This window comes from Microcaecilia unicolor, chromosome 7 (assembly GCF_901765095.1).
Source record: "Microcaecilia unicolor chromosome 7, aMicUni1.1, whole genome shotgun sequence".
NCBI classification, from domain to species: domain Eukaryota; kingdom Metazoa; phylum Chordata; class Amphibia; order Gymnophiona; family Siphonopidae; genus Microcaecilia; species Microcaecilia unicolor.
The window spans coordinates 29,244,388-29,366,283 of record NC_044037.1 but is presented as its reverse complement, the minus strand read 5'-3'; the positions used below and the strand labels follow the sequence as shown (position 1 = coordinate 29,366,283).

The 121,896-nt window shown below is 44.7% G+C and overlaps 1 protein-coding gene across 4 annotated transcripts; it reads left to right on the top strand.

Annotated features, from left to right (window-relative positions):
* The first annotated feature begins 24,035 nt into the window (after nt 1-24,035).
* Nucleotides 24,036-108,398, top strand: LOC115474915 (A-kinase anchor protein 17B). 4 transcript variants are annotated; one of them, XM_030210619.1, is made up of 7 exons: nt 24,179-24,280; nt 71,541-71,690; nt 78,458-78,743; nt 81,002-81,771; nt 83,752-83,879; nt 95,282-95,525; nt 106,091-108,398. In XM_030210619.1, the coding sequence occupies exons 4-7, from the start codon at nt 81,019-81,021 to the stop codon at nt 107,744-107,746; spliced, it is 2,781 nt and encodes a 926-aa protein (XP_030066479.1). In that variant the 5' UTR covers nt 24,179-24,280; nt 71,541-71,690; nt 78,458-78,743; nt 81,002-81,018; the 3' UTR covers nt 107,747-108,398. The 4 variants fall into 4 exon arrangements, with proteins under 4 accessions (XP_030066478.1, XP_030066479.1, XP_030066475.1 ...); XM_030210618.1 differs by lacking the exons at nt 24,179-24,280; nt 78,458-78,743 and adding an exon at nt 24,036-24,114; XM_030210615.1 differs by lacking the exon at nt 78,458-78,743.
* The last annotated feature ends 13,498 nt before the right edge of the window (nt 108,399-121,896 follow it).

The following is a 121,896-nucleotide window of genomic DNA, read 5'->3' as shown; positions in this document are numbered from 1 at the left end:
ATAACCTCTTCAGTCGTTAGATTTTTTATTGCAATACATTTACTTTGTCTAGTTATTGTTGTGTATGTCTACAAAATATTGTTGGACAAGGTTTAGCCATTAGTTTTGTTTTTTGTATTTCTAGGATAAGCAGCTTTAAATCTTGTTTGACTCTTCTGAGTTCTTGCTAAGTACTTGTGACCTGGATTGACCATGGTTGGAAACAGGATACTGAGTTTGATGGACCTTCAGTCTGTCCCAGTATTCTAACACTTATGTATAGCACTTAGCTTACTTCCAGCTCCCACAAGCACCATATTACTCAGTGAGGTATATTCTAAGGCCTGGCTTCTCTTCCTGGAGCCTGCAAGGCAGGGGCGTAGCCAGACAGCCAAATTTGGGTGGGCCTGAGCCCAAAAAGGATGGGCACAGAATTCAGTCCCTCCTGCCCCCCCCCCCCCTGCTCTCTGAATTCTGCCTCTTCCCCTACCCTCAAACATAAAATATTAAATATCTGAGCTGGTGGGGATCCCCAAACTGCACCAGCTGAAGATTTCCTCCTTCTCAAGCAGCCAGTGCTCTTCCACACAGCAGATGGCAGCACTTGAGCTGACGCCGCTGACAGTAGTCCGTACATGCTCAGTGCCTCCGCGCGGTGAAAACTGAGCATGTGCAGAGGGGCCAGTGTGTGGTGCCAGCTGCCGTTTGGAAGAGCATTGGCTGCCTGACGAGGAGGAGATTTTTAGCTGGTGGGGTTTGAGGATTCCCACCAGCCACAGCAAGAGAGCCACAATTTTGGGTGGGCTTGAGTCCAAATTAGCCCACCCAGGCCCACCTGTTGCTACGCCACTGCTGCAAGGTCTGGGAATGCATCTGGAGGAAGTCCCAGCCATTGCTCAACAGTGACACCTGCTGACCAGGCTCAGAATGTATGCGGACAGAGAACTGTGTTATTGTCATAGGAGCCACTTCTATGGGCATTTGAGAACCCCTAATATTGAACAAACTCCTCGACTCAAGTCAAGGGAGAGGTCATTTCTATTGGGTTTAATACCTCCAGTGAGCTGGAAAAAATTAGCTCCTGTGATTACTGTTATGGCTAGCCTAAATAGGAAACCACCTTGATACTGTTAATTGAAAGCTAGTTGATCAAAATGAATAAGAGGGTTTAAATGGGTGGAAACCACAGGGAGTTGCCAGTGAATGCCAAGGATAAATCACAGCTCCAGCTGAGACCAGTTCCAACTAAGCTAGAAGCACAAAAGAGTAACAGAAATTGCCAGTCCTAAAGAAAATTCTGTCTCTTTTTTTTGTGTGTGTGTGGGGGAGAGAGAGAGAGAGATAATCTATTTGCTACTTTTAAGCATTCTTTTCCTGATGAACAAGATTTAGCTTAGTTAAAATGCTTTCTTAAAAAAATGCACTTCTTTGTGAACTAAGGAGGGTCTTTCTTGGGTCACAGAGAACAATGGTCCCATAGGAGAAAGCAGTGTCTTGTTTCCAGAAAATAAGGCAACCGTACACCAAGCAACATGCAAAGTTTAATTCCCGATTAGATCTAGGCTATTGTCAGAAGTTTTATTCCGTTCTACGTGGGGGTTTCTTTGTGTTAACATTCAGCACATGCCATTCTCGGATTTCAAATGCTATCCGGGTCATAAAATCATTTCTGTACACATTAGACTGATACATATCATACAGATACTATTGCATGACTGAACTGGCCCATGGCTGCCATGCGAAAGGTCCCCAGTTTGAGGTTAGCTAAGGGTGGCGATACTGAAGAGGCGATGTTCACACCCTTTGGGAGGAGCAGGGAGTCACAGGCGTTGTACTATTTATTTAAAACCATTTATATACCGCTTACTTGGCCAAGTCAATCCAAGTGGTAAATAAAAAATGCAACACAGTCACCAAAAATGTAACAAACATCACAATAAAATAACAGTATTCAGACATAAATAAGCGCTCTGTAAAATCCAGGCCACCACACTTACCACAACTTTATCTGATAGAGAGGAGAAACTATATCTTCTCACAAAGTTTCAAGGACACCACCAGCTCCTCAAACTGCTGGCAAGACAAACATTTTCATGTTTGTTTCCTAAATCTAAGATGGTTAAATTCAACTTTGATAGCTAGAAGCACAATACAGGGTTGCCACAGAAAATGCCCGGGTCCTATACCTAACCCGGTGCATCTCCTGCAATGACGGCACCCACTACCCTTGGCAAGACTCCCTGGCCAGACCAAACTCTCTAGCGCACTGTTGTTCAGCCCATTCCTTGGGGCACATCCAGCCAGTTCAGTTTTCAGGATACTCACAATGAATATGCATGAGACAGATGGTAAGCACATCATATCTCATGCATATTCATTGTGGGTATCCTGAAAACCTAACTGGCTGAGTAGAGCAGCGTTTCCTAGTCCAGTCCTGGAGTACTTCTTGCCAGTCAGGTTTTCGGGATATCCACAATGAATATGTACGAGACAGACTTGCACGCACTGCCCTCTATTATATGCAAATCTCTTTCCCAAGGACAGGACTGGACTTGTGAAACACTGCTCTAGAGAACATAAAGCATCTTAGCTTACAACTTATAAGCAAAGTTCACGCAAAGCTACTACTCCCCTATGGAGGCTCCAGTGCTCTTGGGCTGGGAGGCCATCAATAGGGTATTGCAGTAATCTATTTGTGATGTAACGACCTAGATGAAGTTACCCAGTTCCAGGCTGGAGACCTTTTGGCACAGTTCTGGTTTTGAACTTACATCCCAAAGGAACATGGAATATGTAGTGTCTAATCCTGACCATTGAACCAAGTGCTACAAGTCCCATAATGCATCAGGCACCCAGGACCGGCCATAATCTCCAGCCTGGTACTGGGTAACTTGACACGTCTGTAACTAGCAGACCCATCACCATTTTAAACATGAGATCATACTACACAAGGTGACAAACAGTGGCTGGAGTTAAGGCCCTTGTTTGCAGGATTGCAAAAGAAGCCCTGGTTTGTGGCCCCCAGCAAAGAGCCCATCACTGCAACGCCAGACTAAATACATTAAGAAGGGAATATGACTCAGGTGGAAAATCTCAGGGGTGGTTGCAAATGAGGGGGGGTTCGTAGTGCCAGATCCCAGCCCTGCCTCCAGAGCAGCATGAAAATGAGTTTTAAAAACATACTACTGAGGAACCTTTCACTATCACTACATAGAGGAATAACTTGATACATTAAAAAGCCGACATAAGCTATGTGTCCGGCATGGCGCACACAGACAAAGCAGTAAGGGAAAAGGACTCTTTACCTTCCACATGATTGCAATTATTTCATTGTACATTTCTGAAAATCTGACCTGAAAACACATTTTGATATTATAACAAAAAGTTCTCTTACCAATAAACTAATAATTTTAGATACTGTCGCTCAATGGAACGAGGAGTAGCCTAGTGGCCAGTGCAGTGGACTTTGATCCTGGGGAACTGAGTTCAATTCCCACTGCAGCTTCTTGTGACTTTGGGCAAGTCACTTAACCCTTCGTTGCCCCTGGTACAAAATAAGTACCTATATATATGTAAATCGCTTTGAATGTAGTTGCAAAAACCTCAGAAAGGCAGTATATCAAGGCCCAGTTCCCTTTCCCTATTTGAGATTCTACATGGAATGTTGCTACTATTGGAGATTCTAGATGGAATGTTGCTACTATTGAGATTCTGTTGCTACTATTTGAGATTCTACATGGAATGTTAATGTTGCTATTCCACTAGCAACATTCCATGTAGAAGCCTGCCCTTGCAGATCAGCAATGTGGCTGCGCAGGCTTCTGTTTCTGTGAGTCTGACGTCCTGCATGTATGTGCAGGACGTCAGACTCACAGAAACAGAAGCCTATGTCAGACTCACAGAAACAGAAGCCTGTGCAGCTGCATTGCTGATCTGCAAGCAGGGCCGTGCCTAGGGTCTCTGGCGCCCCCCTGCAGCCTATCAGTTGGCGCCCCCCCCTGCAGACTATCAGTTGGCGGCGGCGGCGGTGGCGGCGGCGGCGGCGCCCCCCCCCCCCCCCCCCGTGAAAATGATCGCTCACCACTTGCCACACTGACAGGAATTGTCAGCAATATTCTTAGAAACAAATTGCTATACATTGCAAAATAAGATAGCAGATGTAAATTCTCAAAGTGGACATATTCCAAACACTAAAATGAAAATAAAATGATTTTTTTCTACCTTTGTTGTCTGGTGACTTTCATTTTCTGATCATGCTGGCCCAGTATCTGATTCTGCTGCTATCTGTCCTCTTAACTCCGTTTCCAGGGCTTCCTTTCCATTTATTTCTTTCCTTTCCTCCTTTCTTCTTCATTTCTGGTCCTCAGTTTCTGCCTATTTTCTTCATCCATGTGCAGTTTTTCTCCTCTCTTCCTTTTCCCTCATTTCATCTCCTTCATCTCTCTTCCCTCCCCTCTATGTCCAGCAATTTCTCCTCTCTCCCTGAGCCCTGCCCTCCCAATCCATGCCCATCCATGCTCCTCTGTCCCCTGCCCCCTCCATTCATCCCTTTCCAGCAATTCCCCTCTCTCCCTGAGCCCTGCCCTGCAATCCATATCCATCCATGCCCATCTGTCCCCTCCATTCATCCCTATCCAGCAATTCCCCTCTCTCCCTGATCCCTGCCCTCCCATCCATGCTCCTCTGTCCCCTGCCCCCTCCATTCATCCCTATCCAGCAATTCCCCTCTCTCCCTGAGCCCTGCCCTGCAATCCATATCCATCCATCCCCTCCATTCATTCCTATCCAGCAATTCCCCTCTCTCCCTGATCCCTGCCCTCCCAATCCATGCCCATCCATGCTCCTCTGTCCCCTGCCCCCTCCATTCATCCCTTTCCAGCAATTCCCCTCTCTCCCTGAGTAACGTAGGAGTGAGGCTGGGTCAAATTCCTCTTTGCCTTTGTTTCATCAGCTCTTATTTTCCTTTCCTTACTCTCTCCTCCTTTGTTCCTCCGAGTCTAGCTTGTTCTCTTCCCATCCCCCCCCCCCCACCCCCCACAGAAATGTCCTCCTTGCCTTCTTTCTTTTCCCCAGCTGGCCTGGTTGGTTCCACGTTCCAGTTCCCCCAACCTGCAGCCTCAAATGTAACTTTCTTTATTCCCCCCCCCCCCCCCCAACACACAGAAATTTCCTTGCCATGTTTTTCCTATCTTCCTCTTTGCCTGTTTCATCAGCTCTTATTTTCCTTTCCTTACTCTCCCCTCCTTCGTTCCTCCGAGTCTAGCTTGTTCTCTTCCCATCCCCCCCCACCCCAGAAATTTCCTCCTTGCCTTGTATTTCTTTTCCTCAGCTGGCCTGGTTGGTTCCACGTTCCAGTTCCCCCAACTGCAGCCTCAATGTAACTTTTTCTTTATCAATATTACAATTAACAACAAGTGTAGGCCAGCCCGCCATAATGAAACGTTAAGGCGAAACCGTCCTTACCAATGCCAATGATGTCCTGACCTTGTCCACCACTCTCTCTAAAAAAACAAAACAAAATGAATGCCGATCCGGCAGACTTGCGGAGCGCTGCAGGAGCAGGCAGCAGCTAATCATCCAGTGATCCAGCAGTGGCGCCGGCTCTCCTCTCTCAGCAGTCAGTGCACTCAACGCGTCGTCGTCGTCCTTCGGAGTCGGACTGCCTGCGAGGCTCCAGGCGCGATGACGTCACGCCGTGCGTCACGCTGGGGCTGTGCTAACAGCCTAAACAGATGAACGACGCAGCGCACGGGAAGGCAGAAGCCAGAGCGAGCCAGCAGCGCATGCGCATATAGGCGCCAACGCGAGAGAGGTTTGTAATGTGTTTTTTAATTTTATTAAACACAGCACTGACTCGGCAGGCGGCGGCGGCGGCGGCGCCCTTGAACATGCGGCGCCCCCCTGCCGTGCTTACCCCGCTTACCGGGTTAGCACGGCCCTGTCTGCAAGGGCAGGCTTCTACGTGGAATGTTGCTAGTGGAGGAGTAGCCTAGTGGTTAGTGCAGCGGACTCTGATTCTGGAGAACTGGGTTCAATTCCCACTGCAGCTCCTTGTGACTCTGGGCAAGTCACTTAACCCTCCACTGCCCCAGGTACAAAATAAGTACCTTTATATATGTCAACCGCTTTGAATGTAGTTGCAAATTACCACAGAAAGGTGGTATATCAAGTCCCATTTCCCTTTCCATCCGTCAACCCCAGTTTTGTCAGCCTTCTTGCAGTCTAGGCAGCCCACTAGCTGCTGACTCTGCCAGGTCTCGTACTGGCTTGTCTTTCCACCCAGAAGGCCAGCATGCACATCAGCGGGCACAGTTATACATACACACACACAGATCCCTGGCTCCAAAAGCCAGTCATCTCTTTCCAGAAGCCTGAGTGCATAACGTTCCAAAAAGCATCTCATGGCAACCACCCCAAATTAGAACTATATTGCCCTGTGAAGTTTTGGAGCCATTGCATAGAGAACTATCAGTCCACAGGGCACTCGCTATGAAAAACTACAGGGTTACAAGGTCTCTGCTCCAGAAGCATGTACCATGTTATTTATTTATTTTTATATTTGTACCCCGCGCTTTCCCACTCATGGCAGGCTCAATGCGGCTTACATGGGGCCATGGAGGGTTAAGTGACTTGCCCAGAGTCACAAGGAGCTGCCTGTGCCTGAAGTGGGAATCAAACTCAGTTCCTCAATTCCCCAGGACCAAAGTCCACCACCCTAACCACTAGGCCACTCCTCCACTGTTGCTACTATTTGAGATTCTACATGGAATGTTGCTATTCCACTAGCAACATTCCATGTAGAAGTCGGCCCTTGCAGATCACCAATGTGGCCGCGCATGCTTCTGCATGGAATGTTGCTAGTGAAATAGCAACATTCCATGTAGAATCTCCAATAGTAGCAACATTCCATGTAGAATCTCCAATAGTATCTATTTTATTTTTGTTACATTTGTACCCTGCGCTTTCCCACTCATGGCAGGCTCAATGCGGCTGACATGGGGCAATGGAGGGTTAAGTGACTTGCCCAGAGTCACAAGGAGCTGCCTGTGCCTGAAGTGGGAATCAAACTCAGTTCCTCAATTCCCCAGGACCAAAGTCCACCACCCTAACCACTAGGCCACTCCTCCACTCAAAGGCTCCCTTTATCCCAAAGTAATCTAATTACTTAATTAGGGCTTTCCCCCAACAAAAGGGAATTCAGCTGTAAGAAAAGGGCCTGAAAAACATCCATCCATGTGATTCAGCCCACTCAATGGTACACTAAGCAAACAAGGGCTTTAGCTAGCACACCAGGAAGCCAAGAGTCAGGGTGGCACAATGAGAACAGGGCAAGGTATTCTGCTCTTAGTACAGCCTTGGCCAGACCTTCTTTTCAAAACTCATTAAGCTGCAATACTTCACTACACAATTAAACACAATAAAACGTTGCTTTTTTTACACGTAGAGATGCCCAGGTCCCTCCCTCATACGCTTGTCCATTCTTTTTTTATTTAATTTTATCATTTTACTTAATTACAGTCACATTTATCACATAAATGTAAGGAAATACAGAAATTAATATAAAAAGGAAAACATTTTCTCTCAACAATATATATTTGCATAATTGTCCACAATTGGAAGATCCAAGATCAGGAAAACAATCTTAAAGAAAATAAGAAAAACTCAAAACGGTTAATCTTACACTTCACATTTTCTGAGGGAGGAAGGTTAATCGGTTGCAGCCGGTACAGTGGTAACTGAAGGAAGTTGCTGCAGAGGATTCTTCATCTGTTTCCACAAACTCTTATAATTTCTTAGGTTCAAACAAATAAGTAATAAGGAAATAAAACACTTACAAGGGAATCGCGCTAGGAAGGTCCCACCTAGGGCAATGATTCCTGGCTTAAAAGCCAAGACTTCACACCTCCCAGTCTGCGATTCCCTTGATGTGTCAGGAAATATATTCATCTTTGAACCCAAAAAACTATCAACCATATATCGGAAATACAATTTCAAAACGTTGTTCCTATCTAATCAAAGACGAAAATCACTAATAATATATCTATAACTTCTGAATTTTCCAAAATGTCAGGTAAACATCTCTTTTCTCTGAAAGAAGATTTTAAAGGAAATATAATTTTAGTCACCAAAAGGTGGCTCTCAGAAGGTATTAGCAAGCTTGTCCATTCTTATCTAAGCAGAGAGAGGCTTTCATTTATTCATTATTATTATCCAGGTGTCCACGTTTAAACTAAGGGAAGCCCTGGAGAAGGAGGAGCTGCAGCTTTTTGACTGACTTGCTCTTTGAAAGAAGGAAGAAAGTTAGTCCCTCCTAATCCCTAATCTACTGAGAAAGAAAGCGTCAGAGGAGAGGAAAGACATTCTAAAGAGCTGTCCCAAAACACAAATAAATACATTAAAAAAAAAAAGGCAGGTCTGTAGGAGGAAGAGAATTCATTGTCAGTGCTCCGGAAAAGAAAAGCGCATATCCTAGAATGGTAACGGGTGTATACGGAAATAATGCACAGAACCAGCTCAAACGGTAGCCAGGAGGTTTAGCAATAAACGGCGAAACTAAATTCACCAACTTCAAATGACATATTTGTTCTCTTTTGCACAGATTGAGGAACAAACGCTCACTACCTACTTTTAAACCGGAATCAGAGATATTGCCTCGTGTTTCACTTCACTATCACACATACAAGACGTTCCCCCGTTAGATGCTGTCATGCGTCCAAAATACAAACGTGAGTTTGGCCAACCCAGTCTTCAGAGCTGGGCCGAGGCTAATCCCAGGATTAACTTCACCTTAATGTTTGCTGTCACTAAGAAGTATTCCGGATAAAGGCAAAAAAACACAGAATCCCAAAACTAAGTGCTAAGCAGACACGGAAGCAAACATTATCATGCAATTTCAATCGGACTCTCAAAAAGCTTTGCCTAAAAGATTCAAATATTATTTGAAAACCCCGTTACCGGTGCCGCTGTCTCCCCCAATTTAGGACACGTCGTTCCTGCCCGGGCGGACGGAGAGGATTAGATGTGTGACAGCAGCCAGGGTGGTTTCCAGCTTTCTGTTTCCAGATGTTTTTTGGGGGGGGAGGGGCAGTCTTTGGCTCCCCCTCCTTCCTGAGGGGGCCCTCCCGGTCACGGCCGGGGAAAAGGGAACGTTATGATTGGATTCCCGGAGCCCCAGCCAAATCGCAGCTCACTTTTCACTTTCTGTCCTGGAATTTTATTTCTTCCTGCTTTCTTCCATTCCTTAAGGTGATTTGTAAGATCCAGGGGGACTTTCCATGAGACAGCAGAGGTCTATCGAGAATTAGGCGCGCACTGCACACAAGCACCGATTCACTAATCTGCAGCACTGCAACCTGAGAAGGTTCCAGCACTAAGAATATAAGACCACAAGGCTTGCCATACAATCAGACCAGCCCAGTACCCTGCTTCCGACAGCCAGCAGTCCAGGAACCCAAAGAGTAACGAGACTCCTTGCAGTGGCTTTTCCTGATCTGCCTAATAATGGTGTATGGACTTTTCCTTCAGGAATGTGTGCAAACCTTTGATTTTTAGTAATACAACTCAAGAAAACAATCTATTATTATTGGAAACCAAATAATACAAAGTTTTAAAAAGAAAAAAAAACCCATAATATACATAGAGAAGCATTTTCAATAAAACATCTAAGTCCGATTTTGGATGTTTGGCAAAAAAAATGTCCAAAAATCAAATGGTGAACATAGCCATTTTCAAACCTGAAAAACATCTTTTTTTTTTTTTATTTGAAAATTGCCTCTTTTTTTAGACATTTTGTGTTCAGTGCATTTTTATTTTGGGACCATTTTGGAGGAGAAAAACAGCTCCAAAACAAGCCATCAGGATGTCTCGGGGCCATCGTTCTGAGTAGACTGGCCACACAAACTTCCCAGCAGAGCAGTGGCCCAGTCTAGGGGGCACTGCAGTAGGTACATTTCTCACCATATAACCTGCTTATATTGTACAGCGAGCTCTCCGGGAACAGAGGGAAACCCTACTGTACACCACTACAACAGCTCTCAAGTTTCCAGGTGTCACCGATATGTAGGTGCAGTAGGTATTTAGTGGTTTTTGGAGGGCTCACTCATTCCATCACAAGTGTACCACTCAGAGTGGCCTGGGTCCCCTTCTCTACAGTTCACTGCACTGACCATTAGGTTACTCCAGGGACCTACCTGCTGCTCTAATAGGAATGACCATCGTATGTGAAGCTGTGATAGAACCTGGTATGTACTGTCACATCTTAGAGGGAAGGGGGTCTGTGACTATTGGGAGAGTAAGGGGGTTATGTCTTAATCCCTCCAGTGGTCATTTGGTCATTTAGGGGGACTTTTAGGTCACTTATTCATAACTGAAACATGTCTAGCCACAAACATCTTAATTTTGGCCCTAGACATTTCATTTTGTTCCATTATTGCAGAAAAATGTCAGAAGTTAAAAGGGTAATCTGCACAGGGTAGGTCGATCCATGCTTCTCCTACTGTACATGGTGGTCTCCAGTCTGCTAGCTGAATACGATCCTGGTGAAGTGGACCCAAAAACAATCCCTTCAGTCCCTGGACAGGAAAGACTTCACGGGAGACAGAGAATCCAAAGGCATAACATTATATACATTCAAAAATTACAAGGTGGCACTGACACCTAAACTCAATCATTTTTTCACATGATGTACAAATGATCCAGGCTTCTGGAACATAACAAGAGGAATCCTAGCTGGAAAAGTCCACATTCAGAGCAGCCTATTCAAGAAAAAAACTTAACACAGCTTTTCCAGAGAGCCTTCCTGGGCTTCCTAGCCCATTCTGACTAAATAACCTGGAGTTAACCTGATCCCAAATGAGGCTGGGAATAAGCATGAGAAAGAGTTATTCTTTGGCTACTAATTTGCACTTCAGATGAACACTGCCACAGAATTAAAAACAAAATCCAGAGAGTATAGGTAAAACTGAAAATCTCGCTGGGATTCTCACATGCAGTAGGACTCTGGCGCACTCTGCTGGATGAATGATATAATGCAGGCAATAGAGACATGCACGTGTGCGTTTGCAGGTGCTACCACTTAACAGAAACTCAACATTTATGTGTAAATTATATGGAGTCACAAAGCCAGGGGCGTAGCCAGACACCCAATTTTGGATGGGCCTGGGCCAAAGATGGGTGGGCAGAAGAACCCCACCCCATCCCACAGGTGATTTGGTCTCTCCTTCTCTCGCCTTCATGCCATATGGTCTCTCAAATATCCCCCCTCTCCTGCACACCTTTTAAATTGCAGATTTTCACGGGCAATAAGCAGCAACTAATACACAGTACTCATGTTGGTCCCACATCCTTCCCACTGATGCAGCTTCCTGTTTCTGCATAGGCGGGAATGTCAGGAAGTATTTTTTCAACGGAGAGAGTGGTGGATGCTTGGAATGCCCTCCCGCGGGAGGTGGTGGAGAGGAAAACGGTAACGGAATTCAAACATGCGTGGGATAAACATAAAGGAATCCTGCTCAGAAGAAATGGATCCTCAGGAGCTTAGCCGAGATTGGGTGGCAGAGCTGGTGGTGGGAGGCGGGGCTGGTGGTTGGGAGGAGGGGATAGTGCTGGGCAGACTTGTACGGTCTGTGCCCTGAAAATGACAGTTACAAATCAAGGTAAGATACACAAAAAGTAGCACATATGAGTTTGTTTGTTGGGCAGACTGGATGGACTGGGCAGGTCTTTTTCTGCCGTCATCTATGTTATGTCAGAGAGGAAGGCTTTGTGGCCGGTTTGAGCAGTATGTATCAGTCGCTGCTTCCTGCAGGCGAAGATCTGCTATTTATAAGGTATGCAGGAGGGGCAGTTGTTGGGAGTTTTCAGCTTGGGAATCTCTGCCGGCCACATCATAGGTGTGCTGCTACTGGTGGACCTGAGCTCACAGTGGGTGGGCCTGAGACCACCCAAGCCCACCCTTAGCTACGCCACTGCACAAAGCTCTGTGATTTCAGAAGTACTAAAAAAAAAATCTGTCCACCAAATTAGTGCCTCATTTTAAACATATAGTTTCTCTTTCCAGTTACATCTGTTTTCTGTTATCAGTTAAAGAGTGTACTGGATTTCATCCATTCTACTACTACTACTTAACATTTCTATAGCTCTACAAGGCATACGCTGCCCATACACAAAAAGACAGTCCCAGCTCAAAGAGCTTTCAATCTAGATAAGACAGGCAGACAGACAGAACAATTAAGGGTAAGGGATAGAGGTGAGGATAAAAGGACAGGGCAAATCTGGCTTTCCTTGCTTCATTCATTTCATCACTGAAATGTTCAAGCTTACCATCCCTGCGGATTTAACTCATATGCCCCCATTCCTTCCCTCACTCCCCCCCCCCCCCCCCCCCCCGCATTTAAAAGAGTGCAGCATATTAAAGAGCCTTAACTTTGGCCCCAAAAATAGAAAGGTGCAGTTTATTTTGTGGATACTAACGAGGCAGGCATTATCCAAATGCAAAAGTATCTGCTTACTTGCAGCAGGAACTCAAAACCTTAATCACCTCTTCCTGGAGTGTAATAAACATTTTTGTTTTAATGCACAGGTGCTCAGAGTATCAGTTCTCGAGGGCCATAACCGAGTCAGGTTTTCAGGATTTCCCCAATGAATATGCGTGAGATCTATTTTCATACAATGGATGCACTGCAAGCAAATAGATCTCACGCATTTCATTGGGGAAATCCGGAGAACCCAAGTGGGTTGCAGCCCTTGGGGACCAACATTGAGCACCCCTGCTTTAATGCATCTGTGAAGCACATATTTTGCTGTTTTGCATATCCTTGTATCCTGAACATAAATTTTGTATTCACGTTATTACAAGTTAGTTTACATGACAGCTGTGCACTGCTTCACTAGTCAAGAGTCCTCTTAGCATGTATTAAGGCTTGTGACAATGTTAAATGCACTTTAGTACCTTGGTCCTTAACAGTGAATTATTTTTTTTTTTAGAGTATTTTGAAATTCATTTTATAGCATGGTCTCTGATGGTGATCCATCGTTAACTTAATTTGATTCAATATATCTCTCTATATAAAAGGCACCACCAACGTTCTATGAAGCCTCCAGCCGGAAGTGTGAAGGGGGAGAGATATCCGGTTTCCCCATGAGTGTCTGCCCCGCCCTCTCTGTAACACAAACAAAGCACGAAATCAAATCGCTCTCTCTGTAACAGTGAAGGACTCAGAGGGGGAAGGGGAGAGAGGGCAGAGGGCAGGGACACACACACTCCCACATGCACACAGAAGAAAACCTTGCTAGCCCCCGTTTCATTTGCATCAGAAACGGGGCTTTTTTACTAGTAGTACATAAGTAATGCCACACTGGGAAAAGACCAAAGGTCCATCGAGCCCAGCATCCTGTCCACGATAGCGGCCAATCCAGGCCAAGGGCACCTGGCAAGCTTCCCAAACGTACAAACATTCTATACATGTTGTTCCTGGGATTGTGGATTTTTGTGCTAAATGCATCTCTATAAAAGAGTGATCAGGACACAACCATATCTGACCTACTTTCGGACTGGAAATTGCCTTTCTTGTTTTTATTTATTTGAGGAACATTTACTCTAATAACAGAAGATAATTTACAATAGTACATAAAACAATTAAGAAAAGAACAATAGTACAGTTCATGCACTGGGTTTGTTTGTTTGTTTGGTTTTTTTTTTCAAATTTAGGTTGGTTCATTCAGTGAAGTCTTGTTTTGATAATAAAGCTCTTTGCATCTTGCTTCATTCTTTAGTGATAGGAAGCCTGGAATATTGTAACACCCTTTTTCCTGACGTTCATCTGACCAAAAGTAAAGAGGTTACAACTGGTGCAGAATACCGCTGACAAATTGATTTGAGAGGCTGCCCATTGAGACCACATTATTCCGCTTTTAAAAGTTGAACACTGCCTCCCAGTGCCTTGTCCATAGGATTCGGTTAAATACTTTTGCTCTTTTTCTGTCTTGACTTCTTCATCCGTATGTATCATGGAACAATTTGATGAACAGATTCATCTTGCTGTTACTCAGAATTCTGGTTTTGAGTTTGCGGGGCTTACATTGGTGGACTGCCTTCCTACAATGTTTGAGGCTGGACAGCTCCTATGTCAAATTTTAAAATGACACTTAAGACCTTTTACAGATATACTGGGAAAGGGGACTTGATATACCACCTGTCTATGGTTTTTGCAACTATATTCAAAGTGGTTTATGTACTTATTTGTACCTGGGGCAATGGAGGGTTAAGTGACTTGCCCAGAGTCACAAGGAGCTGCAGTGGAAATTCAACCCAGTTCCCCAGGAGCAAAGTCCGCTGCACTAACCACTAGGCCACTCCTCCACTGCACTGATTGTTTAGCGTCATTTATGGTGAGGGTTGGTCGGGGCGTGTGCCGGATGTGTGCATAATCTGCAGGATTCTTTTTAAAATTTCTATTCTATTGATTTGGTGGCTTTCTTTTTCTATTTTTATTAGTTTACTAGTAAACAAAGGCCCGTTTCTGAGCGCAATGAAACGGGCGCTAGCAAGGGTTTCATGGCTGCATGGCTCATCGCTCTTTTACCTGGTTCGTGTTGTGCACTGCTGCTGTTTCCGTTGTAGCTCTGTGTGGGTGGCGGTTTTTGTGCCCCGCCCTCGACGTCATTGCGTTTTGACGCGAGGGCGGGGCAGAGCTACAGTGTGGAAATCCGGAGTTTGTGGCCTGGATCGTTGGAGGTGAGAATCTGCTCCGCCCTCAACGTCATAATGTTTGACGCGAGGGCGGGGCCCAGAGACTGTGATTTTCGTGGCTTCAGAGCTTCGAACATACGAACCTTGGCTTCAGTGACGTCAGCAGACAATAGAATGTTGAGGGTGAGTTTTATATAGATTTTGTTGTAAACAGTGTAGATACAAATTACATGGCATATCAAGTTTCAATAAACTTGGAATAGGAAAATCACCCAAAAGATAAATTAAAAAAAAAAAGTCATTCATCAGCCATACAGTAGTGCTTTAAAATTCAGATTTTGGTCTCTTTCATAAAACTTTCATAGTCCTTCATCCAACATAGTCATGGAGGCTGTCCACAATCTTAGGACTAATGTGGGAAAAATGCTTGATTTCTAGTGGTATCCAAAAAATGTATTGATTTCCCAGGAATCACAAGCCAATCCTGTGAGTTTCTTAGTAACTGGCCTAGTACATATAGCCCTAATCTGTCCACCTGTTTGTCCTCGGCTTTGGTGCCAAAAGCAACCTAAAATCCAGGTTCAGGCATGCTTCAGTTTCAGCCAAAAATGTCAGTGCATTTTCAGCTGAAACTGAACAACTCTCTGCCTGCTGTTCTCTCACCACCCAAAGGCCTTCCCTGAGCCTACCTTTAAAAGGTCTAGTGGTCTCTTTGGGACAGGAGCGATCCTCAGTTACTCCTGTCTATGCTGGCTCTGTATTCAAAACGATCACCTCACCTTCGCACACTCACCTTGCTCTGCCCCTTCTTATAACCTATTCTGCTCCTCATTCCCCGTGGCTCACTCTTAGCTTGCTCTGCCCCTTCCCTCCATGGAGTATTCACCTTGCTGTGTCTCCCCTTTCACCCTCTCCATGGCACACTCACTTGCTCTGCCTCCCCTCACCCTCTTTATGGCACTCTTACCTTTGAAAATGGCAGCACGTGACTCCACATGGTGCATCCTGGGATGCATCAAGTGAGATCAATCTGCCAAACAAGGGAATTTTTCCATGATTTGGTAGTCTTTACCCAGACTACCATGGGGTAGGGTTAAATGGTCATTTCCTTCAATGGAGGAGAGTGAACAGTGGAGTGCCGCAGAGATCTGTACTGGGACTGGTACTATTTAACATATTTATAAATGACTAGTAAAAAAGCCCCGTTTCTGATGCAAATGAAACGGGGGCTAGCAAGGTTTTCTTCTGTGTGCATGTGGGAGTGTGTGTGTCCCTGCCCTCTCTCCTCTCTGTCCCTTCGCCCCTCGGAGTCGAGTCCTTCAGTGTTAAGTTTCCTGCTGTGCTGTGTTTGTGTTACACAGATAATGAGGGCTTCTGCCCTCTCTCCCCTCCCCCCTATGAGTCCTTCACTGTTACAGAGAGAGCGATTTGATTTTGTGCTTTGCTGTATTTTCCTTCAGTTTGTGTTACAGAGAGAGCGAGGGCGGGGCAGACACTCATGGGGAAACCGGATATCTCTCCCCCTTCACACTTCCGGCTGCAGGCTTCATTAGAACGCTGGTGGTGCCTTTTATATATAGAGATATGGAAACTGGAACGATGAGTGAGGTGATCAACTTTGCAGATGATACAAAACTATTCAAGGTTGTTAAAACACATGCGGACTGTGAAATATTGCAGGAAGACCTTAGGAAACTGGAAGACTGGGCGTCCAAATGGCAGATATAATTTAACGTGGACAAATGCAAGGTGATGCACATTGGACAGAATAATCCGAATCACAGTTACTTGATGCTAAGGTCCACCTTGGGGGTCAGCGCTCAAGATCTGGGTGTCATTGTAGATAATACGCTGAAATCTTCTGCTCAGTGTGCAGCGGCGGCCAAAAAAGCAAACAGGATGTTATGAATTATTAGAAAAGGGATGGTGAATAAGACCGAAAATACTATAATGCCTTTGTATCACTCCATGGTGTGTCCGCACCTTGAGTATTGCGTTCAGTTCTGGTCGCCATATCTCAAAAAAAGATATAGCGGAATTAGAAAAGGTTCAAAGAAGAGCGACTAAAATGATAAATGGGATGGAACTCCTCTCGTATGAGGAAAGGCTAAAGAGGTTAGGGCTCTTCAGCTTGGAAAAGAGATGGCTGAGAGGAGATATGATTGAGGTCTACAAGATCCTGAGTGGTGTAGAACGAGTAGAAGTAAATCAATTTTGTACTCGTTCCAAAAGTACAAAGACTAGGGGACACCCGAGGACTTAACGGCTGTGTTTGGGGTGTGGCAACCCCAGCAGTCACAGACTGTGTTTGGCCTACTGCCAGAGGCCGCTGACTGAATATACTGAACTGCAGAAGTTTCCCTACTCTGTATCTTGGGCCTTGTGAAAGGAACAGGCCCAAGATTTCCCTTGAATGCTTAATTTTGGATTCACCCCTTTGTCCGGCTGTATTATTTCACCAGCCTGTGCCCAACCCACACTGGTGGTGTCACATACAGAAACAAAAATAAATAAATCCATACAACCTCCCCCCCCCCCCCCCCCCCCTCAGCTTCTGTGAAGGGGCACAATCAGCTTTTGCAGCTTGCAGGTTTTTCAGTGAGGAGGGTCCACAAGATTAGCATGCACTAGAAATTGACACGGGGACAAAGTTTGTCCCTGTGAGCTCTGTATTCATCCCCACCCCCACTAGCTCTGTCTTCATCCTGTCCCCATCTCCACCCCATACTACTACTACTACTACTATTTAGCATTTCTATTTCAATGGAAAGCAATGGAAGTAAAACCCGGCTGGCTCAATCCGTCCTCCTTTTTCTGGAGCCATATGGTAACCCTACCCATGGGTCCAGCACCTTTCTCACTTCCCTCCAGCTCCTCCTCCTCCTCCCATGGGTCCAGCATCTTTCTCCCTTCTATCCAGCCCCTTCCTTCTCCCATGGGTCCAGGACCTTTCTCTCTTCCCTCCGGCTCCCTCCTTCCATGAGTCCAGCACCTTTCTCCCTTCCCTCTGGCCCCCTCCTCCAATGGGTCCAGCACCTTTCTCCCTCCTCCCCCACCCCCCACGAGTCCAGCCAGCACCTCTTTCCCCCTTCCCGTCCTCCTCCCTGTGGGTCTGTGATCTCTTTCTACCCACTGCTTGTAGCTCACATATTCCTGCCATATATTAACAGGCCCAACAGCAATTTACACATGGTCTTCCTTCTGCTATGTCCCGCCCTCTCTAAAGCAACTTCCTGTTTAGTGGTCAAAACAGGAAGTTGCAGTAGAGAGGATGGGACCCAGCAGAAGGAAGGCCACGTCACCAGCCTGTGTGAATTGCTGCCAGGCTGCAGAAACATGTAAGTTACAAGCAGCGGGTAGAAAGGGGTCAGAGATCCATGGGGAGGAGGACAAGAACAAGGCTTTTTACCATTCCCATGGGGCAGTAAAAAGTTTTGCTTCCGAAGTTCTGCATTTGCGGTAATTCTGATTGCAGTGCTACCGTTACCATGTCATTCTCTATAATGCATCACACAAGGAAGAAACTGCAGTATCCACAGCAGCAAAAGTTGTTCCAAAATCAAAAAGTTTGCTAAAGAAAAATATGCAGGAAAAATTCCAAAGACAAATGGTACTTATGCTAATAGCCAAGTTCAACACAGCAACAAAACCGATAATCCCAAGCAGTAATACAATTATTCAGCATGGGCTTTTGTTGGTGAAATTTCATCCTCTCACAGAATTCCAACCATTCTATGATGTTAGGGTTTCTCCAATTCAGAGTCTGACTCCAATAACTGATCTTCCAGATTAACAAAAAAAATCCTCTGAGCACCAAAATCTGTACCCCATGCAGCAAGATGAGATCCTTACCCTACAGGGTCTCACTGCCGGACTTTTCTTTCCTAGGAGCAGAGCTTTTTCAGAGAAGGGTTCCTCACTTTCTAAAGTCATAGACTGCTCCTTGGTGAGATTCCGCTGCTTTACAAGCAGGTTAATACCCCAACAGAAACAAAAATTAAGGATTTGATTCCTAACATGATTCTCAATATTCAGTGAGTCTGGTCCAATTTCCTCGCATACAGCTCCACAGCCCTTGACCTTGGTTCTGAACCACCTGAGGGGAAAGAAGACAGAAATTCCTCAACTCACTTAGGGGCCTTTTTACTAGGCTGCATTAGAATATGGGCTTAACGTGTTTTAACACAGGATTTCCCACTTGCTAAACCCATTTCTAATGCAGCGCCTTAAGTATTTTAAACTGGGCAAGCTAGACCCGCCCACTGGCTGGCTCCTTCCGCAATTAACGCCCTTAACCAAGGATGTTAGATTGAGAACAGCAGACAGCATGACAAAACATTTGAAGCCAAGTAGGTTAATCTCTGTTTCCTCTCCCCCGCGCAGCCATCTTCCACATACACTCAAAACAAAAGCAAACATACCAATGAGCTAGCTGCTGCATCCACGTTGTTGTTCTTTATTGTTGGTAGCATTTTTATTTAATCTCACTTAGATTTTCAAACATGCCAGCTTCTGCAGCGTACGGGTGTACACAGAAGTATAACAATGGAATAACTTTTCATACATATAGAAATGATTTATAGTAGTAGTAGTAATAATTTGTTATAAATTGTAATCAGTGTGTCAAATGGAGGGGCTGGTTATAGGAACACCCTAGCATGTGTTATATTCGTGCAGAGATTTTTTTTTCTCCTGGTAAAGGGCCACTAAAACGCATATCATATGATGAGAATCAGGTTCTCAACATTGTTTCTATTTATTTATTTATAACATTTATATCCCATATTAAGTATGAATTAGGTTGAAACCTGGGAGCATTTACAAATGTTTTTTTCCCTGTGCCTAGATCAAAAGAGAAAGATGGTCTGTGGGAACTTGCTCCTTTTGATTTGTGAACTGCAGTGGTATATTATAAAAATGCACTTAATATTGTTTACTACTACTATTTAAAAGAGAGATATTGAATAAAGAGGGCAGAGTTACCTTCATGCAGAAGTCCCAAGTCAGTCTAAAAATGCCAACATTTTCCAGTTCTGTGATATATATTTATTTCTTCTTCGTCTGTTTGTTTTTTAAAGGTATGTTGGTTTTTTTTTTTTTTTTTTGGGGGGGGGGGGGAAGGGTTAATCTTTGTCTGTGTTAAGTAGTAGTAGTAGTAGTAGTAGTAGTCTCCCGGCTGTGTGTTTGTATATAGATGAGTCCCGAGAATAATGATGGCTAAAGGAAAGCAGCAGTAGAACAGATGTAGCTGAATGACATTGACATTTATTCTTTGTTGTAAGACCTGAGTAAATCATTTGTTAGCTTCTTGTTTAAAATTAACCAAATCTGGTAGAGGGGAAATGAGTCAGCAAACAAAATCTAGCTTTATAACTATTAGCTGGTTGATATGCAGCAGAAGTTAACCACATGAATGTCAAGCTTCCTAATATGATAACAGCATTTTCTCAGATAATACCCAAATGCAAACACAATTATAATGATAAGTAATTAGTTGTTAATGTTACTGAATTATATTATTCTGTCTCACTGTATTTCCAGTTTTGGCACAGTATAAGTCATCACAAGTCAAAATATAAGAAAACCAATGGACTGCATTAGAGGCGGATAGCCCATTTAATTATATTTAAACAAATGAGAGATCTGAATGAAATAAAATATTTACTTGTATTATTTTGACTTATGAAAACCACTTATCCCTGAAACATACTCAAAATAGAATAATCCATTTGTACAAAAGAGATAGTAACATAGTAGATGACGGCAGAAAAAGACCTGCACGGTCCACCCAGTCTGCCCAACAAAATAAACTCACATGTGCCATTTTTTGTGTATACCTTACCTTGATTTGTACCTGTCTTTTTCAGGGCACAGACCGTATAAGTCTGCCCGGCCAGTACTATCCCCGCCTCCCAACCACCGGCTCTGGCACAGACCGTATAAGTCTGCCCAGCACTATCCCCACCTCCCAACCACCAGCCCTGCCTCCCACCACCGGCTAAGTTTCTGGGGATCACTTTCTTCTGAGCAGGATTCCTTTATGTTTATCCCACACATGTTTGAATTCCGTTACCGTTTTCCTCTCCACCACCTCCCGCGGGAGGGCATTCCAAGCATCCACCACTCTCTCCGTGAAAAAATACTTCCTGACATTTTTCTTGAGTCTGCCGCCCAGGGCCGTGCTGATGCGGTAAGCGAGGTAAGCGCCGCAGGGGGGCGCCCACCTCTGGAGGGCGCCACCGCGGTACTTACCCTCGCCCCGCGCCCCCGAGGACTTTAAATTACCTCGGTCGCAGCCGCTGCAGCAGCGTCGGTGAAAGTGCTGCCGACGTCTCCCTTCCCTTGCACTCATTGGTTCCCTCATTGTCCCGCCTTCTTCTGACGTCAGAAGAAGGCGGACACTGAGCGAACCAAGAGCGCGGTGGGGGCGATGCGCCCCGGGTGTCAGCGGGTGGGGGGGGTGCGCCGCTCCCGCTGCTCCCACCATACCTTCTTTTAAAAAAGAAATCAGTAAAGCGGCGTGGCAGGCAGCGCAGCTTCGCGTCTGCCCTGCTTGTAAAACAAGTAGATCTCCTCGTCGGGCCTTCGCTCACTAGGTCCCGCCCTCGAGGAAATAGGAACCCAGTGAGCGAAGGCCCGACGAGGAGATCTACTTGTTTTACAAGCAGGGCAGACGCGAAGCTGCGCTGCCTGCCACGCCGCTTTACTGATTTCTTTTTTAAAAGAAGGTAGGGTGGGAGCAGCGGGAGCGGAGCACCCCCCCCCCACCCGCTATCATCTCGACGGAGCTGGTAGTCGGGTCGGATCAGGGGTGCCCAGATGGCAGATGGGGAGGTGAGCCCAGATGACAGAAGGGAATGGGGTGGGGAGCCCAGATGGGAGAAGGGGATGGGGAGGGGAGCCCAGATGACAGAAGGGAATGGGATGGGGTGCCCAGATGGGAGAAGGGGATGGGAAGGGGAGCCCAGATGACAGAAGGGGATGGGATGGGGTGCCCAGATGGGGAGGGGAGCCCAGATGACAGAAGGGGATGGGGAGGGGAGCCCAGATGGCAGAAGGGGATGGGGTGGGGAGCCCAGATGACAGAAGGGGATTGGGTGGGGAGCCCAGATGGCAGAAGGGGATGGGGTGCCCAGATGGGAGAAGGGGATGGGGAGGGGAGCCCAGATGGGGTCTGGGGCTGAAAGGGGAGGCCCTAATGCAAGGCATGTGGATGAAGGGAGCTGGAACTGGGGGCTGAAAAGGAGGGTAGGTGGGATAAGGGGGCTAGTACTGGGACTGGGGGCTGAAAAGGGACAAGAGCTGAAACTGTGGGGACTGGGGGCTGAAAAGAAGACAGGGAGAAGTGGCTGGGGCTGAAGCTTGGGACTAGTGAGAGAAAAGGGCTGGGTTTGAAACTGGGGGCTGAAAAGGGGACAGGGAGAAGTGGCTGGGGGCCGAAGCTCAAGACTGGTGGGAGAAAAGGGCTAGGGCTGAAACTGGGGACTGGTGGGATAGTGGGGCTGGAACTGGGAGCTGAAAAAAAGGGGCAGAGAGAGGGGACAGATCCTAGATGGAAGGGGGAGTGAGAGGGAGGGCAGACCTTAGATGGATGGGAGAGGGAGGGCAAATGGTGGATTGAGCGGACAGAGAGAAAGGGCAGACAGTGGATGGAAGGGGGAGAGAGAGGGCAGACAGGGGCAGATGGTGGATGGAAGGTGCTGAGATAGAGGGCAGATGTAGATGGAAGGGGCAGGGAGAGAGGGCAGACATTGGATGAAGGGGACAGCAGAGAGGGCAGACACTGGATGGCAGAGAGAGAACAAAGACAGATGATGGAAGGAAGGAAGGAAGACAGTGAAAAGAAGATGAGGAAAGCAGAAACCAGAGACAACAAACTGTAAATAAAATATTTACTTTTATTTTTTTGCTTTAGGATATAGTAGTATTGTAGCTGTGTTAATAAATGTTTATAATAGGTAATCTTTTTATTGGACTAATTTTAATACATTTTGACTAACTTTCGGAGAACAAAACCCCCTTCCTCAGGTCAGGATAGGATACTGTAACAGCACTATACTGTATTGACCTGAGGAAGGATGTTTTGGCCTCTGAAAGCTAAATGTATTAGTCCAATAAAATGGTATTATTTTATTTTCTATATTTGTTTTATTTCTATTTGTTAATTTGTAAAGTGGTGATTGGTTCTTGTTAGTTTTTTTCAAATTTACATCTGCAGTCTTTATATTTTGCACAGTACTAGGGGATATTTTCTGTTTATGTGGTGTTGCATTGTATGCAGAGTCTGGCATCTTGGGGGTTCAGTTTAATTTTTGTCTAGCGTTTGGAATATGTCCACTTTGAGAATTTACATCTGCTATCTTATTTTGCAATGTATAGCAATTTGTTTCTAAGAATATTGCTGACAATTCCTGTCAGTGTGGCAAGTGGTGAGCGATCATTTTCACCGGGGGGGGGGGGGGGGCGTGATCATTTTCATGGGGGGTAGGGGCGCCAACTGATAGTCTGCAGGGGGGCGCCAGAGACCCTAGGCACGGCCCTGCTGCCGCCCCCCCCCCCCTTCAATCTCATTTCATGTCCTCTCGTTCTACCGTGATTCCAAGTGCAATAATTTAATTTTACTTCCAATCTATAACACCAGGCTTCCTACAGCAGATTACCAACAACAGTTAAGATGAACCCATCAGTAAACAGGATGTCCTCACTGAAATTTGGCCATGTATTACTGTATTGTGTAGAAAAATGAGTGCAAAATGCAGCCTTTATTAGTGCTGTTTGCAGCAGCTACACTAGCTTTTGAAGCTATTTTAGTGATATTCAACTTTTATTTCATGATATTTATATCTACATATGAGCTTTCAAATAAATTAAAAAGCTGTCAAATAAGTAAAAAAAAAAATATTTTGTCCTCCAACTTTTAAGGCACTCCCTATCCAACTAGAAACAGCTTTTGACGTTTTACAGTAGGACAACACATTGACAGTCCGTTTATATTTCCAATCATCTTTTGCTATTGTTTTGGGTGAACTAATGTGGCGGCAATCTCCACCTCCTAGCTTCAGATCATCATACATACGGTCAACAGTTCTCAATCGAACCCCCTTGCCCTTAACACCTCGCCAGGAGACGCACAGGGACGTGGCACGCTCGACACGGAACCACTGCATGTAGGGAATTGTAGTTTTATTGTAGCACTAAGCTCCAACGGAGGGGACAACCCCAGGGGCGCCGCAGTTAAGCGCCAGAGCTGCGCGCTGTGCTCGGCTCAGAGCCTACGTTATCCTGCCTGTTCCGCTCTGCCACGCCACCGCTCAGAAAGAAGTAAAGAGAAAGGCTGAAGCGTTAGCACAGTCAGAGCGGAAGAAGAACCAGTGCGTTACCACGAGAGATTCTTCTCCCGAGCGACTTCAATTGGCGGTGGCACCTGCCCTGTATATGAAAACCTGGTACGTTGATCCTCGACGCCTGACGCACGCACTATGATGGGGCAGTGAGTCCTCCGTGGCCCGATCCGGGCGCCGGAGTTTAGCCTCAGCCTGAACAGAGAAGCACGGGCTGAACCTAGGAAGAGTGGAGCGGTTCAAGGCGCTTTAGACCAGGGGCTAGTGGAGGGTAAGTGATGACCGCTGTGTGCACGGTTGGTTCCCTGTCACGTGCGGCACCGTAGCAAAGACTTTTTCCTTACAAAAGTTCAGGAGGGCTGTTATAGCTGGTACTGTGCTGCTGGCTTTGGAGGAGCACTGGGTAAGGAAATCATGGTGGTGGTGAGAGAGCCTGCAACAGCTGAGAAGATGGCACCCCCCTTCCCCGATGCCAGTGTGTTGTTTCTTGCAACTCAGGCCCCGGACGGGGTCAGTGTCGTGTGACCGACTGCAGCTTGCACTGTTAGGTGCAGTTTGTAAGCCCCTCCCCCTACTGTATGCATAATCTGGAGTACACACATGCATGTGTTTCACATACCAGAAACTTTATATAGAGTATGGTGGCTAGCCCATAGAGGAGGGGTAGGGTTTCGTTTCCTGCTGTCTTATGAACTTTTTTCCCCCCTTGCAGCTCTGTCTTGTCAGCTGTGTGTGCACTGCCACCCAAGGTAAACGCCTGCTCGGGTTTGCCTACTGGATGGGCCAGCCCTGAATTTCCTGTAAATCTGGGCCCCAAGTGTCTTGGATCCTTCATATAAATTTGAATATGTAGAATTATTTATTTATTTATTTGTTGCATTTGTATCCCACATTTTCCCACCTTTTTGCAGGCTCAATGTGGCTTACAGTATGCCGTAGTGGCGATCGCCATTTCCGGATTGAGAAATACAAAGTGGTATTGCATTAAGGTCATAAATGGTAGAGTAAATTAGATAGTTCATTTCTGGCGTGAGAAATAAGGTGGTAGTGCGTTAACGTTTGTTAGTGACAGGGTGGTTGAAGCAGTCAGGTATAGGGAGTTCGGTTTTGTCTAGTTATGGAAGAGTTTCGTTGTCTGGTGTCTGCCATGAGTGGGAAAGTGCGGGGTACAAATGTAACAAAAAAAAGTCATAGTGGATGCCTTTTCGAACAGATTGGTTTTTAGTAATTTTCGGAAGATTGTTAGGTCGTGGATTGTTTTTATGGCATTTGGTAGTGCGTTCCATAGTTGCGTTTCCGCATTCAATTCAAACTTCTCTTACTGACCTATAAGTACATTCACTCTACCGCTCCCCAGTACCTCTCCACTCTTGTCTCTCCGTATGCCCCCCCCCCCCCCCGGGTACTCTGTTCTGTGGATAAATCTCTCTTGTCTGTCCCTTTCTCCTCTACTGCTAATTCCAGACTCTGTTCCTTTTATCTCGCTGCACCTCATGCCTGGAATAGACTTCCCCAGCCTGTACGTCTAGCTCCGTCTTTGGCTGTTTTCAAATCCAGGCTAAAGGCCCACCTCTTTAACGCTCCTTTTGACTCCTAACCACTACTCACTTGCCCTGTACCCTTTTATCCCCACCTCTTTAATTCCCTTACCTCTTAGTTGTTCTGTCTGTTTGTCTGTCCTATTTAGATTGTGCGCTCTTTCAGCAGGGTCTGTCTTTTCATGTATGGTTACAGCGCTGCATTTGCCTTGTAGCGCTAAAGAAGTGATAAGTAATAGTAGTAGTAGTGCTAATGTAGGAAAAGCTGGAGGCATATGTTGATTTATATTTAAGTCCTTTGCAACTGGGGTAGTGGAGATTCAGGAATGTGCGTGCTGACCTTTTTGTGTTCCTGGTTGGTAAGTCTATGAGGTCTGACATATATACCGGGGCCTCACCATGAATGATTTTATGGACCAGGGTACAGATTTTGAATGCAGCTCGTTCTTTTAGTGGGAACCAGTGTAGTTTTTCTCTTAGGGGTTTGGCGCTTTCGTATTTTGCTTTTCCAAATATGAGTCTGGCAGCTGTATTTTGGGCAGTTTGGAGTTTCGTAATGATTTGTTCTTTGCAACCAGCGAAGATGGCGTTACAGTAGTCTAGGTGGCTTAGCACCATTGATTGTATCAGGCTGCGGAATATTTCTCTTGGGAAGAAAGGTTTTACTCTTTTGAGTTTCCACATTGAGTGGAACATTTTCTTTTTGTATTTTTTGCGTGGCTTTCTAGTGTGAGATTTCGGTCAATTGTAACTCCGAGAATTTTCAGGCTGTCCGAAACAGGAAGGGAGTAATCCGGGGTGTTTATAGTGGTGGGTTTGTTCGTATTATATTGTGATGAGAGGATAAGACATTGTGTTTTTTCTGCGTTGAGCTTTAGTTGGAATGCATCCGCCCATGAGTTCATTATTTGGAGGCTGTGTTTGATTTCATTTGTGATTTCAGTTAGGTCATGTTTGAACGGGATGTAGATCGTGACATCGTCTGCGTAGATGTAAAGATTAAGGCCTTAGTTGGATAGCGATTTGGCCAGTGGTGTCATCATCAGATTGAAAAGGGTTGGTGAGAGCAGCGATCCCTGGGGTACTCCACATTCAGGTTTCCATGGTGATGAGGTATTTGAATTAGATGTCACTTGGTATGTTCTTGCGGTTAGGTTCTTGGTTCAGTGTTCTAATCATTGGGAGGGGGAATTTTCGCTATAAGTGCCTGGCGCACACATAGAGGCTCATTTTCAAAGCATTTAGATTTACCAAGTTAATAGAATACTTTGGAACTTTGTTAGTCTAAGTGCTTAGAAAATTTGCCTCATAGTAACATAGTAGATGACAGCAGATAAAGACATGTATGGTCCATTCAGTCTGCCCAACAAAATAAACTCATTAAGCATGGTATGTGATACTTCATATCTATGCCTGACCTTTATTTGACCTTGCCATTTTCAGAGCACAGACTGTTGAAGTCTGCCCAGCACTGGCTTTGCTTCCCAATTACCAGTGTTGCCACTCGATCTCTGCTAAGCTTCTGTGGATCCATTCCTTCTAAACAGGGTTCCTTTGTGTTTATTCCACGCGTTTTTGAATTCTGTTACCGTTTTCATCTCCACCACCTCCCAGCATGACTGTCTAATATTGTTTAAAACGCACCTCCAACATTCTGAAGCTGACTGCATGGCTGAGGCATTCCTGCTCTCTGTATCCATCTCCTGAATTGACATCATGTACTTCCGGGTTTGTCACAAGCAGAAGTGACCAACCACACGAGGTTTCTCGGCTTCAGAATGTTGGAGGTGCATTCTATTACATAGTAACATAGTAGATGACGGTAGAAAAAGACCTGCACGGTCCATCCAGTCTGCCCAACAAGATAAACTCACATGTGTATACCTTACCTTGATTTGTACCTGTCCTTTTCAGGGCACAGACAGTATAAGTCTGCCCAGCACTATCCCCGCCTCCCAACCACCAGCCCCGCCTCCAGTTCCTTGAAGCACAGCAGGAGCTCAGCGTCCTGCACAGTAACGCTCAGACACCAGAGAGGGGGGGGGGCTGACACCAGAGGGGGGGGAGGTATCTCTGTCACACACACACTCTCTCTCTCACAGTCAATGTCTTTCTCTCTCTCAATCTCACACACTGTCTCTCACACACTCTGTCTCACACTGTATCACATTAACTCTATATGTGTCACACAGTCACTCACGCACTCTCTTGGTCTCATACACTCAGTCTCACAGAGAGTCTGTGTCTCACACACACTCTCTCTTTCGCACACACTGTATCTGTGTGAAACACACACTGTGTCTCACACACGCACTTGCACACACTCATTCTCACACACACACTCTCTCTCTCTCACAGACACACTCGCACCCAGACTCACACTCTCTCACACATACACTCGCACATTCACTTTCTCTCTCACACACAGTCACTCTCACATACACTCTCTCAAACATACACACTTCAAGGAAAACCTTGCTAGCGCCAGTTTTATTTGTGTCAGAAACGGGCCTTTTTTACTAGTAAGATTATAACACTTTAGAATCCATGTGAAGTTGAAGGAATCCTGGAAGCCCAGCTCAAGTCGTGCTTTAATATCTGTATAACATTTAAATAAGGACTTGTATCATATAGCAAGTGGGTTTTTACAGAAGCTATATCCATTTCAGAAAATGCCTCAGATTGAAAAGCAGAAGATGCCACCTACTACAGAAATGGAGACTAAAACACTGTTGTCATAAAGTTAATTTATTTACATACCACAAATGAAAAATGCAGCATTAACATGTAGCCTGCCTCTCTTATCAACCTACTGTATACAATTATTTATTTAGAATGCATACATTTAGCTCACACTATTTTCCAAGGCAAGTTACTTTCAGGTATGCACATACATATATTTGTGGGGCAGAGGCACAGGCAAGCTAGGCATGGGGAGAGGGTGTGGGAAAGATATAGGATACATTTTAATCCTGCCCAAACATTCAGCAGGAAAGACAGCCCAGAACACTGCAGCTAGACTCATATTCGGTAAAACAAAATATGAAAGCGCCAAACCCCTACGAGAAAAGTTACATTGGCCCCCACTCAAAGAACGCATCACGTTCAAAATATGCACTCTAGTTCACAAAATCATCCACGGTGATGCTCCAGCCTACATGACAGATCTGATAGACCTACCACCCAGGAATGCTAAAAAATCATCCCGCACATTCCTTAATCTTCACTTCCCTAATTGCAAAGGTCTAAAATACAAACTAATACATGCGTCAACCTTTTCCTACTTGAGCACACAATTCTGGAACGCATTACCACGCAACTTAAAAACGGTCTATGAACTGACTAACTTCCGCAAACTACTGAAGACCCACCTCTTTGACAGAACATACCACAATGATTAACACATGGAACCAGAACTGTCCTACTCTATTACTTGCTACGATATTATCATGTTTTATTATTATCCTTACCCTTAGATCCTTTTGGTATACTAAGGGGCTCATTTTCAAAGCACTTAGCCTTCCAAAGTTCCATAGAAACCTATGGAACTTTGGAAGGCTAAGTGCTTTGAAAATATCAAATGTATTTTTTCAGACAGATTTCCACAACTCATGATGTATTGTAAGCCACATTGAGCCTGCAAAAAGGTGGGAAAATGTGGGATACAAATGCAATAAAATAAATTAGTCATCACTGCACTGGGGAGTTGGCCCATATAGAGCAAGAGGTAGGGTCTTCAGCTGGCACCATGCATTGGCACCCCCTGGAGACAGACCAGCATCTGAGAAAAAGTGACAACATTAACCATTGCCATGCATTGGCCCCTTCCCCTGATGCCTTTTAAAGCTGCATTACTCTAGTTGAGTTTTACACCAAAGATGCCAAAAGCAGTGAGTGGCCAAACAGGTACAGGCAGTTTTAGTGGCTAGAGAGGGGATGGTGGGAGACTGAGGTCTGGGGATGGAAGAGGGCAGGAGTGCTTGATAGGGTCAGAGGTTATTTTTAAAGCAACATGTCAAGATTAAAAAAAAGGTTTTGACAAGTTCTTGGAAGAAAGGTCCATAAAAAGTTATTATCCAGGTAGACTGGAGAGGGCCATGAGCTTTGGGAAATAGATCTACTTTTCAGGATCCGCCAGGTACTTGCTCCCTGGACTTCTGCAGTTAGAGATAGGATGCTGGGCTCAATGGACCTTGGTTTGACTCGGCATGGCTTTTCTTATGTTCTTTCATTAATGTGATGTAATTAGATGTCAGGGTTAATGTACTGGTGGTCCTCATGAGTTTATGGTGTGGGGTTTATTGTGCTTGGGCTCATCATGAAAGGGTTAATCCTGTCTTGTATATACATTACAGACATAATATGCTAATCTCAACTGAAATGTATATGTAAAAGATCATTATACTGATAATTAATCCCGCAACCTCAGTATGATATGACCATTTGAAAAATGAATCTGTGAGGGAGAGGAAGGGATAATAGTATATGGTATGGATGGGCAGACTGGGTAGGCTTATATGGTCTTTATCTACCTTCATTGTCTCTGTTTCTATATTTAAGTAGTAGCAACATCTATTCAACTCACTATTTGTCCTTACTCATGATGGTAATTATAAAATACAGCCCCTCCTCCACTGACAGGTCAGGGTCTTAGAATAGCTTCAGTATTGCACTATATCCTTGATCTAAGGCCATGAGAAAACAACCACATTTACACCCGCTTACAGTTGCATCATCTGACTGGAGCAGAACTTTCTTTGGCAAACTCTTCCAAAGGCTACCACAGAAATCTGCATCTCCCTGTCCTGGTGTTTTCTTGAGAGGATTGTGGGCCACCAGTTTGTCTGCCAAGTAAATACTCGGGCCCCAAAGCATGCAGAACCCAATAAGTAACATTAGCAACGTGAATTCCTGTTTCATATTCTGTTAGCACCTGATTCAGATCACTCAGATATAATTTTAAAAACGTGTTTATGTCATAAGTCTTCTGACAGTGAAAACCAGGTATTGTGATTTATTTTTCTTTTTAAAGATAATCAATAGAAATAGAATAACATAAAACAGAGAAAAGAAAATAAGATGATACATTTTTTATTGGACTAAAAATACATTTTTAGATTAGCTGATCTAAAAATGTGTTGTGAGTCCAATAAAAAAAAGGTAGCATCTTATTTTCTTTTCTATGTTTTATTTTATTCTATTTCTATTGATTACCTTTAAAAGTGGACTAACACGGCTACCACACCTCTCTACTCTTTTTTTAAAGAGAGTTTATTGTGTAAAAACATAAAACAGGCAAGTACAAGTAATCGGAACCAATACCACAACCAGATAATACTACAACGATCAAAATTCCAATGAACTTACTCAAGTAACTCGTTTGTACAAGATTTTTCTTTCTATGATAGAAGATAAAACAACCCATATAAACTAAACAGAGACGGGGAAGAAGTGAGGGTGGAGAATAGTCGCTAAAGTAAACACTTGGTTCAAAATGTCCCCCAGTTGTTAGGCTGTATAGAGAGAGGTGTGACCAGCAGAAGAAAGGGGGTGTTGATGCCCCTGTATAAGTCGTTGGTGAGGCCCCACCTGAGAGTATTGTGTTCAGTTTTGGAGGCCGTATCATGTTAAGGATGTAAAAAGAATTGAAGCGGTGCAAAGAAAAGCTACAAGAATGGTATGGAATTTGCGTTACAAGACGTATGAGGAGAGACTTGCTGAACTAAACATGTATACTCTGGAGGAAAGGAGAAACAGGGGTGATATGATACAGATGTTCAAATATTTGAAAGGTATTAATCCGCAAACGAACCTTTTCCGGAGATGCGAAGGAGGTAGAACGAGAGGACATGAAATGAGATTGAAGGTGGGCAGACTCAAGAAAAATGTCAGGAAGTATTTTTTCACGGAGAGAGTAGTGGATGCTTAAAATGCCCTCCCGCGGGAGGTGGTGGAAATGAAAATGGTAACAGAATTCAAACATGCGTGGGACAAACATAAAGGAATCCTGTTCAGAAGGAATGGATCCTAAGGAGCTTAGCCGAGATTGAGTGGCACAGCCGGTGACGGGAGGCAGGGATGGTGCTGGGCAGACTTATACGGTCTGTGCCAGAGCCGGTGGCGGGAGGCAGGACTGGTGGTTGGGAGGCGGGGATAGTGCTGGTCAGACTTACACAGTCTGTGCCCTGAAAAGGACAGGTACAAATCAAGGTAAGGTATACACAAAAAGTAGCACATATGAGTTTATCTTGTTAGGCAGACTGGATGGACCATGCAGGTCTTTTCTGCCGTCATCTACTATGTTACTATATCTTTGTCCAGCTGTTCACTTTGTTTCTTGCTAGTTAGATTTCCATGCTGTATACATGGTGCAAATTTATTCTCCATCGAAGCATGGAAGGAACACCTTCCAAGCTGATGCTGAAGTGAGGTTTGCAGCATTCAACAAATGTCTGTCTAATGTCATTTGAGATTTACGATAGCCAGGGATCTCTCTATTGAGCAGAAAGATACCCGGGTCCCAGGGAATCAGCAGGTCAATGAACCATTCAATCTGAAAGTGCACACCCTTCCAGAAGGCTTTAGCCTTGAGGTGGGACTACCAAATGTGCCTATTATGCCGCATTGCTGCCAACACAAGGGGCTAGCTGATGAGTACCAGTGATGGAATCGGTCAGGAGTCAGATACCAACGGTACATGACTTTAACATTGTCTTCCTTGCCTTGACATTAGAGGCTATAGCTATTTTATCTAGAGCAGCCTCCATTGATTCCTATTCAGCAGGAATCTTGCTGTCAGTGAGATCTGTGATACAGGTTCGCTGGCATGAGATCCCTGCTGGTTCTTAAAAAAAGAGTCTGCCTGAATCAGCTTATGAACACTATCATCCTAGAAATGAAGAAAAATTAGTGCATCAAGCGTACTAAATATGACATACTTTGACCTGAGTAAATGGCTACTTAATGGTGGCATTGCAAAACAAAAACATATCAGTGTTGTAGAGCATAATTTTCTCTTTCAGATCATGCTGTTCACAAGCTGATTCAGACAGACTCTTTTTTAATAATTGGCTTTGAACTTTGGTACATTTTACCATTTGCGCAGACAGTGCCAGCTTTGAAGAGATCCTGCAGGGCGGTTATAGATGCTGGTTAGTTGCAAATCTGGCAGTATTATGTCCAGCACAAGCATAATGCTTCTTCAAAATTTCAAGCCCGTATCTTTGTTTCCATGGAAGTTGTTGCGGTCTGAATATTGGTCCAAATATGTTCCTATGAGTCGCGACTAATTTTGATGCACACTTTGAGTCAACTTGTTTGATTGGATTTTGCATCCATAATGTTAAAATGTATTTCATCGGAATTAGCATCAAAAACTGGACAGGATTTGAATTTTTTAGCCATTCTTATAAATGTGTTTGGATTTTATTAGACCCCAAAAATGGCATTTTGGTACATGTCGCACGCTCATGGACTGACAACCTTTCAGAAAAGGGGGTCTAGATCTGCAACTATTGCAGTTAGAGACCTCAAATTTTGGGAAACTTCGTTTAACACCTGACTCGCGCAACAGATAAAATTTGAACAAAATTGGAGAACATAATGGTGGGAACTTTTTTTAATTTTAGACCACTTGGCATGGAATGACCCTATATGTACTTATGTACCACGCATGTAGCACATGCCAAATTAACACTGCCACCCAGTTAGCGCGCCCACCTGCCAGTAATTTCAAAGTTGGCGCACTCTGTTTCCTGCGGTAAAAAATATTTTTCTGTTTTCTATCTCGGGGGGCGGGGACATTCCCAGCAGTAATCGGCAGCGCATCCACATTGGCACACATTGCATGAGCCCTTACTGCTAGGTCAATAAGGGCTCAGGCACTACTTTTAATGCCCTCCTTGAAAAAAGCCTTTTGTTTTTTTACCAACCATGGTAAAAAAAAAATGGCCCAGCGGGCACCAAAAACACCCGCCCACACTACCGCAGGCCACTTTTTACCGCGGCTTAGTGAAAGGACCCCCTAGAGTCTCATGTAGCTAATTTAAAAGCGGATGGAGGAGTGGGCTCTGATGTGTGGAAATGTCACTTTGACTTGCCCCTCCCCCTGTTGCGACCTCAAATATTTGTCAGATATTTACAGACATCAGGACCCAAAGGGTTGAGGCACCCAGCAGTATGCCTGTCAGATCTTTTCCCTATCAAGCAGTTAAGTGTTGGTGTTCTTTGCCTGTTATTTCAGAACAGCACCAACATATTTGAGTTTTCAGAAAAAATCTGAAGACTTATTTGTTTCAAAAATATCGGATTGTTAATTTTATTAGTTTATTTTTTCTTTTGTATTATTTTTGTAACCCACTTTGAACTATTTGTTTGAGAGTTGGTGGGCTATAAGAATCATGTCATATATATATATATATATTTTTGTTGTTACATTTGTACCCCGCGTTTTCCCACTCATAGCAGGTTCAATGCGGCTTACATATTATATACAGGTACTTATTTGTACCTGGGGCAATGGAGGGTTAAGTGACTTGCCCAGAGTCACAAGGAGCTGCCTGTGCCTGCAGTGGGAATTGAACCCAGTTCCCCAGGACCAAAGTCCACCACACTAACCACTAGGCCACTCCTCCACTTGTACGGTGCAAAGAAAAGCTACGAGGATGGTATGGGATTTATGTTCCAAGACGTATGAAGAGAGGCTTGCTGACCTGAACATGTACACCCTGGAGGAAAGGAGGAACAGGGGTGATATGATACAGACGTTCAAATATTTGAAAGGTATTAATCTGCAAACGAATCTTTTCCGGAGATGGGAAGGCGGTAGAACGAGAGGACATGAAATGAGATTGAAGGGGGGCAGACTCAGAAAAGATGTCAGGAAGTATTTTTTCACGGAGAGGGTGGTGGACGCTTGGAATGCCCTCCCGTGGGAGGTGGTGGAGATGAAAACGGTAACGGAGTTCAAACATGCGTGGGATATGCATAGAGGAATCCTGTGCAGAAGGAATGGATCCTCAGAAGCTTAGCTGAAATTGGGTGGCGGAGCAGGTGGGGGGAGGATAGGGGAGGGCAGACTTGTACGGTCTGTACCAGAGCCGGTGATGGGAGGCGGGACTGGTGGTTGGGAGGCGGGAAATACTGCTGGGCAGACTTATGGTCTGTGCCCTGAAAAGGACAGGTACAAATTCAAGGTAAGGTATACACATATGAGTTTGTCTTGGGCAGACTGGATGGACCATGCAGGTCTTTTTCTGCCGTCATCTACTATGTTACTATGAGTAGAGGAGCTGCAATGGTCCTGATATTATTTGCTTACCCATGGTATCCTGACCAACAGGGGTAGCCATGCCTACCTTTTTCTTCATAACTTCCTCTTACCCATTAAGAAACAATCCAAAACTCACAAGTTGCAAAGAACTTCAAGCTCTCTAGTCCCTCACTCTCTTCAGTCTCCTGAGTTGCCCTGAGGGGGGCTCCTAAGGGGTGTCCCCTTTGGGCACATGCCAGTGGCTGCACACAGCAGCATTATGGGCTTTTTAAGGTGTCCCACCGGTTTCAGCTTCCTCAGCACAGTTGCTCACCACTGGGTTTGGTCCCTCAAGCAGCTACCTCCACCACCATCTTTTCCACCCAGGACTCTGCTTTTCCTCTCTCCCTGTAGGTTTTAATGTTATGGTGGTTATGAGCTGTCTTCAAACTTTGCTGTACTATTTGTACTTTTGTTCTGAATGTGTGCTGTGACTGTCATGCGATCTGTCTTACATCATATGAATGTGTGTTTTTCTTCTGAAAATATTTGTGTGGTTTTTTTTTCATGACTGACTTTTAACATGTAAGTGCATCTGGGTCGGGATCACAGCCCCAAAGCCTTTGCTGTTAATGTCCCCTAGGGTCTGGTGGCTGTGTCCTCAGACACCCAGGTGGGCGGTTCTGCTTCTGTAGCACACTTGTCCATGCATGCCGGATGCTAAAATAACTCATCTGTCTTATCACATATTTATAAATCTTGCACAGTGATGAAACTACAAGTCCTTGACAGCCTCTCAGGGCACATGCATCCTATGACAGAGCACATCCTACGATAGGCAGCTACAGGGGGGGTTGAAAGACGAGGGCATTATGTCCTTTATAGTACTCAGTTATGTGTACAGGGTTATCTGACTGCACTGAACAGACACGAGGGACTTGTTCAGCTGTTTGGTGCTCAGGCAGGTGAGCGTGTTTTGATGACAGTAGCGAGTTTCATGTGAGTCATAAGTACATAAGTACATAAGTAGTGCCATACTGGGAAAGACCAAAGGTCCATCTAGCCCAGCATCCTGTCACCGACAGTGGCCAATCCAGGTCAAGGGCACCTGGCACGCTCCCCAAACGTAAAAACATTCCAGACAAGTTATACCTAAAAATGCGGAATTTTTCCAAGTCCATTTAATAGCGGTCTATGGACTTGTCCTTTAGGAATCTATCTAACCCCTTTTTAAACTCCGTCAAGCTAACCGCCCGTACCACGTTCTCCGGCAACGAATTCCAGAGTCTAATTACACGTTGGGTGAAGAAAAATTTTCTCCGATTCGTTTTAAATTTACCACTGGTCTTAAACAAGTTATGGAATATATGCGAAATGGAGAGAGACTGGGCAAATCGTTGCCACACTCTAAGTGGAAAGCTATTTGGGATCCTTTCCTGAAACACTGCTCCTGATGGAAGCTTGAGACTGTGTAGAGGGGAGGGGGGGAGGGTGGAAGGGGTGGGTGTTTTTTTTTTCTTTCTCTCTTGGGGGGGGGGGGTGCGATATTTATAAAAACTGGTTAGAAATCTTAGAAGTACATGGGCATGTAGTGGCCTTGGTTTGAGAGTTAATTGCTCATTGTTAATGTTAACTGTACTTGCTTACGTAGCCGTTTATGGCCTGATGTTTTTTCATGTTATGGCTCTCAATACTTAATAAAGACTTCTATAAATTAAAAAAAAAAACCCGTAACCACTGATCAATCAGTAGGGACAAGACCTGGAAGATAGGAAACAGGAAAGACCTAGGAGATGACCAGGCTGTAAAAGCACAGGGAAAGCTAAGGGTATGCCAGAGTCCATAAAGAGTTTTTTTTTTTTTCCAGCAGGTGAAAGGAGTTAATATTCCTGTGGTAGAGGGCACTTGAGACCCTCCCCTCAACTACCTGACAGCTCAGATGATCCAGGCCTGCCACAGAACTTCTACTAGAAAAGGCTTAAAGAAAACAAAATGTATTTGCTAGAAAAGAAATGGGAATGGGGGTGGGGGGGCGGGGATGTGTTAGAAACAGAGAATGTTTATCAAGTGACTTTTTTTTTTTTTTTTTTTTTTGGGGGGGGGGGGGGGGGGGGGTTCATTACAAAGAATTTCAGTGGCATGGTTATACTATGAAGCTGGAGGGAGATGCAAAGGAATTCCTTCCTGAGTCAGGGGTGGGTGCCAGAAGTCAGGGCTGGTGTTAGAATCGCTGGGACCCAGAGCAGAAATTTAGAAGGGGCAGCAGGTTGCGCTTTATTCAGGTTGGGGAAGGCTTGAAGCCCCCTTTGGCTTGGGGGCTGAGATTAATTGCCTTGGGTTAAGCCCTGCATGGAATAACCTCCAGCTGAGGCAGTAACAACAAGTACCATGATCAAATTGAAGCATACTTTGGGGCTGATCCAGAGGGCAGGAGCAGGGGAGAGGTTGGGTTTTAGACTGAGTCTGGAAACTTCTGTGTACCTTTACACTGAACAGCAGAGTGCTGTAAGCTATAGATGACCAGGTCAACCTGTCCAGGTTGCATCTTGCTCTTGCAGAGAGAAGCATCAGTCAACACCCAGCGGTGGCAGCATGGTTTTGGTATTTTCACAGATATAGTTGTGTGTGTGTGTGTGGGGGGGGGTGATTATAAGTTTCTTCACGTGGCTTGCAGGCTGACCTGGCTGCATTTCCAAACTAAGGATAGAAAGGCGAAAGAGCAATCTGCTGGTGTTCAAGTCTGTACTTCTGAGAGCTGGGAGAGATCATTAGCCACAGAAGGTTAAGCAGGAGCAGCCAGGTGGGTTGAATGACATGAGTGATTTGGTCTGCAGACACACAGTGCTTCAATGTAATGAAATATATAGTCTTGACATTATGCAGCCATGTATTTCTTTGATTTTGGATCCAGTCATTGGGTAAATGGGACCCAGAATATTGGGCTTTTTTAGGAAATGTTTTTGATTCCTTGTCTGATTGCTATAATCCACATGAAACGTTTAGGCCACTATAGAGTGTCCGAGGGAGGATAGGGTGGGGGACAACTGTGTGCTTTTTGAAACTCAAACTTACAGCCCGATGTACTCCTCCCCCCACCAAACAAAAAATATCAAAAATATTAACCCATTTCTAAATCAGAAGAACCATATTGTACCATCAGCTCACAAGTTTTCACCAGTGATTGTACAGCGTTAGTTCCACTGTGGTTGGAAGTGGTCTGTGCTTAATGGTTGGACCCCAGTTGTGCAATATTCTGTAGCAAGGGTTCCCAAACTTTTCAAGGGAAGGGTTACATATAACATAAATTAAAAGAGGGTTTGAGAGCAGGAGATCAAGCCATATGTGGTCCTTTTGGTTTTCAAATGCTAGGGCAGGAATGGGATGAGGGAAAGATTCAAAGGGGTGTGGCAGATAGTAAAGGTGTCGGCAACCCGAGGAGTAGGGGTGGGGGCAAACTCCCTCCTTCCACTTACCCTCACCCCTTCATTCTTACATCTCGTCCCCATCCCATTCACTCACTTCCCAGAACATAATTCACCTTGATCAACGACAGAAAAGGGTGTAAGTTAAATCCCAAATCCTTTCCCTTCACTTTCACAGACAGGGTCTGTGTTTTTCTATCAGTGGCTCTTTGTCGCTGCAGTTCTGTTGGCTGCACACCGCTGATGGAGCCTGGCTATCCTCCAGCCTTTCTGCCGTTGTTGGAAATGGGGAAAATCCTCACTACTTCTTTGGGCCAGATCTGGCAGAAGAAACAAGTGTAGTGGAATGGAAAGCAATATTTGTGACAAGCTCCAATGCACAGGCCATAGTTCGATAACTTTGGGAGGCCTAAGGCAGCTCTATTGGCATCATCTGCTTTAGGAGTACTTAACCCCCCCCCCCCCCCCCAATTTAGCAGCTACGTATGAAAAAAGGTTTAAGGTACAGACAAGTGAGAAAAAGAACCCGTTAGCCAGACTATATTACCAGAGGTCTGACGGAAGAGTACTACCCAACTTCAAATCTGTATTCATTTTGGCCCCATTGGCTGAATGGTGCTGGCATTTTGTCTCCATTTCTTGACCTCCATATGGATAAGATTCAAGCTATAAGTTGATGACTGTTCTTTGTTGGCCTTTTGGCTGAGACTAAGAACCTATAATACCTTGTCACCCAACCCCCCTCCCCCTAACATGCCCATTTCATCTTTTCCCATCCTCTAGTGTCACCACAGCCCCTCCCCTCCAGTGTGGACCTTTTTCTTCTGAAGCAGAGGCTGGTTCTAGGCCCAGCGGAGAGGCAATGGTGGGAAGTTGTGAAGGCTCACAGGCTGGAACTGATGCAATGCATGCTGTCTTCAGGTTTCCTGCAAGGGCCAGTACCCCCCTCCCCCCAAGTTTCCCTGCAGGACCGGGGGCCTGGGGGCAAAGTGTGGGCCAACTTTCTCCCAGCCTGCGTGCTCTCTTAATGGAAGAAAACCACAGAGGAGGTGAGAGACGTTCTGCAAAGGAAGTTTTACTGCTCTGGAAGCTGGCAGACAACTATATACCACCACTGATTGAAGGTGCTGCCCTCAATGAAAACCAAGCAGACAGGGCAGATACCTATAGGGCAGAATTATGTTCAGACCATTGCCAAGCAGGAGGATTAGACTCCTTCTGTTACAAAATGACACTTTTTTTTAGCACGCCACTTTATTGCTTTTAAATTTAGGCCTATACAATGGCAGATGTTCAAATCGAAGTCATCGTCCCCTCACCTCCTGAGCAAAATATTGAAAAAGGCCCCTAGGTCAAGGGGAATGCATCTCGGAACATATGTGCAGTGGTAAAAGTAAGCCCTACCCTGCCTGGGCCTGGGCCTCTGCCTCCCTCAGGTGATGCTAAGAAGGGCCTTTACATCCCTGAGCCTAGAACTTTTCAGCCTCTCTATGGGATTCTATTAGGGGGTCTGTACTTCACGGATTGCTTTCATGCACTGAAACTGCGGACTGGGGGAGATGTCAGAGCAGCCAGAGTGCACATCTGTAAAATTGTAGTGTTAAGTTCTTGTGACTTCTGGGAATGATAACACGTTCAACCATTTTAATGTACTCTCATGTGCATTCCATCATGGCTGAATTTAAACCAGGGTCTACTGCACGCACACCTGCCCACCCCAGCCACACTATCAAAGATCAGCTTTGAGATGGGACGCAGCAGGGGTGGAAAACTACCAAGAAAAAGAGAAAACTTCACTTTAAAATATTAGCAGAATAACAACGTTTAATCAAAAATGTTTACCTTGTAATATTTCCCCAGTGCTGTGTGATAGGATGCGCTTCTGAGGCTCAGCTTGTGTTGTTTGCCATAAAGACAAGAGATGAGCTGGTTGGTACACGGGGGAGGCTCCATTACGGCAGACTCCCTAAAGAACAGCTCTGCAAACAGCTGCACAGCAGGAAGCTACAAGTGGGAATGAAATGTGCTCTGGAAGCCATCCTGTGGCACTCGGATCACAGTAACATCCGGGCCAGTAGATTCCCCTCTATCGAGAGCCCCAGCCAAGCCAGTTCGGTGTTAAAACAAGAAATGGGTCGGCCCAGTAGCACTAAAGGTGAACAGTCCTGAGAGAGAGAGAGCACATCTGGGAGGCAGTCAGCCGTGATTGATGTACACTGTGCCCCCTTCTGTACTAGGTTCAGCCTGTTCTTTGGTAATGTGTCCTGTAGTGAGGCACTGATGGGAGAGAGGACATTTTATAAAGTATTTTTCTGCTTGTAAACTGATCATGTGACCCCCATATGCATGTAAAAAGTACACAAAGAAAGTATGTGTCTGCTTCTATGCAGACTGCATGTTGGTGCACCCAGGAGTGTAATTTGAGCAGAGACAAGAGTTGCAAAGTGTACAAGTATGTTTTACAATAAATGAAGCAAATAAAATAATGTAAAATATGTAATAATAAACAAAAATTATGATGTACCGTGTTTCCCCGAAAATAAGACAGTGTCTTATATTAATTTTTGCTCCCAAAGATGCACTAGGTCTTATTTTCAGGGGATGTCTTATTCAGGAGTAGTTGGGGGACTGTGGCGGTCAGGAACAGTATTGAAGTGGGGGGGAGGGGCGGTATCCTGCAGGAGTAGACCATGGGTCGCCTATCTGCCCACAGTGACTGCAGGACTCAAGCGGAGCAGAGCCGCCCTGGCCAGGCTGGGAATGGAGGAGGGGTATGCACTAGGGAAGGTAATGGAATGTGGGGCCGGGCTGCTCTGGCTGGGGGTCTCGGGAGGTTGTGAGAGGGCTTAGGGCGCAGGATCATCCCTACCGTATTACAAACGTTAAAAAAAAAAATTCTACAGTAGCTCCGTTCCCCGTTGGTGGCGCTTCATGCGCTCCTCCTGTACATTCGCAACACTTTCCATCCTTCTAGTCTGACTTAGCCCTTGGGCGATGGAGCAGCGCCGAAAGGGCTCGGTTACTCATTTTCTTTTCTTTTCTTATTTCTGCAAGGGGGATGTTTCTTTTCTTTCCGGGCTCACTTACCGGTAGTTGATCTTCACAAAAGCGTGAAGGAGGATGGTAGGAGTCCGCTGGACGATAGATTTTCCACCTCAGTCTTGTTTCTTTAATGTTATTTCGTCTTTGGGTTGCAGTGAAAAAAATTAAGGTTTTTGTGTCCATGTCCCATTGGGGCCAAACAAAAAACTTTGCTAGGTCTTACTTTTGGGGGAGGCCTTATATTTAGCAATTCAGCAAAACCTCTACTAGGTCTTATTTTCAGAGGATGTCTTATTTTTGGGGAAACAGGGTATGTAAATATAATATAAGTGTTAAGAAATGCTCAGTTCACACGTCAGTCATAAATATAGTGATTGGCTGAACAAAGAACCATCATTGTGCCTCTCACGTTCTCATCAGTGCAGACTTTGTGACCACTGTATCAAAATAAGGCGTTCTGCCTGTGACTTACATGACCACACTACGCGTTCATACTCCTAAGATGTTAATATGGGCAACATTAAACAACCTAAATGATGACCATATTAACATCTTAGGAGTATAAGTCTCTGGTGAGGCCCCATTCAGAGTACTGTGTGCAGTTCTGGAGACTGTACCTAGGGAAAGATATAAACAGGATGGAGTCGGTCCAGAGGGCGCTACAAAATTAGTAAGCGGTCTTGAACACAAAAAATATAGGGACAGGCTTATGAACCTCAACATGGGAGAGAGCAGATATGATAGAGACGTTTAAATGATCTCAAGGGCGTTAATGTACAGGAAGTGAGCCTTTTTCAACTGAAAGAAAACTCTGGAACGAGGGGGCATACGATGAAGTTAAGAGGGAGTAGACTTAGGAATAATCTAAGAAAGTATTATTTCACGGAAAGGGTGGTGGAGGCGTGGAATGGCCTCCCGGTGGAGGTTGTGGAGTTGAGAACTGTGTCAGAATTTCAGAAGGCATGGGATAAGCATATGGGATCACTTAGGAAAAGGAAGAGTTAGGGGTTACAGAGGATGGGCAGACTGGGTGGGCCATTTGGCCTTTATCTGCACTTCTTAACACTTATATTTATATACATCATAGTTTTTGTTTATCGTTGCATATTTATATCTAACTATAAGTTATGTATTAGGTATTGTCGATTTTATTATTTCTCTTAGTGTTTTTTTGTTATATACAGGTACTAGTAAGAAATGCCCGTTTCGGGGAAAAATGAAACGGACACTAGCAGGGTAATAGCCCCTCCCCCCCCCACCATCCTCCCTCCCTGCCAAGTTCCAGACCCCCCCCCCCCTCCGTGGCTCCCTTCCGAGTTCCAGACCTGTCCTCTCGCTCCCTCCGTCCGTCAGTGAGGCGGTTGCGAGTTTATGTGAGTAAAGTTCGGAGCGCTCTCCCAGCAGCTGTCACTGTGGAAGTCGTGCGTTGCGTGTTCCCCGGCGCGCTCTCTGCGTCGTCGCGTGTTGAGGCGAGGGCGGAGCTACAGTGACTGGAGGCCCGCCCCCACCCTCTACGTCATCGCGTTTAGACGTGAGGGCGGAGCTACAGTGACTGCAGCCTGCAGGCCAAACCGGATATCTCGGGCGCCTCAAGTTTCCGGCTTGAGGCTTCAATGGAACGTTGGAGGTGCCTTTTTATATATATATAGATGTTTTACACCACATTGGAGTGAGTGTAAATTCGTATAGCAGCGTTTGTGCAGTATTGGAGCTTGATCTGGGGCGCAGTTATCCCCACCTGGATTTGTCAGGAAGGATTATGATACTGCCTGCCTGTGCTGTGTATATTCTGTCATGGGACACTATGAGGAAAGCTTGCCCTGCTGTTCCCTGGTGGGGGACAGTGTGTGTGTGATAGGGCAGCGGTAAGACAATAGTGTCTGAGGTCATCACACCCTGCTGCTGTGTGAACTGTGCCTGCTCTTGGGTGAGGGAAGCTTGCCCTGCTGCTGCCTGCGTTGCATGTGTTCTGCTAGTACTGTTACAGTTTTGCTTTTCAGTAGTATCAATCTGGCATCTTTCATGAGCCTTGAAATTGCCAGAAAAAAATTGTAAAAATTAATAAATAAGCAAAATATTGTCTGCATGCCCGCTCTATATCCATTCAAAAATCTGAATTCTCTCCAGATCTGAAATATTAGAAGGAGCAATCGCCTTGAAACTGGAACGTGAAATTTGCCCGTTACCATCAGTGCAAAGAGGAGACTTTTTTTTGTAGGAATGTTAATGCTGGAATTGTGCGCAGGAGAGTCTGCATGGAACTGATTTGCTTTGGAATTGTGCGCAGGAGAGTCTGCATGGAACTGATTTGCTTTGAAACTGTGCTGTTCAAGTCTAATGTACCGGTGTGTCCCTGTGCTAATGCTGTAAGAGGAGAAGAGGAACGCGATTGCCAGTCCCTGGATAAAACCCCAGGGGCCCTTTCGGAGGCTAAGATTAGCAGCTTTATTCTGCAAAAGCAGGAAGTGGTAGTCAGTGGCTCATCGGTCTGCCCCTGCTCACAGGCAACCGGTGGCGACTTGCAGAAGCTGCCAAAAAGACTCTGCTCTTAGCTTTTCATTTTGCTGGATTTTTTTTTTACAATTATTTTTCGTCCAAGCAGACTCGTGGACACTGTCCTGTTCTCCGGAGCAAATTCAGCTTTTATTTTTTCTTGAGATAACTACCTGGAAGAGGGCGAGCCCTGCCCGGTGTCCTTTCTCTGCATAAAAGTGCAGTTTTGGGCTCGCAGACGCTGGTCTGGGGCTCTAACCTCTACTGAAGGCAAGTTTCCATTTCTCAGGATTCTGTTTATTTAATTTTGCCGCTTACTGAAGTGTTTCATTTGTATTCCGCTGATACCGTCTCATGTTCTTTTGGGAGCAATGTCTCCAGATAGGTTATTTTTTTCCACATAACCGTGACAGGATTATGATCTCAGTCTCTCAAATTTACCGCTAACGCTCGCCACAAAACTTTCATTGTGCCAATGAGAGCTTTCCCTCTGGAGTTCGTAAGATCTTAAATGTCCAAGGCAACTTATCCAGGTGTACTTGAAAATTCCTGTTAATCAGGTCGGTGTTCTGTTGTACTTTTACTGACATTGTATTACTAAGATTTAATTTGCCTGCTTTCAAGTTCACCTTATTGTGTATCTTAACTGTTGTTATGCTTTTATTACAATGGAAGTCGTCTGTGTCAAGCTACATCTGTTGTACACTGCCTCGGGTGACTCTTTTTATAAAGGCAATTTCATTATTACTCATTCCAACATTAACACCCAGCAGGTGTCTTGCACTGTATTCGCTCTGTAGCTTTTGAGCAGCAGCATGTACCCTGATAAGTAAATACAGTTCATGCTGTTCTTAGCTACCAGTACTTCCCTGCATTTAAAAAACATAGAAGATTTTAAAATGTCATTATGGTCTTTTGTGTGGTTCCAGAATGACTGATCTGTTGTTCAGGGGCACAGGAAGCTGGGCTCGGTACAGGAGAGGCCCAGGACGAGGCTGTAGTTCAGGACCTCTTCAGATACGTCCTCCAGGTTTTTTTAATTTTTAGGAAAATATCCTCCTTTATCTTTTATGTGCCTAATACCAACATACCTACCCATATACGTAATGAGAGAAACTGTCTCTGGCCTATTAGTCAGTCTGTACACATGGGGGTGCTAAAGAGAGAGAGAGGCATTGCTGATCTCATCTCTGTTTCCCTGCTGGTTGAATCTAAGGGAATTTTTTTCGTGCAGCACAACTTTAACCGTATGTCATGCAAAGACTTTCAGATATCTCAGAAGCCAGTCAAAGTTGTTGCTCTTCTGATAAGTACACTTGGGCTCCGAATCTGTCAAGCTCAAATTTGGAAGTTTTGGAAAAGTAGATTGTCACTGCTTGATTTGTGTTCATTAACTAAAAGCCATTTACACATTTGCTATGATTAAATATTTCTTTAGCAAAGGCAGCAACCATTTGTGTGTTTTTTGTCTCCGCAAATATGATAAGCCTATGCAGTACCACCTGCTTGCATTTCTCTCTATTCTGAGCTAGCTTCAGGCCAGCACCCTCTGCTGTCAGTGTAATGAATTCAGACTGATCACATGGCCTGGATTGGAGGCAGATCATGCCATGTGTGAAGAGAATTTTGGGACTGAGGCAAACTATTTTAATTTTCATGCCCAACATGAAAAAGGAAATGGAAACATAGTCAACGACGGCAGATAAAGAGACCTGTACGGTCCATCCAATCTGCCCAACAACATTTTACATGGTATGCGATACTTTATATGTATACCCAAGTTTGATTTGTCCTTACCTTTCTCAGGGCGCAGACCGCAGAAGTCTGCCCAGCACTCTTCTTGTACTAAAAGCTCTGAAGATTCTGGAATCCTAAAGAGTTACAAGATTCCAGAATCCCAATTAGTAGCAACATTCCATGTAGAACCCCAAAGAGTAACATAGTAAATGACAGCAGATAAAGACCTGAACAGTCCATCCAGTCTGCCCAACAAGATAAACTCATTTTACATGGTATGCGATACTTTATATGTATACCCAAGTTTGATTTGTCCTTACCTTTCTCAGGGCGCAGACCGCAGAAGTCTGCCCAGCACTCTTCTTGTACTAAAAGCTCTGAAGATTCTGGAATCCTAAAGAGTTACAAGATTCCAGAATCCCAATTAGTAGCAATATTCCATGTAGAACCCCAAAGAGTAACATAGTAAATGACAGCAGATAAAGACCTGAACAGTCCATCCAGTCTGCCCAACAAGATAAACTCATTTTACATGGTATGTAATACTTTATATGTATACCCGAGTTTGATTTGGCTTGCCATTCTCAGGGCACAGACTGTAGAAGTCTGACCAGCACTGTTCTTGTACTAAAAGTTCTGAAGCTAACGTCGAAGCCCCTTAAAATGTACGCTCGAGCCCATTCATATCGGTTCATCTATGATCAGGGCATAGACCGTAGAAGTCTGCTCAGCATCGGTTTTGCTTCCCAGTTACCGGCGTCACCACCCAATCTCCACTAAGATTCTGTGGATCCATTCCTTCTAAACAGGATTCCTTTGTGTTTGTCCCACGACTGTTTGAATTCCATTACCGTTTTCATCGTGTAATGAGTCGTACAGGTTCCTATATAGTTCAGCAGCTTAAGTCAACCTGCTTAAAAGAAAAAGCTCAGAAAACAAAATGATTTTCCAGGGTTTTTTTTGTGTATAGAAGTGTAATACCACTGTTGTGTAGTATCCTATTTTGATGTTTCTATTTCTGAATAAGTTTTATAGCTGAATTCTGCTTAACAATAACTAACAATTTTCAGTTAAAAACACAATTTTTTTTTTCAAGAGTGACTAAATGGCAGTTTGAAGCTCAGTGGATGCAGTCTGCCATGTGTTATGCTCCAGGCTCTCTCTGATAGTGACAAGGGCTTGTTGTAGTTCAGACTTTAGGGAAAAGAATCATTATTGAGTGTACATGGAACCCCACCTGAGCTCTCTCCCCCCTCCCCCCCCCCCATACGTCTCTATTTTGCATAAGGTGTTTTCTAAGCAAGATCAGTTTTGTAACCGCCCAGAGTGTCTGCAGACAGATTTTCTTACGCTGTAGGAGTGAGATTTGAGCTGACTCTGGGGGATGTCCATAGAGATTTGCTTCTGGGTATCCAGTTTTCTGACGACCGAGGTATCCATTGTCTTCTCTTATTGTGCCTGCGAGGTCCCGTTTCACAGTGTGATGATGGAGATTCGTACATCTCACTCCCTTCTCATCTTCTTCCTGTGATGGGCAGCACACTTTGCTGTCAGAGGGGCCGACGCACAAATCCACACGATCGAGCCCAGTGTGAATGGCTGAACGCACAGTTTCTTATATAAAGGTAATGACAACTTTGCCTGTTGATGCAGTAAAGTGGCCTAGTGGTTAGGGTGGTGGACTCTGGTCCTGGGGAACTGAGGAACTGCATTCGATTCCCACTTCAGGCACAGGCAGCTCCTTGTGACTCTGGGCAAGTCACTTAACCCTCCATTGCCCCAGGTAAGCCGTATTGAGCCTGCCATGAGTGGGAAAGCGCAGGGTACAAATGTAACAAAAATAAAATAGATACTATTGGAGATTCTACATGGAATGTTGCTATTCCACAAGCAACATTCCAACATTCCATGTAGAAGGCTGCGCAGGCTTCAGTTTCTGTGAGTCTAACGTCCTGCACATACGTGCAGTGGAATAGCAACATTAACATTCCATGTAAAATCTCAAATAGTAGCAACAGTGGAGGAGTGGCCTAGTGGTTAGGGTGGTGGACTTTGGTCCTGAGGAACTGAGTTCGATTCCCACTTCAGGCACAGGCAGCTCCTTGTGACTCTGGGCAAGTCACTTAACCCTCCATTGCCCCATGTAAGCCGCATTGAGCCTGCCATGAGTGGGAAAGCGCAGGGTACAAATGTAACAAAAATAAAATAGATACTATTGGAGATTCTACATGGAATGTTGCTACTATTGGAGATTCTACATGGGATGTTGCTATTCCACTAGCAACATTCCATGTAGAAGCCTGCGCGGCCACATTGGTGATCTGCAAGGGCCGACTTCTAGTGGAATAGCAACATTCTATGTAGAATCTCAAATAGTAGCAACAGTGGAGGAGTGGCCTAGTGGTTAGGGTGGTGGACTTTGGTCCTGGGGAACTGAGGAACTGAGTTCCATTCCCAGTTCAGGCACAGGCAGCTCCTTGTGACTCTGGGCAAGTCACTTAACCCTCCCATGTAAGCTGTATTGAGCCTGCCATGAGTGGGAAAGCGCGGGGTACAAATGTAACGAAAAAAAGAAAAAAAAAGCTAATCGTGCAAATTTGAAGTATGCAGAACTTCTGCGTTAATAGGGTAATCGTACCAGACGTGTGCACCCACAGTTCTGTGCTGAGGGCAGCATGTACTGTACACGTGTCTGAGCAAAACGAAAGCATCAGCACGCATCTGTGCGTGTGCTGGAATGTTATTCTGTGATAAATGTCGGCCTCACAAAAATGTCTTCAATATAAATTGTTTGCAGTGTTATTTATGCACAGAATAACATTTCAGCACATGTGCAGAAACCAGTTTTTTTTCTCCGCTCAGATTTGTACGCAGAACTGTTGCCTCCCGTCCGCCTTTAAAAGTTGCGAGTAAAAAGAAGAAACTGGCGTTAAATCCTCACAGACCCTTTTAACCCTTCTACGCCTCCTGAGACCTAGCCGTTCAGGTTCTAGCATTGCGCTCGCAAGCCTTCTGTGTACTTCTCTGCGTTGGGGCTGAATAGCTGATAGCTTCATTACCATTCATTTTAATATGCTGTGCACCAGTGTCCTACGCATAGATTTTTGCGTCCTGTGGCCATAAAATTGCGTGCCGACATCTTGCTAACCTTGCCTTTCTGCCTGTTCTAGCCTCCTGCGTCAGCCCAGTACCTTTTGTTTTTAGTTATGTTTATGAATAAAATGAGCAGCTTGTAGGCGAGAAAGTTGAAGGGAGCTCTCCTCCCTTAGAGAGGTTGGTTGGGTACTGTTCGTTTTCCTGGGCTTGAGTGTATAGACCTATTCCTCTGCAGGCAGGAAAAGTCCGAGGAGGGGACTGAAGTGTTTTCTGTGCTCTGGTGAATTCAGTGGTGTTGATGCTGCATAGGTGAACAGCTGCTGTTCCCTGGTTTTTACTTGCTGTCTTCCAAGATTAGTTTTTTTTTTTAATTAGGCCATTTTATTTTATTTTTTTTTCGTCGGTTTATCTTCATCTTTAAACATCCCATTTAGTGCTGTTGAGTAATCACAAGTAACATTTGCGATTAATACACAAATGTTAAAAACAATTAAAATTAATGCCATTTCTTCTGACTGCCATGGCCTGAAATTAGGCACCCACCCCAGGCCTACCTTAAGGATACCTGGTGGTTTAGGGTACTGGTTCTTAAACCTGTTCTGGGGAACCACCAGCTAGTTGGTTTTTCAGGATAGCCTTAATTAGGGTTACTTTATGACTCCAGAAAAAGGAGGACACGTTGATCCAGTCCGGGTTTTGCATCCATTGAAAGCAATGGAAGTAAAACCCAGACTGCAAAATCTGCCCTCCTTTTTCTGGAGCCATATGGTAACCTTATCCTTAATGAATATGCATGAGAGAGATTTGGATGTCTGTCACCTCCATTAATTGCAAATCTCTCTCATGCATATTCATTAGGATATCCTGAAAAACCAACTGGCTGGTGATCTCCAGGAAAGGTTTGAGAACTCTAGTCTGGGGGATCACTCTACCATAGTCGTTCCTGCCCATGGTGGCCACAGCCTGTAGCTGTAGTCTCAGGTGAATAATCACAGTTTAAAATTTTTGATCAAACAGCTGTAATCCCATTAAATCCAGAGCCTCAGAATACAGGCTCCTTCATAGAGATAGGAAGATAATGAACACGGAGGGAGGGGGAGTCTGACTTCACTAGACTACCAGGGATGTTTTGGTGGGTGTTGGGGGAGATTCATTGTCTCTGGGGTTGAGGGTCTGCTAGACAACCAGGGGTTTCTTGGGTAGTGGGGGTGGGGTGGGGGTATCTCTGAGGGATCAGGGTAGTCTACTAGACTACCAGGGATTTATTTTGGAAGGGTTGAGACGACCTATGGCAGTGAGCTTAAGACTTTTTTTTTTTTTTTTTGCTCAGTAGCAAATGGTTCTCGCTATTCACGATGGTATGGTTCTTGGAAAGCTTCACAAACCACAAAATCACAAATACTGAACCATTGCCCCTATGAGAAATTAGGGGTTTAGTTCCAGGTTTACCTATGTTTCTAAAAAAAAACCATGGATAGCGAATAATAGACTCAATGGGAGTTAGGAGGTTAGGTTCCCGCTCTGGAAAACCATATGGGATTGGTAGCTTGGAACTCACTCCCTGGATGCTTGGTGGCCATTCCAAGAAGCAAACGGCAAAACAAAAAAAGCGAAAGTGAAAGCAAAGAAGGCATATCCATAAATATGCAAACAACGCAGCACGAATAGTGGTCTTGAAGCATGTCGCTGCGGATAAGCAAAATCATGAAGACTGTGTGAATAACGAGAACGCGCTGTACTACCACCATGGTATGTACTATTTTTTTTCTGACAGTGCATTCTTTTTTTAATGCATTGGTAATTTACATCCCACTACAAACACAGAAGAAGTATCCTCCAAGGAGGCTTGAAGGAAAAGGCGGGACTGAGCATTCATGAGTCACATGAAGACACAAGGAGATCCTGTCCTCACTCAGGCACTTGACTGGCCTTCTAAGCCGACATTGTGGCGAGCGGGGCCATGGCAGGCTTACATAGTAACATAGTAGACAACGGCAGAAAAAAGACCTGCATGGTCCATCCAGTCTGCCCAACAAGACAACTCATGTGTGCTACTTTTTGTGTATACCCTACCTTGATTTGTACCTGTGCTCTTCAGGGCACAGACCCTATAAGTCTGCCCAGCACTATCCCTGCCTCCCAACCACCAGTCCCGCCTCCCACCACCAGCTCTGGCACAGACCGTATAAGTCTGCCCAGCACTATCCCTGCCTCCCACCACCGGCTCTGACACAGACCGCATAAGTCTGCCCAGCACTATCCCCGCCTCCCAACCACCAGTCCCGCCTCCCACCACCGTCTCTGGCACAGACCGTATGTCTGCCCAGCACTATCCCTGCCTCCCACCACCGGCTCTGACACAGACCGTATAAGTCTGCCCAGCACTATCCCTGCCCCCCAACCACCAGTCCCGCCTCCCACCACCGGCTCTGACACAGACCGTATAAGTCTGCCCAGCACTATCCCCGCCTCCCAACCACCAGTCCCGCCTCCCACCACCGGCTCTGACACAGACCGTATGTCTGCCCAGCACTATCCCTGCCGCACAACCTCCAGTCCCGCCTCCCATCACCGGCTCTGGCACAGACCGTATAAGTCTGCCCAGCACTATCCCCGCCTCCCACTACCGGCTCTGCTATCCAATCTCGGTTAAGCTCCTGAGGATCCATTCCTTCTGAACAGGATTCCTTTGTTTATCCCACGCATGTTTGAATTCCGTTACCGTTTTCATCTCCACCACCTCCTGCGGGAGGGCATTCCAAGCATCCACCACTCTCTCTGTGAAGAAATACTTCCTTACATTTTTCTTGAGTCTGCCCCCCTTCAATCTCATTTCATGTCCTTTCGTTTACTGATGTGTATTTAGCAAAGTATTCTTACTGCACAACTGACCATTTAGACCCCTGATGTAGGCCATTTTGGCTGAAACACGAGTCGTGTCAGGTCTTGGTGAAGATTTCAGTGAAGTACCCTGTTTTGAATGCCATTGTCTTAAGGACCCCCCTTTTTTTGTCTCCTCCACTGTTGAGCGTTTGCTTTTTTGGTAATTTACATGACATTAGTTTACACCATTGAGGGGCAAAAACTGTGCATTCAGCTTGCATTAGAAGCCATGTGGTAAGCCGTCAGTACGCAGCTGTAACACAGGTTTTCTGTATCAGCCTCTCGGGCTAATGCAAGATCTCCATCTTTAAAGGGGGGAAGACCTGATGAAGCTGGTTGTCAAGATGACTGATAACTCCAGAGTAAACTGGTCAGTCAAGACCAGCAGTTAGATTGCTTTCTCTTATCTCTTTGTTTTAGTGAATTACTAGTAAAAAAGCCCCGTTTCTGATGCAAATGAAACGGGGGCTAGCAAGGTTTTCTTCAGAGTGTGCATGTGGGAGTGTGTGTCCCTGCCCTTTGCCCTCTCTCCCTCCCCCTCCCCCCTTGGAGTCCAGTCCTTCAGTGTTAAGTTTCCTGCTGTTCTGTGTTACAGAGAGAGTGAGGGCATCTGTCTCCCCTCCCCCTCTGAGTCCTTCACTGTTACAGAGAGAGGGATTTTGTGCTGTGCTGTTTTCCTTCACTCATGGGGAAACCGGATATCTCTGGCGCTTCACACTTCCGGCTGGAGGCTTCAGAACTTTTATATATATAGAAGATATATAGAAGATTTTATTTGGCTTGAGGGATAGTACTTCCCGAGAACAAAATAAATTTTTTGTACAAGTAGTGGTGGCTTTCCAAACTGATTTCTCTGACATTCAGATTCTCCTACAGCTTTAAGAGAAATTGTAGGAAAACAAGTAAACCATGTTTGGATTGGATTTAAAGAATGGGTTAAAAAAAATAATAAGCTTAAAGACTACACACACAGCCCTGAAACCTCTTTTTACCTAGTGCTTTAGTTTCTGTGTTCGGCAGAAGGAAAGAAGTGTTCCAAGTTTGATATATTTGATGTACCACCCATTGGCACATACCATATCGTACTCTGGTGTTCTTTTGTCGATGTTCTATGATTTTGAAAATTCCAATTTTGGACTTTTTGAGAAGAAATTTGTCCAAGTACTGCTTTATGGCACTTATTGAAAGTTCTTCTCTTTCGAAAATGAGCCCCCTTAGTAAAAGGACCCCTTAATTTGTAAAGTATTTCTGTATAACGGGCTTGCAGGGTACCTCTTTCTGCTTCTGACTTTTAAGAATATTTTGTGAGGTTTAAAGTTTTTTTTTTTTTTTTTTTTTTTTTTTTTTTTTTAAATTATTTTATTTATTCATTTTATATTGCTAGCAGCCTCCCCTGACTCTCAGCTTTCGTACGCTCCTAGAGAATTTAAGAAATCTCCCCAGTATCATTTATCTGAAAATACTTTACAATATGCAGTTCTGTGCTTTTACATTATTGTTTCAGCCTTCAGTAAGCTTTCATTAAGTTTCCAGGATCATTTTAATTTACATGGGTGCTTAGTCAGACCATGCGATATATTTTCCTCTATCGGCTTCATATGCGCTCTGAAAAAAACATTGTTTGATTATTCAAAGCAATTTAAGCAGGAAGGAAAGACTTTTGACCCCCAATATTCAGTGACACTGCCCAGTTATCAGCACCAACCAGCCATTTTGGAACTGGGCTGCACAGGGTTGTTGGGGGGGCAGAGTCAGGGAGAAGCCAGCAGTTATGGGGGTGTTGGAAATATTAAGTGCCACAAAAAGCAGTCCTAGCTATGCCTGCTTAGCAATGTGGGTTGCCAGTACTGAATATCAGACGGCACCCTCATAACTTCCGGGTTCTGGCCTGAAGTGTTCCGATCCCCCTCCCTTCCAACCCCCAGAACATCCACAAACAACCCCTTCCCCACACACACACACACCACCCTGGATCCCACCGGGCCTACCTGCCCAGTCCCTTGTTGTCTAGCAGAGAATGGGCAGGAGCGATGCCCACTCACTCCTACCCGTTGCAGCTGCCCCTTCAAAATGGCTGCTGAGACCTCTAGTGGCAGTTTTACAGTACTTCAGTAGGGCTGCTTCTAGAGATCACATCAGCCATTTTGGGATGGAAGGGGGGATCCTGGGGAGGGTTTGTTGATGTTTCAAGACGTGGGAGGGGTCAGGACTGGCCAGATAGCCTTATGAAGGTTCTGGCAAAATAGCAACTAGGACCTTCATCAGACCTGGTGGCTTGCACATGCCGAATCAGCCTGGCAATGAATATTACGGCAAATGTAAGCCACATTGAGCCTGCAAATTGGTGGGGAAATGTGGGATACAAATGCTATAAATAATAAATATTCGAAGGTAAAAAAATGCAGAGTGCAGGGGGCTGAATGTTGACTGGTAAGTTTCTTCTCAACTATGAGATTTAGAATAGAAAGTATAATCTCATAGGGTGAAGATTGTGCAAACCATCCACCTAGATAAAGAGAGCAGATTTTTCAGATTAGCTATATTAGTTACCTGCATGTGAATTGAGCTGTGGTTCTACTGTTTTATTGAATTGTTTCCAAAATTAACCCTCCCATCTACTCCCAGATCTTCTGAATATTATCAGGAAGTCATAAAAAGGCTCCTTGATAAACACGGGCATATATGCTGCCTATGGTTTAATGTTGGCTCATGTAATTGTTATTTTCACTTCCTCCCCTGTCTCTCTTTAACCCCCTCTTAGAGAGAGAGAGTGCAATCCCCACACCTCCCTTTTTGTTTCCCACAGTTAGGAGAAAAATACATTCAATAGTAATATCTGTTCTTCATTATATAATCTGTCCTTTTTAAAATGAGTCTCCTGTAATAAGCAAATGTCAAGCTGTAATTGGTTTGCCTCTCTAAATAGCAGCCACTGTTTCACTTGGGAGTTCAGCCCCTTGACATTCATAGACGCTATCCTAAATGAAGATGTCATTTCTTAAGAACATCATATACAATGTGCCAAAAACGTAAGCTTTTCTTCCTATTTAGGCGCACACGTTATAGAATGGGGCAGATTTGTATATAACTCTAAATGAGTGCCAATTAACATAACGTTTATTCTTATAGCCCACAATACCTCACAGTTCAGTGCGGGTTACAAAAGAAAAAGAAAGAAGCTGAACAATTCAGGAAATACAATATTGTACAAATAACGTAAATATGCCAATAGCAATAATTTCTTTTTTTTTTTTTTGTTACATTTGTACCCCACACTTTCCCACTCATGACAGGCTCAATGCAGCTTACATGGGGCAATGGAGGGTTAAGTGACCTGCTTAGGGCCCTTTTATTAAGCCACGTATGCGCGTCAATTTTGAACTACCGCCCGGCTACTGTGAGGCCTGGGCGGTAATTTCAATTTTTATGTGCATCCCCTTTTCCGGCACGTGGCGCTAACCAAGCAGTAATCGGCATTGTGCGCGCATAGACCATTACCGCCCGGTTAACGCGCGAGACTTTACTGCTAGGTCAATGGGTGGCATAAGGTCTCAGGCCCAAAATGGACTCGTGCCAATTTTTATTTTGCTGCACATCCATTTTCAGCCAAAAAAAAAAGGCCTTTTTTGCAGGCACGCTGAAAAATGGGCCTGCGCGCGTCCGATACATGCGTCTACACCAACGCAGGTCATTTCTTTTGGCGCACCTTAGTAAAAGGGCCCCAAAGTTTATTATTTATTTATTTTATACCCAAGGCTGTAAAACAAATGTGTCTTCAACAAATGTTTAAAAGGAATATAACTTAAAGCTTGCATTATTAAATGAGAAACATATTTTCCCAATTTAGCAGCTTGATAGGCTAATAAAGTCTTATCATTTTTTTCCTAATAATTAAAACCAATTATTAATGTCTCATTAACTAATCTGTACACTGATCTAAGGTCTGCACCCAAATTTGCATGCCCAACTTTAGGTGAGCTGTAATAGAATCCAGGAGATAGAGGACAGGCACACACTTACGCCACCTTTGAATCCAGTATAACTCTCTACAAGAGAATTAGGGCAGTATTGGGTGGGGGGAGGGAGGGCGGGTTATTGTAAAGAACCTAAGGCACATAGCACCTGTGAAATAGGACCCTGTTTTAAAATTGGACTTACTGATGCCACCTGCTCATTCAGCTCTGCATTTTACCTATATAATGCAGGGGTGGGCAGTCCTCGAGGGCTACAGTCCAGTTGGGTTGTCAAGATTTTCACAACGAATGTGCATGAGATTGATTTGCATACAATGGAAGCAGTAGACACATTGCATATTCATTGTGATGTGGTTTTGCTGGTACTCAAAACCAGCCCAAACAGAAAAAGCCACCTGTTTCTGAACTCCCATGCAGTGGTGTAGGAAGGGGGGGGGCGGGAGGGGCGGGCCGCCCCGAGTGCACGCGCTCAGGGGGTGCCGGCCCCGCTGGTTCCCTGCTCTCTCTGCCCCGGAACAGGTTACTTCCTGTTCCGGGGCAGAGAGAGCAGGGAACCAGCGTGGCCGACGCAGCTCCGAGTGATGTGCACTCGGGGCGGATCGGCCCTCCCGCAGGTAAGAATGCGCTCCGGGGGGGGTACGCTGCAGAGGGGGGGGGGGTCGCGCCGTGCTGCACCCGGGGGGGGGGGGCGCAGCGCGGGTGCTATTAGCCCTCACTACGGCACTGCTCCCATGTACAATGTAAAATCTTTGGAGAAATATCAGCAGAGATGTTGATTTTATGATCCTGCCTCATTGGAAAGCCCCTGGTCCTGGCCTTGGTAAGGATCAGTTCTTTGATTAAATAATCATGAAAGGCTTTATCCTGGGGGAATTTGCTTCTAGGAGTGCCTAAAGCACAGTGTATTCTTTTTTTTCTCTTCATCCCTGCCAGACCAGTGGCAAGAGGGCATGTTTCACTGATTTAGCAGGATTCAAGAAACTATTATCAGGTAAAGCATAATGTACTTTTTACCTCCAGAGCTAGGCATCTCCCTTAGTGAGATGGTGACCATTTTATCATCACTAAGTTCTGAATCCTAAGGAGCTTAGCCGAGATTGGGTGGCAGAGCTGGTGGCGGGAGGCGGGGATGGTGCTGGGCAGACTTATACGGTCTGTGCCAGAGCCGGTGGTGGGAGGCGGGACTGGTGGTTGGGAGGCGGGGATGGTGCTGGACAGACTTATACGGTCTGTGCCAGAGCCGGTGGTGGGAGGCGGGGACTGGTGGTTGGGAGGCGGGGATAGTGCTGGGCAGACTTATACGGTCTGTGCCGGAGGCGGGACTGGTGGTTGGGAGGTGGGGATAGTGCTGGGCAGACTTATACGGTCTGTGCCAGAGCTGGTGGTGGGAGGCGGGGATAGTGCTGGGCAGACTTATACGGTCTGTGCCGGAGGCGGGACTGGTGGTTGGGAGGTGGGGATAGTGCTGGGCAGACTTATACGGTCTGTGCCAGAGCTGGTGGTGGGAGGCGGGGATAGTGCTGGGCAGACTTATACGGTCTGTGCCGGAGGCGGGACTGGTGGTTGGGAGGCGGGGATAGTGCTGGGCAGACTTATACGGTCTGTGCCCTGAAAAGGACAGGTACAAATCAAGGTAAGGTATACACAAAAAGTAGCACATATGAGTTTATCTTGTTGGGCAGACTGGATGGACCGTGCAGATCTTTTTCTGCCGTCATCTACTATGTTACTATGTAAGTCTCTAGAATGCCTCTCAACCTCAGGTTGCAATGTCTGGTTGATTTTCACTGTCTTCAGCTTTTCAGAGAGATCCTGATTAATTTTTCCCAGATCTATCATTCATTTTGATGTATTCACTAAGGTGTGTGCATTCTCCTTCACTTGCACTTGTTTGTTCTAGCCACCGACCTATATCAGTGTGCAATTTCATCATTAATTCAAACAGTTCTCCGTTTACTGCTGCAGTATCAGCTTATTCTGGGAAAAACCAGGAGGCTGCGCTTTGACTGACTTAAGGCTCCCAGATGCCTCCGTTTGCTATGTTGTCTGTATAGGTCCATACCTTCACCAGTCTACAAATATTTCTTCATACCTACTGATCCACACTTTGAGGACACTCCTTTTAAGCTGATAAATGGTATGGATCAATTAGAAAAAAATGCCAGGTGAAAAGGAAAATCACCAGTGCTAGCAGCATAAGTGACCATTTAACCTGGCGATGTCACTTCCTCCCAGGTTTGGTGCTTTATGCTTCCTTGATTCTTTAATATAAAAGAAGCCAGGCTGAGTTAGATCTAATCTAATCAAGGTACTTTTATACCGCTAGCTCTCTGTAAAGCTCCAAAGTGATTCACATTAAGATAGACATGGAGGGGCATTTTTGAAAGGGACGTCCAAGTTGTGATTTGGACGTCCTTGCAATAATGTCCAAATCCAGAGGTGGGAAAACCCATATTTTCGAAACAAGATGGACCATCTTTCATTTCGAAAATACCGTCAGGGACGTCCAAATTGTTAAATTTCGCCGTTCCTAGACATGGGCGTTTCTGATTTTCGGCGATTTTCGAAACCAAAGACGTCCATGTCAAAAACGACCAAATGCAAGCCATTTGGTCATGGGAGTAGCCAGCATTTGTAGTGCACTGGTCCCCCTGACATGGCAGGACACCAACCGGGCACCCTAGGGGGCACAGCAGTGGACTTCATAAATTGCTCCCAGGTACATAGCTCCCTTACCTTGTGTGCTGAGCCCACCCCCCAAAACCCACTACCCACAACTGTGCACCACTACCATAGCCCTAAGGGGTGAAGGGGGGCACCTAGATGTGGGTACAGTGGGTTTCGGAGGGCTCGCTGTTTCCTCCACAAATGTAACAGGTGGGGGGGTGGGGATGGGTCTGCCTGTCTGAAGTGCACTGCACCCACTGAAAGTGCTCCAGGGACCTGCATACTGCTGTCATGAACCTGAGTATGACATCTGAGGCTGGCACAAAATATTTTTAAAGATGTTTTTTGAGGGTGGGAGGGGGTTGGTGACCACTGGGGGAGTAAGGGGAGGTCATCACTGATTCCCTCCGGTGGTCATCTTGTCATTTCAGGCACCTAATGTATTCCACGTTTTGCCCCAAAGAATTGCTTCAGGGGTACAACCATTTAGACAGTGCGTAAATCTGTATTTTCAACTGCTAACAAGCGATATATGGTAATGCCAAGGATTCCGCAAATTTATATATACATCGAACACAATAGAGAAGGATGTTTTCCCGTCAAACTCAATTCTATTCAAATTCTGCTGTCCCAAGATTGAAATAAAATCTAGCTGTAGATAGGGTTAAAAGGCAGATGAGATAAATGGAGTAAAAATGATAAAGGATCCATTACACATAGGGAAGAAGACAGAGAGTGTGAAGAAATGAGACTCTGAAAGAAGACTTAGGAAAAACCAACACGAGGAGGTTGTAAAGAGATACCAGGACCTACCTTACTGGAAAACTAAAATAATCAGACAACACAGGCACAAGAAATTAAGTTTTCAGTGATGTCTTGTTATTTGGTTCCTTACAGAAGGAAATGCTTTGCATATTGATTCCAATTTGCAGTTTCTTGTTCTTTTCTAGGTGATGATCTTTGTTTATCTGTAACCAAGGTGAAGGATTCTGTTAACCTGTAGGTTCTGGGTAGGAATCCTTAACCTTCTGCTTATATGCAGCAGTGACTTTTCATAGGTAGGGATGGTTCAGTTTGAGTTCTTGGACCGGAGCTGGTATGATATGGTAAGCTTTTGAGCATCGGTGTGCTTATTTTGTGTTAACTTCACATTGTGACAATGGAGGGAGTTTGTGTTCCTCCCCCTCCTCGGTGTCACTCTTGACCTCTCAGCAACGTACCAGCTTTCTATATGCTACTCTTACTTCCATGTACATCTTTACATCTGATTCCTTCCCCAGCCTCTTATTGCACAACATCCTTCACCCACTTTCTAGTACCCCATTTCCACCGTCTGTGGTGATCCCTTTCCCAGCCTCATCTACCAACTTCTGCATATCATCCCCTCATCAATTCCTGCTCCTTCCCTGCCACTCATCTTCTTTTCAGCTCTAGATCCTTTCTTGTGTTTTAACTCCTGTCCAGGCTCCCATTCTCTGTTTTACATTTCCTATGTCCATTCTCTCACACCTGTACCCTTCCTTTGCCTCTCCTTAGCCTTTTATCCCTTTTGAGTTACTTCTAAACCTCTCCAGGTTCTTCAAACAGTCATAAGTACATAAGTAATGCCATACTGGGAAAAGACCAAGGGTCCATCGAGCCCAGCATCCTGTCCATGACAGCGGCCAATCCAGGCCAAGGGCACCTGGCAAGCTTCCCAAACGTACAAACATTCTATACATGTTTTTCATTTTTCTGCACTTGGTCTCACATCCCTACTCATGCCCTTCACCCTGTCACTTAATCCACACTGTCCTCCTAATGCCTGCTCGGTTTCTTATTCTCCACTCTTCTTACACACTCAAGCCCTAAGTCCCCACTTACATTTGCAATACCCATCAATCTTAGAGCCTGTCTTCTTCTGGTCTCCCACCGAATTCTAGAAGTCTTTGCTTAAATCTGAATCTCTGAACTCTTATTTCTCCATGCCATAGTATTTGCCCTCTTGTCTCCTTTTCTCCTCCTTACTCCAGCATCCATTGTCCCTGCTACTACCCCATACCACCTTATCCCCTTCCACATCATCCGCCTATTTTCTCCTCCAATGTTTATTTACCCTACCTTTTCTTCTCCTTACCCCAGCATCCATCCTTCAGTCCCTCCCTCTCCACACTCTCCAGCATTGGCCCCTTCTCCCAGTATCCCAAATCCAGCCCTCGCCCCCAGCCCTTCTACTTGCAGCAGTGGGAGCATGTACCTCTACTCCTGCTGCTTCGGTCAGTATCGTGAGGGAGTTTTGAACACGAGAATATATAAGTACCCGTTCCTGCGTTTTAAACTCCCCCGCGATGTTGGCAGAGTTGCTGGCCAAAGCAGCAGGAGTAAAGATGGCAAGCCTCTGCTGCCACAAAGGGCAGATCTAGTAAGCCAGGCTTTTGGTGCCCTTAAGCTTCGGCACCCTGAGCAGAAATCTACTGACTCACCCCTGAAGCTGGCTTAGAATACCAGAATTTATGTGAATTATACAGGCACTGTAATTGCTAGTCCAAATGGGAAAAGCAGCATAGTGGGCAGTGGTAGCAGGTAAAGACTAGTTGTCCCATCCAGTCTGCCCAGTGTCTTCCACTCAGGTTCTCTACCACTATGGGGATTTATATGCTTGTCTACACATACTTAAGCCAACATCAACTGCCCCACCATGTCCTTTGATGAACTTCTCAACCCTGAGTTTTCCAGTACCCCCTATAATTTTTATTTTATTAATGTTTATGTGCTATAATAATGCCCAAAGGAGTAGGGAAGGGATGTAGGACAAGCAACCCAGGCCAGATTCCAGCGATAGAGAGTAATAAAGAATATATTTATTTTAAAAAAAAAACATACAATTTATTGCTGTACCTTTTGGAGTCTTGCCTGGATTGATTGTCCTACGTCCCTTCCCTACTCCTTTGAACATTCTGATTCTTCATAGGGAACCCCTTCCTTGATCCGTGATATGTGTTATAATATCCATAGTTCTGTATACACAGCTCACAAAGAAACAAACACATACTCTTACAGTTCCATAAAATATTAAAATTCTATAAACCAAGCACCTATTCATGATAAATCTATATTTCCTTAATGCAATATATTCACACCTTTACTCTGAAAAGCTTCAATAAACAAAATGCCCTTTGACTTTTTCCTATAATCCACGTAATTCAGATCAGTTTACAGAGAAGCTGGTAAATAGTTCCAAAAAGCAGGGACTGCTGCTCAAAAAGCCACAGAGTGAACCTAACCAAATTTCGCTTCCGCTGTTGACGGCACTGCCAACCCGCCTTGTTGATCTTAAGATTATAAGCACAGACCAACAATCTTTTTGGATGTGCTGTATTACTGGTGTTAGTCCATTTTTTGTTTATTAACTCTAACATAATACACTTTTTTGTCTAGCTTTTGGAGGCCAGAACCTCCTGGCTTTGGTCATGACCGGTAGGATAGTAGTCATGACTGACCTGTATCTTGGTAGAAGTCTGATGTCATACCATCTAATCTTCCCCACCCATTAGCTCAGGTGTGGGCAACCTTTATACAGACAGTGTCGCATGAATGTTGGTACTGTCCCTAGTGGGCTGCTCACAGGCAATTAACAAATGTGCCATATAATTCACTGCCGACAAAACTCAATGTGATGACTGAATGAACATAACAGACCATTCTGGTAATAATTTACTGTATACTTCTGACTTTCCAAACAGTTGCACAAAACACAATTAAGCTTAATCAAAGTAAAATTTGTTCAGTAGAAAATGTTTTTGAGAATCATCATTGCACATCATTGTTCTCATTTCATATACACAAGATATATCCAATATCACCCGTATGAACTATAAAAAAAAAACCCTCATATTATAAATAATCTCTTATCTTTTGTGTAAAGCTGATATTTCAGCACCAGTTCATGCAGCTTACCACCCCAAACTTGGATATTTGTGACCCTATTTTGGGGTTGGGACCCACAGTTTGGGAAGCCCTGTATTAAGTGCTGAAACTTGGGTGAGTGGTACAATTACCGTATTTTTCGGACTATAAGACGCACCGGACCATAAGACGCACCTAGGTTTTAGAGGAGGGAAATAGGAAAAAAAAAATTTTCCTCTTTCCCTCCTCTAAAACCTAGGTGCTCCGGTGCGTCTTGTCCGGGTTTTGGACCTCCGTCCTGTACTTACATGATTCCATGTTCCCTGGTGGTCTAGTGACGTCGGGGCAGGAAAGAGCCCCCTCTTTCCATCTCGGCGGCCATTTTGAATATTGCCGAGACCATCAGAAAGCATTGAGAAGCACGGAGAGCAGCGCGATGGGCAGGAAAGAGGGGGCTCTTTCCTGCCCCGACGTCACTAGACCACCAAGGAACATGGAATCATGTAAGTACGGAACGGAGGTCCAAAAACGCTACCTTCGGACTATAAGACGCACCCCCCATTTTCCTCCCAAATTTTGGGGGGAAAAAGTGCGTCTTATAGTCCGAAAAATACGGTAAGCATATAGTATGCTTAGTTAGATTGCTTAATGATGAATTTCCTTGCTTATTGAAAATAAGTGAAGCTTAAAGGATACACAAGTTCTATAATTATTTTCATGAAGAAACCCTTGAGAGAGTGAGGGAGTGGCCTAGTGCTTTCAGGAACTAGGCAAGTTGAGATTCAAATCCTATGTCTTCCACTGATGCTGCTTCTGACCATCCAGCAGGGCTGGCGTTACGGTTGGTCAACCAGGGTAATTGCCCTGGGTCCCCAAGTCACAGGGGGCCTCAAACCTTCAGAACGTTGAAATAGCTACAGCCTGCAAGCAAGCATTGAGAAGGGGTGTTCCTGTCGGTCAGTTTTTAAGGTTGCGACGGCTGTGTTCATCTCTCAGTGAATCCAAGGCACAGGCCATTGACGGTTCAGACAACGTGGATATCCGGTAAGAGTTCTTAGGAAGGCATATAAAAGAACGCGATATGCTTACAGACCCTGGTTATTTTCTCCCAAACAAAAGTCTATGGCCAGACCATTGGCATGTGTGCTCCCGTTCTCCCACTACGCTCCTAAAATAGGACAAGTTGTACATAAATATTGGCATGTGCTGTCAGCGCATCCGGTATTCAATGAGCACCCCAAGGTTGCGCCGGAAGGCAAATGTGGGCGAATTATTAAAGAGATCCACTTTTGACAGGTTGGATGGCCAGCACTCCCCCTGTGGCAGGTGTCTATTGTACGATACACACATTAATTGGTCCAGATCTACTCCCCACTTAACCACACATATCTATCAAGTTGTAATCACATCTTTATTCCATCTTGCCTCAGTAGTGCTCGATTATCCCTCAATGATTTCTTAGGGTAATCCACATGGCACTAACATCTTCATCGGCTTATTAATATTCTTTATAAGTGAAATTCTACAAAGTACTTATCTTCACCACTTTACTCGGACAAAAGGGGGATACGTTGTCCGACACGCATGTTTCGCCACTAGGCTTTCTCAAGGACTTCCCCTAAAAAACAAACACACAAAACCCGTCTTACTTTCACTGAGCCCGGGGGTACTTTTAGCCACCCACGCCCAATGCCCAATATACTTTTACTCCCCAAAAGTATCATACTCATAATTACCCATACGCCGTCCCAGCGCCAGCTCAACCAACATGTCTAGGGTATAACTCCCGTCTATTGTAGGCATGCAGTTGCGACAAAATGGGTTGCCATTCCGGGACCTAGCAAGCGATTTTACTTGCAGGCCAGTACAACGTGTAATAGTGAGAGAGTGGTTTATTGCATCATGTGTCCATGTTCGCTCTATTACATTGGGCACACCAAAAGAAAACTCAAAAATAGGTTAGCTGAACACATTAGCAATTTGAGAATTCCAAAAAAAAGAAGCACCGCTGGTCACTCATTGGATCAGCCAGAGGCACGCTATAGAAGATTTAAAATGTGTGGTGTTCATACAAGTAGCCCCTCCCACGAGGGGAGAAGATGTAAGTGCTCAACTATTTGCTATAGAGCAGCGCTATATCTTTGAGTGGAATACAGTGGCCCCTATGGGCCTTAACCTTGAAGTAGAATGGCTATGAAGTCATGCTATCTCCTTAAGGGGTGGTGCCTATAGAGCTATTTAAATCCTGTCTAATAAGGGTCCGTTGTTACGCATGGGAACGGCGTTCCGCATACCTGTCCTGGATAGTAGTCTCAATGGTAAGCAGCCAATAATCTATTCATTTGATATTAAAAGTGTATACATGTTAGGTGTTACATAGTAGGGTATACACAAAAAGTAGCACATATGAGTTTATCTTGTTGGGCAGACTGGATGGACCGTGCAGGTCTTTTTTTCTGCCGTCATCTACTATGTTATAGTATGATGTGCCTAGTTTTGCATGTGGTTTATGTATTAATTGTAGACTGTGATACATGGTTCCTCCTGAAGAAGGAAACTACGAAATGCGGCCTCGCATCGAGGGCCTGGATGATCTAAAGTCAAGATGTTGAGTTCATTTGTGCGGTTTCTCCGGTAGCCTTCTCCTTGCCGTGCGGTGCCTCCTCGTAAGCAAGCAGTTATACAATCTGTGACGGGACTCACAAACTTTGATTTCAAACCAAAACTTGACAACAGCTGTTTGATACACTCCAAATAGTGGACATGGGACATTGGAAAAAAACTATCGTCAACTGTGTGACATGATTTATAGTCCTCAGCATATATCCCACTCAAGATAATGAGCTAAGAGAAAACACTTAATGGCATTTTGAGTATAAAGACGATCACGGTCCCTATCTGATAATCATTATGGTATGATTACGTATGAGTGTGTTATTCAAGTGAATGTGTACGCTTGGTGGAGAGAAGAGAGTTCCGCAGAAACTGTTATGTTTTTCAAGAAATTTGTGTGCATACATTTGTAATAAAACAAAATATATTACTTAAAATTGGGAGTACTGTATGTGAATGTACTATCTGAAAACCTAGAGCCAAGCCGTGGATAGACTTCGGGGTAATATGAAGGGGCGGTAAGAAGGAGAACCAGCTGTTGACAGGTCCATCATAACCATTAAATCAGAGCTTCCCAAACTGTGGGTCAAGACTTCAAATAGGGTCACAAAACCTATATTTGAAGTCATGACCTGGGTGGGCTTCCATGGTCGCATCATTAATCGGGGGGGGGGGGGGGGGGGGGGGCTCACAATGCAGATGTAGTTAAAGCAATGCAATAGGTCCTGACAGCTATGCATATAAGGATGTACTTCTGCCCACACAGGGATGGTGGGCAGTTTCAAGATGGCCCATTTACAGAGGTACATGGCTTTTGGAAGTTGCCCCCCACCCCCGTGTGTGGGTGTTTCAATATCTCTATCAGGAGAGAGCTTATACACTCAACGCGTAGTTAAACTCTGGAATTCACTGCCGGAAAAAGTGGTTAAGGCGGTTAACTTAGCGGACTTCAAAAAAAAGGTTGGATGGCTTCCTGGAGGAAAAGACCATAGAATGTTATTGAATGGATGAGGGAATAATACACTATTTCTAGGATGGGCGGGACAAATTTCTTGTTCTTTTGGCTGCTGTTGGTGACAGGGTGCTGGGCTCGATGGACCCTTGGTCTGTCCCAGCATGGCAGTACTTATGTACTTATATATACCTATGGATCTGGCAGATGCTTTCAACTCTGGCTTGCTGGACTTAATGGACCTTAGGAAAAGCCGTGCTGAGTCGGATTATATTGTCATGTATATATTTTTATATATCTCGGTGTATCTATATCTGTATATGTAGATACATACATAGCAAATGTTAATATTACAAATATTCAAAGTATAGTGTCCACTGTGTTTTTACAGGATTCTTTTGGGAAGGGTAGTGTTCAGATTATTAAGATGAAGTAATATCAGAGGTGTAGGGGCCCGAAGGTTAATTGAGAAGATGCAAGGCTGAGGAACTGTGTAGGGTTCCTAATACCTTTGCAGTCTCCTCCCACCCCCCCCCACCCCTCAGTAAATGAGAGGTTACACAGGAAATACATTTTTGGACCAAAAGGAGGTTGAGTAAGAATGGTATAGCAAGAAGCAGTAAGATCATGTATCCTTTCCACATATGGCACTCTGGTTCTGGAACTGTCCTCCCAAGGGCCCAATAATGAGTTGTTTCTACCTGCGGGAGCAGAAGCAGAAAACAGCTGGCGAGGGAAGAAAAAATATATCAAGTATAGCTTGCCTATACAACCACAGGAGGAAGCGTGAATCGCTCCTGGAAATAATGTCCCTGTAAAAGGATAGGAAAGGAAGGAACATTGCCCTTATAGTAACATAGTAAATGACGGCAGAAAAAGACCTGCTTGGTCCATCCAGTCTGCCCAACAAGACAAACTCATATGTGCTACTTTTTGTGTATACCCTACTTTGATTTGTACCTGTGCTCTTCAGGGCACAGACCGTATAAGTCTGCCCAGCACTATCCTCGCCTCCCGCCACCGGCTGGCTCTGCCACCCAATCTCGGCTAAGCTCCTTAGGAGCCATTCCTTCTGAACAGGATTCCTTTATGTTTCTTCTGCTTTAAAAAGAAACAAAACAAAAACAGGATTAGATCAGCCCATTGGCATGCATCTGGCTAGGATAGTTCCATTAGCCCTTTTCTGAAATGCCTGTGATATGGGACTGTGTAATTAGCATTCATGTACAAAATAACTAAAATCTGTAGCATGCCTGAGCTTTCATGCTGAGTTCTGTTCTGCCGTTTGACCATCTCCTTAACTGACCGACAGCACACACTCTTTTCCTATTTTATCCTTTACCAGGTCATCTTGGCTACAAGTGTGCAATGACGTTCTGTTTTGCTGACTAAAATTACAATTTTTGTGGAACTTTTCTTTTTTTTTTTACTCAAATTAATGAGCTCATGTAGATTTTGCCTCTCCCCTGCATTTTAAAAGCAGAGGGATGTGTGGTCCAGGGAAGGTTGCTTGGTGACTAATTAGGTGATCCTAGGCAACATTCTAATTTCACATTGCAAAGACTCGTAGGGAATCTTGTGAAGCCCTTAATGATCCAAATTGGGACTGCAATAGTAAATAAAATAATTGTAATGTTTTCTTGAAAGACCAGAGAAAATAAGCGGTTGAAATTCAGGTTTTGGTTTTTTTTTGTTTGTTTCCTGTATCTTATATGTGGGGCCTTTTGAATTCAGGGTCTCCTGACCAAGTCCAGTCGTATCTCAAGCAGTGGGTGAAAGTGCTGTGGTCTGAAGGTTTATTCTTTGCTAATTAATGTTTCATGTCTGCGCTGATATGTAGCTGTGGAAACTTGCTGTTTGTAGTTTGGCTGATAAATATTTTTCACAAAATGTCAGAATTTTAATTTAGGTTCCTAGTTGAAATGTTTAATGTTTTGTTACAGTTTGTGAGTGTGTGTATGTCTGTATTGAGATATATATTTTTAAGAACATAAGCTTGCCATATTGGGACAGATCTCAAAGGTCCATCAAGCCCAGTATTCTGTACCCAACAGTGGCCAATCCAAGTAGGAGTGGCCTAGTGGTTAGTGTGGTGGACTTTGGTCCTGAGTAAATGAGTTCGATTCCCACTTCAGGCACAGGCAGCTCCTTGTGACTCTGGGCAAGTCACTTAACCCTCCATTGCCCCATGTAAGCTGCATTGAGCCTGCCATGAGAGGGAAAGCGCGGGGTACAAATGTAACAAAAAATAAAATAAATAAATAAATACCTGGCAAGAACCCAGAAGAGTAAAACAGATTTTATGATGCTAGAAATAGGCAGTGGATTTTCCCGTCCATCTTAATAATGGCTTATGGACGTTTCTTTTAGGAAATGATCCCAACTTTTCTTTAAACCCTACTAAGCTAACTGCTTTTAACACAATCTCTGGCAACTAATTCCAGAGTTCAATTACATGTTGAGTGAAGAAATATTTTCTCCAATTTGTTTTAAATTTACTGCTACTTAGCTTCATTGTGTGCCCCTAGTCATAGTGTTTTGGAAAGAGTAAACAAACAAGTCACGTCTACCCATTCCACTCCACTTGGTACTTTGTAGACCTCTATCATTTCTCTCTCCTCAGCCATCTCTTCTCCAAGCTGAAGAGCCCTAGCCGCTTTAGCCTTTCTTCATAAGGAAGTCATCCCACTCCGTTTATCATTTTTTTTCGCCCTTCTCTGTACCTTTTCTAATTCCACTATATCTTTTTTGAGATGCGTTGACCAGAATTGCATACAGCGTTCAAGGTGCAGTCGCACCATGGAGCGATACAAGGCCATTATAACAATCTCACTTTTGCTTACCATTCCTTTTTTTAATAATTGCTAGCGTTCTATTTGCTTTCTTAGCCGCCACTGCACACTGAGCAGAGGATTTCAACGACTCATCAATGATGACACCTAGATCCTTTTCCTGGGCAGTGACTTTGCTATAGTTTGGGTTCCTCATTCCCACATGCATCACTTTGCACATTAAACGTCATCTGCCATTTGGTTGCCCAGTCTCCTAGTTTCGTACGGTCCTCTTGCGATTTTAACAACTTTGAATAACTTTGTGCAGTGAGTAAATTTAATTACTTCACTAGTTACTCCCATCTCTAGATCATTTATAAATATGTTAAAAAGCAGCGGTCCTAGCACAGACCCCTGGGGAACCCCACTACCTACCTTTCTCCATTTAGAATACTGACCATTTAACCATGCTCTCTGTTTTCTATCTTTTAACCAGTTTTTAATCTGCAATAGGACATTACCTCCTATTCCATGACTTTCTAATTGCCTCAGGAGTCTTTCATTAGGTACTTTTTATCACATGCCTTTTAAAAATCCAGATACACAATATCAACCGGTTCACCTTTATCCACATGTTTATTCACCCCTGCAAAGAAATGTTTGCTTTGTTTCATTAATCCATGCTTATGTGTATGCTCTGTAATTTTTCTCTTTATATTAGTCTCTATCATTTTCCCTGGCACCAACATCAGGCTCACTGGACTATAATTTCCTGGATTAGCTCTGGAACCCTTTTGGTCACCATCGAGTCTTCCAGTATCATGCTTGAATTTTACAGATGAATTACATATTAGTACTAACAATAGCTCTGCAAGTTTATTTGTCAATTCAGTCAGTACTCTAGGGTGTAACTAAAGGCGATTTTATCAAATGTCAATAAACTAACATATACCATCCGGTCCAGACGATTTGCTACTCTTCAGTTTGTCAAATTGCCCCATTACATCTTCCAGGTTTATAGAGACTTGGTTCAGTTTCTCTGACTCGTCAGCACTGAATACCATTTCTGGCACTGGTATCTCTCCCACATCTTCCTCGGTGAAAGCGGAAGCAAAGAATTAATTTAATCCGTCCGTTATGTCCTAATCTTCTCTGAGTGCCTCTCTTTACCCTCGATCATCTAGCAGTCCAGCTGATTTTTTTTTTACTGTCTTCTTGCTTCTAATATACCTAATAAAGTTTTTTTTTTACTATGTGTTTTTGCCTCCAATGCAATCTTTTCAAAGTGTCTCTTTGTCTTCCTTATCAGTGCTTTGCATTTGACTTGCCATTCCTTTTGCTGTTTCTTATTATTTTCAGTTGCAACCTTCTTCCATTTTCTGAAGGTTTTTCTTTTAGCTCTAATAGCTTCTTTCACCTCACTTTTAAACATCCCAGCTATTGTTTGCATGCCTTCCTTCTTTTTTAATACATGGACTATATCTGGTGTGGGCTTCCAGGATGGTATTTTTGAATACCATCCACACCAGATGTGAATTTTTGACCTTTGCATCTGCTTCTCTTTTTTTTTTTTTTGTCCATTCTCCTCATTTTATCATAGTCTACTTTTTGAAAGTCAAATACTAACATATTGGATTTCCTGTGCGTACTTACTTCAGAGATTATATCAAATCTGATCATGTTATGATCATTGTTCTCAAGTGGCCCCAGCACCATTTCCTTCTGCACCAGATCACGCGCTTCACTAAGGACTAGGTCTAGAATTTGTCCCCCTCTTGTTTATTCCTGAACCATCTGCTCCATAAAGCAATCCTTGATTTCATCAAGGAATTTTTACCTCCCTAGCCTGCCCTGATGTTACATTTACCCGGTCATTATTGTGTTCCCCAGTGTGTTAGCCTCCCTAATTTCTGATAACATTTCTACATCTGTCTGTTCATCCTGACCCAGGTGGACAGTAGTACTCTCCTATCACTATCCTTTTCCTCTTTACACATGGAATTTCTTTCCATAGGGATTCTAAGATGTGTTTTGTCCTACAGAATTTTTAGTCTATTCAGTTCAAGGCCTTCCTTAATGTAGAATGCTTACCCCTCCACCAGTTCAATCCACCCTATCACTGCAATATAATTTATACCCTGCTATGACAGTGACCCACTGGTTATGTTCCTTTCACCAGGTCTCAGAGATGCCTTTTATATCTATCTTTTTCTTTAGTGTAATATATTCTAACTCTCCCATCTTATTTCTCAGGGTTCTTGCATTTCAATATAGAAATTTTAAGCAAGGATACGTAGTAGTAGTATTCCGTGATCAACCATGTCGAAAGCGCTTGACATGTCAAATTGTAGAAGTAGTATGTTCTTTCCAGTTGCAATCATTTGTTTAAGTAGAGAGGTGTGGTAGCCGTGTTAGTCCACGTGTAGAGAGGTGTGGTTAGCCCCCTCCTACCCACCCCCACTCTGTCAGACTGTCAAAGGGATGCTTTGATGTTTCTCTTATATATACTATCTGCCAACACATTTGCTTATTTCCGATCTGACGAAGAAGGGCAACCTTCGAAAGCTAATCAAGAAATGTATTAAGTTATGTCCAATAAAAAAAGGTATCATCTTATTTTCTTTTCCATGTTTTATTTTGTTTGATTTCTATAGATTCTACATGGAATGTTGCTATTCCACTAGCAACATTCCATGTAGAAGTCGGCCCTTGTAGATCACCAACGTGGCCGCGCAGGCTTCTGCTTCTGTGAGTCTGACGTCCTGCACGTACGTGCAGGACGTCAGACTCACAGAAACAGAAGCCTGCGCAGCCTTCTACATGGAATGTTGCTAGTGGAATAGCAACATTCCATGTAGAATCTCCAATGGTATCTATTTTACTGTCATAGTAATGCTTGAATGTTTTCACTTATATACACTGTCAGCCAGCACATTTGCTTATTTCCGATCTGACGAAGAAGGGCAACCTTCGAAAGTTAATCAAGAAATGTATTAAGTTATGTCCAATAAAAAAGGTATCATCTTATTTTCTTTTCCATGTTTTATTTGGTTTGATTTCTATTGATAATCATTTGTTTGAATTTGGTCATGGTCACTCTATACATAATTTTGTAATGTGTTGTGTTTTTTATTGCACTGTCATCAATAAAAAAATTGTTAAAACTTAAGTGCTGATTCTTGTGATTATTCTGTCTTTATTTTCACAGGTTTCTTGAAGGGGTGAAGACTAGAACCAAATCCCTAACTGGACTGAAGAGGGGGAAGACTCGTGTTAGTAAGACACCTTTAGATTCTGATGTCAGCAGCAGTCTGTCCTGTGACGGCGTTCATGGAAGCTGTTGTGTTTAAGGCCCTTTGTGAGTATTTTAGCCTGTGTGCATGGTCCAGACAGCTCAAAACCAGGGGTTGCATCAGTGTCTAAGTAGATATTCCACTTTCTGCATTTCCTGCTTGTAACTCAGAAAACTAGACGGTGTGTGTAGTTTTAGCTAATTAAGGGGCCCTTTTACTAGGGTGCGCTGAAAAATGGCCTGCGCTGGTGTAGACGTGTGTATTGGACGCACGCAGGTCCATTTTTCAGCACACCTGCAAAAGTGGGGAGGGGGACAAAAATGGACGTGCGGCAAAATAAAAATTGGTGCATGGCCATTTTGGGGCACCCGGTCAAAAGAAGCCAGACAAAAGAAACCAGAGAAAAAAGTTCCAAGCAAAAAAGGTCCCTGACATAAAAGTCCCTGACAAAAGGGCCTGATGAAATAGATTTATTTTTGAAGGGTACGAATTTGAAGGGTACAAAGAAGTGGAGGAGCCATAAATTACTGAGAAAGTCCACGGCTTGTCACTTGAAAGTCCTGGCACCTGCCTACGGCTTGACTTCACTATCCACACTTGGTATCTAGTGAGAATCATAAATCTGCTTGAAAACATAATCCAGCTTCATTAAGAGTCTATTTTGTTGTGGGGTTTTTTGGTATAGGTTTTTTTGGGAAGTTTTTTTTTTTTTGTCATGGTCTGTTTTGGTTTTAGTCTGTTTTGTTGGGGTTTTTTTTTTTTTTTGTATGGCCTATTATGTCGGGGTGCCCCATTTTGGGCCTGAGACCTTACCAACACCCATTGACTTAACGGTAAAGTCTCACGCATTAACTAGGCGGTAATCGTCAGTGCGCATACACTGCTGATTAGCACCCGGTTCGCGCCATACGCCGGAAATTTTCCAGCGCGCACAGTTGACGCGCATAAAAAATGAAATTACTGTCTGGGCCACGCACTAGTTGGGTGGTAATTCCAAATTGGCACGCGTTGGGTGCACATAGGCGCCTACACAGCTTAGTAAAAGGACTCCTTAGGGAAGACAAATGCAATATGGGTATTTTGATTTATTATGTGAAGTAGTTAGAAATTGGAAAGAACTGGCAGAGCTACCCATCAGAAAGGCGGGAGAGGGAGGATGTGATAGAGATGAATGCACAGGAGACGAGTTTCTTTCCATTGAAAGGAAGCTCTGAAATAAGGGGGTACAGGATGAAGGTGAATGGGGACAGACTCAAAAGTAACCCGAGGAAATATTCTTCACGGAAAGGGTAGTGAATTCATGCTATTGTCTCCCAGTGGTGGTAGCAGAGACGAAATTGAAGAAAGCTTGGGACAAGCACATAGGATCTTGAAGGGATAGTAGATGGCATGGTTGGGCAGACTGGATAGGTCATATGTTCTTTATCTGCCTTCATTTTTCTCTGTTTCTATCAGGGTTATTCCTCAAGGAGTTCATTAGCTAAAGCAGTGGTTCCCAAACCTGGTCCTGGAGGCACCCCAGCCAGTCAGGTTTCAGGATATCCACCATGAATATGCATGAGTCCTATGTTCAGTTTCGTAAACTTTTCAAAACATATCTGTTTCAGAATACGTTGACAGAACGAATATGTAGTAACTAAAAATATGCTTGATTATATTGTTGGTTATGAATGGTTGTCCATTGTTGATTTATCTTTTGGTATGGATGTTTTAGTTTGCTGTGCTGCTCTATCAAATTAATGGATTTCCTATATGGTTTTTTTTTAATGTAATATTTTATTATAAGACTAGGAAAAAAAGGCCCGTTTCTGACACAAATGAAACGGGCACTAGCAAGGTTCTCCTTGGAGTGTGTATGTTTGAGAGAGTGTGTGTGAGAGTGACTGTGTGAGAGAGAGAGAGAGTGAATGTGGGTGTGTGACAGAGAGAGAGTGAGAGGGGTGCAAGTCTGTCTGTGAGCGAGAGTGTGTGTGTGTGTGTGTGTGTGTGTGTGTGTGTGTGTGTGTGTGAGAATGAGAGTGTGTGGGTCATCGTTCCAGGGTCACCCCCATCCCTTCCTTCCACCCCCCCCCCCCCCATCCCTCTCCGTATAAAAAGTTTGCTGTGACTGGAGCCTTCATCCAAAAAAAGAAATGGTCCTGAAAACGAAGGCATAAGAGATTTTGAACCATGTTCTCCTAAACTGAATATTCCCGTCACATGCATATTATGAAGCTCATCCTTATAACGCCTACTTGCTAATCCAGTGTTATAGCTCGAGAGTAGTGTAGATTTAAAGGAAAAGATCTGAAGGATTTTCTATGGCACAGTGACATCTTTACACATTCTAAGGCAATGTGCAATTCTGTTTGTCAGTAAAGTCACAGAGATAATGGGAAATCTGCCGTCAGTACTGAGGGGAATGGAGAAATACATCTTTCTCTCTCTTTGCACTCTTCCATTCCTGCCACCGATGCTGCTCCTCGCGCTCCAAATTGTCCTCCTGGAGCTCCTTCGGCAGCGGCGGGAGCCGCAAATGTTCTCTCCTGCCGCTGCTACTGTTGTCTTTGCGACCGGAGTGCCCGCCCCGCAGCCATTTAGGCTGCGTCTTTGGAGCTCCGAGTGTCACGGTCATCCCCTCCCTCCCCTCTTCCAAATGCTCCCTGCTGCCTTTCTTTTCGGCCGGCACCGCGAGCTGGCTCACCACTTCCGGTTTTGCCGCGGTGCCGCCGACGCCGCTCCTCGCACTCCACATTTTCATCCCGGAGCTCCTTCAGCAGCGGCGGGAGCCGCAACTGTTGTCTCCTGCCACTGCTACTGTTGTCTTCGCGCATCGATTTTCAGAGGGCACGGATGCTTCAGACTTCAATTGGAACTCAAATAGGGTGGGCGATGCGATTCGCTGAGTGTCAGTGCTCCGCCCTCGACGTCATCACGTTGTGACGCGAGGGCGGGGCAGACACTCATGGGCATACAGCGATCTACACAACTACACACTTAGAACTTGGAGACTTCCGGTTTCTGGCTTCATTAGAACATTGGAGGCGCGTTTTATATAGAGAGATGTAAACCGTTCTGTTTTGTGAATGCAATAAGAAACAGTATAGTAAATAAATGATAAATGATGAGAGAGATTTGCATGCAGTGGAGATATTGCATGCAAATCTCTCTCATGAATTAGATATCTTGAAAACTGACTGGCTGGGGTGCCTCCAGGACCAGGTTTGGGAACCACTGAGCTAAGGTGCTATGGAGTTGGAGTTTGGAATTAACAGTCCAAAAATGGTTCAAATTAATATATCAACATATAAAAACCTGTAGGTGAAGCCCAGTTCTGTGCTTATAGGTGTGGCTTACATGATCTAATGCGTATTCAAACAAAGAAACCCTATATAATTATAACACACTATCCATAGGAGCATATGTTTCACTAACGAGCTTTGTCACCCGTACAATTTGGTGTTTATGCCTTCAGGTCCCTGGAAACTACTTCCATGGCTGTTGTGCTATTACTTTACTGGTCAGAGCACTGGGACTTGCAATGGAATGATATGAAAGGGAAATATTTTTCCTGTGTCATTTTTAAATTTTAGGCCTGGCACCGTTCTCCTCTTTTTAAAGTGCTTTTATTTAAAAAAAAAATTTACAAAGAATATTAACAAATTAACACTTGCAGGGAAATAAGGTATCCATAAAGAAAATACAAGAAAGGAATAATAAATCACTCCCATTAAAGGGAACTGAGAAGACAATAGATGTCTTCTAGTAAGTTCTCCAAAGTGAAGGGAGGAGCCCAGATCACAGAGGATGACATTTTAAAAGCTAAATAATAACACATACAAAAATCGAGCCAACGTGTAGTAAATTCTCTTGTTCTAGCAATTTACATCTCTGATCTAGAAACTAGTACAATTGTTGTGGATCAAAAAAATATCTATATCTAGGATTATTTTTATTTATTTTGTTACATTTGTACCCTGCGCTTTCCCACTCATGGCAGGCTCAATGCGGCTTACATATTGTATACAGGTACTTATTTGTACCTGGGGCAATGGAGGGTTAAGTGACTTGCCCAGAGTCACAAGGAGCTGCCTGTGCCTGAAGTGGGAATCGAACTCAGTTCCTCAGTTCCCCAGGACCAAAGTCCACCACCCTAACCACTAGGCCACTCCTCCACTGTTGCCACTATTTGAGATTCTACATGGAATGTTGCTATTCCACTAGCAACATTCCATGTAGAAGTCGGCCCTTGCAGATCACCAATGTGGCCGCGCAGGCTTCTGCTTCTGTGAGTCTGACGTCAGACTCACAGAAACAGAAGCCTGCACAGCCTTCTACATGGAATGTTGCTAGTGGAATAGCAACATTCCATGTAGAATCTCCAATAGTATCTATTTTATTTTTGTTACATTTGTATCCTGCGCTTTCCCACTCATGGCAGGCTCAGTGCGGCTTACATGGAGCAATGGAGGGTTAAGTGACTTGCCCAGAGTCACAAGGAGCTGCTATTATCACATTTAATCAATCATTTAGGGGCTCTTTTACTGACAATTAGTTCATGTTATTTGCCACAGGACTCATTTTATTCCTTTGGGCCCTGCAGCAGATAAACATGCGATAATCTTCAGTAAAGACTCCCCTTAGCTGAATAATGACGAAAAAAGTTGCCTCCCAGAGTGGTAATTTCTGGGCGCATTCTCAAGAACTTTGACAACGTCTGTTCTGGTGGCCCATCACAAGTTGGGGAAAATCCAGATCTGCATTTAATGAATCTGAAGTAAAGCCGCATAATCATTTTTATCAGACTCAAAGACAAAAACAACTATTAATGTAACTCGCTCAATAGTTATAATACTAGCCGTTGAGCCCGTTAAAACGGGCTGGTATTGGAGGTCGAGGCCCCCCCCCCCCACGAGGTCGCCGCCCCCCCCCCCCCCCACGAGGTCGCCGCTACCGTTCCCCCCCCCCCCCCCCCCGGAGTCGCCGCCGCCGCCAGCCCTCCACCTGGCCCAGGCCCTCTCTCCGCTACTGTACTTACATCCATTCGCCGGAACGCAGCAGGGCAGATCAGCTGAGCTGCCGTCGGCCTTCCTTCTCTGCCTGTGTCCCACCCTTGTGTGACGTAACGTCAGCGAGGGCGGGGCACAGGCAGGGAAGGAAGGCGGACGGCAGCTCAGCTGATCTGCCCTGCTGCGTTCCGGCGAATGGATGTAAGTTCAGTAGCGGAGAGAGGGCCTGGGCCGGGTGGAGGGCTGGCGGCGGCGACACCGAGTGGGGGTAGCGGTAGCGGCGACCTCGGGCGGGGGGGTGGAGCGATAGCGACCTCGGCGCAGTCGAGTGAGTCGGTCACTCGCCGTTTATATGTTTGATTAGAGTTCTCGAGTATAGCTGATACATACAGGGAACCCAGTAGACCAAGAGAGGCACCCTCAGAGGCCTCCGTTTATCTCTTAGATGGTAAGTAGAAGGTGTTTGTAACTGGTCAAGTTGCCTCATCTGGCACCTTGAGTGCGTCAATCATATTTTTTCTAAATAACTTTCTGGGGCCCTTAACAGTATCTTTAGTTAAGCAACCATAAGTTTCTCATCTCATGCTCTAAATTCCCAGCTCTTCTAATAAGGTCCAAATTGTCTCACCTCAAGCCAGGATGGACGTATGAAACACCAGACAACACTAGTTGCAACTTTCCTTTAAGGTGTCCATATGTCCCGCTCTTACCACAAGCTTTTGAAGAGAAGTCTCTGTTGCTGCCATTCTTTAATTTGCTTCTTTTTCAGGTGATGACAGGAAAGCGTTGTATCAAAAGGGTTAACCCTACTTCCTTGGCTCACGATTTCGGATTTCCCATCTATTGCCAAATCCCCAGCTACAGTTTGTCCCCAGCAGAAATCCCCTGTTGAGCCGGGGAACACCTCAATTGATGACGCTTTGCTGTCACACCAATTACTCCCACGGTCCATGTTTTCATCACCAGAGGCTTCCTTCTATGTTCTGGCATCAAACACAGTCTCTCTGGTGCCAGGGGTGAATCACAAGAACTGGAGTGAATGAAGCGTCTGTTCACGCTTTCCAAAAATACTAGGACTAGGGGGCATGCGATGAAACTACAGTGTAGTAAATTTAAAACCAATCGGAGAAAATTTTTCTTCACCCAACACGTAATTAAATTCTGGAATTCGTTGCCGGAGAATGTGGTGAAGGCGGTTAGCTTGGCAGAGTTTAAAAAGGGGTTAGACGGTTTCCTAAAGGACAAGTCCATAAACCACTACTAAATGGACTTGGGAAAAATCCACAATTCCAAGAATAACATGTATAGAATGTTTGTACATTTGGGAAGCTTGCCAGGTGCCCTTGGCCTGGATTGGCCGCTGTCATGGACAGGATGCTGGGCTCGATGGACCCTTGGTCTTTTCCCAGTGTGGCATTACTTATATACCTTATTCGAGGGATCCACCTCTGCAGCTGCTGCAAGGCCTGGCCCCGAAAAAACACCAGCAGAGCTCCTTATGTAAGGAATAGTCAATTGACCAGAAACAGGTAAAACTTTTGCTTTCTTCTTGCCCATCTCAAAATTAACAAAAAAACAGGAAAGAAGCGAGAAAATAGAAAACTTTAAGGAAGAGCAGAAGGCAAAACTGTGTAGGAGACCCAGAGCAGTACTGCATGCTGGCCATTCTCCTGTTCCTTTGGGCTTCCATCTCAGTCAGAACCCAGATGGGTTGGGATTGCATGTTATGGCCTTCATTTGCAGCTACTCAGGGTTTTTTTCCCCTTTAGTTCAATAATCATGGGCCTTGATTCTGGCCACTAGATGTCACTATTGCACAATGACTACAACACTCTCCTCCACAGCATTCTTAGCCCTGACCAACCCAGAGAGTGGAAGACCCGAACCAGAAGTCAGACCCAAGTCGTGGCTGCATTCACACTACTGCCAGTGAAGCACCAGTCCATTCTTTTCTTTTGCCTTCTTGTACTCTCCAGCTCAGTGGAAGTTTGTAAAGAAATTATACATAAGAGGTCAAAAATGTCTGTCCTGCAGCAGATTAACTATCTGAAAACTGAGCAGAATGGGACCAGATCTGGCAAGGAGGGGAATCCCAAGAACAGCTGAATGTTCCAGATATACGCTGTTAAGGTATATTAAAAATTTCCTACCAGGAGACATTGACAGGGTATTTCATAGCTGCAAAATAAAGGGTCTATAATGTGTGGAACAATTCATTGGGAAAGGGAGTTATTACATTTACAAAACTGAAGGAACAGTACCTGCCTGAGGAAACAAACTTGTTTTAATACCAACCATTGAAATGTTATTTCAGAACACAAATAGGAGACTTATTTAATAGTGAGTCTAAACCAATGTAAACACTATTCCAATTAAACAGCATGAAAGGGGGCAACTCTAAATTACATAAAATTTATAGATAACTTGTTATCAATAGAAATCAAACAAAATAAAACATGGAAAAGAAAATAAGATGATACCTTTTTTATTGGACATAACTTAATACATTTCTTGATTAGCTTTCGAAGGTTGCCCTTCTTCCTCAGATCGGAAATAAGCAAATGTGTTATTTGATAGTATATATGTCTTATTTCCGATCTGACAAAGAAGGGCAACCTTCAAAAGCTAATCAAGAAATGTATTGAGTTATGTCCAATAAAAAAGGTATCATCTTATTTTCTTTTCCATGTTTTATTTTGTTTGATTTCTATTGATTACCTTTAAAAGTGGACTAACACGGCTATCACACCTCTCTACTTATAGATAACTTGGAAATAAGGTAATTGCCTCATATGTAAAGCTGGGAAGTCGATCTGGGGTGAGGAACAATGGACGCAGCTATTCAAATACATATATAGAGGAATAATTGTGAGTTATATGCTTGAAAATAATTATAATAGCGTTATATCCCCAAGCGCCTATTCAAAATCTGTGGGATGGGATCACCATAATGCTGGCGAAGGTGTGGTGGGGAGGGCACCTACATCCATATTTGGTGGCACATACTGAGAAAGATTTCTGGAGAAAAGTATGTAACTTTTCTGGTCAGATTATGAAAAGAAAACAAATGAAAGCCGAGGTCAAGGTGACATTATTGAACATTCCCCTCCTCAAATGTGGCTTTAGCAGAGGCTGCTCTAGTTAGGATGGGAGTCATAGCAGCATGGGTGACCATAGTCCAAGATCGGAAACAACAGGATCGAGTTTCTTTAGGAATGGTACATCAGAAGTTTTGTAACGTGGAATGGGGAAAACAGAGAATCTGAATATTGTAAGTGTCACTATTTTGCTATTGAGCTCTGTTGTATGCTTTCTGGTTAATAAAGTTTTGAGAAAATTAAAAAAAAAAGTTTTGTAACGTATATAATATGCCCTGATTAACTGCTCTTAGACATGCATTTCCAAACAGTTTGGACACCCTGCATTCAAAGGATAGAAACTCAAGATAAACTGACCAGAAAGCAAAAGTAGAGAGTAGAACCCACCCAACTCAAAACGATGGAGGAGGGAATAGCACTCCTTTCACCGCCTCCAAAATGGCAGCGCCCTGCCCAGTGCATCCTGGGATGCGCTAATGGGGCTTTCTTACTATATAAACTCCATTATATGGTAGGGAAGCCCCACCCATTAACATCCCAGGATGCACTGGGCAGGGCACCACCATTTTGGAGGCGACACTGGAAGGAGGAGGGAGTGCTACTCCTACATTGTTTTGAGGTACACGGGGGGGGGGGGGGGGGGGGGAGTGCGCTAGACCACACTGGATGTCCACTGGACCTCCAGCCCTTGAGCCCTTTCCTGTCCGGGAGTGAAGGGTCAGGGGAGTTGGGGGTGCTAGACCACCAGGGTGGGGGGGATCTGCCAGCATGCAGATGCGTGCTGGACAGGGCTCTCCATTCCTTTCCAATTCTTTGCAAACCACAACGCTAGCTCAGCTTGCGTAGGGTTTGCCGCGGGAGCAACGCCCTTATTTGGCACATTGCCCACTGAACATTGGGGAGGAATAGGTAATGCCTTGTTTTGCATGCTCATTGCGTTCAGAGCCGACGAGCATGTTGTTACACGTGTTTGTCGGCACTGATCATCGGGCAGGAGCAAACACAGGCGCTAATACAGCGCTGCGTACATCTAGTAGTGCTTTAGAAATGATAAGTAGTAGTAGTAATATAGCGCTGTTGGCTTCTAGCGCCCTTGTGTGCTTTTGATCATCTGCCCATTAGTAACACATGGTAAATGCAACAGCAGATGTCATTTATTTGGTGTTAAATGAATAATTGCTAAAATGGAGCAAAATGATATATTAAGGATATGTATTTTTGTTACGGTCAGACAGGACCAGTTTGTATTTTGACTTAGGTAATCTGAATACATTTATGCTTGTTTTTCAGAGGAGCCGGGTACCACTATGACAGTCACTATAGTTTACGATAACTCTGAAGCAGTAGAGTTGTGTACATCTCAATCCCTGTATCTTACGCCTGTGGCAAGGCTGATCATCAGCGTGATGTTTCCGGACTGCAAAGAGCCAACCAGGCCGTTTTCCAACTGGGACATCCTGGACCAGCTAAAAACCATGATTGCTCCAGACCAATTTAGCTCCCTTCGTGTTTCGAAGAGCACAAAAGATTTTGTTCGAATTGAAGGCGAAGCAGAAACAAAGCATTTAGCACAGACTCTGCTGGCAAAACTGCATGGGAAGGTCATAAAATTAAATGGCTTTCTTGATGGCTTGGTTGTGGAGACTACTGAAGCAAGTGTCGATTTTCCAACCCAACAAGACTGGGAAGCTTTCTCAAAGGAGACAGCAAACGAGGAGCTTTCTGAACAAAGTTCAGCTTCTCTTCCCGACAGTATCTACTTAGAAGGACTGCCAAGCAAATGGTTTGTCTTAAAGGGCTCAAACAGTGAGAAACCCAGTGAAGCTGCCCTTCAGATGGTATTTGAAAGATACGGGAAGGTAAAGAACACAGATATCCCCATGCTGGATCCTTACAGAGAGGAAAATGCCAGCGGGAACTCACTGGGGGGCATTCAGACTTTTGCAGCTTTCGTCCAGTATGAAGATCATGCAGACTTTGTGAAAGCCATGGAGGCTCTCCGAGGAATGAAGTTGATGTATCAAGGGGAAGATGGGAAAGCTCTGGCATGTAATATGAAGGTAATACTGTTTGCCCCGTTCATCTTCAATTATGAATGTGCAGGTATTGAAACAACCTTTTGAAAGCGAGATGATTGAGAGAGGGAAACGGAGGCAAAATTCATGACTCTAATGTATGTCTGCTCTGGCTCTGAGCATGTGGGTAGCAGTGGCGTAGCCACAGGTGGGCCTAGGTGGGCCAGGGCCCACCTACTTAGGGTTCTGGCCCACCCAACAATAGCACACATTTAGTGGTAGCTGGTGGGGATCTCAAGCTCTGCCACCTGAAGATTTCCCCCTGATAGTAACAAAAACGCTACTGTCCATGATACCGGCACCTGCACATACTCAGTTTTCAGCGCATGCCTGCTGCAGACTTCCAAGGTAGAAAGAAGTGTTTTCCCACCAGCTGACATATTTTTTTGGTGGGGGGGGGGGGGGGGATGAGAACACTTGGTGCCCACCCACTTCTTGCCTAGGCCCACCCAAAATCTGTTGTCTGGCTACGCCCCTGGTGGGTAGAAATTTGGTATATAATAAGCTTAGCTTGCCTCACTCCTATTGAAATGCAAATCTTTCATACAAATGTACAGCCAGTCAACACCCAGCTCACCTGTAGAAACCTCGGGTACCCCAGTTCAGGTCACATGACTGGCTGTACCAGTTTGTTGAGAGAGCTTAAGGGTGGTAATACATACTGGTCCACTGCTTGCCCCTTCCCCTGGTTCCCAATCTATAAAAGCGGTATCCATTTTGTTGAGATCCTAGAAATGGTCTCGCAGTGCTAGACTTGACCACATCGTAAATGTTTAGCTCCAATGGGTGCAGCTTTGAAGGAAACCATCAAATGTGTTCAATGAGATTATAACATCAGAGAGCTGTCAAACACAGGACTTCAAAGAAAAATAAATTTTGGTGTGACTCGGAGTCACTTTTTATAGGATATATTTAGAACATGTAGTAAGCCTAGGGTAGGAGTAAGTTAGTACTGAGTGCCTGGTCCACATTATGGGCTAAAGCATAGAAAACGTAATGTTTTGATGTATTTCACCCAATCAAAGCAGCCAGCTCTATGAGTGCCAGTATGTGGGCCCTCGGTATTAAGTAAGCTCCTTCACTGTATTGTTTGGCACCACAGTCATGTTTTGAAATGTTGGTGCCTAGGCACCCAGTGTTCTGGAACAGTGTTTAGAGCAGAGACCTTTTTAGCAAGAAGATCGATTTAGGCAGAGGTTCCCCAGCAGACGTTGTGCACATGTGACCAACAGTCCTTGAAACCCAACAAGGAAAATAAGCAGCATTATTTGGTGTCTTACTGATAGCATAAGTCCTTCCTTAGAGCATATTCAATGTTATCCTTTTTAACTCCAGGTTTTAAGTATTGACTGTATTTGAACCTGTGATTTCTGCTACATAAAAACCATCAGCAGGGTCTTAAACACCTGAGGCTTTGAATCCACAGCTTTATCCTTGGCTTATTGTGGTACATTTATTTATTTGTGTGTTTGTTTGTTTGTTGCATTTGTATCCCACATTTTCCCACCTATTTGCAGGCTCAATGTGGCTTACATTGTTCCGTAATGGCGATTGCTATTTCCGGAATGAGAAATACAGTGTTATATTGCATTAAGGTTCGTAGGTGACAGAGAAGGGGGATAACCGAACGGGGGCGCCCATCTCTAAGGATGGCCCCGTAAAGGGGCGGGGCAACCCGTATCATCGAAACAAGATGGACGTCCATCTTTCGTTTCGATAATGACACTGGCAGCACAGTGCTATGATCCTAACCAGCTGAATGTGTCTTGGTTTTCTTCATTAGTCTGCAGGTGCTTTCTTGATCCGGGTTTGGGGCCCGAAGCAGCACATCATATCACGTTTCAGCTGTAATCGGGTCTGAAGGACCTCAGCACCTACTTCTCATGTAGCTGAAATTTGTGAGACTTGCAGGGAAGCTCAGCTTTACCAGCATGTGGTCACTTTAACTCTGATTTTTTTCTGCAGGTGACTTTTGATACGACCAAACATTTCAGCGAAGAAGCCATAAAGAAGAGAAATCTGGAAAGACAGAAACTGCAAGAGCTGGAACAGCAAAGAAAATTGGAAAAGGAAGAAGAGGAAGCTGCAGCAAGGTGAGCGGCTCCTTAACGGAAGGGGCTTCCTGTTCATAGTAACATAGTAGATGACGGCAGAAAAAGACCTGCACGGTCCATCCAGTCTGCCCAACAAGATAACTCATATTTGCTGCTTTTTGTGTATATCCTACTTTGATTTGTACCTGTGCTCTTCAGGGCACAGACCGTATAAGTCTGCCCAGCACTATCCCCGCCTCCCAACCACCAGCCCCGCCTCCCAACCACCGACTCTGGCACAGACCGTACAAGTCTGTCCAGCACTATCCCCGCCTCCCAACCACCAGTCCCGCTGCCCACCACCGGCTCTGGCACAGACCGTACAAATCTGTCCAGCACTATCCCTGCCTCCCAACCATCAGCCCCGCCTCCCGATCTTGACTAAGCTCCTGAGGATCCATTCCTTCGGCACAGGATTCCTTTATGCTTATCCCACGCATGTTTGAATTCCGTTACTGTTTTCATTTCCACCACCTCCCGCGGGAGGGCATTCCAAGCATCTACTACTCTCTCTCTGAAAAAATACTTCCTGACATTTTTCTTGAGTCTGCCCCCCTTCTTCATTCATTCGGTGCAGTATGGAGTTGTGGGTAAGGTCCGCTGACGTATACACCTGCTGTCCCTTCTAGCGGTACTGGTAATTAGAGGTTCCAGTGTGTAGTGTACAATATTCCTATCAGTCCCACCGTCATCCCCTGTCATCTCACTAGGGTCACTAGCTGTCCTCTTGAGTATGAAGAATGACCCTCTACACGATTTGGAGTATTGCAGTTGACACTGGTGAATGGAGTCATTCGCTGTCTTTGAGTAGTTCTGATGGCTAAGGTGAGAGAACCTGTTCCTGGAGAACTTTTTGGAAAATCATTTTGTGAGCAGTTGAGTAGAGGCGAAACAGATGAAAAACAAATCCCGGGGCATCAAGGGTAGGGAGTCCTGTGGAAAGAGAAACCAAACGGACTACTAATGACACGTAGAAGGAATTTAGGAGAAGGGTTAATGTACAGAGACAGGAATGACCAGGTGTCTGATTACCTATTTCTGGGATAAGCAGTATGAAATGTGTTGTACTTTTTGGGGATCTTGCCAGGTGTTTGTGATCTGGATTGGCCACTGATGGAAACAGGATGCTGGGCTTGATGGACCTTTGGTCTGTCCCAGTATGGCAATACTTATGTACTGGGGATTCTGAATGGAATCTTGCTACTCTCTGGGGTTCTACATGGAATGTTGCTACACTTTGAAATTCTGCATGGAATCTTGTTATTCTTTAGAATTCTAGAATCTTGCTACTCTTTGGGGTTCTACATAGAATGTTGCTATTCTTTGTTTTTCTGCCAGGTACTTGTGACCTGGATTGGCCACTGTTGGAAACAGGATGCTGGGCTTGATGGACCTTTGGTCTTTTCCAGTATGGCAATACTTATGTACTTATGTTTTTCATTACAAGCTTACACAGTGTTCCCTTTCCTCCTCTCAAACCTGGCAAGAGATTAAGAAATTTTCCTGGTGTTTAAATAACCTTATTGTGTAGGAAACTACTTGATAAAACAAACTTTGCCTGCATTTCTTTTATTGGCCCCTTTAAGTCTCACCCGCTGTAGTGGCCTCCTCTCCCCTCTGCTTGTACTACAGATACAATACCTGCTCACAGGCCCCTTTTTTTATCTATTCATTTTTGTTAGATGCACCTCTGATCACAAACCCAAGTTCCTTTCTAAGTACATTTTCTGTGGCCATTCCCGTTCTGAGAACACACCACTAGAGGGCCAAAAGCCTGAGCCTTTCCCTAGGGTATCTGATACGCTCCTTCCCCTCCAGCATGTCAGAATGTGCTCCTGAGCTGTATCCAGTGGTTCAGGTTTTTTTTTTTTTTTATTAAGTTTGAAAATACAACAAAAACATCAAAGACCACAAGGTCTACATAACCTCAGTTTCTGTAACAATGCTTAAGTTAACAGTGCTATAAAATCAATATCTTTATCTTTTCTTATTCCCCCATACAACTCAACCCATCTCCCCTCCCCCCTCCCTTTCCCATCCCTGCTGACATTACTACTACTACTACTATTTAGCATTTCTATAGTGCTACAAGGCATACGCAGCGCTGCACAAACATAGAAGAAAGACAGTCCCTGCTCAAAGAGCTTACAATCTAATAGACAAAAAATAAAGTACGCAAATCAAATCAATTAATGTGTACAGGAAGGAGGAGAGGAGGGTAGGTGGAGGCGAGTGGTTACAAGTGGTTACGAGTCAAAAGCAATGTTAAAGAGGGGGGCTTTCAGTCTAGATTTAAAGGTGGCCAAGGATGGGGCAAGACGTAGGGGCTCAGGAAGTTTATTCCAGGCGTAGGGTGCAGCGAGACAGAAGGCGCGAAGTCTGGAGTTGGCAGTAGTGGAGAAGGGAACAGATAAGAAGGATTTATCCATGGAGCAGAGTGCACGGGAAGGGGTGTAGGGATGGACGAGTGTGGAGAGATACTGGGGAGCAGCAGAGTGAGTACATTTATAGGTTAGTAGAAGAAGTTTGAACAGGATGCGAAAACGGATAGGGAGCCAGTGAAGGGTCTTGAGGAGAGGGGTAGTATGAGTAAAGCGACCCTGGCGGAAGATGAGACGGGCAGCAGAGTTTTGAACCGACTGGAGAGGGGAGAGGTGACTAAGTGGGAGGCCAGCAAGAAGCAGATTGCAGTAGTCTAAACGAGAGGTGACAAGACTGTGGATGAGGGTTTTGGTAGAGTGCTCGGAAAGAAAGAGGCGTATTTTACGGATGTTGTAAAGAAAGAAACGACAGGTCTTGGCGATCTGCTGGATATGAGCAGAGAAGGAGAGAGAAGAGTCAAAGATGACCCCAAGGTTTCGAGCTGAGGAGACAGGGAGAATGAGAGAGCCATCAACAGAAATAGAAAACGGGGGGAGCGGGGAGGTGGGTTTGGGGGGGAAAATGAGAAGCTCGGTTTTGGTCATATTTAATTTCAGGTGGCGTTGAGACATCCAGACAGCAATGTCAGACAAGCACGGGGTACATCCAGATTACCTCCCTTTTCTGTTCATATGGCTCCCAGATTTTCTGAAATACTGTGAGTAAGCCCTTCCTCATAGCAGTCAATTTAGTCATCTGATATATGTGTTCGACTTTATATCTCACTCGTTGCATAGAGGGCATCTCCACTGCTTTCCACGCTCTGGCTATCTGCATTTTGGCCACAGCAAAAAGTTGGATTGCTAATTTATGTTCCTGAACCGGCTGTGTTTGGGCCGTGCGTGAAGTAAGCAGTATTCTATTTTCCGCGTATATCCTCCCCTACCTAGGTCATTGACCACCTTCCCTATCTGCTCCCAGAATACTTGCTCCCAGTGGTTCAGGTTTTAACCAAGCCTTGTCTGCCTGAGGTGATCGCGCAGTCCACGTCCTCACCTCCCCTACTCCAATGAGACCTGCGGAGACGCCTCTCGCAAGTTGGAGGGTCTGGAACTGCAGAGGAGCACAAGAGAACCATTAGGGACGACAAAATCAAAAACTGCTCAAAAACATCTTTTTTAATAGGTTTATGGATTGTTATAGGTGGGGGATTTTCCCACCACATATGAATAATCAGAGGAGAAAAAAAAAACAAAGCAAGCCCATAAAGTTTTGATGCTCAACGCTTTTAAGTAGCCTGTTTAAAATAATTATGAATGTAGGTAACCCATACTTAATATATACATTACGGTTTCCATGAAATCACAAGCATCAGCCAATCAGAAATCAACTATGGACCAGTTTGGTTTAGTAGATCTGATTGATAAGTGTTTTGAATTATAGCCAAACTACCAGTGTGGTTGCTGCTATCATCTGTCTCCTCCGCTGTTTGAAACCGTTTTGATTTTTGCATTTAATTATTCTTTTTGTGTCTTGTAATTAAGAATTCGGTCTTTTTACCACCATCCCAATAATCATGCATATCCCGGTAAAAGATTGGAATGATAAAAGACCGGGCCACGTAACGTATGAGAAAAGTAATTTATTAACTTACCAATAGAGTATACAGGAATAAAAGAAATTTTCTCATAGGAGTACAGTTCTGCTTAGACAAAAGTATTGGCTGAGAACTGTCTCAAACATTCACTAATCAGGCCTGCTGCTTATATACTGTTTCTACACAAAAGCCTTTTCATAAAACATTTTTTTTTTGTTACATTTGTACCCCGCGCTTTCCCACTCATGGCAGGCTCAATGCGGCGGGCAATGGAGGGTTAAGTGACTTGCCCAGAGTCACAAGGAGCTGCCAGTGCCTGAAGTGGGAATCAAACTCAGTTCCTCAGTTCCCCAGGACCAAAGTCCACCACCATAACCACTAGGCCACTCCTCCACTGTTGCTACTATTTGAGATTCTACATGGAATGTTGCTATTCCACTAGCAACATTCCATGTAGAAGTCGGCCCTTGCAGATCACCAATGTGGCCGCGCAGGCTTCTACATGGAATGTTGCTAGTGGAATAGCAACATTCCATGTAGAATCTCCAATAGTAGCAACATTCCATGTAGAATCTCCAATAGTATCTATTTTATTTTTGCTACATTTGTACCCTGCGCTTTCCCACTCATGGCAGGCTCAATGCGGCTTACATGGGGCAATGGAGGGTTAAGTGACTTGCCCAGAGTCACAAGGAGCTGCCTGTGCCTGAAGTGGGAATTGAACTCAGTTCCCCAGGACCAAAGTCCACCACCCCAACCACTAGGCCACTCCTCCACTTCATTCTTTCACTCGTCATCTTTCTCTCTTACGTTCTTCAGCCAAAAACTCCCTGCTACTTTATCTATTGCCTCATGTTCTTTTCCCTGAACTCCTGTTCACATACCATTCTAACTACAATCACGTCTGTTAGTTTGGTTGGCCTTCACCTTTAACAACATCCCTTGATACATAACCGTGCTGCAATTTCTTCAGTCTTTTAAATGCTGCTGTAATAGTAGCTGCAGATAGAAGGAACTCTGCAACGGTTCTGCATTAATAAGCAGCAGCAAGGTTTATTCTTTTGGCTGTTCACTTTGGGTGCATGGGCCACCTCTGAAAATGGAAACTGCAAGTATTCTTTCCCTGTTCTAGCCTCCCCACCCTCACGCTCCCCTCCATCATAGGCGCCCTGTATAAGAGGCTTGGGGAGGCTAAGCCTCCCCAGCCCAGCTGTGAACTTCCCCGCGGCCATGCCTACCTCTAAATGCAGCCCGAGACAAGACTCGACGAAATCTTTTGTTGAGTAGCGCAGCGGCAGCCAGGAACGAGACCTGCCGTCGCTACTCTCCACCCACAGCCAGCATAACATAAGAAAAAAAGAAGCGCAGGGCCGCAGCAGCCTTCAGACATGCGCTGTCGGCTCTGCCAGTCTCTGCCCCGTGACGTCAATTTCCCGTTCCGGGGTCAGAGGACCGGCAGAGCCGACAGCGCATGTCTGAAGGCTGCTGCGGCCCCGCGCTTCTTTTTCGTCTTGTGTCAGCGCTGCTGTTAAGAGGCCCAGGCCGGAGGGAGAGGAGAGAATGTGGCTAATGGCTGGAAACGGTAGGAGGAGAGAGAGGGAGAGCAGGGGAGAGCCAGGGGGCATGGACAAGAGCAGTGGAGAGCCAAAGAGCGATAGGGAGAGAAAGAGGGGCCGTGGAAAAGAGCAGGGGAGAGCCAGGGACATGGAAAAAAGCAGGGGAGAGCCAGGGACATGGAAAAAAGCAGGGGAGAGCCAGAAAGAGATGGGGAGAGAAAGAGGGGCCATGGAAAAGAGCAGGGGAGAGAAAGAGGGGCCATGGAAAAGAGCAGAGGAGAGCCAGAAAGAGATGGGGAGAGAAAGAGGGGCCATGGAAAAGAGCAGAGGAGAGCCAGGGACATGGAAAAAAGCAGGGGAGAGCCAGAAAGAGATGGGGAGAGAAAGAGGGGCCATGGAAAAGAGCAGGGGAGAGCCAGGGACATGGAAAAAAGCAGGGGAGAGCCAGAAAGAGATGGGGAGAGAAAGAGGGGCCATGGAAAAGAGCAGAGGAGAGCCAGGGACATGGAAAAAAAAGCAGTGGAGAGCCAGAAAAAGATGGGGAGAGAAAGAGGGGACATGGGCAGGAGAGAGAGAGAGAAGCTGCTGGGGAGAAACTGGGGGAGACCCTAGCTGTCAGACTGAGAAATGCTGGCTGGATGAAAGGAGGGAGAAAGAGGAAAATGCTGGAAGGAGGGGTCAGAATGAGGGAAGATGCTGGTAGGGAGGGACAGAGGAAAGACACTGGAAGGATGGGGTGAGAGAGGACATGCTGAATGGAAAAGGGTCAAGAGAGAGAACTGTCTAGAAGGAAGGGTGTCTCCCTCTGACAATGGACGGAAGGATTGGGAGAGGGTAATGGGTGGAAGGATGGAGAGAGAAAGATGGATGATACTGGATGGAAGGGTAGGAGAGAAAGAAGGAAGGTGCTGGATATGGATGGAGGGAAGGAAAGTATATGCACATGGATGGAGGGGAGTGAGGAGAAATGCTGGATATGGATGGAGGGAAAACTGTTGAATTAAAGAGCTGGATCGGGATACTGAAGGATAGGGACAGGGCTACAGATGGTAGACAGGACGCATAAGGACACAGGAGGATGGTGGACATGGTGAGAGAAAAAATATCAAATAGAAAGAATAAAACAGAAGACACTGGGACCAAAGCGAATAGAAAAACTAAATGATCAGACAACAAAGGTAGAAAAAAAGTATTTTATTCAGAATTTATTAACTGGAATATGTCAGCTTTTGGAAATGTGCACCTGTGATGTTTTGCATGTAAGTTTCAATTTTTCTAGTATTGCTGCATGCTGAGTCTGACTTCTTGAGGTAACTTTCCAGTTCAGTATTTTGCCTTCATATCTGTTGTGTCATGTGTTTTTCATGTGATCAAGGTGCAGTATTCTGCTAGCGTGTAGTATTTTCAGCCCTTTTTGGTGTTTTTTTTGTTTCACTAGGTTGTGCACTGGTGTTTTAGAGCCCGGTGTAATTACAGTGCTGCCTTTCCATGCATAAGGTTGTAGCTTGTCCTGTCCTTGGAATTAGTACTGTTATGGTTTGGTAAGGTTATGAGTGTGTTTTTGCACAAGTTTGTGTATAGTGTTTTGCAGTGGAGAGATTGTGTATTGGCCTTACTGAAGTGGCACCAAATCATCAGAAAGGGTTTTAGAGCCTAAATCATGACACACTACCTCTTGAAGGATCTACATAAAAGGAGCTCATTATGAACACTTTCCACCCTAAAAGGGTGTTTTGTGGCTCTACATGAGAATTGTGATATTATGATCTCTTGTTTCATATTGTTGACGGTCTGCATTTTCCGTATGGGTGGTATATTGGTTTATTAGGGTCTGCCCAGTGTTATGGTACAGTAAGGTTTATGAGTGTGTTTTTGCACAAATTTGTGCATAGTGTTTTGCAATTGTGGATAGTACATGCTTTGAGCAACCACTTTATTCTTTGACATATGATACATATTTAATATCTAAATTTAATAAAAGGTATTGTGACTTATTTTTTACTTATTTTTTTTCTATGTTGTCAGACAATTATGGATGTAAGCCCCGCCCCTGGCCTCCAATCATTTCTCCTCGTTACACAGCAGTTTGCTTTTGATGAGTGTATTAAGGCCTCGTACATTAAGAGACATATATTTCACTAAAAACATTTAGCAATTTCAAAAAGAAATACAGCGTTAGTACATGATCCAACTTATGTACAGTCACATATCTCTAGAACAGCTTCAACTCTCGACAACGGCTCATCCAGTCCCCCTCCCACCACATAACCCCCTGTAAATCCCCTTCCCCCCTCTCACCTCCCCAACCCTGAAAGACCAGAAAGCGGGCCATAAAGGCCTCGCTGGTTCAGAGAGAGCGGCCGCCAGAATATATACCCCACGCAAATCATATATTCTAAACTTACAGAATCATACTACACAATCCCAGCCGTCAATTTGCATATAACAACAAACCTTCCACCAGTCCGTCATGATGACTTAAAGTAACAGTTCAGAACAACATATAGTATACCTAGGTCGTAAGTCTCAATAAATCCAGGAATCTCCATAAGTTAGCTAAAAGATAGAATCAGGTGGCATCCAGAGGGGTTATTTGAGCCCCAGATTGTTGGCGGGTAAGGCAACCCTTGCCTCGTGCGAGTCTGCCAACGAGGACGTGATGAACGCTCCACTGAGGCCTTATCCCCAGGTGCTTGACTCTGAAGTGGAGATGATGGAGGATCCACTTCTGACAAGATCGCTCGGGCCTCCTCTAGCGTACGTACCTGATGGAGTTTACCGTCCAGATAGAAGGATAGAGCAAAAGGATGCTGCCATCGGTATTTTATCTCTTTCTCTCGAAGGTGTTTAGTGAAGAGTTGCAGCTTGGATCGCCTCTTCAGAGTTGTTGCCGCCAGATCTCGGTAACGTTCTATTGGGAATTGTTCCCATTGCAGCGGGGCAGAACTACATACCTTAGCCAAAACTTGTTCTTTAATTTTATAATCTGCAAAGCATGCTATGATATCCTGGGGCACATTGGCCCTCGGTCGAGTCGCCACTCTGTGCTCGTTCTATTTTTACTGTTTCTGGAGGTACCACTTGTTCCTCCGATGAGAGGAGCATACTCACTATCCGTTGAGTCACCAACTCACAGTTAATGTATTCTGCCAGCTCGGGTAGTCCCCGAATGCGAATATTAGCCCGCTGACCGCAATTTTCCAGGTCTTCGACCTTGTCTTGTAAAAGAGTATGAAGGAGTTGGTGTTCCGCTGTAGTAGTCTCCAGGGATACCAAGGCCTCCTGCTGTTCTTCAATGTGAGATTCCGTCTCTTCCACACGATGGCCCAACTCTGAGATTTCCCCAAGCAAATCAGCTGCCAATGCCGAGTGCGTCTCACAAACTCCTTTAATGTCGGACCGAATTACCTGTAATAACTCACGAAGTTCCGAAAGGGGATTATCCGAGGCCTCCTGCACCACAGGCTGTGCGCACAAGATAGCTTGCTCTTCCACGCTATCCAAGTGGCCTGATTGAGACGCCATCTTGGCTGCTTGTGACTGCGAACGATAAGCGAAGTCTTTCAGCGACCTAGGCGGCCCCTGTTGCGTATCACCTCCACTCGTGCAGGAAGAATTGCGCGAGAAATCACAGGTAAGTTGAGCTTTAAAGTCCTCCGATTTGGCTGGTATTAAGCTTTTATTTGCATGGCGTATTCTTAGCCTGTTGCTCACCACTCAATATTAGGGCAAAATAGATCTTTTTAAAGCTGGATTCTTATAAATAGATATTTCTACCCGTACAATCCAGATTTGATCTCCTTTAGATCTTTAATAAAATCCTTTTTCAAAAAACACAACTCATAGCACATTCTCTATCATAGTTATATCACAGATACTTCAGGATCCATTCGTATGTTTATCCCAGAACCTCAGTGATGTTAATCGCTTTCCATTTAAAATACAGCGATTTCAACAACATCAAACTCTTCACCGGTTCTTTTTTTCTTTCTTATTTCTTTTTTCTTAACTTTAGAAAACCATGTATATATACTTGAACGTTACTTATCTTTTCAATTTATTACATTTGTCGGACCCAGGGGATCATCTGTCCGACATGCACGTTTCGCCCACAATGGGCTGTCTCAAGGACATTCCCCCCGTGTTTCTTATAGCGCCAGCTCAGCAAAAGTTATAAGCCATCTCAGGATATGATGTCACTGCTGCACGTTTGCTCCTTCTGACGCAATAGTCTCCCAAAATCGCCCGTACGATTAGAACAATGCAGTTGTTCCACCACCACACATTGCAGCACATCAAACTGGTGATTCATCAATTCACAATGAGCTACCAAAGGGGGTTCCGTAGAGCCTAATGGACTGAACATTCGTATTGAATGGGTTACCTGTGCTTGTGCATGGGGTTTTCACTCTGTTTTGAAGATTATGGGACTGCTGTTTTGCACTGTATATAAGTGGAGTTATTTTCTTTGACCTATGATGGTACGTTGTCCTCTAGCTTACATAACAGAAGCCTGAGCCTAGTTTCTGAGGTCTTTTTTTTTTTCTCTGCCTTTTTAGTGCTTAAGTGGTCATCTAATTCCTAACGTTCTTACATGTATATCTTTTAAGAACTATTGATTTTTTCCATTATTTTGCTCATGGATTTATTGTTGTGACCCAGTATGACCCCCAGCTCTTCTATACAGGATGAAAATTGATACGTAACCTTATTAATCCTCACACCAGAAACACTGTGGCTGATAGCGTTTTTATGTCCACTGCTGGCTGTATTCCTGGATCTTCAGTGCTGGGCCATGTCTGGACACCGGCATTGGCATTGAATATCCGGTTGTGTGTTGGCCGCTAAAACTTATACGGTTAAGTGCAACATTCACCCCTTAAGCTCATAAGGTGAACCGCATGAAGGGAAAGGGAAATGGGACTTGCAAAAACCTCAGAAAGGCGGTCTATCAACTACATTCAAAGCGGTTTACATATATTCAGGTACTTATTTTGTACCAGGGGCAATGGAGGGTTAAGTGACTTGCCCAGAGTCACAAGAAGCTGCAGTGGGAATCGAACTCAGTTCCCCAGGATCAAAGTCCACTGCACTATCCACTAGGCTACTCCTCCACTAGCAACATTCCATGTAGAAGCCTGCCTTTGCAGATCAGCAATGCGTACGTGCAGGACGTCAGACTCATAGAAACAGAAGCCTGCGCAGCCGCGTTGTTGATCTGCAAGGGCAGGCTTCTACATGGAATGTTGCTAGTGGAATAGCAACATTCCATGTAGAATCTCAAATAGTAGCAACAGAATCTCACTAGTAGCAACATTCCATCTAGAATCTGCAATAGTAGCAACATTCCATGTAGAATCTCATATAGGGAAAGGGAAATGGGACTTGATATACCGCCTTTGTGAGGTTTTTGCAACTACATTCAAAGCGGTTTACATATATTCAGGTACTTATTTTGTACCAGGGGCAATGACAGGACTGCTTTTTATGCACCCAATTTTTGTGGTTATCTTACTTGGTCAAGGGCTGACTATCAGCATCTAACCGCATAAGTGCCAGCTCCACCCCTGCAATGCCCACAAGTTAGCTGGTTTCAACTTAGCTGCTAACCGGGATATTCAGTGGCACTAACCGGTTAAGTACCGCTGAATATTTGCGGTTAGCCCGGGAAAAAAATGATTTAAATGACCAGGAGCCTTTCTGGGCTGTTTAATTCAATTTAAATATTAGGTAGCCTGTGTCCTGACCTGTCTGTATGTTGTGTGATGGTGATGTTTAACCTCCCTGGTGTCCAAATGGTCATACCCGTTGCTGAGTTCACTGTGGAATCTTGACTGCCAGGGCCAGAGGTTGAGAATGTAAAATAAAACTCCAGTCTGTTTGCTTAGAAAAAGAAAATACGAAGAAAAAAAAGCCCAAGCAAGAAAAAGGAAGGCACGTCTCAAGAGGAAAGAGCAACGACAGAGACAGAAGGAGCGTCAAGAAAAACAGCTGAAAGTGTCGCAGGAAGTGAAAGCGGAGGGCGAGCAGTGGCTCGAGGAGTCGGAGGAATGGGAAGCCCGGAAGCTTTTGCTTGCTCAGAGAAGAGTGGCCTCTATAAGGCTTCTTACATTGCTATTAGCTCAAATAAAAGTAAGACTTTTTTTTTTCTAATGACTTATTTGAGTTTTGCTGCCATTATTCCCTTGTTTTCTGAAGGTACTATGTATTTTATCCACTTGAATCCAGGTGCCACAGAATGAATGCTAGTCATTTAAAAATGTAAAAAAAAAAAAAACCCACAGCCTGTTCCCAGGATTATTGCAAGGAATTGTCTTTTTGCTGCAGGTGCTCTGATGAGCAAATCATCCTAAAGTTACACTGCAAATAAATAAAACTCAGAGGGCATGAAGGGAACTTCTCAGCACCTCATTTTCAGGCCAATACAGAAAGCTATCGTAAGGGTTATTGCGAGGTATATGCGCATATTACTTGGGCGTACAATGCACAATGGGTTTTTTTTTGTTACATTTGTACCCCGCGCTTTCCCACTCATGGCAGGCTCAATGCGGCTTACATGGGGCAATGGAGGGTTAAGTGACTTGCCCAGAGTCACAAGGAGCTGCCTGTGCCTGAAGTGGGAATCGAACTCAGTTCCTCAGGACCAAAGTCCACCACCCTAACCACTAGGCCACTCCTCCACTGTTGCTACTATTGGAGATTCTACATGGAATGTTGCTATTCCACTAGCAACATTCCATGTAGAAGTCGGCCCTTGCAGATCACCAATGTGGCCGCGCAGGCTTCTGCTTCTGTGAGTCTGACGTCCTGCACATACGTGCAGGACGTCAGACTCACAGAAACAGAAGCCTGCGCAGCCTTCTACATGGAATGTTGCTAGTGGAATAGCAACATTCCATGTAGAATCTCCAATAGTAGCAACATTCCATGTAGAATCTCCAATAGTAGCAGCATTCCATGTAGAATCTCCAATAGTATCTATTTTATTTTTGTTACATTTGTATCCTGCGTTTTCCCACTCATGGCAGGCTCAATGCGGTTTACATGGGACAATGGAGGGTTAAGTGACTTGGCCAGAGTCACAAGGAGCTGCCTGTGCCTGAAGTGGGAATCGAACTCAGTTCCCCAGGAGCAAAGTCCACCACCCTAACCACTAGGCCACTCCTCCAGCGCAGAAGTTAAATTGCGTGGTACACATGGGCACACAGTCTGTTAAAATGAATTGAAACCAGTTAAGTATTCCTCCACAATGCATGGAAGTAAATGAGATTTTAACACACAAAATATGTGAGAACTTCCACTGCTGGGTCCCCGAGGCAGTGTAAAAGGGTTAGTTGAGAGGATTTACTGCCAGTTTTTGTTTTTTTTCTTTTCTGTGACCGTAGCAAGTACCTGCGACTTTAAAAGACAGAACGAGAGGTAACAGTTCTGTACACGTGTCTGAAGAAAACGAAAGTAGCAGCACACCTGCGCATGAACCAGAATGATCTGCACATAAATTTCATGCACAAGATGTTTCTGAAGCTAATGTTTATGTGCAGATGTGTACTGAGGAATTTTTTTTTTTTTTCAAGCTGTCTTTTTGTGTTTGATGGTGTTGGTATGTTTTTTATTGTTTTGTGTCTGTTATGGGTTTTTATGATATATTACGCATGTTACGATATACATTGCCTAGAACTGTGGACAGTGCAATTAATAAATATTTTAAATAAATTAATACTGACACTTGTTTTCTTTGAAATCTGCCCTTACCGCAAAACCTTTGTGCGCATATGTCCAAGTTCTGCATGCTTTGAATTGATGTCTCAATGTCACAGAATATTTTCTCTTTAATTTCTTGGTAGAAGCTGTGCAGCTCTATGTCATGGCTTTCTGGGGTTGATTCAGAAGTTAGATGGCTCTACCACAAGATTAACAAGAAAACTATTCTGCAGCTATGCAGTAAGTTAATGAGAAGCAAATTCAGAGTGCACAGAACTTGCATGATAATCGGGGAAAGATGCCCTTACCGCAAAACCTTTGCTGAGTGCATGTCTGAAGAAAATGAGGTGTCGGTACACATCCGTCCATGAACTGGAATGTTCTGTGCACAAATATTAGCCTGAGAAAAGTTCCGGTTCATGCGCAGATATGTACCGACACTTTAATTTTCTCTGGATGCTCTCCCAGAGATGTTACCTCTTGTTCTGTGATTTAGTTGCAGATACTTGCTGTGGTCATCCTCTCCACTAACCCTTCTACATCCCTCGAACCTGATGGTGAATTTCTCCCGTTGTGTGCACATTAAAATCCTTTTGTGCATTGTGGAGGAATACCTCCTTTAATCTCTAAAAGGCAGATGATCAAAAGCCCCGCGCTGTTCCAAACAGCGCTCTAAAATAGCGCTGGAACAGCGTGGGGCGCTATTAGACCTATGATCAGAGATAATGCATGCAAATTTAAGCAGCGCAATTATCTCTGATCATGGGGTAGAAGTGCGGGCAAATTGTGCTCCAGCCCCCCCCCCCCCCCCCCCGGTTGCTCGCTGTTTGACCGGCGGCCACTGGACCACCAGGGACCATTTTCTGGGGGTTTGGGGGAGCTGGAGACCCACCGGATCTCCAGCCCTCCCTGAACCTGGTGGGGGGGGGGACTGGAAGTCCGCCGGACCTCCAGCCCCCTGTTGGCAGGTTTGCTTTGGGGGGGAACAGGGGCCTCTCACCATTCCTCCCCAATGATCTGCAAACCCTAACAAAAAAACAACAAGAACGGAAGATGTACAGAAAGACCAAACTAAAATCACAGGTGTAAAAAAGCCAAATTCCTTTATTAAGACCCTACACGGTCCGTGTTTCGGCCAAAGAGGCCTTCTTCAGGGGTCTATGGATTGGCATATATAGATATTCTTCCAAAGGTTCACTCAAATTAAGACAAATATTTTTCTTGAGCCTTTTGAAATTGATCTGTAAGTTATCGGTTAAAAACAGCAGGTCATTGGGTAAGCAGCCAAAAAAAAACATGCCAAAAAACACATGCCACTTGCTTTATCCATGCTATAACTTCCTTGCTGCGAAGTGAAAGGAGGCTTAAGGTTAGTTCCGAGGGCCCGGCCCGATAGCGGGTGGAGGGGGGCCCGGCGACCTCGGGTGGGTGGGCGGCGGGGGGGGCCCGGTGATCTCGGGTGGGGGGGCCCGGGGGCGGCCTTGTCCCGGGCCCGGCTCCAGCTCTCGGCAGCCCTGTAAAATAGGCCTGGGGGGAGGTCCTGTGGGTGAGAGAGGAGGAGGCACTTGGGGGGGGGGGAGATCCAGGAGGAAGGGTAATTCCTGTTCAGGGGGGGGTGGGGGGGAGGGAGACAGACAAATGAGAGAAAGCACAAATTTTTGGCTTATACTGAAAACACGGTCATTGTCGGCTGAAACAACAAGCACAGAAGAACAAAAATCCTCCACACAGGTCAACCCAAGCAGGCAAACACAGCGAAGGTGACATAAATGATGATGTGAAAGAAATGTCCAACTGGCTCAAAGAGTTCACATCAGAAGTTTATTGAAAATACGCAGTGCACTCGACACAAATCGTGTTTCCACCACGAGGGCCGGCCTCAGGAGTCCCCTGTATATCGCAAAAGTTGAACTCAGCGTTCTATAGCATCTGAGAGAAATGTCCTAGTAACTGTGTAACCTGCTTCTAAATTGGGGTAGAATGTTGCAGTAAATGCAGGAGCACACACTTCTAAATTGAAGCAAAATGCCACAGAACGCTGAGAAGTTCAACTTTTGCACTATACAGGGACTCCTGCGGCAGGTCCTCGTGGCTGAAACACGATTCGTGTCAAGTCCATTGTGTATTTTCAGTAAACTTCTGATGTGAACTCTTTGAGTCAGTTGGACATTTTTCTTTTTTTTTTAAATAATTTGTTTATTGCTTTTTTTTTAATACCACATTTAACAGTATGCTTATCGTACAAACTAATTATAGAACCCCCCCCCCCCCCCCCCAATTGCGATCCCTTACATCAACATAAATTAACATCATCTTTAGTCCTACCCCTCCACTCCCCCCCCCTTGATCTTGCTGATTATCCCACCCCCTCCCCCGACTGTTTCATGGTGTGGTTATATGCTTGTGATTTCCATTGTTCATATGACTGCCAAGTCTTTTGAAAGGCTCCCAACTTGCCCTTCTTCATTGCTGTTAGTTTAGACATTAAGTATAGATAGTCCACTTTCTCCGAGGACAAGCAGGCTGCTTGTTCTCACTGATGGGTGACGTCCACGGCAGCCCCTCCAATCGGAATCTTCACTAGCAAAGTCCTTTGCTAGTCCTCGCGCGCCCGCGCGCACCGTGCATGCGCGGCCGTCTTCCCGCCCGAAACCGGCTCGAGCCGGCCAGTCTTCTTTTGTCCGCACTCGGTACGGTCGTGTTTTCGCCGTGTCGAGCCCCGGAAAGTCGACCTCGCGCGTCCTTTTTTCGTTGACGTGTGTTTTCTTCGGAAAATCTTTAAAAAATTGTTGGGAAGTGCTCCGGAAGCCCCCCGGGCTTCGTTTGTCCCTTCCCGTATTTTTCAGTCTTTGCCCCGGTAAGTTTTATTTCGTCGTCGGGGTAGGCCTCTTTCGGCCTCGGTCGAGATTTTCTCCCTAAAACTTTTTGGTGCTCAAATTCGCCATTTCGGATTTTGATTTCGCCGGCGTGATTTTTCCGCCCATGACATCGAAGCCTTCCAGCGGCTTCAAGAAGTGCACCCAGTGCGCCCGGGTAATCTCGCTCACTGATAGGCACTCGTCGTGTCTGGGGGCCGAGCACCATCCTCAGAACTGTAGTCTGTGTTCCCTGTTACAAAGGCGGACTCAGGTAGCGAGATTGGCCCTGTGGAACGTTTTGTTCTCGGGCTCTTCGTCGGCATCGACACCAAGGTCATCGAGTGCATCGACGTCGTCAGCGTCCAGACCTTCATCCTCGGCCGCCAGTGCATCAAGGCATCGGCCCTCTGCATCGGCGCCGAGACATCGGATAGCTGCATCGACGTCGGTGGTACCGGGACCTCGTCTACTGATGTCGTCGGACGGTGGTGCATCGTCAGGAGTGCAGGTGAGGGCTGTCCATTCCCCTGCTGGTGGCGGTGAGCCTTCGGGTGGGTCTCCCCCTACCCTGAGGGCTCCTGCGGTACAGCCCCCCCGAGATCGACCTCCTTCGACCTCGGCCCCGAGGAAGCGACGGCTGGATTCTACGTCCTCCTCGTCGGTGCCGGGGAGCTCCGGTGACATGCTTCGGAAGAAGTCGAAGAAGCATCGACACCGGTCTCCTCCCCGCGTCGGCACCGAGAGCTCTGGGTCGCCGAGGGAGTCGGCACCCAGCAGGCATCGGCACCGAGAGGACCGCTCACCCTCTGTTCAGGAGGTGTCGATGCGCTCCACTCTGGACAGCCCGGAACAGCCTCCACGCCCGGAACAGGTTCTGACGTCGACGCCTGCATCGACCTCCATGCCTTTCTCTGCAGCCGCTCTGAACGAGAGCCTCCGGGCCGTTCTCCCAGAGATTCTGGGAGAGCTGTTGCGCCCTACCCCTCCGGTACCGGCGGTGCTTGCGCCTCCGGTGCCGTCGAGCGTGGCGCCGGCTGGCCCATCGCCCGGGGTGAGGTCCCCGACGTCGGTACCGCGTGCGGTGCCGACTGCGGCCACCTCCCAGGAAGGCTCCCCGACTACGTCGGCGGAGGGAGCTTCGCCGATGCGGGCGAGGGAGTCTACCTCTCGACGCCCCCATCGTGGACGTGGCTCCACTGAGTCGAGCCGGGCGAGGTTGCAGACACAGGTTCGTGAACTTGTGTCTGACAATGCGGCTTACATGGGGCCATGGAGGGTTAAGTGACTTGCCCAGAGTCACAAGGAGCTGCCTGTGCCGGGAATCGAACTCAGTTCCTCAGTTCCCCAGGACCAAAGTCCACCACCCTAACCACTAGGCCACTCCTCCACTGTTGCTACTATTTGAGATTCTACATGGAATGTTGCTATTCCACTAGCAACATTCCATGTAGAAGTCGGCCCTTTCAGGTCACCAATGTGGCCGCGCAGGACGTCAGACTCACAGAAACAGAAGTCTGCGCAGCCTTCTACATGGAATGTTGCTAGTGGAATAGCAGCATTCCATGTAGAATCTCCAATGGTAGCAACATTCCATGTAGAATCTCCAATAGTATCTATTTTATTTTTGTTACATTTGTACCCCGCGCTTTCTCACTCATGGCAGGCTCAATGCGGCTGACATGGGGCAATGGAGGGTTAAGTGACTTGGCCAGAGTCACAAGGAGCTGCCTGTGCCTGAAGTGGGAATCGAACTCAGTTCCTCAGTTCCCCAGGACCAAAGACCACCACCCTAACCACTAGGCCACTCCTCCACTCCCACATACACTTGTATTCCCTTTGTGAAGTAGGGAATATGTCGATTTTAGTTTCATCCAAACCAGCCTCCTTGCAATCTACATGCAGTGCAGATATAAACATGTGAAATTGGGTTTTACATGTATATGCAATATGCATGTGTACACGCCAGTATCTACATATGTAAATTGTAAATATGACTTCTAAAGGCTGTAAACCTGTTGATTGCAGCTCCTTATTACAATGTAAACCACGTTTAAGGGATCCTGTTACACTGTAAAGCCACGTAGAACCAAACGATTTGGATAATGTGGGATGTAAGACTAAATAAATGGAAACGAGCCATAGTAGAGAGAGAAAAAATGTTAATCTCTAGTGTTACCATTGCTATGACATACAGAAGGGAATGTGGTACATGCTACAGCCTTCAGGGTCTCATGGACCAGATTTAAAGAAAGGGCACAGACAACTGTAAGAAACCCACATATCCACCTGCAGCCCCAGGAGTTCATTTCCTCCAGCTTTAGTATGGGAAAAACATTCCACAGAGCAGTCATTCTAGTAACATTTGTTGCAAAAGCATTGCAGTTGAATTTAAGGAGCAGACAAAGGCTTGGTCTTAGTTTTTTGTTTTTTTTTCTCCAGAAGTTACAGGAACTTAAAGCCTTGGGCAAAAGATGCTCCATTTCAGAACTGAGCAAATGAATGTACAGGCTTTGCCAGTTTCTTGTGTATGAATGTTTATTGGGAGAGAAAGTACTGTTAAATACATTTTATATTGAAATTATTTATTGAAATTTTATAACAAGCAAAATCAAAAATTTTTTTTTTCTTGTACAGAAACACAGAGCCACATTATTACAGGAATTAATATAGCAATTAAATATTCTCTCTTCCTTAGACCACAACATTGGTTGGGGGGGCGATAGGTAACAAAGGAGATTTTATAAGCATCTATTAAAACAAAGGTTAAATACATTTTAACCATGGGGAAGAAAACCAACAAATTGATTAATAGAGTTTTATCACTTGTAGATTTTGTAGTGATTTCTGTAAGAAATGTTTATACCCAGATAGATCAGTTTCCAGGCAGCCCAGTGAGAGGGCTGTGTGCAGCCATTCAGAAGGTACCCAGGTCACTGCTAGAGGTCTGTAGAGGCAGTACTTGGGCAGTGGCGGGGAGTTGAAGCCCAGGATTGCAGAATTCCAACAGGATCCCTGGTGCATAGCCACCAGCTGAGGACTATTACTGCAAGGACTGGACTAGGAATTGGGGAGAGGAGGGTTTAAAAGTGGGATAAACCCCATCCCCTGAGCAGTTTTAAATGAAGGAAACATAGTAGATGAGGGCAGAAAAAGACCTGCACGGTCCATCTAGTCTGCCCAACAAGATAAACTCATATGTGCTACTTCTTGTATATACCTTACCTTGATTTGTATCTGCCATTTTCAGGACACAGACCGTAGACGTCTTGCCCAGAACTAGCCCCGCCACCCAAACACCAGCGGCTAAGCTTCTGAGGATCCGTTCCTTCTGCACAGGATTCCTTTATGTTTATCCCATGCATGCTTGAATTCCGCTACCGTTTTCATCTCCACCACCCACCTCCTCCACCAAATGAAGGAAGCAGACTGTCAAGTCATTCCCTAACTATTCTAAAAATGACACCAGTACCATAATGTATCTGGATGCTGCTGTTTCCACAGGACATGGTGTCCTTGCCACAGCATTACCATTTCCAGTTTTTTTCCACAGTTCAGACATTTATATATCTCAGCACGGGATGTGGGTGACAAATTGAAAAACTCGGCTAAAAGGCCAAAAATGAACCATCCTCAGTTCAGTGTTAAGAACATCCTTTTGATCTTAGTCAGAAGTGGTGGAAGGAGGGGGGGTGGTGGAGTTTGGCCCAGGGACCGACTCTTAACTTGTCGTTTTGTTCTGAGGCCTGAATTCTGTTCTGCGGAAGATGATCCTGCCAGGCTGAGGCATTTGGAGAAAGTAGCATGTAGAAGTGCAATTGAATACGCTGAGCTTTTTTCCTGCATCGGCAGTGGATTACAATTGTAGCAGAAGCCTTGCTTTCATTCTCTTTGAGCTTAATATTCGTATATTTATATATCACAAGACTCCTGAAGAAGGCGTCTGTAGCGCCGAAACACGGCTGTGTTGAGTCGAGTGTATATTTAAATAAAGAGATTGTTCCTAACCTACGTCGCCTACTAGTGTTGTTCAAGAGCCTACTCCTCCTACTCCCCCTTTCCTCAGATTCTACTTTTTGTAGGAATTTGTGTACCTCCACCCTTGTGGTGGTTTGGCTTGCTTGCTGATGTTAAACATGCCAGATCCCAGGACAAAAATTTAAAAAGGGGGCTGGAAAGCCTATAAGCAGGCTGTTTCTTTCCGATTTATGCAGGCTTGGGGCTCTTGTAGCATGGGGTCCCAGGGCAACTGCCATGTCTGCACCCCTGTAATGCTGGCCCTGACTTGGTGTGACTCTGATGATTTTAGTACATGCTTACTGGGTTCGCAGAGGCTCCTCCCTCAGGGGGGCAAATAATAGATTTATTACCAATGCTGACAATCATGTACAGTGGTGGAAATAAGTATTTGATCCCTTGCTGATTTTGTAAGTTTGCCCACTGACAAAGACATGAGCAGCCCATAATTAAAGGGTAGGTTATTGGTAACAGTGAGAGATAGCACATCACAAATTAAATCCGGAAAATCACATTGTGGAAAGTATATGAATTTATTTGCATTCTGCAGAGGGAAATAAGTATTTAATCCCTCTGGCAAACAAGACCTAATACTTGGTGGCAAAACCCTTGTTGGCAAGCACAGCGGTCAGACGTCTTCTGTAGTTGATGATGAGGTTTGCACACATGTCAGGAGGAATTTTGGTCCACTCCTCTTTGCAGATCATCTCTAAATCATTAAGAGTTCTGGGCTGTCGCTTGGCAACTCGCAGCTTCAGCTCCCTCCATAAGTTTTCAATGGGATTAAGGTCTGGTGACTGGCTAGGCCACTCCATGACCCTAATGTGCTTCTTCCTGAGCCACTCCTTTGTTGCCTTGGCTGTATGTTTTGGGTCATTGTCGTGCTGGAAGACCCAGCCACGACCCATTTTTAAGGCCCTGGCGGAGGGAAGGAGGTTGTCACTCAGAATTGTACGGTACATGGCCCCATCCATTCTCCCATTGATGCGGTGAAGTAGTCCTGTGCCCTTAGCAGAGAAACACCCCCAAAACATAACATTTCCACCTCCATGCTTGACAGTGTGGACGGTGTTCTTTGGGTCATAGGCAGCATTTCTCTTCCTCCAAACACGGCGAGTTGAGTTCATGCCAAAGAGCTCAATTTTTGTCTCATCTGACCACAGCACCTTCTCCCAATCACTCTCGGCATCATCCAGGTGTTCACTGGCAAACTTCAGACGGGCCGTCACATGTGCCTTCCGGAGCAGGGGGACCTTGCGGGCACTGCAGGATTGCAATCCGTTATGTCGTAATGTGTTACCAATGGTTTTCGTGGTGACAGTGGTCCCAGCTGCCTTGAGATCATTGACAAGTTCCCCCCTTGTAGTTGTAGGCTGATTTCTAACCTTCCTCATGATCAAGGATACCCCACGAGGTGAGATTTTGCGTGGAGCCCCAGATCTTTGTCGATTGACAGTCATTTTGTACTTCTTCCATTTTCTTACTATGGCACCAACAGTTGTCTCCTTCTCGCCCAGCGTCTTACTGATGGTTTTGTAGCCCATTCCAGCCTTGTGCAGGTGTATGATCTTGTCCCTGACATCCTTAGACAGCTCCTTGCTCTTGGCCATTTTGTAGAGGTTAGAGTCTGACTGATTCACTGAGTCTGTGGACAGGTGTCTTTCATACAGGTGACCATTGCCGACAGCTGTCTGTCATGCAGGTAACGAGTTGATTTGGAGCATCTACCTGGTCTGTAGGGGCCAGATCTCTTACTGGTTGGTGGGGGATCAAATACTTATTTCCCTCTGCAGAATGCAAATAAATTCATATACTTTCCACAATGTGATTTTCCGGATTTAATTTGTGATGTGCTATCTCTCACTGTTACCAATAACCTACCCTTCAATTATGGGCTGCTCATGTCTTTGTCAGTGGGCAAACTTACAAAATCAGCAAGGGATCAAATACTTATTTCCACCACTGTAAGTTACTGCCAAAATCACAAAATAAGCTTTAAAAATGTGGAAACTGTGTTATTAATATTTATACTCTCTTGCAGCAGTTCTTATGATAACTGAACGTTGTTTTATGCTAAACCTCCCTCTGCTTTTTTTTTTTTTTTTTTTTTTTTTTTGTCTCAAGGAGTTCGTAGAATTGAACAGGATGAATGAAGAGCTTTTGTTGGACATTGAAATGGAAGATGAGTTCTGCCATGAGCTAGACTTAAATGAGGTGGAAAAGAAGGAGGGTACCTTGTCACCTCCTGCAGATGAAGGGTGGCAGACTGAGGTGAAGTCCAAATGCCTGTTATCCAGGAAAAGGAAGTCAAGGAAAAGTGAGAAGAAGGAAAAAGGAGATGAGACTGGGATGTCAGCATCATCTTCTCGAAGCTTGAGGATTATTTCAAAGGAGCACGTTAAGAAAGAGACCCTCATTGAGAACAAACAGAATGGTTCCTCAGGCTGCACCTCCCTACAAATTACCTTTAATCGAGACTGCAAGGAGATACACTTTTTTGATAGGGAAGACTATCACATATGCCATATATCTCACCCCAGAAAGGTACCCGAGCCAGGCTCTGGCAAAAAGCCAAAAGTATATGAAACAGATGAGTTCATTCACTATTTACTGAACTACTACCAATGTCCAAGCTATGCACGAGTCCGCCCAGAGCCCAGTGACACTGGGACCTCATCCTGGTGGCAGAGGGTTGTCTTCCACAGTGGCAAGGGTTTCAAAGTTCTGTTGAAAAACACATATGAACGGCACTTCACCCAGCTCAATGTGGAGCGAAAGACTGCTCAGAGCGTCTACTGTAACCCCCAGGAGGACGATTATCGGAACTGGAAGTTCACAATTGGAAGGCCTGACAGAGACTCCGACAGCAAAGCTTGCGTGCAAGGATTTAGCAAGAATGAATTTCAGAGGCAGTGGTCTCCAGAAGAACTTGCTGAGCCCTGTGGCAGCCCGAGGCCAGCTCCTGGCCATAGCATGGGCCGTAGTCCCGGTCAGGACCCACTCAGGAAGAGGAATTCCAAGCTCTCCTACGAGAGCATGAGCTCTGCCTTTGAGCTGAGGGATGTGCTGGAGGAGATCAGCAGTGACTCCGAATACTTCAGTGAGGAGAGGAGTGGATCTGAAAGGAAGAGAAAAGGCGGCTTCAGAAGCAAGGAAAATACAGCAGTCCGAAATCGGGTCTGTGCAGAAACAGAAAAACCAAGGAGATCGTACCCCCAAAACCCAGAAAGCAGGAAGCACGATTCGCCAGATCTCATCCTCCCCTTTGGGTTCCCACATCAGGAAGGGAGAAATCTGTGTCAGTGTCAGCTCAGGAGATCCTGCAGGCACGAGGAGCAGAATAGCAAATCCGGCTCCAGCCAGGAGGAGGAAATCACCACATGCATAAGGAAAAAGAGAAAAGGTCTGCAAGCGACAGACTTAGGGGACGATGATCCCTGCTTTGAACCAGAATATTGGGAATCTAGCAGGCCTGAGGCTGAGTGGGGAAACACGCTACGGCAGAAAACCACAGTCAAATTTAAACCCAAAGCTGCTTTAACTCAGAAGACCCCTTCCCAGTACAGAATATCCAGCAGAGTGCTGGATCTATGGGACTCAGAATACATGCATAACAAAGAGGACACAAATGACTGTGTTAAACCAGCCACGTGGCGGCAGCCCTCTGAGCGCAGTCAGAGTTATTACCCAAACCACTCCGTGGGGAAAAGGACCTCGGGCTCCTGTCCGAAAAGCTTTCGAGAGGTTCTGCAACAGGGCCACTGTTTTTATAGCACTTGAGAGCTTGCCAGGAAAACACCCACATTTTGAAAAGCTGCTATAATATATTTCTCAAAAATGAGGACCCTTTTGTAATTTATTAAAGAATCAGCCTCTCAACACCAGTGCAACAATTCCGTGCAGACCTTTGTTGCCAAAGGGCCTCGGGGTGCTTTTCTCATCGGGTGAATCATGACCTGTTTGTGGAAGAGGCTGAAAAGGACATATAAGGCTTTCAAACAGGAGCAGAGCAGCACTCCTTAAAACACTGTGTGTGCGTTTTTACTAAAATGACATTCTTAGGGGGTAGTTCTGTATGTGGGCACCGCCTATGTTGTATTGGAGAGACCCTGTTCTCTAACAGTATCTAGGCATTCAGATAGATCACTAGTGTAACCCAGCATCGTAACGCCTTGCGTTTCGGCATGTGCAGTTGTTACACCAGCCGTAAATCCAGTGTAACTGGGGTGCGTAACTTACAGTATACCACATGCAAGGGGAAGGTACACCAATGCTCCGCCCATGTGTACGCCCCTTGCATTTGCGCACTCTCCTCTGCATTCTCTGTATGGTGCCCAAATTTGGGCGCTGATATTTGCATGCGGATGGAAGATGCACGCACAAATTAGTTAGCTAACGAGCCATTAACTAGCAAAAAAAAATGTGATGTTAATTATTGCAGTTAATTGGCATTAATTAGTTTTTGCTTGTGCACTATTCTGTAACCCCCCCCCCCCGTGGACCTAAATCCCATAGCGCACAACTCAAAAGGGGACGTGGCCGGAGTGTTCCAAAAATTTGGGCACAGTTACAGAATGCCGCCATTCCTGCACCCAGAGGCCAAGAGTTGGGCACCAGCATTTACACCAGGTTTCAGCAGACGTAGATACCGTCACCCAAACTTGGTTGCAGGAATGGGCTGTAAGCGCTGTTCTATAGAGTGTACTCAATTCGGAGCGCTCTTTATGGAATAGCTCTCCGTGCAGATTTTTTTTTTTTCTGGTGAATGAAGACAAAAAAGTGAGGAGAAACCAAGGAGGATACCAAAAAGAACTTTATTGGGTTCCTAAAAAACGACCCGACATGGCCGTGTTTCAGCCAAATGGCCTGCCTCAGGGGTCTTGAACAATCTATGTAAGAAAAAAATATGATAATAAACAACTAATAAACAATACATAATAAATAATAGAATAACATAACAAAATAACAATAGCAGTCATTTAACTTATTCTAAAAACAACTAGTGTTTGGTCATTTTTTAGAAACCCAGTAAAGTTCTTTTTGGTATCCTCCTTGGTTTCTCCTCACTTTTTTGTTTTCATTCTCACGGCTTTGTGAGGTTTTTTTTACCTCCTTTTTTTTGCTCTTTTTTTTTTTTTTCTGGTTCCATTTACTGAATCTGGGCCTGTGCCACACAGAATAGTGCTTTTGCACTAAGCAGTGGCGTACCAAGGTGTGGGCGGTCCGCCCCGGGTGCACGCCACTGGGGGGGTGCCGCACGCCTGTCGGCTCTTCGTTTTCATGCTCCCTTTGCCCCGGAACAGGTTACTTCCTGTTCCGGGGCAGAGGGAGCTTGAAAACGAAGAGCCGACAGGCGCACGGCACCCCCCCCCCCCCCAGCGGGGTGCCCCCGGGGGGGGGGGGCGTCGCGCTGTTCCGGGGGGGAGCACATCGGCGATCCGTCCTGGGTGTCAGCCCCCCTAGGAACGCCACTGGCACTAAGTACTATCTTTTTGTGCATTTACACCTACAAAGGTGTGTTCATCCTTGAGCACCTTGTTATACAATCGCCCTTTATGAGAGCAGTTTTATAAAGAGGGTCAGTAGGTGCATACTTTTTATAAAGACACACAGGCAGCTGTGTGTCTTTATCAAATAGTAGCATAAGTGGTAGAAATTACATCAACATTGCAGGTGCAGATGTTTTACCCCCTGCACAAGAGCAAGTGTAACTATCTGCACCTAGATTATTTAAACTATTAGGTTGACCAAATTTTGGTTTCAGTTTCGGATTCAGCACCGAAAGTAACCCAAAATCTGGGGCTGGGTTTTGGCCGAAAATGCCTGTGCGTTTTTGGCTAAAACTGAAACTCATCCCCCCACCCAACACCATTAGGCCCTCCCTGGGGCATACCTTTGGAAGCCCTGATGGTCTTAGTGGCCTCTTTGGGGACAGAACATGTTCCTGCCCGGTGCCGCTGTTCCAATGGAAATGGCTGTTGAGGGAGGTCTTAGAACCCGTTTTGTGGTTGGAACCAGCACAGGTAGGAGAGATCCCCTGCCCGTGCTGGTTCCAACCACAAAATGGCTGCCAGGACCTCCCGCAGCAGTCTCGGCAGCAATTTCCATTGGCGCAGCAGCATAAGAAAGCAACGAGGGGGGGGTTTGTTCTGCCCTCAAAGAGGCCACTTAGACCACCAGGGCTTCCTAAGGTATGCCTAGAGAGGGCCTATTGGTGTTTGGGAGGGAGAGCAACCGAGGTAATGGCAGAGGGGGTGGGCTTTTTGGTTGGGTATGGGAAGGGGGCGTTTTTCTTCATGACCTTGGTTTCTGCCGAAACCGAGTGGCCAATTTTGGTTGCAGATTCAGTTTCAGGAGAAACCAAAAATTCTGGGCTCAGGCTCTTAATTAAGCAGGCATGTATTTTGTCATCTCTTTGTGTACTTGCAAACTCTGCCCCTGTATATGCCTATTAGCAAAGTACACACCATCATGTCGATGTGCATACTTTTTAAAACAGCTGGTATGGAGCTGGTCGATAAACCTCAGTGGTAATGCACTGGGCTCAATTTACTCATACACAGTCTCTTATATACTTAAATTTTCATTGGTTCTGCTTTCAACTATTTATACTCACCTTTAAATTGCAAACGTTAGTCTAGTCGGCAAAGGGGCTCTGTGTTCCGTGTTTCGCTTTTTCAAGGAAAATCCCTAATATTAGCTACTGCTCATTTCGTCTAAGTTTGGCGACTGTTGGCAAAATGAGCAGTAGCTAATATTAGGGATTTTCCTTGAAAAAGCGAAACACGGAACAGAGTGCCCCTTTGCCAACTAGACTAAAGTTCGCAATTTAAAGGTGAGTATAAATAGTTGAAAGCAGTACTTGCAAAACATAAGCATATATGGAACAGATTTATACAAGTAACAGGAAGGAGCTGGTCACGGAACCAATGAAAATTTAAGTATAGAAGAGACTGTGTATGAGTAAATTGAGCCCAGTGCATTACCACTGAGGTTCTTCGACCAGCTCTATGCCGGTGTGACAAATATCTGGAATTCGGGGAACTCTGTAAAGTATTCTTAGGTTTCCTTGAAAGTCATAGTTACATAAATCCAGATAGTTAAAGAAAACAGAGCCTGAGCTATTTGGTTACTTTTTAAAACAGGTCATTTATGCATGTATATGGACAAAGATGGCGTAAAATCACCCCTTCAATACAGCACTCTGTGGCCTTGGGTACAGTAAGGGGAAAATGTAGAATATCTGACCCTGTGTGATTGCAGCTGACAAATTCTACGGAATAACCGTGATTTAAACCCAGATCCTCTTGCTGGCAAAGTAGCAGTACTGTGAATGCCTGTGCCTGTGTACTGGTAGATTTGGATCTATTCCAACCATCATATGCAGTGACTTCCTGCTGTCAGAAATCTGTGTGTGTGTATATATTTATACTTTAGAGGTTTCTTTTTTATATACATATATTTTTGAAGGATCTGATTGACATGGAAATTGCGAATATTTTTTTTTTCTACCAGAAATTTAAATCTAGACTGTCTGCAAATGAGGATACGGCGTCCCTCCGCAGGAAACATTTCCTCTTTCCTTCACATGGGCACCTGACTTTTGTATCTGTTTTTTCCAGAGTCTGCAGATGAAAAGCAACCACGTTGTGTAAGGAAATTTTGCCTATTCAGCAGTTAGAACTTTTGTTCCCCACTAGGATCTTTATGTGACAAATTGGGTTAATTTGGTTTGTCAGTCATATACAGTGTACCATGATGTAACTTTATAGGACCTGAGTAGTTTAAAAGCAGAGCTGGTATTAGAGTCGACATCACATTTTCTGATGCCTACAGATTTGCAGTGAAATGTGATTATATTGTAAGGGAAAAGGCACTAACTGTAGTGAATAAAACCTGTCACATTTCCTAGAGTCCTCATTCCAATTCTACAGTCCACCAGTTCTGCAGCAAAAAGCACTTATGCTAATTTGATGTATCATATTTAAATAAAACACATAAATATTTTTGCATCTTGAGGAACAGGAGCAGGCCAAAAATGACATTTGCTATTTAATCTTGAAAGCCCCTGTGAATATATGAACTAATAACCATGAAGGGTGCCCAGTCCAAATGTTTAAATAAATAAACGTTCACAGCTGCTTCAAGAATTGAACGTGGTTACTGGATGCCCGTGCGGCCGGGTAATCCACTGCTCCTTAGGCCAAGAAAGATTAAATTGCCTGCTTGGATTTCTCATTCCTTATTAACCTCTCTAAATGTAATTAGTTTTAATGTTACCAAATAGTAAATTTCATTCTAGTGTGGGGAGGGGGTGAGAACAAGCTAAAATGTGTTATGTTTTACTGGGAAAATCCTTACAGATATGTTCTGATTTAATATTTACTGGTATTTCTCAGGTAGGAAAGGATGTGAAGTCATGGAGACAAAAAAAATTTATTTTATGTAACAAAAAAAAACGACAGTTCTCTGTTAACATTAACTTGTAATAAATGTTATTTAAATTATAGTAGTATTTTTTATATACGTAATCGTTTTTCTCCTGGTTAACACCTTCCCAGTTCACAGGCTGAGCATTTTCTCAGGATGATAAACCTGTAAATGCAGTAGAACTGTAAGAAGAATTTTGCACCAAGAAAGCGTTAATGTTTTGCCAATAAAAGGCACTTTAAACACGTCCAACACATTACAGTCGTGTCACACAGTGCTGGAGGATTTTTTTTTTTTTTAATCTCTTCGTTAATAAACAAACATCTCCTGTACCCGTGAGAGAGCTTAAAGCAATTAGGAGCTTTAGAAAGAATTTAAGCAAGGTCTGTTCTTCTCTGTTTGTGCATCTGCTTCTCTCAGGAGCTCTGGGGACTTCGGTTGCACTATCCCAACTGCAGAGGACTTAAATACAAATCTATACATACATCCAGTTTCTCATACATCTGCACACAACTATGGAATGAATTACCAATTGCTATAAAAATAACACACGACTTGACAATCTTCCGAAAATTACTAAAGACTTACTTATTCATAAAGACGTACAAAAAAAGATTCCCCATAACGATCTGACTCCCAAATTATTCCAATTACAACTATTACCAAACCCTCCTATTCATCTTAATTACATCATCACTGAACTTTATATCTTGTCCTGATACCATTATGTTATGTTTATCTATCAATCCTACTTCCAATCCTACATGATTTACTCATGCAATCTTATTTGTAACAATTGTAAAATTATTATTCCGTTAATATGATTGCTATGCTATTCTTATGCTCCTATCTGTATCTTTATTCTGAAATTCTTATTCTATAATGTGTATATGTCGTTGTAACATTTTGTAAGCCACATTGAGCCTGCAGATAGGTGGGAAAATGTGGGATACAAGTGCAGCAAATAAATAAATAATGCATAGGTCATTGAGGTAGGAAAAAGGAGATCGGAATTTATTGAATGCAGAACGTTTTACAAAATAACTAGAAGGGTATGGGGACATACCCGGGTAAGTGTAGGTACAGTCAGAACATTTATTTCACAAAGAAACAGGTTCAAAAGGAGTAGCATCGCTCGGGGTCTAGACTTGTAAAATCCAGATGTGCACACAGGACCTATGTACAAAAGAGTCAGATTTTACGAAATTGGACATCCAAGCAGAGCCAATTGAGGAGCCAAGCTGCAACATATAATTTGAAGTGGTTCTAAATGCCAGAGGTAAGCGCACTTATCCCCTCAATCGCATTCAGCCGAAACCCAGGCTTAAGCATGCAGTTATGCAACATGTGTGACTCAATGCATGCAAATGGCAAAACTGAGATTTGTTTTAAGTATGCATATATTACCATTGCCCAACATTGACAACCCTCGCACAAACCATTTCTCCTTCAAAATACTGTGGATATAAACTGTTCCAAAAACACTACCTGCAGCTGAGGGAAAAGTCCATTGAACATTTTCTTTTTTGGGGGGGGGGAGGGGGGTTTGCCAGGTTCTTGAAGCCTGGATTGGCCACTGTCGGAGACAGGATGCTGGGCTTGATGGACCCTTGGTCTTTTCCCAGTATGGCGGTGCTTATGTACTTATGTTCACAAGTTGAAATTGTGACACAAGCCTTCTGAAGTGATCTTCCACAGGTTATTGAGTGGTATGAATCACATCCCTGTGCTAGTCTTGTTTTGCAGACAGCACCTGAGGGTATCCTTCCTCGCCCATCAACAGGGGCAGTTGCAGCTCAGGCCCTAGGATCCAGTTTTTGTGATTGGTTGAGCACCCCCAACACTGAACAAACGCATTCACTGTGGCAAGGGAGAAATGAGTTCCACTGGGTTTAGCGCCCCCAATAATTTTGAAAATTGCCTCCTCTGCCAGCTTCTTCTTTATTTATTTTTTTTTAATTCTTTATTTGTAAAATTTTAACATCAATCACAAGCATTACATCTTGTTAAGGAAAAACAGAAAAGAAATTAAAATCGAAGAATCTTCTTCAGAAGAAAAACAATAGATTTTCTTTCTTAGACCACAAACTTATGAAAAGGGGGGCAAGAAAACAAAAGAGGAGTTAATTTTAAAGTAAATTATAAAGCATATGGCCTGGACCACATCGCTTCCATTATACTGTGAATTACGTGATCTAAAGCTCACACTGGGTCTATTTGTTCAATTTTTTTTAATCTATAAAAGATCGCAAATGTTCTGGTTCAAGAAAAACGTATTTGTTATCAAGCTATCGTATTTGGCATTTACAAGGGTATGCCAATAGAAATTTTCCACCTAGGGCTTTAACTTCGTCCCTCAGTGCCAAGAAGGCTCGTCGTCTCTCCTGAGTAACCTTCACAACATCTGGAAACATCTTCGCCATAAAATGGTTTAGCAAGATTGTTAAAATACAATTTTTCAAGCATATTTAAATCTTGTTCGAACACTAATGAAACAAGAAGGGTTCGCCTTTCAAATATCCCATCGTTAGAACTTTCCAAAAACGCTGATAAATCTTGTAGACCTGCTTTCCCATCTTCCTTCCTTTTAGAAGTTGGTAAGTAAAATATTTTATTTATAGGAGGTATTAGAGTAGGTGAGACAGGTTTTCAGTCAGATATTTTTTAAATAAATCCATAGCATTCATCTCTGATGAGCGAGGAAAATTGAGAATTCGGAGGTTCAAATGCCTATTGTAGTTCTCAAAGTTCTCTATTTTCCGATGAGTTATCATTTTGTCCTTAATTAATAAGTCCGTTTTAGTAGTCAAAGTAGTTATTTCTTGTTGAGCCTGTGTTTTATTTAGCACAGTTTCTTGTTTCAACGTGTCAAGCTGTTGTTAATAAATCCAATTTACTCACGATTAAGGACGTCTCCTGAGCAGCCTGAGTGACTGTGGAGGTAAAAGTTTGAATCGCAGCCCAAATAGATTCCAGTGTAGGCGCCATGGGGGAAACATTTTCCCCTTCGTTGTTACTTCCCGCAATTCTGGGGGAGTCGCCGCCGAACAAAGAGTCTGGAGCAACGGATTCCGAAAGCTCCTGGACTTCCAAACACTCCCAGGCTGCGGCAGGACATGGCGGTGGATTCACATCCGGCGAGGACAAAGTTGTTTCCGTTCCCTGTGGGTTTGATGCTCCTTCACCTTCCCCCACTGCGGGTAAACTCAAGCCAGTTAAGCGCGGTGTACTCGTGGCGTACCGGTCCAGCATTGTCTGCAATTGCGTTGTTCTTAAAGCTGTCGGCGGTAAGCTTTTTACAACGCCCTTTCTTTTTGTATGTGGCATAGTCGAAAAAATCTTCAAGGAATAAGCGAAAGGATTCAGACACGCTCCGGGAACCATCAAGCCTGATCCGCCATCTTGACACGCCCCCTAGTAGTACTTTTTACTGCTGCTTCTTTATTTTAAGGGTGTTTTGGTAACTCCAGTCGCTAAAGTTGACTCACAAGAAAATGCTTTTTAAAATTTTTCAAATTGGCAAACAAGGAATCAACCACTTGTGTAGAAATTTTAAAAGTAAATAATATTACTCATCACAGATACAGAACCATTTCAAAATGGAAATCAAACATAATCCCTAGTCCAATAAAAATAAAATGCTTAAGAAATGTTTCAGAGATTCTGCTTGCTTTGGGGATGAGGGAAAAGGGGGTATTTAATGGTGTCTACAGGGTGACATTCTTATTATGATTTGTGTAGCACATACCAGCTATACACAGCACTGTACAGGGATGAGTAATAGAAAGTTCCTACTAGTGTTTAAAGTCCAATCAAGATGAGACTGTTAAAAAAATATTTTCAGCCAAGAAAGCAAGGCCATGACTAAGCAGATTTAAGGTAGGAGGTGAGGGATTTTGATTTTCATGAAATGAGATGTTGGATTTCTGGTTATACAAGTTACTGATAAGCTATTCTTTAATGTAAATATGCAGAAAATAGGATATCTCGGCATTTGCCAAACGGGGTTGCAAAATTCTAATCTGAGATCATGTGCAGGTCTGCATAGCATAGCAAAAGCATAGCAAAAGCAGGTGTTGAGTGCAAGACAGGGTGCCTGTCACTAGCAGCTTGAAAGAGTGAAGGGCAGACACAATTCTCTCCTAGTGAATTACTGCTACTAGTCTAGACCTGTTCTCCCTCTTCACTGATTACTGCAGCCACTCCAGCACGTGCCACCAACACAATCCTGCCATCCTTCTCAAGGGTCAGCAGCTCAGGCCTGTTCTATCTTCTTTCACTAATAATCCTTCCCAGCAGAAGTGATCGTGCCATTAGCCTAGGCCTGATTTCTCTGCCCCAACAATTATTACAACTACCAGCTGAGGAGGAGGGGAAGTCCAAGGCATCCCATCCCTTTCTTGTCTTCTGCCACTTATGATGAGGGAGAACAGGACACCTGAAAAGGGGGTGAGGACTTTATGAGAGGCAGGGGAGGGGGGGACTCAATGGATGAACCTAGAGGGAGACAGGTGAATGAGCTTATGCTGGTGGTTGGGAGAAGGGATGAGAATAAAGGGGCAATGAGGGAGAGGGTGAGTGGTTCAGTCTGGGGAAGGGGTGAATTCAGAGAAGGAATTCAACCTGGGGTGAGTCTGTAGTAGGAAAAGAGAGTTTGGATAATCTGGAAGGCAGAGAAAGTGAAGTCAAGGAACTGAAAAGAAGGGGTGGAGGGAGTGAGAATGGTGAATCACAGACTGCACTGACTCAGTCACTATCCATGTGATCACACATTCAGTCACACTCAGATCCAATTGGCCACCCTTGCACTCTCATATTTGCACACACAGATCCCCAGCTACATACTTAGACATCCTCTATCCCTCACCCAGTCATTACCTACTCATGTACTTGCACGCACACACACCAATCCACTCAGTCATACATACAGTCCTGCACACTTGTAGACACCCTCCTTTTCACAGGCCCTGCCTTGCAAGCCTGTGAGTCTCAAGCATGGTATTACTTTTAAAAAAGCATAATTAACATATTTTATTCAGACTTTCATTGTGTTCCTTAATGTGCTGCTTACTAAGTTCAAATAATAATTTCCTTTGGTTACAATCTGGGTTCTGATGAACTTTCAACTGCTAAATGGGGTCATATCAGAGAAAAGTTTGGGAAGCATTAATCTGCCCCATCTGCTTATAAACAAATACTTAACACATCAATTTCCCTTCCAGAGAGAAAAGACACTTAAGCAGAATTAGAAGAGGTACTGAGCAAGGTAACCTGAGGGGATGGAATGACTCTCATTTAAGGAAAAGCTAAAGAGGTCAGGGAGCTTCAGCTTGGAGCACAGGCGGCTGAGGGAAACTATGATAGAGGTCTAGAAGTAGTGTATTTAAAAGAAATTGAGGTCACGTGATGCGTTGAGAGCAGACGTGCTGCTGCTTTCTCCGGGGCACCCTCGGCCTTCCTGCCCACTGCGAATTAACTTGCAAAAGTTACCTTTTTTTTTGTAGAATTCATACTCGCTTTGTGTATGGACCTCTTTGTTACCAGGTCGGAAGCGGCGACGCCGAGTAAAGCCAATAAAAAAGACTCCGAGAGAGTCCGCGGTTTAAGTGAATCCAAGATGGCGTGGAGTCCGAGCGCAGGGCCGTCATCGTTTACTTCACCTCAGCTGCAGCAATTAACAGAGGCGATAAAAAGCGCTATGGAACCTCAGCTGCTGCAGCTATCGGATCAACTTACCAGCTTGGAGGCTTTGTTGGAAGACTGTACTCGTCGCACTGGGGAGTTGGAGCAGCAAGTGGCGGTAGCTGAAGATAAGGAAACTCAGATAACAGTGACGGAGTCGCTTCAGAAGTTGGTGCAGACTCAAGCACAGCAAATTGATGACCTAGAAAATAGATCTCGCAGGTCTAATATTCAAATTGTTGCCGTCCTGGAGTCTGTTTCAGACCAGGTCCTCCCTTCGATGCTGGCGCAATGGATGGCTTCAGAGTTTGCCCTTTCTGATACTGCGGGCCCATTGTGTTTAGAGAGGGCACATAGAATGGGCCGCAAGCAGGAAGGGGGGCAGAGACCTTGTGTTATAGTTAAAGTGCATAATTATGTGCATAACGTTGAAATTATGAGAGGTTCACGGCAAAAGTGAGATAATTTACTATATGATGGCCCCCAATGAAGATTTTCCAGGATTATTCTCCTGCACTACACGAATGGCGGCGCTTCTTTAACCCAATATGTAAATCACTATTTGATGCAAAAGAGAGGCTCATTCTAGTTTACCCAGCGCTTCTAAAGATTTTGCATAATGGTGCCTGGCACTCCTTTGGCACACCTTCAGAAGCACAAAAGTTTTGGGCTGTTATTTGCCCAACAAGGGATGCCTCTAAATAACATCTAACGGAGTGCCTTAGGATTTTGGTAAATGGACACCCAGTTTTGGGAAAACGGCAGGTGACTATGGAAATTGAAAGTTAAAGCTGCAAAATGGAACTCTTGCGATTCCCTGTGCTGCTTGCCTTGTGACGGTAGCTTCCTAAATGCAGGCTATCTGCAACCTTAAAATTACTGCCTGTATTCTCCAGGGTGGAAGAGTATAAGTGCATGGACAAAGGGCTACCATCAAACTTGGAATTATAAATGTTTTAGGTGACCTTGCAGGGCAAAAAGGGCTCAAAGAGCTCAAGTAATAACACTCTGTTATAAATCAATGGGGAAATTAAAGGATTATTGCACAATTTGGTTGAATTTAGGTGTTCTGGTAAAAGGTTGCTCGCCCACTGGAGTGTGTGATAGTATGATTGGTGAAAAAGTTTATGCTATATAGTGTAAAGGGGGGGTCTGCTTCCTCCCCTTGCGCGGGGCCAGCAAGCCTGCGGGGCTCCCAGGGTTCCAGGACAGAATACAGCTGATACGGGAACTCCGGCCCAAAGTCTTTTATTATCAAGGCAATTTCACACCCAAAATCATAATATATTCTTCAAAACCAAACGGTACAGCCCTTATAATATAGTCTTCAAAAAAAAAAGTATAATCATCAAAAGAAAAAGGTACAGTCTAGGTCTCAAAATCCCTCAGCAAATGCTCAGCTCCTCAAGACCCCAAGTCTTCTACTAGGGCATTAGCTTTCCCTTCCCCCTCCTTCAGAAGGGTTTAGTAAGAGTTCAGCACACTTCCAATATAGTACAATAGTTCAGAACAAATCTTCATGGACAGTCTTTGCACATCAAACCAATACCACAAATCACCTGCCTTTTCACAGCACAGAGGGGGAACCCTGTAAGGAGCAGAGTTGGCAGTTTCTCCCACACCTCAGCACCACGCCTGGTGTGGCCTCTTCCACTGCCTTCATGTGCTGGGCAGGGCAACCTTTGAATTCTCCCACTGCATGGTAGTTGGCTCCTCTAGTGGCAGGCTACTTCCTTCCTCCACATACTCCATCTCTCTCTCCCTTCGTCTCTCCTCCCCCCTGGTGACCGAGAGCCTCCAGGAAATCTGCCCTCCCCTTCTCACAGCTAGGGGAAATTATATACTGATGGTGAAGCAAGGGAAACTGATCTTCATCCGTCCCTCGCCCTCTAGTGGGGAAGGGAGTAACAGGCTCACCCTGCCTTGAGCCATTGCTCCCCCTGCTGGGACTGGGAATCCATTCCATATTTTTAGGACTACTCTCCTCACTCATTCTTGCAAGGACTTCTTGGACCCGTAGTTCTGGGCTCAACTACTTCACTGGGGAATCTCTGGGGCTTGCCTTCTCACAGTAGTTGTTAATTTGGCTGATGGATTTGTTATGAATGTTGGCTGATTGGGCTGTGGGGGGAGGGGGGTCTGCCATCACAGTCATCTCCTTTTCCTACAAGGTGTGGGAAGTGCTATGGGGTTCTTTGAGGTTTTTCAGGAAGTTTGTGGGGGGGGAGGGAAAGAAGGAGGGGAAGGGTTAAAAGAGGGTGGGTTTTGGATTGGCGGGTGGGAGGTGGGGTGGGTTTCTGTTTTGTTGTTAAGGATACAGGCTTATTTCCTCTTATACATCTATGCCATTTCTCGGTTATACAGCAGGTATTCTTGTAAGTGGGATTTTGGTGGTTTATATTGCCCAGGTACAATAGACCGGGACTCCAAGTTGGACTGGGCACTCGGGTTCTGCGATTATGATTATAGGCTTTGCATTTACATAATCAAATTGCAGGGTGGTTAGATTTGTAAGGCTAGTCACGTGGAACGTTGGCGGTATAACCACTCCAGTGAAGAGGGCAAAGATCCTAACATCTTTATGTAGGCACAAAGCAGATATTGCGTGTTTACAGGAAACACGCCTCTCTGTAGAGGAACATCGCAAATTGAAGCGAAATTGGGTGGGGGAGTTTTTTTCTTCTTCCTCCTCCTCTGGACGGAAGGGAGGCGTAGCCATCTTGATTAGGAAGGGATTGGCCTCTAAAGCAAAACTGATCTTGGCTGATTCCCAAGGCAGGTATGTTTTATTGCATTTGTGGTTGCAGAACAGGGAGTTTTTGTTATTAGCTTTATATGCTCCAAATGTTTATGATGCTAATTTTTTCCAAAATTTGGTGCGGAAATGTCTTCCTTACCAGTCTCTTAAATTAATGATTTTTGGAGACTTCAACTTGGTTGCAGAACCCTTGGTAGATTGCTCAGCACCTCAGGTGGCTCATAGGGGAGTGCCTCGGTCTCGGGCTCTTCCATCTTTTATGCATAGCCTGAATCTAGCAGATGCTTGGCGGGCCCTTCATCCAGGAGAATGGGATTATACCCATTTATCAAGGGCTTATGGCCCCTTTTCGCGGATTGATTATATCTTAGTACATCGGGCTGTTTTTCCTTGGGTGCTCTTGGCTGCTATAGGTCCGTAGGAAATATCAGACCATGCATTGGTTTGGCTAGATTTAGGGAAGGGAAGGGAAATGGGACTTGATATACCACCTTTCTGAGGTTTTAGCAAGTACATTCAAAGCAGTTTACATATATTCGGGTACTTATTTTGTACCAGGGGCAATGGAGGGTTAAGTGACTTGCCCAGAGTCACAAGGAGCTGCAGTGGGAATAGAACTCGGTTCCCCAGGATCAAAGTCCACTGCACTAACCACTAGGCTAGATTACTATCAAGGGAAGAGGGGGTTTTTCCTTCTTATTTATATAAAAATTCTGACTTTACTAGATATCTTCAAAAAAAATGGGAGGATTATACTAGATTTAACAAACAGCACTTGGAGGATCCTATTCTCTTTTGGTCAGCTGCTAAAGTAGTAATTAGAGGAGATGTGATTGCGTATATTCATGCTTGGAAAAAAAGATCAGGAGCTATTCTTAAGTTAGAAACAACTCTAAAGTTGGCTAAGAGACGATTCATTCGGGATCCTACTGTAGATAACTGAGAACAACTTCATACAGCTCAGGTGGCTCTAAATTCACTTTTACATGAGAATGCTGCCAGATCGCTTTTATATAAAAATATAGGTTCCAGAAGTTTGGGGACAGAGTAGGCTTCCTAT

What these genes read in the sequence shown, in the direction of transcription:
- LOC115474915 (XM_030210618.1), top strand. Translation starts at nt 81,019, where the DNA reads ATGACAGTCACTATAGTTTACGATAACTCTGAAGCAGTAGAGTTGTGT. An exon ending in CTCTGGCATGTAATATGAAG is followed by an intron (nt 81,772 to 83,751) that starts GTAATACTGTTT and finishes TTTTTTCTGCAG; the next exon opens with GTGACTTTTGATACGACCAA. An exon ending in TGCTATTAGCTCAAATAAAA is followed by an intron (nt 95,526 to 106,090) that starts GTAAGACTTTTT and finishes TTTTGTCTCAAG; the next exon opens with GAGTTCGTAGAATTGAACAG.